The sequence below is a fragment of the Nomascus leucogenys genome, chromosome 5 (genome assembly GCF_006542625.1).
Source record: "Nomascus leucogenys isolate Asia chromosome 5, Asia_NLE_v1, whole genome shotgun sequence".
NCBI classification, from domain to species: Eukaryota; Metazoa; Chordata; class Mammalia; order Primates; family Hylobatidae; genus Nomascus; species Nomascus leucogenys.
The window spans coordinates 111,654,446-111,798,624 of record NC_044385.1 but is presented as its reverse complement, the minus strand read 5'-3'; positions in this window follow the sequence as shown (position 1 = coordinate 111,798,624).

Sequence of the window (144,179 nt, the reverse complement as noted above, 5' to 3'; positions counted from 1 at the left end):
CTACTTTTTGTATTTTTAATAATAGTCATTCTGACTGGTGTAAGATGATACCTCATTATGGTTTTAATTTGCATTTCTTTTTTGATTAGCGACGTTGAGCATTTTCCCACGTGCTATTTGACTATTTGTACGTCTTCTTTTGAAAAATGTCTATTCATGTCCTTTGCTCACTTTTTAAAGGGGTTATTTGTTTTTATTTTTGTTGCTGTTACTGAATTGTTTAAATTTCTTGTAAATTCTGGGTATTAGTCCCCTGTTGGATGCATAATTTGCAGATATTTTCTCCCATTCTGCAGATTGTCTGTTCACTCAGTTGATTTTTTTTTTTTTTTTTTTGCTATGCAAAAGCTAACTGCCATTTCTTTTTTTGTTTGTGCTTTTGAAGTCTTACTCAGAAATTCTTTGCCTATACCAACGTCCAGAAGAGTTTCCTCTAGGTATTATTTTAACATTCGTATAGTTTCAGGTCTTATATTTAAATATTTAATTTATCTTGAGTTGATTTTTTGCATACGATGAGAGATAGTGGTCCAGTTTCATTCTTCTGCACATGGCAATCCAATTTTCCTGGCACCATTTATTGAAAAGGATATAATTTCTCCGGTGTATGCTTTTGTCAAGTTTGTCAAAGATCTGTTGGCTATAGATATGTGACCTTATTTCTGTGTTCTCTATTCTGTCAATTTAATCATATTGATCCCCTAGCCAGTCCACAAAGGGACCTACAGACATTTTTCAGGGACCTTTCGACTAGGAAAATAGATTTGAACACTGAGGAAAATTGAACTGAAGTTTCAAGTCTACACTGATCCCCAGGAACCCAGGCCATTATCAGGGTCTTGTGCTAAATTGGAGCTCAGATGTATTGGGTAATAAATGCAGATCTGGCCAAAATCCAACACACAGAGTGTCCTCTACATTTGAAGATTCACTCTGTGGTTATTTTTTACTGGTTATATTGTAGTAAACATACATAGTTGTTGATATAAGCCCTTTTCTAATAGGCCTAGTGCACAAGGCCAAGTGGACTACTCTGAAACTGTCCTCATACTTTGGCTGAGATAGCATATCAAAAACAATATATTTTATATTATATTTATATTTACATTTATATTCATATTGTTTAAAAACAAGATATTTTAGGGAGTTTAGCAGAAACTGGTGCCATTTTTAAAGCTGAAGGATTCAGCTGGGCACGATGGCTCACGCCTGTAATCCCAGCACTTTGCAATGCTGAGGCGGGCGGATGACAAGTTCAGGAGTTCGAGACCAGCCTGGCCAACATAGTGAAACCCTGTCTCTATTAAAAATACAAAAAATTAGTCAGGCATGGTGGCGGGCGCCTGTAATTCCAGCTACTTGGGAAGCTGAGGCAGGAGAATCGCTTGAACCTGGGAGGTTGCAGTGAGCCAAGATTGCACCATTCCACTCCAGACTGGACGACAGGACTGAAACTCCATCTCAGAAACAAACAAACACGGGTAGTGTGGCCTGAAATATCACCATCTAATTCACAAGTCTGGGACTTGCCAAAACCAGATGCATCCTCAAAAATCTTTGTAGACTACTGCAAATTAAAAAAAAAAATAGTAGATCCACTTGCAATCATTTTCCGTATGTGTTATCATTGCTAGAGCTGAAAAAGAGAACATATGATGACTGTAGTGTTTATAGAAAGTCCCAATGGGAGAATTACAAGATAGCACCCCACCCTGGTTATTTGGAGCAAGGTCATATAGTCTTTGCCATGGAAGATTATATACCTTTTGAGGAAAAACAAACAAACAAACAAACAAACAAAAAACAGCAGAAAAGTCTACTGGACTGCTGGAAAGCTACTTGGTCCTGATAGAAAATACCTGTTTATGAGCTACTTGGTTGTGATAGAAAATACCTGTTTATGAGATGACCCCATCACAATTGTCCATCATGGGTTGGGTATTTTAGAGGCGCCCCGTCTACATGATCATGTGGGCTCAACAAAAATCTTGTGGAAGGTGTGGCATTGGTATATCCAGGATATAGCAGAAGTGGGAACACAGGTCACAAGCAAGTTGCATGAGAAGTAATCCCAGAAGTTCGTGTCATCATGCACTACTGCTGTGCCAGTGCCTCATCCATCATTATACCTATGGCTATAAGGGGAATCTTTACAAGCAGGAGAAAAAACCTGAAGTTATTTTAGTGTGGCCTTGAAAGAGAGTAATGATGTAAAATTTTTCTGATGTACAGTGTTTTGCTTGAGCAACTAGCCACCTATAATTTGTAGAAAGAGAAGTCATTCATCATTAGAAAATAAAGTGACACATGGGCAATGACAGATGTCTTGGATGAGTCAGGGGTCTAGAAGGAAAAAGATGGAAGGATTTAGAACAAGAAATCCTATGCTAGAGACATATAGATTGATCTATGGAAATGGATATGAAGGGTGAAGATTACTATCAAATATGAACATCCATTATATAGTATACAACAAAGAAGATGACCTAAACAAAAAAAAAGGACAATTGCTCAGCTAGTTGACATCAGTCAGCCTCTGTCCTCAGTCAATCCCATGCTAATATGATAGGCACATGAGCAAAGAGGCCATGATGGCAGAGGTGAAAGTCCCAAGGCTGATTTAGCTACAACCACTGCTGAATGACTAGCCAGCAATGGAGACCAATACTGAGTCCCTGAGATGGCATCCATTCTTTAAAGAAATAATAACTGATTATATTAGACTCCAACGAATTGAGCCAGTGTTTCATTCTGACAAAGGTAAACACATAATGTGGGTGTATTAATGTGTTCTCACACTGCTTTGAAGAAATACCCGAGACTGGGTAATTTTTAAGGAAAAAAGTTTAATTGACTCACCATTCCATATTGCTGGAGATGCCTCAGGAAACTTACAATCATGGTGGAAGACAAAGGAGAAGCCAGGCACCTTCTTCACAGGACAGCAGGACCGAGTGAGTGCCAAGCAAAAGTGGAAGCCTCTTATAAAACCATCAAATCTCGTCAAATATTACCAACAGCATGTACAAAGAGAAAGCACAGCTAAACCAGCTTGGCAAAATGTCCTCAAGATGAGAAAATGTTATACTGAAACTCACATTAAATTTTGAATATTTCTTTTTGTAAGATTTCTAACATGGAAAAAATAGGTAAGTAATATAGCCAGGATTATCGGCTAAAATACCTACTGTTGCTTTGGATGTAATATGAAACCATTTTTTATTATTTCAGGAGTAAATGATTTATCAATAAACTTTAGAATATTTACTGAATATTCTTTATAAGAAGGAAATAATTATAAAATGCCTAATTGATGTATTTTAAACTTGTCCATGACTTCTCAGCAGCTTATTTATGCATTTATTAAAGAAATTTTCTTTAATTATATGAGATATTGTGTAACTGCTAATTTAATAAGTGAAGATTACAGAGTACAATTGAGATCTTTATGTATGAATATAATATTAATTTTAAATAATCATAATGTGGGAATCCATGCTTTGATTAAAAACTAAGTAATCAATATGTCTGAAAATATTTTAAAACAATGTATTTGATTGGTAAAAGTATACACCCTTTGCATGACTACATTTGTAATCTAAACATTTTTGTAATAATAGAAAACTGTCTTAAAGTTTCACTAGACTGTATTCTTAATCGATTATTAAATATTGCCTTTAACAAAGTTGTAATATACAGTGAGTACACTGTAGTTTGTTCAAATTTTAGATCAGTTAAAATATAGTATTCTTAAGGTTTTAACACATAAGTTTTTTTAAATAAAATGCAGCAAATTTTTCAAAGTGATTTAAACTTTTATCCGATAATTTGGTTGAGATACCTAGATGAAAAAATCTATATCTTGAGTGTATATGACTAATGATCAGATATTATCTCATAAATCTGCAGATGAAATTTAGTCATTCACGAAAACTCTGATTTACAGCACATATGAATTCTTTTTTGAGGCTAGGAAGTCAAAATTACATTGGAGAGAACCACTGCAAATAAAATATGCTGAACATTGTATATGAAGGTGACATTCCTGACATACCTTGAATTAAAGCATTGAGTTTTTTCTGCAAAACAGACAGTTGTGTTTTACATTATCTATTTTTTTCTGTACTCTGAGCTAGCTATGTTTTTGTTTTACTCAATTTATCTATTGCCTACTCTCATTAATATTTAAAATTCTAGTTAGTATTTTTGTATATTTCAAAACATTTCATGGATGTAATACACAAAATACTGAGATAATACAAAATAATAATAGGCTTGAATAAACATAAATGCAACCAAATACAATGGTTACATTTGATTCCAGATCAAATGCATCTGGAAAATGATGCATTACAAATTGTAAATAGGTTTCAAATATAATATTTAACATATTATTTTATAATAATTTTAAATATTAAAAAATTGATGTATGATTTACTTTTCCCCAGAGTATTTGGATATGGATGGAATTATTTTCAGAGAGCATCTCTGCTCCATATTTTCACATTTTGGGACACTTTATGTAATCCTAACTGGTTGATAAAATTAAAACTTGAAATTTTGACCATACTTTCCATGAAACTTTAGGAGTCTGAGAGAAATATTTTAATTCATTTAAAGTTATCAAAATTCTACATAAGATGCCTCTTTTTAATCACTGGCAAACACACATCAGGCACAGAAAATATCATTTAATACCATTTATTTTGGAAAGAAATGAAGTTTAAAATTTGCCAGTGCTAGGAAGCGTTTTCTTATCACAATTGTGTCTCATGCCACAAATGCTTCAAAGAGGTTTTTTTCTTTTTTGGTAAAACACAAAATACTTTTATTGGCTTCCTCTCTAATTGATAATCATTAGGCAATAAATATTATCAGACACCATCAAGTACATACAATTAGCAAATGCAATCCTGTTGCAACAACAATAAAAAATTGGTATAATAACAATTTTTGTTAAAACACCAAATTATTGATGCTAGTTTCTTTGGATGGTGGGTATGTTTTAAATAGGTAACAAGGGTACAATGTTAATTTATCATAATCCTCAGCTCCACAAAGATTATTAGTAGCAAGCAGTGAAAGGGATCTACCACTCTTTTTTTCTTAGAAGCTTTACTCTCTTTTCCAATTCTTATTGCCCTCCCTTATAGGGACTTTGTATTTTTCATAGACTCATGACTATGTTTTACATAAATGAGATTTTGTTATATATATTTTTTCCAGCCAAACATTTGTTTAGAAGAACTCTCTATGTACCTGTAACTACATCTAATGTGTTGTTTCTGACTGTTGCATTGTTTGTCCACAGTACATACAAACTACATTTTGCACCTGCAATCATCTAATGATAGGTACGTAGAGGACCTCAACTATTGAGTACCAAAAGTGGCTATCTACTAAGGAAATGTGTTAGAATTACACTAGGAAGTCATAATCTCAAAAAACTGGCCCATTGTCATTTATACATGTCTCTATTGTTGAGTACATCTCTATTGTCTACCACCACAAGATGCTTCAGGTTCATTTTGTACATATATTTCACAGCAATGGAAGCAATTATTTCTCCAAGGACACTAGTTTCTCTTTGTAAAGAATGATATTTAGGCCAGGTGCGGTGGCTCTCACCTGTGATCCTAGCACTTTGGGAGGCTGGAGGTGGGCAGATCACGAGGTCAGGAGTTCCAGACCAACCTGACCAATATGGTGAAACCCCGCCTCTACTAAAAATACAAAAATTAGCTGGATATGGTGGCAGGCGCCTGTAATCCCAGTTACTCAGGAGGCTGAAGCAGGAGAATTGCTTGAACCCGGGAGGCAGAGGTTGGAGTGAGCCGAGATTACGCCACTGCACTCCAGCCTGGGTGACAGAGTGAGACTGTGTCTTGGGAAAAATAATAATAATAATAATATTTAAACCCAAGGCTGTGTGCTAATTGTGCTCACTGCTTTTGGGGTGGCATTGCTTCTTGGGCATCTTAATGGACAGAGAGAGGAAACAGAGGCATGCATTCACAGCCATTCATACCTATGTGCATGTGTACGTATGTGTGCACACTCACACATATGCGCATATGCAAACACAGAGATAGAGAGTTCTACATTTAAAATCATGATTTCACTATGATCTCTTTTATTTCAAACAAAACAGCAGAATTCATCCTCTCTTCTTTTCCATATCTATATTTCTTTTCTCTGTTAATAAAAACATTATCCAATATATATTTACTTATTTGTCTGTCCTTGAATATACATATCATAGTTTTAAATTTTCTAAATGATGAGTCTGTGAAAAATAAAAGCCTATCAGTTAGAGGGCATATATCCTCAGGAATATTATATATATTATATATTATTATATAATTATATAATATATATATTATTCAAGGCTATTCAAGTTGGCAGGTTTACTGCAGAAATATATAATTTATATTATATATAAATATGGCCAATATATATTTGGATGGCCAAAATGCTATATTCCAAAATTTCTAAGTTAATTCCTTTTCCCCACTTTTGTGTAATGTAGTTATATTATTTATTTAACTATATATGTATAATGATTCAATATTATGCTTTACTTCATCTATCCATAATTGATGTTATGTAACTCACTTATAACATGATTTTAAGGATTGTTTCCCCATTCTTCTTTATTATGGTTATTTTTTTTATTTGAGTATTTTAAATGTTACTGTCTTAGTTCAGGCTGCCACACAATGTACCATGGATTAGGTGGCTTATAAGCAACATTATTTATCAAGGTTCTGGAAGCTGGAAGTCCGAGATTAAGGTGGCAGCACTGTAAGGTTCTGATGAGGACCCTTTCCTGAACTGCAGAATGTTGATTTCCAGTTGTGTCTTATAATGGTAAAAAGAGAGCTACCTAGTTCTGTGGCCTTTTATTTATTTTCCTTTTTCTTAGAGAAGGGTCTTGCTGTGTTGTCCAGCCAAACTCCTGGACTCAAGAATTCTCCCATCTCGGCCTCCTGAGTAGCTAAGACTATATATAGCTTCTTCTTATACAGGTACTAATCCCATTCCTAAGGGCTCCACCCTCATGACCTAATTACACTCAAAAGCCCCACCACCAAATACCATCTATTGAAATTACAGACTCAACATATACATTTTAGGGGGACACAAATATCCAATTGCTTGTATTTGACAGGTAACCAAGTCAAGGTTAGGTCAGAACTATATAAGAAGGGCCAGTCAGAAAAGTGATTTTTTCTTCTTATTACTTTTATCATTTTCACCCCATTTCCTTCCATCTTCTCTAGGTAACCAAGCTTGATAGGCTATATTTTATCCTATGTGATTTATTTTTGTGAAAATATGCAAATACCAGTATATTTTACTGTCCCCTCTTATTTTTGCCCAAAATGCCATGGTAAATGTCATTAATTTAAATATTAAAAGTAGAGAGTGACTGGTTTAAGAATAACTATGTCATATAGACAGATCAGGAAATATTTTGTGCCAAAGAACTATTTATACTGAAACACAGGAAGAAGACAGAAAGTCCTATGAGGTACCCACTTCTATAGCTCTTGAATGTTGATGTTTGTTTTTATAATTTAGATATTTAATTTTTTATATGTCTTTAATTGTTTTGACTTATGATTTAGTCCCTTAAATCACAGATCATAATATATTCTTCGTGTATGATTTATTTACACAGTGAATAGACACCCATAAAACAATATAATTTCATAAAAGTTAGTTTTTGGAAACGTGTGTGTTATGATTGGATCAGTATTTCTTCATGTGATTCACAGTACAAAATTTAAAGCTGAAATCTATTTCATATCTGCTATCTTGTTATATAATATCAAGATTGCTTATGTTTTGCAGTGAACAGAAATGAAAACGAGTTATATAACAGAGACTTGTGGCAGAATAGTCATCAAACATGTTATTGTTATGTGATTTTATGTTATAAAAATTACAGCTGAATTTTAAGAGGAATGGGATGGATATAGGTCATGAAAAATAAAATATAATTGAAAACATAAGACTAATAGTTAAAATAATCTATTGTGGCCAGGCGCAGTGGCTCACGCCTGTAATCCCAGAACTTTGGGAGGCCAAGGCGGGCAGATCACGAGGTCAGGAGATCGAGACCATCCTGGCCAACACAGTGAAACCCCGTCTCTACTAAAAATAAAAAAAAAAAAAAAATACAAAAAAGTAGCCCAGCCCGGTGGCGGGTACCTGTAGTCCCAGCTACTCCGGAGGCTGAGGCAGGAGAATGGCGTGAACCCGGGAGGCGGAGCTTGCAGTGAGCCCAGATTGCACACTGCACTCCAGCCTGGGAGATGGAGCGAGACTCTATCTCAAAAAATAAAATAAAATAATAATAATCTATTGCTTAATTCTAACATCCTCTTAATACACATTTATACATTTAAATCTATTTTGCTTGTGTTAACAAGATTGCATAATGATACGTCCAATATATTTAATATTTACTTAGCCCTGGTGTATTTAATTATTCATTCAATCCTAGAGTATACAAATAGTTTCAAAATTATTAGATAACACACTCTGAGTAACAAATGTACTAATTGAACTGCATTTGTTTATATTCCTTCTGGCATTAGCCTGAGTTTGGATGGACAAAATGCTATATTCCAAAATTTCTAAATTAATTCATTTTCCCTAGTTCTGGGTGGTGTAGTTATGTTATTTATTTAAAATATAGTAATTTGTTTCCATTTATATTCCGTTTAGAGTTTTCTTTTTCTTTTATGATTTATATAAGTATGTAAAACAATAATATAACTCCAAAAGATGTATACAAACATGTATATTCAGAAAATTACTGTGGTTTATTTTTGTTTCCTTTTATTATTGAACAATTTTTATACCACAAAATGTGCCCTCTTAAAAGTTTGCAATCCAGCATTTTTAGTACATTTATTATATTTCCTTTCTCAACCATTTTAATCTATTCTCTCTATCTGATATTAAATAAACTTAATACATTATTCAACTTTTATTCTATACTCAGTATTGTGTCTTACACTTTACTGTGATTACCTCATGTTTACATATATAGGCCTCATTTACGGATGAAGTTTCTGAGCCTAAGAGAGATTACATAAATTTTTCAATATCATATCACTGTGCTCATGAATCAGATTTAGAAGCCAGGTCATCTGAGGCCATATTCCATGTACATAGTAAGTCCCAAACTGCTTCTCTACTGCTGTAATGCTGCTCCAAATACTGCAGCACCTCACCTAGATTTTTGGCAATGTGCCCAACTAGTATATTTGCTGCTGTCCTGCCTTACCTATGGTCTTTTCGTCACAATGCAGCCAAATGATCCACTGAAAACCTCAGGTCAGATCATGTCTTCTCTCTGTTTGAATTCCTACAATATTTCCCCTTTGAATGGAAATAAAATCCACAGTACTTACAGGGGCTAATGTTTCTCCATGATCCTTGCCCTCATTTTTATGGATTCATCTTCTAACACTCTATCTTGATAGTTGATATGTCAACCACACTAGCCTCTTTGCTGGATACCAATCCTTTAACGTTATGATTATTATTTTAATTCTCACTCCACATATCCTCATGTTTTTGCACTCTCTATTCTACATATCCTAGCTTATCATGAGTCATTTCCTGACCACAGTTCACTTTTTCCCTGCCCCAGCATTTTGGATCCCCTTACCCTGTTTGGTTTCCTCTGTAGTGCTTATTGATGACTGGCATAGGTTAAAATTCACATACATGATTCTCTTGTGTTCACTAGAATCACCGCAAGGAATATGGTGGTTTTGTCACTGCTGTATTTCCAGGACCCATAACATATACTTGTCCAACAAAACAAAAGATTAGACTTTAAAGACCCAAAGCTGATGATGGGCTATAAAATGTGGAGTAGAATTAGTTTACTAATTCTCTACCCTAGAAATACATAGAAAAGAAATAAACTAAATAAGGAAGGAAGGAAGGCACTAACATCTGCTATTGAATTTATTCTAATTATACTAATGAAACTTGATATTGCCATTTCCTACCACATGAATAATTATACAATACCTTATTTGCATGTGAACATATATGGGTGTAAATTAATGCAAATCAGAATCTAATGAAGAGTCACCTGTATGTAAATTATTCAGACCAATTAATTGTATAAAACTATAAGAATAATTGCAAAACTCTTCTTAAAATTAATTTCTTGCAGCAAAAAAATGGAGGAAGTTCATGCAGCATTTTGTTGCTGGGTGTCTAGCTCTAAATTGCAGACATTCATTGAGTGAACAGCTTTAGCTAAATATGGAATAATAAGGATCTTTTGGAAAACAGAAGCTGCTAAATATTCAAAAGATATTTATTCACATCTAGTTGAAAGGTAAAGCTGAAAGGAATGATGTTTAATAGACTCTGACAAGTATTTAGAATAAAAGCATGTCACAAATTATATTACAACCATGGAAATGCTAACCACTGATAAATTGAACATAAATTCTCCTTATCCCAATTGATTGACAAAGGGAACAGTAAACACATTTCATATAAAATCTACCTCGGCGCATTGATTGGAAACCTTTCTTATCTGCTGAAATTTGACCTTTGCTAACACATAGCAACAGATCTAAGCTTGATATATATTTTTTCTTTTTCTTTTTCTTTTTTTTTGAGACAGAGTCTCGCTCTGTAGCCCAGGCTGGATTGCAGTGGCGCGATCTTGGCTCACTGAAACCTCTGCCTCCCAGGTCCAAGTGATTCTCCTCTCTCAGCCTCCTGAGCAGCTGGGGCTACAGGGGTGTGCCACCATGCCCAGCTAATTTTTTGTATTTTTAGTAGAGACAGGGTTTCACCATGTTAGCCAGGATGGTCTTGGTCTCCTGACCTCATGATCTGCCCACCTCAGCCTCCCAAAGTGCTGGGATTACAGGCATGAGCCACCATGCCCGGCCTTGTTCTTCCTTTTTCAAATTTATATTTTCTCAATGGAACATTTCAGAATGTATGAAAAAAGTCAAAGGATTGGCAGAAGAAGAATGAGGAAGAAGAAAATATTTAATCCCTACTTTTAAAGCACTTTTAGATTCTGTTTCATGTTAACTTGTGATATCTGCTATGGGGTGTTTTCAAAAGACAATAGCTTATTAATTTACTCATATGACAAAATGAATAATTTTTTCATTTAGACCAGTAACAACAAAGGAGATGAAGCAGCAAAGGAGATGGAAACTTTAAGACATAATGTGAGTTTGCTGTACCTTTTGGAAATACTTAATTTTGTTATAAAGAATAAGAAAAAAACAGGAAAGATAAAATTCATAAGACAAGTTAAACACAGATAATAAATAACCTATTTGTTCATGGACTATTGATACATTAATAGGATACATTAGGTATACATAAAGGATGAGTAAATAACACGGAAGATTTAGATACCCTAAGACAGGCTAAATGTAAAGTAAGTTAGATGTAGGAAACAATAAAGATAGTAACAATATATAGATAATTTGATGAAACAAACAAGAGTATCACTTTTAGATAGAAATACATGAAAACGTTATGATTATGGCACTTCTGGGCTGACAGCTATGTTTCTCCTAAATTGGCCACCCATTGATGACGCTCGGTATGGTCCCACTCTGCCCATATGTGCTCAGCCCAAAAAATACAGATAAAACTCGTAGCTGTTCAGCAGGATAATTGGCAAGCTACAGCTATTGGCAAAGCATATTTTAATGTATCATTCTAATATAAGATGTGTGTGTGTCATTGGCCTACACATTTTCCATCTGTTGGAGTTCCTGTGATCAAACCTTGACTCTGGTCCTTATAACCAAACCATCTGTGGAGAATGGTACAGTGAGGGTAAAGGGGAGGGGAGAAACAGATAGATAGGAAATAGAGAGATTACATATGAATGTTGCATAACTCAGGATTCAAGTGGTGTGATCCTTCCACAAATGTGTGCCTTATCATAAGTATATTTCCCTCTATAGCATCTTTCTTCTGCTTCTCTTAATGCATTTCAATTCAATTTGTTAAGCTGTGTGTTTCAACCACCTTAAATTGGTTTGTGAGTGATTCTGTTCCATGACATCTGAGATATAGTTCTCCTAGTATTGTACTTAGAGGTTACCACTTCATTAAGCTAATTCCCCACATGATCAAGCACTGATGCCCTTAAAACCTGGCAAAAGGGTCAAATATGTTGGGCCACTTTTTTCTGAAATTTACTGGATCCCATTTTCATATATACCTCTCCCCATGGGCCAAGAAAATGCTCCCAGTTAGAGTTCATGCCTCCACTTTGTAGATCATGCTGTGGGTGCCTGAGAATGAAATTCTGAGTCACAATTGTTCTGAGACCAGTTATCAGTGTCTACATGGGCTCTTACTCTAGTTCTGTCCCTGTAGAAAGAGGCCAAGATGACTTGTTTACAATATAGATAAACAAAACTTGACCATGTGGGCAGCTGTGTTCACCTGAGTGCTCTCAAGTTCCCTCGTAGTGCAGAGTCAGGGAGGGAGGCAATTGTGAGAGGGAGGCCAGGACTGGCACTGTCCATGGTGCTACATTTCACCCTGGCAATAAAGGGAGTTCAATATTTTCGAATTCAAACCTGTATTTTCAAGATATTATAAAGGTACATTCGACAAAGTAGAAGCATAGATTATACTTTATTTCACAATCTGGTAACTTTTAAGTCTCTAGACATATGGTATGTGGGCTGTCATTTGTACCCAACCTTCTTGCAAGTATTATGGCTGAGTCTGCCTTAAGGCCTTTATTTATCTATATAAAGAAGGAAAATGTAATACTATGCAAAAGTAAAGTGATTTTTGAAGAAATACCAGAACTTTGACTCAAATATTACATAATTTTAAAATAATTTTGCTTCTCTAAAAATTATGTAGCATTTTGATTTTTTGATTTTTGGAAAACATTGCAAACAAAATAGCTAGTGCTTAAGGAAAGGCAGACTGGAACAGATAAATGAGGTAATGGAAACTTTGGGCATTTTAATTGTTAGGAATAAGATTTGGTGGCAAAATCAAATACTTTAGTGAAGGCTAGAATGGGGTCAATGTTGGAGCAGTGCATGTCTAGATTTTGTTATGGATACCGTATTTCAGTCAGTTCTTCTGAAATCAAACTATTTTTAAACCAAAAAAATCCAGGGCAAAACTCTCTTACTTATGCACTTAGACTGCTGCCTTTTTCAAAATTTTATTAGCTACCTGCCTTTTATTATCAAATTCTCCTGATAATTGTATTTAATGTATAGAAGAGTAATGATTTTATACATACTTTTGAATATTTAATTATGCAATATATAAAATACTTGCAAACCCACTAATTTTCATGATGTCTCCTAAAAATATTGGCGAATGTGGTGATGTTTATGAGAACTGCCTTGCCTATTGATCAATCTTTACTAAAAACTTAAGAATTTTATTCATCTGTATCTCTAATATAATGTATAATTTATCATCAGTGGTAAATAAAAATAAGTTTTAAAACAGAAAAAAATATAATTCAATTAAAAAAATAAAATCTGAGATACAAAAAGAGAACTTCAGAAATTATGAACCTCCAAAATTTTTCAGAGTAATTTTGCATGATCAAACACAAAAGTCATTTCTGTAAAGGAAAAGTTAAAAAATGTATTACTGAACATTTTTAAAAATATATTTTATACTTAAAAATTGCTGAAGAACAGAAATAAGATAAGTAAAAGATAAATTGATTTTTATACTTGATAAAAAATATGAAGTACAAAAATGTGAGAACCTATATATGTCCTACATTAATTTTATTGATTTCCAGAAAAACAAAAACAAATTAAGAATGAGGTGAGAGTAGGAATAAACAAGAAAATGTTAAAATGATGAAACTGTCAAATACAGATAATTTTATATCTTTTCTATTTGAATTCCTTGTATTACTTTTTCTTGTCTGATTTTTCTTGCTAATACTTCTAGTACAATAGAAGTGGGGAGAGTGTATGTCCTTGCCTTAAACCACATTTTAGAGGAAAAGTTTTCAGTTTCCTTCCATTGATTATGATGTAGTGATGCGTGAGTTTTTAATAAATGACTTTCATTATGATGAGATATTTTTCTTCTACATCTAAAGTGTTGAGGGTTTTTATCAAAAAAGGATGAACTTCGTAGAATACTTTTCAGTGTCAATTTAGATGATCATGTAATTGTTTTTTGTTTCTCAGTCTGTCAATGTATGCATCATATTGATTAATTAACATATGTTAAAGCAGCCTTGAATTCCAGAGATAAATTCCACTTGATCTTGATGTATAATCATTTTGTTGTGTTGTTAAATTTTATTTACTAATATTTTATTAAGAATTTTTGTATCAAGCTTTACTAGAGATGCTAGCCTGTTTTCTTTTCTTGTGATATGTTTTCTAGTAGTTTTCTTTTCTTTTTTTATTTTATTTTATTATTATTATACTTTAAGTTTTAGGGTACATGTGCACAATGTGCAGGCTTGTTACATATATATATATGTGCCATGTTGGTATGCTGCACCCATTAACTCGTCATTTAGCATTATGTATATCTCCTAATGCTATCCCCCCACTCCCCCAACCCCACAGCATTCCCTGGAGTGTGATGTTCCCCTTCTTGTGTCCATGTGTTCTCATTGTTCAATTCCCACCTATGAGTGAGAACATGCGGTGTTTGGTTTTTTGTCCTTGCGATAGTTTACTGAGAATGATGGTTTCCAGTTTCATCCATGTCCCTACAAAGCACATGAACTCATCATTTTTTATGGCTGCATAGTATTCCATGGTGTATATGTGCCACATTTTCTTAATCCAGTCTGTTGTTGTTGGATATTTGAGTTGGTTCCAAGTCTTTGCTATTGTGAATAGTGCCACAATAAACATACGTGTGCATGTGGCTTTATAGCAGCATGATTTATATTCCTTTGGGTATATACCCAGCAATGGGATGGCTGGGTCAAATGGTATTTCTAGTTCTAGATCCCTGAGGAATCGCCACACTGACTTCCACAATGGTTGAACTAGTTTACAGTCCTACCAACAGTGTAAAAGTGTTCCTATTTCTCCACATCCTCTCCAGCACCTGTTGTTTCCTGACTTTTTAATGATCGCCATTCTTGTGATATGTTTTTCTGGCTTAGGTAGAAGGCTGAGGCTAGCTTCATAAAATATGAAGTAATCCCTCCCCCTTTGTTTTTTGAAGAGTTTAAGAAGCATTGACATTTGTCTTTCAAAGTTTGCTAGAATTTAGCCATGAAGCCATGTGGTCTTGGACTTCTCTTTGTTGGAAGGTTTCTTTGTTTTTTGCTTGTTTGTTTTTCACTTTTTATTTTTTTGTGTGGGTACATGGTAAGTGTATATATTTACGTATGAGATATTTTGAAACAAACACACAATGTGTAGTAATCACATCAAGGTAAATGGGGTATCTATGACCTCAATAACTTAACCTTTGTGTTATAAACAATTCAATTATACCTTTTTAGTTCTTTTGAGATGTACAATTAAATTATTATTGACTACAGTCACCCTGTTGTGTGATCAAATGCTAGATCTTATTCATTCTATTTTGTGTATGCATTAAACATTCCCATTTCCCCTAACCCCCAGTACCTTTCCCAGCCTCTGGTAACCATCTTTCTGCTCTCTATCTTCATGAGTTCAATTGTTTCAATCTTTGTCTCCCACAAATAAGTGAAACATGTGAAGTTTGCCTTTCTGTGACTGGTTTATTTTACTTAACATAATGACCTCCAGTTTCATTCATATTGTTGCAAATGACAGAATTTCATTGTTTATATTGGCTGACTAGTACTCCATTAGGTGTACATAACAAATGTTTTCTATCCATTTGTCTGTTGATGGACATTCAAATTATTTCCAAATTTTGGCTTTTGTGAATGTTGCTGCAAAAAACATGAGTGCAGATATCTCTTCAATATACTGATTTCCTTTATTTGGGGTATATGCCTCACAGTAGGATTGCTGGGTCATACGGTAGCTCTGTTCTTAGCTTTTTGGGGAATGGCCAAATTGTTCTCCATAGTGGTTGTGCTAATTTACATTCCCACCAACAGTGTACGAGGGTTTGCTTTTCTTCACATCCTTGCCAGCATTTGTTATTGCCTGTCTTTTGGATAAAAGCCATTTTAACTAGGCTGAGATAATACTGAATTGTAGTTTTGATTTGCATTTATCTGATGAGCAATGATGTTGAGCACCTTTTCATATGCCTGTTTGCCAATTGTATGTCTTGTTTGAGGTATGTCTTGTTTTAAGAAATGTCTGTTCAGCTGTTTGCCCATTTATAAATAAGATTATTAGATTCTTTCCTATATAGTTGTTTGAGCTCTTTAAATATACTGGTTATTAATCTCTGGTTAGATAGTCAGTTTGCAAATATTTCTCCCATTCTGTGGGTTGTCTCTTCACTTTGTTAATTGTTGCCTTTCCTGTGCAGAAGCTTTTCACCTTGATATGATTCCATCTGTTTATTTTTGCTTTGGTTGCTTGTGCTTGTAGGGTATCACTCAAGGGAGAGATAGGGGTAGAAAGTTTATTCAAAGGAATAATAACAAATAACTTTCTAAACTTAGAGAAGAATATCAGTATTCAAGTACAAGGTTATAGAACACCAAGTAGATCTAACTCAAATGAGACTAACTGGAGACATTTAAAAATAATTAACATACAATAAAGCTCCAATATTTCTGGCCACAGGCATTTCAGTGGAAATCGTACAGGGTAGGAGAGACTGGCATGACGTATTTAAAGTGCTTAACTTATTTTTTTTTACCCTGGAATAGTATATCCGGTGAAAAGATCCTTCAAACATGAAAAAGAAATAAAAACCTTCCCAGACAAACAAAAGCTGAGGGAGTTCATCAGCGTCAGACCTCTTCTACAAGAAAAGCTAAAGGGAGTTTTTCAAGCGGAAAGAAAAGGATGTTAAATGAGCAAAAAGAAATTATCTGAAAGGACAAAACTCATTAGTAATTGTAAATACACAGATAAACACAAAATATTATGATACTGTTAGTCACATGTAAACTACTGACTTTTATTTATTTGTTTGTTTTAATATATGGATCCAGGCAGGAGGGCAGGGGCTCAATCTCTGCTCACTACAACTTCCGCCTCCTAGGTTCAAGCAATTCTCCTGCCTCAGCCTCCTGAGTAGCTGGGACTATAGGCAGCCACCACTGTGCTCAGTAATTTTTTTTTTTTTTTTTTTTTTTTTTTTTAGTAGAGATTACTATGTTGCCCAGGCTGTTCTCGACCTCTTGAGCTCAGGAAATCTGCACGCCTCAGCCTCTCAAAGTGCTAGGATTACAGGGATGAGCCACCGCACCCGGCCAACTACTCACAACTTAAGTAGAAAGACAAAAAGACGAACTGAACTGATAAAAAATAATAGCTACAAAACTTCTCAAAAAATAGTACAATAAGATACAATAGAAACAACAAAAAGTTAAAAAGTAGGCCAGGCGTGGTGGCTCATGCCTGTAATCCCAGCATTTTGGGAGACTGAGGCAGGCTGATCACCTGAGGTCAGGAGTTCATGACCAGCCTGGTCAATATGGAGAAATCCCATCTCTACTAAAAATACAAAAAATAGCTGCCATTTTGTTCTTTGTTTTGTTGTTGTTTCATGGTTTTCTCTTCTTCATTCCTTGCTGTGGGGCTCTGACCCGCCCCCAACCTCCGTCAGTGTCTAGGGGTGAGTGTTTACAGCTGAAGCCCCAGTGGGCGTGTGTTACAGGGTGTTTTTTTTAGTTTGCTGTCTATAGGCAGTTTGTGTTAACCAGCTCAATAGCTCAATTAGACCCCTTTCCTTTTCAGAAGGAGAGAGAGATTTTTGAATCCTGGGGTTTCTTGTCTTGGTGTACCGGAAGAATTGGATCACACATGGGCTTGGAGAATGAGTGCAAGGTTTTATTGAGTGGAAGTAGCTCTCAGCTGATGGGGGAGCCAGCAGGGAGATGGTTTTCCTCTGGAAGTTGGGCTCCTCGGCGGCCCCACTCTTTTTCGACCACTCCAGCCAAATTCCGCATCCTTCTGCAATTGATGGCCTGCTAGACTGCCTCTGCCTTTCGACGTGCTCTTCCAGCAGCGTGTTCTTGACCAGCTCCTTGTGTCTTCCGCCGATGTGTTTCTCATGATGTCCAGCAGGTAGTGAGTGTACCCGCTAGGGTCTCAGGTTTTTATAGACCCAGGATGGGGACATGGCAGGCCAGGGTGGTCTTGGAAAATGCAACATTTGGGCTCAGAAGCAGGAATGTCTGTCCTCACCTAGGTCTGTGGGGGTGGGGCCCTAGCCAGGGACCATGCCCTCCATGCACTTCCCTTCCCCCTTTTCCATAACATTTAAAGGGACCATTGTCTTCCCTTCCCAGCACTCCCATATCATTTCCCCCTCTGAAGAGGTACATCCAACTGACGTTAGAATATGTAGGATGACCAGTCTTAGCTGCTTCCTGCTGACAAGGGCATTGTTTTGGGGAAAATAGCAGCCAGATTCCTTCCAGAGTCTCTCTAAGGGTTCCTAGCAAAAGGGAGCCGTTGTCCAATGGTCTGGTCGCCTGATCATTTGGAGTTTGATGGCTTCTATGTGCGAGAGAAAAAAGCAAGTTTTATAAGGTTAAGTATGCATAGGTTAAACATATATATTATATAAGGAAATAATTTAATGCCAAAGATTTCATTGATAAGAAGTACGATATACTAACAACAGCATTGTACCCTTAGCCTTTTCACCCTGGTGAAAGAAATTAAACTTTGTATGGGAGCGATTAAGCTTTAGAAGAGAGATAACTATTCTTGCCTTATCTTTTAGCAGTTAATAGGCGCACCATGGGAATTCCTGGGTTTGTGGGCTTGCCTGGTGGCCATTAAAACTTCCATCTCTTTCCTGTATTTGCTCTCTTTCCTGGGCCTCCCTGTCTCTATTATAAAAGATTGACATAGCCACTTTCAGGAGGTCCTCTAATGTACTATTTGGTCCCAGGGCCCATTTTTGTAACTTCCTCCTGAAATCAGGGGGTACCTGAGTAATAAATGTATCCTTTAGGATTAGTTGTCCCTCGACTGAATCAGGAGATAGAGAGGTGTGCTTTACCAAGGCCCCTCTTAGCCTTTCCAGGAAGGCAGTGGGATTTTCATCAACTTCCTGGTCAATCATGGGCAGCTTAGTATAATTGAGAGGCTTGGTCCTAGTTCTATGTAGGCCTTCCATTATGCACACCTGAAAGTGACTCCGCTTCTAATCTTCCACCTCATCACTGGGATCCCATTTAGGGTCATTCACTGGTACTGCTTCTCTTCCAGTTGGATAATATTTGCACCCTTCCCTGACACTATATGTGATGCAGTGGTCATCCCCAATTCTCTCTGCTGCTTGCAGAGCAGCGTGTTTCTCAGTGTCCGTCAGGATCTGATTCAAAAGTAACATAATGTCCCTCCAGGAGAGTTCAAATATTTGGGTCAAATTATTGAAAGCCTCTCTCTATATATTAGGGTCATCTGAAAACTTTCAAGATCTCCCTTAATTTGCTTTAAGTACCGTAGGGAGTAGGGGACCTGGAGCTTACTGGGCCAAAATTCACTGGGCATCTGTTGGAGGGGCAGGAGCGAGACCGGGGCTTGTTTAGAGCAAGGATTTCTAGGAGGGGGCAAGTGAGAGGCTCAAGCTGGATAGGGAGGTCTGGGTGTACCTGGAGGAGCAGGGCTGGAGGGAGCTGGCTCCTCTGCTGGGGTGCCTTTGGGACTCTTAACTTTACTTCCCTGTGCTTGCCCCTTGCAGCTTTCCCTGAGACGGCAACAGGAGGGCTGAATCAATCCTACATTGTCAGTAAAGGTCTGGATTGCCTTGCAAGGTATTGAAAGCCTGCACATACGCGGCCTCAGACCATCTGTCCTCAGGTCTACAGAAAACTTCCAACTGCCAGATTGTATCAAAGTGGTTGATACAATCTGGTATCAGATTGGTTCCTTCCTGAGGCCAAGCTAGTCCTTCCTGTAAATTATAATTTGGCCAAACCTTGGTGCAGAGGGCTATAAGGCACTTTTCCTCCAGATTCTGAGTGTCAAAGCAGTCCCAGTGGTTCAGGATACACTCCAGAGGAGGATAAGCTGGCAGTGGTGAGGAGAACTGGTTGCCCATTCTGAAAGATGGGAAATAGAAGCGTCCCTCATTCCCTTCCTTCATGCAGCAAAAACTCAGGGTGTGATTGAGAGACAAAGTGAGCATCCTCATTTCACTCTCCACCCCTTATGACTGAGCCCTGGTGATCTTGGCAGGTGCCAGTCATAGGTACAAATATGGTATGTACCCATGAAGCAGGGAAAACCTGGAAAGTAGGAATTAACCGCTCTCACCTACACCTCCGTTTCTCCCTGCTGTTAGCAAACTTAGAGTTCCCTGGGCCTGTCTATGCCATGACGCGTGGCCTCCTTCCGTGGGGTGGGGGGTTCAGTTAGCGAGAATTGGTCCAGCCCATTTACATTGTGCCTGTTGCCTGGCTTTGGATCCCTCAGACCTGGTTTGGTTTGGTTTGGTTCTGTTCGGTTCGGTTCGGTTCAGTTCGGTTCGGTTCGGTTTGGTTCGGTTTTTCTAGGGCCCCAGCCTGAAGCTTGGAATCAAGTTTGGGACTGAAAAGGTATTTTCAAGACGTTTGTATCCATAGAGAGTATCTCAAATGCACCCTGCTGAATTTGCAGTCCTCAGCCAACAGGGGCCATTCCTATGTTAACTTTCCTATCAGAAACAGAGCAGCGAGGAGGCCTCTCACAGAGAAAAGGAAAAAGGAGAAAACAGTTTAAGGGGCAAAAAGGAGGAGATTCTCGGGGAAAAAAACCCTTGCTTAGTGAAACTGGGCCCCCTAATCCTTACATCTTTCCCCAGTTCAGATCGGGTTGAATTACTTGGCCAGAGGAGGAAAGGTTCCACTAGAGTGGCAGGCAAGAAGTGCACATCTGTTGGCCCTGTGGGGTCTTGACTACCACCACAGCTTTCTCCCGCCCCCTCCTCATGGCTGTTGGGCTCCGCCTTTGTCCTGAGGGCCCGCCCAGGCACCCAAGCTAGGAGGGGAAAGGGTAGCAGGAGATGTCCTGAGCCATGCATGCCTGTGGCTGTCAAGATGGAGGCATACATGGTACCTCTACGAACAATTGGTCTGATTTGCACCTTTGGTGGCTGAGCCTAATGCTCTCTTTACTTAGCAACATTGCCGCAACCTGTAGCAAAACTTAACATTATAAAGAAAGAGATAAGAGCCATTTTAAACCATGTGAGAGAGAAAAAGAGACAAAGTCTAGGGGTTTTGATTGGCAGGTTAGGGCGGTTTAAAACTGAACAGAAACAGAGCCTCTTGCTCTCAGAAAAGAGAGAGAGAGATGGCAGGGTTTTGGAAGAGAGGCAGACCCAACAGTTTCAAATTCACTCACACTCACCTTCTGCAATCCCAGATGAGCCCCCAGTTGAAACAGGACAGGTTCCCTTGTCCCCCTCACAGGAGTGTGGCTGGCTTCTTCAGTGCTCTGCTGCTCACACCTCTAAGGGAGCATACAGACGGGCAGGCTGTGGGGCTCGGACCCCATGGCAGTGTCTAGGGGTGTTTCAGCCGAAGCCCCAGTAGGCATGTGTTACAAGGTCTATAGGCAGCTTGTGTTAACCAACTCAATTAGACCTGCCTCCTTATCACAGGGATAGGATCCTAGATCAAAGGATGTATCCTGGAGTCTCTTGCCTTGGTGTACTGGAAAAATCAGATTACATGTGGGCTTGAAGAATGAGTGCAAGGTTTTCTTGAGTAGGGGTAGGTGTCAGCAGATGGGGGAGCCAGAAGGGAGATGGTTTTCCCCTGGAGTCGAGTCTTTCAGTTAAACTCTGCATTGTTTTGCCCGTTGATGGCCTGCCAGCCTGCCGGTGCCTATCAACCTTGCTCTTCCACTGGTGTGTTGATGACCAGCTCCTTGCGTCTTCTTCTGCCAATGTATTCCTCATGATGTCCAGCCGCTTCGGTATGTCTGCCTGCTAGAGTCTCGGGTTTTTATAGGCCCAGGTTGGGGGCATGGCGAGCCAAGGTGGTCTTGGAAAATGCAACATTTGGGTGTGAAGGCAGGAGTGCCTGTCTTCACCCAGGTCTGCGGGGGTGGAGCCCTACCAAGAGACCACGCCCTCCCCTCCCCAGCACTTCCCTTCTTCCCTTCTGTATCATTTAAAGGGACCAAGCTCTTCCCTTCCCTGCAATCCCATATCAGTGGTATGTTTTAGTCTCTTCTTTTTTATTTTTTGTGTGTATTCATTGTATGTTTTTAGACTTGAGGTTACTATGAGGCATGCAAATATTTAATACTATCTTATAATTCATTATTTTAAACTGATGACAATTTCCCACTGATTGCATAAACAAACTCAAAAAGAAGTAAAAGAAAACTAATAAAAACTCATTTTAATTTCATCCCTCTGCCTTGTAACTTTTTGTTGTTTCTGACGTTGATGAACACCATCAACTTTTGTTTGTCTGGAAAAGATTTTATTTATCTTTCATGTTTGAAGGATCTTTTCACTGAATATATTATTCTAAGTTTTTTTTTTTTTTTTTTTTTCCTACAGCACTTTAAATATGTTATGTCAGTCTCTCCTGGCCTGTAAGGTTTCCACTGAAAATTTTTTAGCCAGACAGTGTAGCTTCATTGTATGTTATTTGTTTCTTTTTTCTTGCTGCCTGTAGAATCATTTATTTATCCTTGACTTTTGGAAGTTTATTAAATGTTTTGAGGTAGTCTTATTTGAGTTAAACTAAATTTTATAGACGTGCTTTATTCTTACATATTTTGTCTTTGTGACTATGTATTTTCAAATAACCTGTCTTCAAGCTCCCAAATTCTTTCTTCTGTTTGATCAATTCTGCTATTAAGAGACTCTCAGGCACTCTCCAGCATGTCAATTGCACTTTTCATCTTTAGAATTTATTTTTAATTATTTAAATCTCTTTATTAAATTTATCTGATAGAACTCTGAATTCCCTCTCTTTGTTATCTTAAATTTCTTTGAGTTTCTTCAAGTCAGCTATTTTGAATTATCTGTCAGAAAGTTCATATAACTCTGTCTCTCTGTGATTGGTCCTTGGTGCCTTTAGTTCATTTGGTAAGGTCAAGTTTTCCTGGATGACCTTGATCCTTGTGGATGTTCTCAGTGTTTGGGCATTGAAGCACGAGTTATTTATTGGAATCTTCACAGTCTAGGCTTGTTCATACCTATTTTCTTGGGAAGGCTTTCCAAGTATTCAAAGAGACTTGGGTGTTGTGATATAAATTTGTGGTCATTGCAGCTTTATCTGCGTTAGTGGGCACCCCAAGCCCAATGATGCTGTGGTTCTTGGAGACTCATAGAGCTACCATTTTGATTGTCTTAGATAAGCTCTGCAAGAATTCTATGGATTAACAGGCAGAAACTTGTCCTTTTCTCTTACTATCTCCCAAACATACAGTTTCTCTCTCTGTGCTGAGCTGCCTGCAGCTGGGTGCAATGTGGCAAAAGCACCCCTGTGGCCACCACCACCAAGATCGTGCTTGGTCAGATCTGAAGCCAGTACAACACTGGGTCTCACCCTAGACCCATTGTAAACCACTACTGTGCTACCACCTATGTTTACTCAAGGACCTTGGGCTCTATAATCAACCAGTAGCAAAACCAACCAGACTTGTGTCCTGCCTTTACTATGACAAGTGCCCCTGGCCCCTGAGTGAGTCCATAGATGCTGTCTGGGAGCCAGGGCCTAGAGTCAGAAAACTTAAAATCTACCTGGTGCTCTGTTCTACTGCAGCTGAGCTGGCACTCAAACCATAAGACAAAGTCCTTCCCACTCTTCCCTCCTCTTACCCCAGGCAGACGAGTCTCTCCCCACTTCCACAGGCCCACAGGTAATACTGTCAGGCTGTAATCGATGTTCACCTAAGGCCTGAGGGCTCTTCAGTCAGATTCTGGTGAATGCTGCCAGGCCTGGGACTCACCCTGCAGGGCAGTGGACTCCCCTCTGGCTCCAATTAGGTTCAGAAATGTTGTCCAAGAGCCAAGGCCTGGAAATGGGGACCCCAAAAGCCTTCTTGGTGCTCTACCCCACTGTGGCCAAGGTGGTAGCTAAGCTGTAATTCAAAGTCCTCTTCACCCTTCCTCTACTTTTTTCAAGCACAGAAGTATCTCCTTATAGCCATCAATCATGAATGTGCTAAGTCACACTTGAAGCCAGCATATCTCAGAGTCTCACTCAAGGCCCATGGAGTTTACTACCTGGTTACCACTGCTGATTATTCAGGGTCAAAAGGCCCTTTAGTCAGCAGGTGATGATCCCTGCCAGGGGTGGGTCCTTTCCTTCTAGGCAGCAGGTTGCCTTCTGGCCTAGGATGTGTCAGAAGTATCATCCAGAAGCTAGGGCCTGGAATGGGGGCCTCGTAATTACCACTCATGCCCAGTCTTACTGAGTGTCTGAGCTGGTATCTAAGTTGCAAGACAAAGTCCTTTTTGCTCTTCCCTCTCCTCTTATTAAGCAAAAGGAAGGAGTCTCTTTTGGAGCTGTAAGCTGTGCTGCCTAGGGTCAGAGGAGGGGTAGAACAAACACTCCCTTAGCTGCCCTGGCTGCTGTTTCACTCAATTGCATATTCCCGAAGTCCACTAGCTCTGAGCCCAACATACCACTAGGACTTGCCCAAAAGTTGCAGTTCTTCTGTCCCAGACTGTTTTTTAAGTTTATTTAGGACCCCAGAGCACTTCAGCTCACAGTACTGAGGCTTGAGGAAACTCAACTTCTGACCACTGGGATGGGCGATTCCCCCTCTGGCTGGGGGTCACGTAAATGCTCATTTTGTGAGCCTTAGCTGAGTTCTGCCCAGTGTTTTCAGCATTAAGTTCAATGCAAAGTCTCACAATTGCTGCAGTCTTTCTCCCCCAATACACAGACTCTCCATGTCATTCGGAAGGTTCAAGGGAGAGAAGTGACATAGGCAATTGAAGTCTGTTTTTTCTACCCTATTCAGTGCCTCTTTCAGCAATATAAAGTTAAAACCAGATACTGTTGTCATCTACCTGATTTTTGGTTCTATAAAGTGCTTTTGATGTGTAAATAGTTGTTAAGTTTGGTGTTCCTGTGGGGAAGGATGGTCTGTGGAGGCTTCTATTTAGCCATCTTGCTCTGCCTTCTCCTGGAAGGTTTCCAATTATTACTTCAATATCTGTTAGTTTTTGGTCTGTTCAGACTTTTTATTTCTTTTTTATTCAACCTTAGTAGGTTGTAGTATTCTAGGAATTTATCCATTCCCTCTAAGTTAATCCAATTGTTGGCGTATAATTGTTTATAATAGTCCATTACAATCCCCTGCTTTAATTACTGAAGCATCTGTTGTAATGTCTCCATTGTCATTTTTGATTTTATATATTTAGGTCTTCTCCGTTTTTTTCTTAGTCTAGCTGAGGATTTGTAAATTCTTTGTCATTTCTTTATTCTTTTAAAGAAAGTACCTTAGTTCCATTGATTTTCTTTGTGTTTTCTATTCTCTATTTGATTTATTTCTGCTCTGGTTTTTATTCTTCTTTTCCTGCTAAATTTAGATTGAGTTTTTTTTTAACTCCTTGAAGTGTAATGTCAGGCTATTTGTTTGAGATCTTTCTTCTTTTTAAAGAAAAGGTACTGAAAGTTGCTTATGTTCGGATAAAGAAATACTATCAAAATGTCAAAAAATTCAAAGTATTTATGGCACCTATAATAATCCATACTGGAGAAAACTCAAATTTTAAAAAGAAAAAAACAATATTCTAAAATGTTCACAGAAAACAAAACAAAGCAAGTACATAAACTAGGTAAATGCTTTTTAAAATGTATATTGAACCTACAACTCTATACCCAACCAAACCATGGATTAATTCTAAGTAAATAATGAAATAAGTTTCAAAATGTGCAAGGACTCAGGACTTCCATGTAATACACATGGAAGTTATATTTGTATGTTTTTTGAGCATCACCAACGTATCACAAGTAAAGAGGTCTCTGATTAAAAAAAAAAAAAGGCCTTGATGAATGCTGTAAATAATAACAGCTCTATAACAAATCTAGGAAACATTTGACCCTATTAACTTTATTGTGTCTAAGGTTGGTTCCATTTGTAAAGGTTTCATATGGTAATGTAGCATGAATTTGTGATACATAGAAATTTAAACTTGTGCTGGCTACAAAAAACATGTAAGTTAATTTGGATCTTTAGGAGGGAAGAGGAAAAAAAAAAAGCCTCCACAATGAAGACATTTTCCCAATATGAAAAAAGACAAAAGAATACATTGTGTTTTGTACCATAAAGAATTATGGTATTTTATGGTATATGATTATATATATAATGTATAGGTATTCCCTAGAATTCCCCAGAATTTATATATATGTTTTAGCACATATTTTATATATAATTTATGTGCTAAAACATATAAATAAATTCTATATATATATACACACACACACATACACACACATATATACACACGCATATATTCTAGGGCACATAAGTATACATTTCCCTAGAATGTAGTGATATGGTATATTTGCCTATTTATAAGAAGTGAAAGGTAATTATACACACACACACACACACACACACACACACACACACACACAGCCCTGCATTGCTCAGTGTTGGGAATACGTTCTGAGAAATACATCACTAAGTGACTTTGTTATTCAAATGTGTACAATTCTGTATTTTTATTTTTTACTTTTTAAATCTTTTTCTTAAAAACTTCAGACATGAACACACATGTTAACTTAGTCCTACAGGGTGTCAGGATCATCAATATCACTGTCTTCCCCCTCCACATCTTATCCTACTGGGAGATATTCAAGAGCCATAACACACATGAGGGTGACATCTCCTATGATAACAATACCTACTTCTGAAATACAGTTTGAAATACTTGCCTGGGGGAAGTTTTACAGTAATTTTTATACATATAAAGAGGAATACATTCTGAAATAACAATGAAATGTATACCATAAAAGGTACATAAACCAGTAATATAGTCATTTGTTAACATTACCAAGTATTATGTACTGTACATCATTGTAAGTGCTCTACTTTTATATGACCGGCATTGCAGGATAACATATTGTGAAGATGTTACCATTTTTCAAAGTATATTCTTCAGTTTATAAATGCCTTTAGCTGCAAGATCCCTGGGTGACCACTGGTCTGATTTCTCTCACTTTAATAGAAATGAACTTATCTTTATTTAGTTTCATTATTTAATAAGAATTGAATTTAAAACTATGCACTAGTTTTGCCAGTCTCTTTTTACTTGGTGCAATTATTTTGAAACTTATTTATGCTGTTAAATGTAACAACATTTTGTTATTTGGGGTAATGAGTAGTACTCCATGGCAGTATAGAGTCACCTATGGAGGAATGCTTCACTTGTTTCCAGTTTATGGCTATAAAAATATGGCTCCATGAACATTTATGCTTATGTCTTTGTGTAGCAATGTGTTTTGATTATTCTATTACACAACTAGTACTGCAATGAATGGGTTACATGGCAGGTATATTTTTAACCTTTCAAGAAACTGCCAGATTCTTATACCAAATGTGTGTGCCTATTTAAATTTCCAGCAGCAGTGCATAAGAGTCTTAGTTAACTCACTTCCTTACTGACACTAGGTACGTTCAATCTTTGAGTTACCCTATCAAACACATAGTAATATTCTATTGTTAATTTTCATTTCTCTGATACTAACATTGAACATATATCTCTTTGGTTGAGCTATTTAAATCATTTGCTTTAATTTTAATTGTGTAGTTTGTCTCCACATTTGTGTGCTGTAAGTGTTCTTTATATATTTTCCATGCAATTTCTTGGCCAGGTAGCCACTTTAAAATTTTGTCTAGGAACTCATGATGTCCCTTTTTATTTTCTTAGCAATGAATATTGAATATCAAACATTTTTATATTTTATAAAGTCCAAGGCTTTTTTTCTTAAATTGTTCATGTCTATCATTCTATTAGGATACCATTGCCTAACACAAGGTAACCAAGATTTGTCTTATAATCTTATTTCCTAGAAGTTTAATAATTGCCTTTCTTTCATCTAGGCCAGAGGTTCTCAGTCTCAGCACAATTGCTATTTTGGGCTGCGTAATTATTTGTAATGGAAATCTTTCCTATTCATTTTATGTTTCCTAGCTCTAACTTTAACCACTAAATGCTAGTAGCAACCACTCTGATATAGTTTGGATGTGTGTCTCCATCTAAATATCATGTTGAAATGTAACCCTCAATGTTGGAGGTGGGGCCTGGTGGGAGGTGATTGGATTATGGGGGCAGATTTCTCATAAATGATTTAACAGAATCTCTTTGGTGCTGTCCTTGCCTTAGTGAGTTCTCCTGAGATCAGGTCCTTTAAAAGTATGTGGTACCTCTTGCTCCTGCTCTGGCCATGTGATGTGCCTGCTCCGATTTACCTTCCACAGTGATTGTAAATTTTTTGCGGCCTCCCCAGGAGCTGAGCAGGTGCCAGCATCATGCTTCCTGTAGAACTTGAGCCTTTAGAACCATGAGCCAATTAAACCTCTTTATAAATTACTCAGTCTCAGGTATTTGTTCATGGCAATGCAAAAATGGAGTAATACACCTTCCCAATTTTGACAATCAAAATACATTTCCAGACATGGTCAAATGTCCCCTGGGAATAGGGAGAGTGGTGGAAAAATCTACCTCAGGTGAGAATAGTAACTATGGATGAAAGCCTCTGATTCATTGTATGCAAATTTTAATGTGTGGAATGAAGAGGCAAAGGTACTTGTTTTTGCACATGGTTATGCCATTGGCCCAATACCATTTCTTGTAAATTCCATTGAATTATCTTGTAATCTTCGTTTAGTAACAGTTAATTATATATGGAGCCTATTTATGCAATCTATTTTGTTTTGGTGCTTACTGTAACTTTATAATAAGCCTTAATATCAGATAATAAAATCAATGAAATATTTTTTTCTTTATTTTCAAGCTTGTGTTGGCTATTCTAGGTGACAGAAATTTCTATATTCATTTTGCAATCACGTTGACAAGTTTTATAGAACTGCCTGCTGAGAATTTGATTCCAATTTCTTTGGTATGTATCAATTTAGGGGAATTAATATTTTACCAATTTTTAGTCTTCCCATTAAATGCACATAGTTTATGTCTTATTTATTCAGGTCTTCTTTAATTTTTCTCACGGATTTTTTTTCAAAGTAGAATTCTTGAACGCATTTTGTTGTTTATTTCATATATTATTCTACTGTAACTTTCACTGTTTCCTAAATTTTAATTTATGATAGTTTTTGGGGCAAGAACAAAGAAATCCAGTGACCCTCCATATCCACAGCTTCCACATATGCAACTATAACCAACCACAGATAAAAAATACATTTAAAAATTCCAATAAAAGTGACAATACAACAGTGAAAAAATACAAATAAAATATTTTAAAATGTATAACAACTATTTCCATAGCATTTACATTTTTAGGTGGTATAAGTAATCTAGAGATAATTTAAAGTATATAGGAAGAGGTGGGTAGGTTATATGCAAATATTACACCGTTTTATGTAAGGGACTTAAGCATTCATAAATTTTGGTGTCTGTGGGGGATCCTGAAAAAAATTATTCACAGATACTGAAGGAAGACTGTATGACAATTTATTTGCCTTTTATTCTCTAATCTTGCCAACCTTATATATTTGGCTGAATTTTTATTTATAGTTACATCTATATTTTTCTATATAGATGATGATGCAATTTACAAATAATGTATCTTTTATTTTCTCATTCTAACTTGAATATCTTTTTATTTAACTTTTGTCATATGATATGGTTGTAGGCCCTCAAGTACAATATTGAAAAACCATGTCTACAATACTTGTTCTCTAACCTAGGGAAAAACATTCAATTTTTCACAAGTAACTATATTATATAACTATATAAATAAGTTATTATGTGAAGGAACTTCATAGAATCTCTTCATCAGGGTGAGAAAGTTCTTTTCTATTCTTTTCTTGCTGAGAATTTTTATCAGAAATGAATGTTGAAGTTTTGAAATATTTTCCCTACATTAGATATATGTCATTGTAATTGTTATTGTTAGTTTATATGATGAGTCATTAAATGTCTTTCTTAAGCTAAAATTTATATAACATAAAAATAATTCGTTTGTTTGTTTGTTTTTTGTTGTTGTTGTTTTGAGATGGAGTCTCACTGTCTCCCAGGCTGGAGTTCAGTGCAGTCTCGGCTCACCACAGGCTCCGCCTCCCAGGTTCATGCCATTCTCCTGCCTCAGCCTCCCAAGTAGCTGGGACTACAGGTGCCCACCACCATGCCTGGCTAATTTTTTTGTATTTTTAGTAGAGACGGGGTTTCACCATGTTAGCCAGGATGGTCTCAATCTCCTGACCTCGTGATCCGCCCGCCTCAGCCTCCCAAAGTGCTGGGATTTACAGGTGTGAGCCACCGCCCGGCCAAAAATAATTGTTTTAAAGCTCATTCAGTGTTGGTTAATTTTGAATATTAAGCTAACTTTACATTATTGGGATAAAGCACACTTTTTAAAATGTATTATTTGTTTAATATAATGTAGGGGATTATGTGCTAAAATGTTGTTTATGAGTTTTGCAAGAACAGTAAAGAGAGGTATTTGTCTATATTTTTTCTTTTTTTTTTAATTTATTTTCCAACCACGTGCAGCCTGTTGATATTTTTATTTTCTTGTGTCATTGTTAAGTTTTACTATCAGTGACTTCTGGCCTCAGGAAATGCATTGAAAAGAATTTATTTTAATTCTGTTTTCTGGAATATTTATAGACTTGATTTATTTTTTTATTTTTTATTTTTTATTTTTTTTGAGATAGAGTGTCGCTTTGTCACCCAGGCTGGAGTGCAGTGGTGCGATCTCTGCTCACTGCAGCCTCTGCCTCCTGGGTTCAAGTGATTCTCCTGCCTCAGCCTCCTGAGTAGCTGAGTCTACAGGCGTGGGCCACCACGCCCTGCTAATTTTTGTACTTTTAAGTAGAGATGGGGTTTCACCATGTTGACCAGGATGGTCTCGATCTCCTGACCTCATGATCCACCCACCTCGGCCTCCTATAGTGCTGGGATTACATGCATGAGCCACTGTGCCCAGCCTAGACTTGATTTTTTTAATCCAGAAGTGTTTTATAAAATTTATTATTGAAACCATCCGTGTCTGTAGTTTTCTTCTTGAAAGGTTTTTAATTACAAGTCAATCTTTTGATGAGATATAAGGCTGTTTAGATTGCCTAATTTTCCCCTTCTTAGTAATTTGTACCTTTTAAGTAATTTATTACATTTAGCTTCACTGCATTTATTTACTCATTTATTTATTTATTTGGACATTATTATATCATAAACATTATTATTTATGTTGCCCAGTTTGGCTTGAACTCTTGGGCTCAAGCAATCCTCCCATCTCAGTGTTTCAAATGGCTGAAAGTACAGGCATGTGCCATTACACTGGACTTTATTTTATTGAATTCAAATTCGTTGACATAAAGTTTCATGATGTTTTCTTATAATTCATTCAAAATGCCTGAGATCAGGTAATATGTAATGAATCAAAATTTATTAGCTAGTGGTTTTGTAGGCTAAGTCCAATATTAAGGTACCAACATCTGATGAGGGCATTCTTTCCACTTCATAACATGGTAGAGAGGCAGAGAGAGAGCAAGAGACTAGGAAACTACTTCTGCAATAATAAACTAACTTCCATGACAATGACATAATTCATTCATGAAGGCACTGTCCTCAATGGCCTAATCAGCTCTTAATATCCCCAGCCTCTTCATAATGCTACGATGTCAATTAAATTTCGTAGGAGTTAAGGAAAGGACAAATATTCAAGCCATAGCATCACACCCTTGTCTCCCCAAATTCATTTCCTTCTCACACACAAAATACATTAATAACATAAAGTCTTAACTCATTTCGCAAAATAAAATCTTAAGTCATTCCTGCCCCAACTCAAAAATCCAAAGTGCGGAATCTCATCTAAATCAGATATGGGTAAAATTCAAGGCATGATTTATTCTGGGTCAAATTCCTCTCCAGCTGTGCGCCTATGAGATTAAACAAGTTACCAGCTTCCAAAATACAATGATGAGACAGGCATAGGACAGATATTCTCATTCCAAAAGGGAGAAATAAGCAAGAGAAAAAAAAGAAGTAACGGGTCCCATGTAAGTCCAAAGTCCAACAGAGTAAACAACATTAAATTTTCAGTCTCCAGGGTAATAATCTTCCACTGGGGTTAGGTTTGACACCTCCAATGCCCCAGACAGTTCAGTCCCCATGGCTTGGTTGGATTCAGCCATGCAGCAGCTCTCATGGGTTGAAGTCTTCTTCCTGCAGCTTTCATACAGTTTAGCTGCATGCTGGTGGCTCTACAGTTCTAGGGTCTTGGCAGTAACCTCACCCCTAGCGCTTCATTTGTTATTCCCCTAGTGGGAACTTTCTGTGGTGGCTCCACCCCTGTGGCAGATTTCTGCCTGGACCCCCAGGCTATATGATACGTCTTCTGAAGTCTAACTGGAGGTGATGGTGATTCCACAGCCTGCACACTGCATCTGCAGAAATAACACCATGTGTACACCACCAAGATTTACCAGTTGCACCTTCTGAAGGGTTGAAATAGTATCTCGTTGGTGCTATGTTCACTACCTGGGTCCAATATACCCACAAAACAATCTTGCACATGTACCCCTTGTATCTAAAGTAAAAGCTAACATTTTAAAAAATTTGCCATTGTCTATTAATTACATTAATAGTACTATTAATTACATTAATAGTACTATTAATTACATTAATAGTAATAGTACATAAATGTACTATTAATTACATTAATAGTAATACCTATTAATGTAAAACTTTCCTTATCAAGTATTGCACTGTCACTTGCTAGTTTTAATGTTTGCAGGAAATATATTTTTCATTTTTTTAACTTTTAGAACTAATTTGTGTTTTTATATATTAGTGTTAATTTTAGTGATAGGCAGCAATTAGGTGATTTTTTAATTTTTTCAATTTTTAATTTTTATACATAGTAGATGTATATATTTATGGAGTGTATGAGATATTTTGATACAAGCATACAATGTGTAATAATCACATAAGGACAAATGGGATATCCATCTGCTCAGGCATTTATCCTTTGTGTTACAGACAATCTAATTGTACTATTTTAGTTATTTTACAATGTACAATTAAATTATTCACTATGGTCATCCTGTTGTAGTATCAAATATTATATCTTATTTATTCTAACTACTTTTTATACCCATTAACCATCCCCACTTCCTTCCGCCACCTCCCCACTACCCGTCCCCTTCTTTTTTTTCCACCTTTTTTGTGAACCCAACTTCACAATCTATACTTTCTAATTTAAGTCATTTAGAGTATTTACAGTTATTATGACTATTAACTTCATAGAATTTCAATATACTACATTGTTATTTTTGTTTCATTAGTCTAATATGTTATTTAATGTTTTCCTCATTAATTGTTTTTCTTTATATTTAGTCTGTTTTTATTTTATTCTGTCTCCTGTTTTTACTTATTACTAGCAATTGTTTTTCTTTCTTTTTTTCTTTTGTCCATTTTGTTGTTATTATTTGCTCCCCACTTCATAGTATACATCCTTACCTAAACTCAGTCTACTTTTAAGTGATAACATACCACTTCACATAGATTATAAGAATATTAAAACACAATAGTTCCACTTTTTTCCTTGAAGGCTTTGTGTTATATTGTTAGTTATTTTACTTGGAAATATAAATTACACCATACATGTTATTATTTTTTCTTTAGATAGTTATATCAACAGGTTTTAAAATTGGAAATACACTATTTTATGTATACTCACCTATTTACCATTTTTAAGTGCATTTTACTATTCTTGTGAATCTAAATTGGCATCTAGTATCATTTTCTTCCTTTTTTATTTTTATTTTTTTGAGACAGAGTCTCGCTCTGTTGCCCAGGCTGGAGTGCAGTGGCATGACCATGGCTCACTGCAGCCTCAACCTCCCGGGCTCATGTGATCCTCCCACCTCAGCTTCCCAAGTAGCTGGGACTACAGATGAGTGCCACCACACCCAGCTTATTTTTAAATTTTTTATAGAGACAGCGTTTCACTGTGTTGCCCAGGCTGGTCTCAAACTCCTGGGCTCAGGTAATCCTTCCACCATTGTCCCCCAAAGTGCTGGGATTACAGGCGTGAGCCGCTGAGCCTAGCCCTAATATTATTTTCTTATGCCTGAGTTGTTGTTGTAGTTGTTGTTTTTAATGTATCTTATAGTGGTGGTCTGCAAGAGAAGGATTTTTTTCTATTGTTGTGTATAAAAATATCTTTATTTAGCTTTCATTATTAAAAAATATTTTCCTGAACATTGAAGTCAAGCTATACAGTTTTTGTCTGTTTTTTTGTACTTTAAACATGCCATTCTATTCTATAGTTTTGCATTGTTGCGGACAAGAAGGATGACCTAATTTTTATATTTATTTATCTCTGAGTAGTTGCATTTTTTGGTTGTTTTTCAGATTTTTATTACTGGTTTTCAACAATGCGATAACGCTGTGTGTTAAACTTTTCCTTTTTTGCATGTGTTTAAATAGGGTTGATTAACTTTCTATGTATTTGACTTTATCCTTTTCAACAAATTGAGAAATTTTTAATCTACTGTTTCTTAAATCTGATGATGTCTATCTTAAATTTGTTTTCACTCTTTCTGTAATTCATGTCAATTGGGTAATACAGTAAGTTGTATATTGTATTTTGCTTTTATCACTCAGTATAACTTTTATCATTTTTATGTGAATGTATAATTTCATTTTTAGTGCTAATACTTCATTATGTTATATAATAGGTTTGATACATTATTTAAAACACTCTTCCAATATTCATATCTGCAGAATTAAGAATGTAAAATGAAACTGCTTTTGTTTTTGGATACTTTTTTTTAAAATGACAGTTACTCTTTGGCTGTTTTCTTCAAAGTTCACAGAATAGGAAACAAACTTTCCCTAATCATAATCATCAAATTGTTCTACATCAGTATTAAGTGGTGATATAATATTTTGTCATTCATTCATTTTACAATAATTTTTAAAAATTAAATTAATATACACATATTTTCCCCAAAGAAAGTAGAAAGGCCACTTAAATATCTTAAGACTAAGCATGGAGTTTGCATAGAAAGTACATTTTTTATGACAAAATTTCACTTTTTAAATCCTTTGGTTGTCTCAAAAAGACAACCTTTTTATTAATTTACAAAGGATAAAACTATTTTATGCCAAGACATTTGTATCTTAGAATTGCTAACTCCTCTCACTTAAAATAAAAGCAGTAACAACATCAGTCACAACACAAATAACAAAACCAAGCTGGTAAAAACTATGTCCAATAGTCATGCAAATAGCTTTCTGACACATCTTGTTATGAAAGATTTGTGTAGTGAGTAGAATATATAAAATATTCTCACTCTAGGTTCATTAGGAAACACAGACATTAACCTTGCACATCTCCAATTTTCAAAAGCCACTAAAGTGACTATTCAATATATTCCAAGTAAATGAAGATACTTTTATTTTAAAATTATTAATAATATTTTAAGAATTTCTGGCTGGACACTGTGGCTCATGCCCAATCCCAGCACTTTGGGAGGCTGAGGTGGGCGAATCACTTGAGGCCAGGAGCTCAGGAACTCGAGACCAGCCTGAACAACCTGTTGAAACTGGGTCTTTACTGAAAATACAAAAATTAGCTGGGCATTGTGGTGCCCACCTGCTTGAGAGGCTGAGGCACAATAATTGCGTGAACCTGGGAGGCAGAAGTTTCAGTGAGCCGAGATTGCGCCAGGCACTCCAGCCTGGGTGACAGAGGGAGACTTTGTCTCAAGTAATAATAACAATAACTTAAGGATATCTATAATAATAACTTAAGAATATCTATAAGCAAAATCACAATTTTGTGTTGAATGTGGTATTATTTAAATTATTAAAATTAAATGCTACCATGCAGTATAAATCATCTTTCATTCACAAAAAATTGTATGATTTTAGAAATGGGCCAATATATTGATTTTGAAACATAAATATGTCAATATAAAGTATATAAGAGCTCAGGCATTTTCTATAAATTTCCTGTGAATACTGCACTTAAAATGGCTACTTTGAATTGAGAAGTTTAGATAGAGATATTTCTAATATCCCATTATAATCTACAAATAATATTCTGTGCCCAAAGTTGTACAGATATCTAATAATGCAGAACATTTTTTACTTAATGATGCAGGATATTCAATGAGAAATTATTTATCACCAGAGAAAAAACTAAAAGCCACTAACTGTATTATTCTTTTATTAATAATTTATTTTTCTAGAGACATGTTGTCTACTCTGGTAACCACTAGTACATGATTATTTATATTAAAATTAATTAAATTACCTTTCCAGTTTTGAATCAAATCATCTACATTTCAAGTGCTCAGTCACTGAACCTGACTAGTGACTCACTTACTGGACAGCATAGTGGAACATTTCCATTAGCACTGAATGCTCATTGAACAGCCCTGGCTGAGGGGTTATTGTTGAACCTTCATATTGAAATTCCAAAGGGCCTGCATTGACATATTGTCTGTCCAATTATTAGCTGTGTGAGTTTGAATAATCACTTAAGCTTCTCTGTTTGTTTTCCTTTCTATAAAATAACCCTATTGATATTACTTATCACATACAGTTAAGATGTAATGCATGAAGTAATGAAATAAAGTGCTCAGGAAAGTTCCAGGTGTGTTTTATGTTATATATTCCTGCTATTGTGGAAATAAAATAGTAATTATTATGCAAATGAAAGACACTGGAATATTTCAATTGTATCTTGATTGCCACAGCTACTAATCTCCCTTATCTCTCTGTTACATTTCTATCCTCAGTGAAAATTCTTTCTCTTATGCTGCCTCCTAACACAACTACTATACTTAGTGATCATTTTGATTTCCTTAAATGCCCCCGCCCACACACATACACACACAACAATGGGAGTAAGACTAGTGTACAACTTTTATTCATTCATTGGCCTGTCATTTTACTGCACCTGTTTTTTCAAGACATTGGGCGCATATGAACCAACACAAGCCCCACAGCTTGGCTAATCCTATAATTTATCTTCCAAACTGAGACACTCGCAAGTGTTAAAGTGGACACAATTTAGAAATTGTTTTGTAATATGACACTGAAATAGAGATCATCCTAGGCAATGTAGTAAATTAGGGTCATTCCACCGAAAGCCTTTCTAACTCCAGAAGGGACAGAATCAAAGCCCATTTCAGTGATACCCAAAGAGAACTTGAAATCCATGACCTATAGGATCCATTATTTTACCCTAAGTAAAATTCTTGACGTGTTACTTGTCACTACATCCCTAGACACTGGTGCTGCCTCTTTTTCATTTGGCTGTGGCATTTACCAAAAAGCACTATAAGAACAGGTAGTATTCATGGAATGAAGTTGTTATTCATTTTCTCGCCCGCTTTCCTCTTTTTTCAATTTGTTTTATATTTTCCACTTCAAATTTCCTTTGTATTGTAGTGAAGTGAAAAATGTACAGCCCTTGACACTTTAATCATTATCAAAATATGCAGAAGGATTAAGTGCCTTATTCTATGTTATCCTCCAATTCACTGTTTATTCGATGATCCTAAGCAGTCCAGTAAAGAGCTCCATAGGCTGCCTAGAGAATTATCTTCTTGATTCATCTTGATTTAAGAAAAGTGACTTCTTGGTGTTTGCTGCCTCACTCAGGAGCAAAACAGCATCTCTCACCACTGGTTATCCTATGGTCAGTTTCATGAATGGCAAGATGTTCACACATCAAGAGGTTTGTATTCTCCTTCTTGCAGAATCTTCCACCACACTCTAGCCTCTGGGTATTTGTACATTTTAGCATTTCCTCGTGTTGTGTTAGTTGCTATGTAAAAGCAATAACATTTTCTGTGCCTTTCCCCTTGATGTGGCTGCATGAAGCTTTCTTAATCTTCACACCTATTTCTTATTGCTAATTTGAATTAGCCATATATATCTGTTAATGTACACACCATGTCATACACCAGTATGTCCTGAAATGAGAATCAGAGTATGTAACTTTGTGGTGATTTCTCTCTCAAATGGAGATTATTATGAATGTCAGATTACTTAAAAACCTGCTAACATGATGTGAATGGACACTTTAATCTTTATTAAAGCAATATTTTTATAATAATTTCTCAAATTACTGAGTCATTGAGTGTTATGCATGAACAGATTTTTTTCCCATATAGGTAAAATAGATTTTAGATTTTATCTTAACCAATATTTATCTCTTCCAGCATAGAAAAATTCCTGTGTTACAGATTAGATTCACACTATGCAATTTTATAAAATTGTAGGTTTTTTCACTTTTATATTATTATATGTCTTGTTCCAAATTATCTTCCATTAGTAATGTAACAGATTTTAAGGAATCTTGATTTCATTTTAAACAATATCATCACTACCATAATGACAACTAGACAAAGATACACAAAAATACCTGGAATCACTTTTTAAAAAATTTTCGTGTATAAATGTCTTTTATAAGATAGTTATTAAATACATACTATGTGTTTAACACTGTGCTGTGCTTTATCTAGCATATATACTTGAAAATACTCAATATTCATATTTGTGATAAGTAGATAACTAACCTTCACTCTTACAGTTTTATTCTTTCATAATTATGAATGCAACCTGCTAGGTCATATTTGTGTTACTTCTGATTGCTAACGTTTAAACTGTGCTAAAGCTAGTTTCTATTTTTGTTTGACATAAATATATAAAGTAAAAAGTTTGTTCAATGATTTTGATAAATGATAATTGTTCCACAGATATGCAGATGTCCTAGTAGGCTTCAGTTTCATGGTGTATTGCACGTGTAGCTGTAAGGGTTAGGGTTAGAGTCAGGGTAGATTGTGTATGTATATGTGAATAATGAAAGCAAATGAAGGACAACAATTTTAATGGTGTATAAGTCCTTGCTTATATTAATATCAGCAAGGATTGTGCAAGGGGGTGATAAGAACTCCCATGTGAAATTATTTAAGAATAGATATTACTGCTGCATGCTAAAAAATGTCTTGATTTGTTTTTTCTTCACTGTCTTTTACAACATTTTTTCCTGGTCCAGCATACCTGCTGGAGCTTAACAGGCAGAATTATAAACTATTCTGCCTTTGTACATACTCATTTAGCATCCTGCCATTTTCATAGATTTTCAAATTACTTAAACACAAAGCCTGCATGCTTTTCAGGAATAGATCTATAATATATATGAGATAACGGACATATATAAAATGCAATCTCAAATTACATGAAAGTTCTGGCACCATGTGGCTTCCGGTATGAACTTAATCATTTGACATATGTCCATTTCCAGGAAATATGCTGGAATTTAGGCCGAGATGACAGGGGATTACACAAAAGCAGCTGAGCAAGAGCTGAAGCTTGTGTTCAAGGCAACAACATTTGGTGTGAGTTGAATTAAATATTTTGTTTGTTTTGCTTTTGTAGTTTTGATAATTTACGGACTAATTTCCAAAGTCCCTCAACTTTTCCCACTCAAAAGCACCGTATTATCTCTTTTCTGGAATAGGTTGTAAAAGCAAGAGCACAATCACCAACTAAACATATTGTATTAATTTAGCTGTGCACTTAATGTGATATTAAATTTTCCCCTGGAAATTTTAGAGCAACTACAAATAGCTGTCAATAATTTGATTTTTTAAATTCTGAAACCATAATGACAGAAAAAAACAAATCTTAGTTAGCTCATTAATGGAGGCACTGTCATGATAATAAGACTGATTCAGTGAAAAAGTGAGAGTATGAAGCATTTATACTGATTGAAAGAAAGAATGCTTGAATACAATCACTTAGGTACAAAATTAATGTTCAGTAGGACAGGAAAACTTTAAATTTGGGGATTTTCTTAGAGACAAAGCTTAACTGCAATTCTAGCTTACATAGTTCACATGCATCTCCATCATATTTTTACTGGTTAACAGGCTTAATTACCGAAATGTAAAATACCCTAATCAATAATAAGGTATAAAAAAACAAAACAGTACACTGAAACCCCTGGACCAGAAAATGCTGAGTAGGGATGGAGAGTGTGTGTTGCCATGTAAGGCTTACCATGACACTGAAAAGACATACAGTAATTCCTCTGGTCTCCTTCACAATAATTGGATATATTTTTAAACATATATGAAACCCTTATACTGACTATTCACTATTATGTTTTACAAAATTAAGGGAAGCTCTGTCATTTTGTTTTAGATCATTTAGTGTTTTTGTCATGTTTTTCAGACTGCTTCGTTTCATGTCTTCTCAAAGACTGATTTAATTTTATACCTGTGGAATGCAGGGTGGGAGAGGGCTTCATTTTCATCCCGGAAAAAAAGGCAAACCCTCTGCTTCTTGTCATCTATCTACTTTAAAGGCCTTCTGCAGAACCAAACTTTAACCACGTCCTTGTTTGTTCTTTCTTGCTTTTTTGGTGTTTCCTGCAGGTTTTCATTTCAGAATAAGTTTACTCTATACTTCTGTGTGTAAACACAGCAGGCATGTCACCTGTTCTAACCTCCTACTACCACATTCTACATTCTCTATGTGTAGAAGTCACCCCATTTGCTCTGGACCTCTGTACATAAACCCAGCAGGCTACCCTTTCTACTCAAAGGCTGAACACCATGCTGTTAACTGAAAGATTCCTCAGTGAGGCTTGTCACCTCTGAGCTTCACCCACAAAGCAAAATGCACACTGATCTGTCCTAGAGTTTTCAAATGTTATCAGAATTTTATTATCCCACATAAATATTTAGCTGGGACTTAAGCCAGAGTTATATACCTCTCTTTAGATTTCATTTATGCTTCTAAATTTTTTCCTTCACCAGAAAAATGTATATCATTGTAAAGGTGCTGTCTATTTATCTTCCCAGTCTATTTTTATGGAATAACCTTGCTTATTCTTATGGAAAATGGCATTTTACATTTTTAAAATAGTTCTTGCTTTTCCGAAGTGTTGGCTTTCAAAAACCTATTTTAGAATACAGAGCTAAAAATTTTATCTCATTTTTTGTTATTTCTGGCTTAAAAAGTATTGTTCCATCATGAATAAAAGCCTTTGAAACACTGAAAAACAATGAAAATTTGGGGTGAGAGCCAACTGATATATTTTGATCACATTTCCTTATTTATTCTCCATAATTAAGTTATCTTAATTTTATGACTATTGTTAACATACAGTACAATAAATCACTCTTACATTTTTGACTGTTTAATATTATTGAACTGAATAAATCATATAGAATCAATAAAAACATTAAGAGGGAAATGTAACCCTACTTTACAAACCTTGTGTTGCTCAAAGTGAATGTAAAATATTAAGAAATGTGGTAATCATCTATTTCTACAGGAAAGTTTTTGGTATTTGATATTTTATGGTATAAGTTTTTATACCATAAAATATATATACATATATGAATATATATGACAGATAATGTAAAATACAAACATTTAAAATGATAGTTCAAAAAAATGAAAATGAGTATTTTCTCCTGAAAATGTGGCTTCAACTTAATACAGAATATTTTAATGATGCCTTTTAAAATCAAATTTATTTTGTATTATAAGCAATGAGCTAAAAAAGGATTTCTACTTACCAATGTAATTTGGAAACAGGATGGACACAAAGACATAACTTGAAAGGTAAAACATGAAAGTACAGAGACATAATTAGATAATAGACTTTCAGAGTGTATGAAACACACAGATGGAAGTGATAGATGCAGGAAATCTATTACACTGCCTTCTCTATCAGCTATTCAATATCAGTTAGTCTGAGAAAGGCCAATATTTATATGATACTTTGAAAATATAAAGCGTATACAAATACGAGAAAATTATTATCCTTCTCTCTTAAATCTTCAATCTTCCTTTTAATGAGACTTGGATGTAACAGCTCAAAGGCTTGAAGTTAAGTTTTTCCTCTAAGAAAGAGCAAACTGTTGTACACGAGAACTGCTGTACAGCAGTAGCTAATGATGATAATATTACCATATGCAAAAGTACAAACCCTGCTCTGTCTTCTAAAAGTTTTATAACATAGTGCTATTGAAATAAAACGTTTTTGGAGAAACTCAGCCTCTTACGGCTCCCCATTTGCAGCCCTGGTGAATTAGAATTCTGGGGTAATTTCTGGCTCTCTGCATTCCAGTGGATGTTTAGATTCTCTTACTTGCCATATTCTGGTGAGGTAGTACTATGTGACTAGCTCTGGCCTAACAGTTGTTAGCAGAAAGGATGTGTACAATCTCCTGATTACTAGAGTATTTAACTGAGGTGACAGAAGGAAAAACTGAGTGAGGGGTATATAGAAACTCTTTGTACTCTGCAACTTTTCTGTAAATCTAAAATTATTTTTTAATAGGATTTTGTTGGGGCCTTGTGCGGTGGCTCACATCTGTAATCTCAGTACTTTTGGAGGCCGAGGCGGGCAGATCACCTGATGTCAGGAGTTTGCGACCAGCCTGGCCAACATGATGAAATACTATCTCTACTAAAAATGCAAAATTAGCCAAGCATGGTGGCAGATGCCTGTAATCCCAGGTACTTGGAAGGCTGAGGCAGAAGAATCACTTGAACCCAGGAGGTGGAGGTTGCAGTGAGCCGAGGTTGTGCCACTGCACACCAGCCTGGGCAACAGAGCGAGACTCTATTTAAAAAAAAAAAAAAAAAGAAGTTATTAACTTTTAAAAGGTGCAAATCAAATCCAACCATATATATATATATATATATATATTTTTTTTTTTTTTTTTTTTTTTTTTGAGACAGAGTCTCGCTCTGTCGCCCAGGCTGGAGTGCAGTGGCGCAATCTCGGCTCACTGCAAGCTCCGCCTCCCGGGTTCACGCTATTCTCCTGCCTCAGCCTCTCTGAGTAGCTGGGACTACAGGCGCCTGCCACCACGCCTGGCTAATTTTTTTTGTATTTTTAGTAGAGACGGGGTTTCACCGTGGTCTCGATCTCCTGACCTTGTGATCCGCCCGCCTCGGCCTCCCAAAATGTTGGGATTACAAGCGTGAGCCACCGCGCCCGGCCTCCAACCATATATTTTAAAAATAATGTATTGGCCAGGCATGGTGGCTCACTCCTGTAATCCCAGTACTTTGGGGGATGTAGGGGGGCACATAGCCTGAGGTCAGGAGTTCAGGACCAGCTTTCCCAACATGGTGAAACCCCATCTCTACTAAAAATACAAAAGAAAAAAAAATAGCTGGGTGTGGTGGCAGTCACCTGTAATCCCAGCTACTCGAGAGGCTGAGGCAGGGATATTGCTTGAACCAGGGAGGCAGAGATTGTAGTGAACTGAGATCGCGCCACTGCACTCCAGCCTGGGCAACAGAGCGAGACTCCATCTCAAAAAATAATAATCATTTATCACAAAGTTTGTTTAACATTTCAATATTGATATCAATAATTCATAATAATATAAATAAAAGGTGATCATAATGCAGAAAAAGCATTTGACAATAATGAAATGACCAAGTGGGCTTCATCCCTGGGATGCAAGGCTGGTTTAACATATGCAAATCAATAAACATAATCCAGCATATAAAGACAACCAATGACAAAAACCACATGATTATCTCAATAGATGCAGAAAAGGCCCAACCACATGATTATCTCAATAGATGCAGAAAAGGCCTTTGACAAAATTCAACAACCCTTCATGCTAAAAACTCTCAATAAATTAGGTATTGATGGGATGTATCTCAAAATAATAAGAACTGTCTATGAGAAACCCACAGCCAATATCATACTGAATGGGCAAAAACTGGAAGCATTCCCTTTGAAAACTGGCACAAGACAGGGATGCCCTCTCCCACCACTCCTATTCAACATAGTGTTGGAAGTTCTGGCCAGGGCAATCAGGCAAGAGAAAGAAATAAAGGGTATTCAATTAGGAAAAGAGGAAGTCAAATTGTCCCTGTTTGCAGATGACAGGATTGTATATCTAGAAAACCCCATTGTCTCAGCCCCAAATCTCCTTAAGCTGATAAGCAACTTCAGCAAAGTCTCAGGATACAAAATCAATGTGCAAAAATCACAAATATTCTTATGCACCAATAACAGACAAACAGAGAGAGCCAAATCATGAGTGAACTCCCATTCACAATTGCTTCAAAGAGAATAAAATACCTAGGAATCCAAGTTACAAGGGATGTGAAGGATCTCTACAAGGAAAACTACAAACCACTGCTCAATGAAATAAAAGAGGATACAAACAAATGGAAGAACATTCCAAGCTCATGGATAGGAAGAATCAATATCGTGAAAATGGCCATACTGCCCAAGATAATTTATAGATTCAATGCCATCCCCATCAAGCTACTAATGACTTTCTTCACAGAGTTGGAAAAAACTAAAGTTCATATGGAACCAAAAAAGAGCCTGCATTGCCAAGTCAATCCTAAGCCAAGAGAACAAAGCTGGAGGCATCACACTACCTGACTTCAAACTATACTACAAGGCTACAGTAACCAAAACAGCATGGTACTGGTACCAAAACAGAGATATAGACCAACGGAACAGAACAGAGCCCTCAGAAATAATGCCGCATATCTGCAGCTATCTGATCTTTGACAAACCTGACAAAAACAAGCAATGGGGAAAGGATTACCTATTTAATAAATGGTGCTGGGAAAACTGGCTAGCCATATGTAGAAAGCTGAAACTGGATCCCTTCTTTACACCTCATACAAAAATTAATTCTAGATGGATTAAAGACTTAAAAGTTAGACCTAAAACCATAAAAGCCCTAGAAGAAAATCTAGGCAACACCATTCAGGACATAGGCATGGGCAAAGATTTCATGTCTAAAACACCAAAAGCAATGGCAACAAAAGCCAAAATTGACAAATGGGATCTAATTAAACTAAAGAGCTTCTGCACAGAAAAAGAAACTACCATCAGAGCGAACAGGCAACCTAAGAATGGGAGAAAATTTTTGAAATCTACTCATCTGACAAAGGGCTAATATCCAGAATCTACAATGAACTCAAACACATTTACAAGAAAAAAACAAACAACCCCATCAACAAATGGGCGAAGGATATGAACAGACACTTCTCAAAAGAACACATTTATGCAGCCAAAAGACACATGAAAAAGTGCTCATCATCACTGGCCATCAGAGAAATGCAAATCAAAACCACAATGAGATACCATCTCACACCAGTTAGAATGGCGATCATTAAAAAGTCAGGAAACAACAGGTGCTGGAGAGGATGTGGAGAAATAGGAACACTTTTACACTGTTGGTGGGACTGTAAACTAGTTCAACCATTGTGGAAGTCAGTGTGGCCATTCCTCAGGGATCTAGAACTAGAAATACCATTTGACCCAGCCATCCCATTACTGGGTACATACCCAAAGGATTATAAATCATGCTGCTATAAAGATACATGCACACGTATGTTTACTGCAGCACTATTCACAATAACAAAGACTTGGAACCAACCCAAATGTCCAACAATGATAGACTGGATTAAGCAAATGTGGCACATATACACCATGGAATACTATGCAGCCATAAAAAAGTGATGAGGTCATGTCCTTTGTAGGGACATGGATGAAGGTGGAAACCATCATTCTCAGCAAACTATCGCAAGGACAAAAACCAAACACTGCATGTTCTCACTCATAGGTGGGAATTGAACAATGAGAACACATGGACACAGGAAGGGGAACATCACACACCAGGGCCTGTCGTAGGGTGGTGGGAGGGGGGAGGGATAGCATTAGGAGATATACCTAATGTTAAATGAAGAGTTAATGGGTGCAGCACACCAACATGGCACATGTATACATATGTAACAAACCTGCACGTTGTGCACATGTACCCTGAAACTTAAAGTATAATAAAAAAATGCAAAACCAGGTTTACTAAAATAAAATAAAATATGAAATAACTGACACACATTCATTAAGAAAAAATAAGGATTATACATAAATAATACATTATGTGCCTTTGTATAAATCTATCAAAAAAAAGAAAATTTGTTTTTGATAAAAGCTCTTAGCAACTTATGAATAAAAGAGAAATTTCTCAATCTCAAAAAGGAATCTTGATCTTGAAGCTACTGTTATACTCAGTGGTGAAAGATGACTTTTACTCTAGGATAAGTAACATGCCAAGGGTTTTGATTCTCCTTATTTTTATGGTTATTCTAGCCAGTGTGATAAGGCAAAAAAAGAAGAAGAAGGAGAGGGAGAGGGAAAGGGAGAGGGAGAGGGTGAGGGAGAGGGAGAGGAAGATAAGCCATCCAGAAAAAATTAAAAGTGTTTTTATTTTCTATGAACAAAAGTGTACCGCATCTACAGAAAAGCTGCTAGCACTTGTGAATTTAACAAATGTGATAGAAATACTTTTGCATTGTTTGTTATTTCAGCCATATCTCAGTGCTATGGTTTGCATATGGTTTGGCCCCTCCAAGTCTCATGATGAAATTTAGTCTCCAGTGCTGGAGGTTGGGCCTAGTGGGAGGTGTATGGATCATGGAGGCAGATCCCTCATAAATGGTTTGGTGCCAGTCTTCTGGATATGAGTGAGTCCTCATCTTTAATTCCCCCAAAGAAACGTCTGTTGAAATGCACCTGGCACCTCCTCTGCTCTCTCACTCCCTCTCTCATCATGTGAGTTTAACACGCTGGCTCCCCTTCACCATCTGCTTTGAGTGGAAGTAGCCTGAAGCTCTCGCCAAACACAGATGCTGGCAACATGCTTCTTGTACAGCCTGCAGAACGATGAGCCAAATAAACCTCATTTCTTTGTAACTTACTCAGCCTCAGATATTTACAGCAACACAAAAAGACTAAGATACCTAGTTTAAATTTTAAATTATACAATGTTTTCTTATTTAGAAACTAGATCACTATTGCTATGCTCGTGTTTACTCTCATCTGATTTATTTTTCTCAATCTCTGTGTCTTCTCCCGCCCAGTCACCCTCTCTTCTCTCTTTCTTTCTCCACCTCTCTGATTTTTCTGTTTTATCTATTCTTCCTATTATCAATCTTATTTTGTGACTTTCAAAATAAAAGAGAAGCTCAGTTAAGAAAGATCAAGTTCAAATGAATGAACCAGTGAATTTTTTTTTAAAAAGCTTTAACTCTGAGGGATTTTTTTTAACCTTTTCTTATATAGTTCAAATGACTTCTAAATTAAAAAGTTATATTTATTGTTGTTTTACTTTTTAATTTGCATCTACTTTTAACATCAACCTTTATTAGATATGTATACCTTTAATATGTATATGCACTTTATTTTATATATACCTTATATAGATACACAAATACCTTATATATATATGTTTATATATACACACATATACCCATACATATATATGTAAATAACAATTCAAGAATTTTAATTACAGGGATTTACTGTGGATACATTTTGTGTAAGCTTTGCAATACTGTATTTGCAGATTTGCTCATGTGGAAAAACTGCTCTAGGATGTTCAAGTTCAAGACTTATTATTAGGCAATACTTTTATATTACTTGTTTAAAATGACAGGTGATAAATTTGATGCTTAGGAGACAATAGAGCTTTTGTTTCATTTGGGACTTGTTTTGTTATTTTACAGTGAGTATATACTAAGAGTGTTAATATAAGTTCAATGTGGAGATAGCACTTAGTGGAACCTTTACAGGTTCTCTGGAATGTAGTCTCTAAGAGTGTGTGGACAGCACATTAATGGATTTTGTGATGCATTTATTACAAAAAATGTATAGGAGAAGTCACAAACGTTAAAGTCTAATTGTAATATAAAAAATAAACATAAGAAAGTTCGTACTTTCAGCAAGTTTATGTGATTTATGAAGTTTTTCACCTATAATGCTCTGATGTAATATGTTCTATGTAAATTGATTTTCACTTAATAAAAATTGGAACATTCTATGATTTCATATTACATAAAAAGAATTAAAAGAATGCATAAATCTTACCAAGGGCAATAAAAATAATAGTATGGCTATTTTACATAATGCTAGGTGGTTTATGTTCAAATTTGATTCAAATAATGTCTATTCTCTCAAAGAGAAATTCGTATAAAGCACAATTAATTATTTCTGCTTCTCAACGTCTTGTTGTCATGCTTTAATTAGAGAATACTCTTTAATCATATAAAGCAATCTTTGTATTGATTCCTTGAACAGATTACAAATGGGTTGTGAGCATTCTAGAAGTCATTATTTCCAAATTGCAAAGAATCAAGCAGTGATTACCAAGGTACAAGAGTGCTTGATAACACAATCAAGCATTTACATAATTCGTTCTGATCTCTCTATTCAGAAAGACATAATGATAGCTTGCATTTAGGAAGATAAATTATAGAAAATTGTCTGCTTACAGCTTCATACATATTTTTTAATAATATTCTTTTTTCTATTAAGATAGGCTGTGAACACTGAAGGCCATTCTTCTGTCATAGACCTTTAGTGCTTATCTTGATCTCCTCAGTGCCTGCATATAAAAGTATCTTCATGAATAGACTTATTTGTAATACATATGTATGTGTATATACACACAAACATGTACATTTTTTATTATTGAAATTAATCATTGATTACTTTTGAAAACTGAAATGAATGCAGTTTTTAAAAATAATTTTGTTTCTGTATTATTTAGTTACTACTAAAACTTTACAATCCTTCATGGAAGCCACAATAATGATTTTAATAAGATGTTGAAGTTCACATAATGCTATAACGGGGTGATCATTTTTATTTTAATTTCAACTATGACATTAGAAGTCTTTGCTATTTTAAGTTGGCTGTTTCTTTTTTATCTCAATATAAAATATGAAATAAAATTAAATCTACAACTGCAAATTTGATCAATATAATCTCACATTTATTAATAGAAGAAATGTTTTACAAAGATTAAGATAGTTATTTTTCTCATGAAAATGTCAAATATCAGAAATGACAATAATTTAATTATAAAAAGGCTTGATTATTGAATAGTTTCTTATACATACATATATTTACTATTTATTCTTTTACATTCCTGGCATTTTATAAAATAATAAATATAAAAACTTGGTTACAAATCAGGCTGGATTAAATAACTAAAACAACAGAAATGACATTTTTTATAATTTATTTTCTTCTTGAATCAAGTTTAAAAAAAGAGATTGTCCTCAATATAGTGACTTTGAAAAGGTCCAGACCACCCTTAAACTTATTTCTGGTGACATCAGATCCTTTTTTGTTTTCTTTCCTTTGGTAAAATGTACAGAATACCTTGACAATTTTTTATCAACTAGAAGACTTTGATAGCCTTATTTTATCCCATTCCCCTTATCCTCTCCTGTGAACAATCACTTGACTTAATCTATTCTGTTTACTTTGTATCTTTTACCTTGTCTGTTAAATTCACCAAATTTTATTACTATCTTAGTTCACTGTGCCACTGGTATCCTGAAATCCTAGGGCATTCTACTAGAGATACATTTCCAAAGAAGCATTTTTATAAGACTCCCATGCATGAATATTTCAATAATGTTTCCTTGTTCTTGAAGTAAATTTTAATGTACTTATTGTGGCATACAACAACTTTACAGCCAAAATATTTTGTTTTTTTTTTTAATTTTATATTTCACACTATTTTCTGGTTCATCCTAATGCACCATGATATCAACTCTCTCTACTCCACACCCTGGCTCTTCTACCACAACATTTGTAACTCATTTTGTTTTACATAAATACAGGAAAGTTTCCCTTAGTTAACACCTTTGACTTCAGATTCTCTGATAAATTTCAACTCCTAACATTTAAAAATAATGGTCAAAATCTTCAAGAACTTTGAGTTCCCTATATATATTTTATTGAGAAATTATGTCATATGTTTGTAATACTTGTTTCTAATTTTTTTCATAAATAGATTCTTATGTCCTCTACAGAATTATGAACCCATAAACTGGCTTAAATAGCAGTTGATTAAATGTTTAGGCAAGGAGTGAATGAGTCAAAGATAAAGAATTAATAAAACTGATACAATAGCCCCATAGACTGTTTTGTTGTTGTTGTTGTTGTTGATAAACATAAAAATTGGCCCTTCTGGTCTTAAAGGTTGAAACTTCCATTTGTTTTATCTGAGCTCTTTCCTCAGGAAAGAACCCCTGGGCTTCTCGAAAAGTATCAGATAACTAAAACTCACCAGATCCAGTCAGTGAGACACAAGGCCTCTAAGAACTGAAACTTAACCATTTCATCACATCCAGACAATGAGACACCAGGCATCTCATTCATCATAAATTCTTCCTTACCCATCCTCAGTTCCTGTTTTCCCATACATAGTTACAATTTTTTCCGTGATATGTAAGCTTCTAATTTTAGTTGGTCAAGGAGATGGATTTGAGACTCATCTTCCAACTCTTCAGTGGCAGCACCTGATTAAAGCCTTTTCTCTTGGCAATACTTGTTGTCTCTGTGATTGGCTTTCTGTGTGGGGAGCAGCAGGATCTAGATAGAACCCCTGGTGTTTTGGTAACATTAACTGATTCATGTGTCTTTTTTCTTTCCCAAGCAGTTAAATCTTACTTATAAAAGCCCTTAAAGTTTAGCATTGAAATTCAAGTTTACAAAATGAGAAGAATATTCATTTTCTTCTCTGATCTATATTTCAACAGTGTTTACTTTGTCAGACTAACTAATCAACATATTGAATAGTTCATAGTATAAGGCCAAGGAAACAAAACAGCTGTTTTTATTCACATGTGAATACAAGGGAAGAAAAGGAGTGAAATACAGGAGCAAAGAATGGAATTGTGAGGCAGGAAGAAAAAAATATATGCTTATACTTGATGAATGTTGTTATTTCTTCTGACTCTGGCTCATTTCCAGAATAGTGATAATTTAGGTAAGGTCAGTATTTTAAACCTGTTCTACACCTCTCAGTCTTTTTCATCATTTTTGCAAACTGAAGAATATATATTTAATGGGAAGATTATATTATATATATAGAGAGAGAATGTATATATAATGTATATATTATACAAATAAAGTATCTCATAGGCTTGTAAGTCACCCGTCTCAAATGAAATATATTTAAAGAGAAAATATTTTTCAATGAAAGAAACTAATAATTATGAGATGGCATATATTACAAGCAATCTTATTACAAAAATAGCTACTAAACTTTTTTTTTTTTGCTTCTTTCCCTTTCCATGCCTTATGTATTTTTTTTTAAATTAAGCAGTTTGAGTTTTTTCATTCCATCCCATTATATGAAAAAAAAAATTAAAGAAGTGGCAAGCCATAAAGATAGAAACAGAGGTGTGTACCAGAGGAAAAAACAAAAAAGGACAAGACACAGGAAATCAAAACAAGATTAAAAAAAAAACTCAGAAAAAATGGATAGAAATTAAAGACTATATGAAAGTGATTATTGCTAAATCATCATATTCTATTGGATTTTAATACATTAAATAATATTTTTTAAAAAATCTTTGAGGGATTGAGGAAAGGCTTAAAATAATACAAAATTATCAAAAATATTTGCACAACTACCCATTTTTATTAACTAAGAAAGCATTGGCCGGGCGCGGTGGCTCACGCTTGTAATCCCAGCACTTTGGGAGGCCGAGGCGGGCGGATCACGAGGTCAGGAGATCAAGACCACTGTGAAACCCCGTCTCTACTAAAAAATACAAAAAATTAGCCGGGCGCGGTGGCGGGCGCCTGTAGTCCCAGCTACTCGGAGGCTGAGGCAGGAGAATGGCGTCAACCCGGGAGGCGGAGCTTGCAGTGAGCCGAGATTGCGCCACTGCACTCCAGCCCGGGCGACAGAGCGAGACTCTGTCTCAAAAAAAAAAAAGAAAGCATTGACATTCACTTTCAGAAAGTATAAAGTAAAAAACAGGGAAAATATATATTGAACATAGCTGCTGTCTTCTCAGAGTTAACAATGCTATCATGAGGGCTGAAACTTATGAACACATATTAATTGGGATAAAACTAAGGATGCTCTAGCTAGCTTTAGGTCCACTTCTCTATCAGCTTGTTGTACATCCACAGATACAATTTATCTTAGTTACTTGGTGTGTAAGAGTAGAATTAGACCGGAAAAAACCCATTCAGCTCTAAACTTCCATACGCCTATGTTTTCTTAAATTAGGATTTTTCCTTCTTTTTCTTCTTCATCTTTTTATTCAAAAAGGTAAGCCACTACTATAAGAAAATGTAAAATAAAAACTTTTATACTTATAATTTACTTATTTTCAAAAATTATTTAAAGTTATTACTGTACTTTTTGTGTTTTTGCTTTACAATAATGTAGCATAGATTCATTTTTCTAATGCTGTAAACTGTTTTGAAACCAAGAAATCCTATCAAATAATTATAGGTATTTATTCTCTTTATTTTGGTATCTTGTTTATTTCATTTTAATTGGAAAATAATAATTGTATATATTGTATAAAATTATGGTGTACAATGTGGTTTTTAAAAATTGTTTTAAGTTGACACATAGTAATTGTACATATTTATGGGCTACAGTGTGATATTATGATAAATGTATATAATGTATAATTATCCATTTAGGGTAATTACCATGTCAATTTTTTTCAAACACTTATTATTTCTTCATGCTGAAAACATTTAAAAATCTGGCTATTTGAAAATATTTAATAAAGTGTTGTTAACTCTAGTCACCCTACAGACCCCATAGTAAATAGAACACCAGTCTATATACTATATAGACAGATTTCTCCTGTCTAGCTCTAATTTTGTATTCATTAACCAACTTTTCCGTATCTCTCCTGTCTCCTATATTCCTTAGCCTCTAATAACCACTATTTTTACTCTTTGCTTCTATTAAATCAACCTTTTTTTTTTTTTTTTTTTTTGCTTTCACATATGAGTGAAAACATGTAGTATTTATTTTTCTGTTCCTGGCTTCTTTCACTTAACATACTATTTTCTAGGCTCATCCATGTTTCTACAGTGACAGAATTTTATTATTTTTTATGGCTGAAGAGTATTCTAATATGTATATATACCACATTTTAAAAATTCATTCATGTATTGATGAAAGCTTAGATTTATTTCATATCTTGGCTATTGTGACTTAAAAGCTTCTGCACAGCAAAAGCTATGAAATAATCAACAGAAAGAAGAGACAAATTGTAAAATGGAAGAAAATATTTGCAACCTATTCATTGTACAAGCGATTAATATCTAGAATCTAAAAGAAACTCAAACAATTCAACTGCAAAAATAAATCCCATCAATAGAAACAATCTAATGAAAAAATGGGCAAATGATCTGAATAGAAATTTATCAAAAGCAGACATACAAATGACTACAAAGAAATGAAAAAATGTTCAGTTTCACAATCATCAGGGAAGTACAAGTCAAAACAACAATGAGATATAATTTCACCCCGGTTAAAGCGGCTAATATAAAAAAGACAAATATTTTAAAACTCTGGCAAGGATATGGAGAAAGGGGAATTCTTACACCCTCTTGGTGGGAAAGTAAAGTGTCATAGCCCCTGGAAAACAGTGTGGAGGTTCCTCATAGAACTAAAAATAGAACTACTCCATGATCCAGCAATCCTGCTACTGGATTTATCTAAAGAAGGGAAATCAGACTGTTGAAGAGATACTTTTCCTCTTATATTTTTAGGTTTATTACCTTCATATTGTCAAAGCATGATGCCAATAACCTATTTAATTTATGAAGGGCAGATAATACAGAGATTATTTTAACAAACTATTTTAATGATGATAAACATATGTATCATGTAAACATAATTTTCTAAATAAATGTTCCTTTTTTTTCAGATATCACACATTTCAGGAATGAAAATTTTGTATGCTTAAAAATATTTTCATTAATGGAATTTAGGACAGCACCTAAACCCAAATATTCAAATTAATCTTTGACCATTTATATATATAAGTACTTACTTATGTATACATATAAATGTATAAGTTTATATCTATATAAATTTACATATGATAAATCTTCATATATTTATAAGGTACTTATATATCTATACCTATAAACATCTATATGCTTTATATACTCATATAAGTATATTTATATTTATACTTCATACTTATTTTTATACATACTTATAGTTTATAGATTAAATGTTAAATATATAAAATATATATTATAAATATATTAAAATATAAATATATAAATTTTACATTTAAAATGTTAAATTTGTTATTCAATTAAGTTCTGTTAAATTTAATTTTTCTGACGTGTTTTGCTTTTCATGTGAAAGAGTTTAATTGAACAACAAATCAGGCAGCCCTCAGAGACAGAAGAAATTCAGAGAGCTTTGCTCTGCAACATGGGCAGGCAGCATTTATGAACAGAAAATGGAAATGAAGTACAGAAACAGCTTGAATGGTCACAGTTTTGCATTTGTCTTATTTGAACATGGTCGGATGAGTTGGTCACTTGTGATTGAAGCTTAGGTGCTGTGAATGACTGAGACTCAGATATTCGTAACAAAAGTATACTCTTAACTTTCAGTTAGTTTGGATATTTAGTTAGGTTATAATTCATTAAGTTATAATTCAAAGTACACCAGCATACTAAGGCGAAACTTAGTTTAATTTAACAATGTATGTTTTAGAAATGTTTATTAAAAATATACAGATAAACACCCTTAATGGGAATATTGCTATATATTCCACATTATTTAAAAACCATTCTGTGTAACAGAAAAAACTGTCCAAAAAATTTAATATTTTCCATGGCTAGTATGATAGTGGAAGATTGCTTGGTTATATGAGTGATTGGCTACTAAATATATTTCATAAAAATTGAAAGTATGCTAGTAACAGTATAATGGTAGTAACTATTTAGTTAATCAGTACAGCAGTATTTAAGAGTGATATTATCTTGCATTCTACCATTTAACTAGATCCTCAAAAAAGAAAACAGATATTGGGACTAAAAACCAACTTTTAAAATATTTTTATGTTAAATTAGGTTATATTTTGGGGAGTAATTATTCTAATTAAATATAAACTTCCAGTTAAGTGTGAACATTTTTTCCTATTTATTATGTTTCTAATACACTGTTAAAAGAAAGAATACAAGATTGAAATAAATATAAAGTTATTTTAGTTCCAAAATATACATGCTTTCAAATGGCTGTTCATATAATTAAGTACATCTCTTAAAAGCAATTAGTTGCTTAAAATGAAATCTAATAAATTAATTAGACATTTGGATACTGTTTTACTGCTCTTTCAAAATGAGCTATTAACATAAAAATATTACAAAAACAGAGATAATAGAACAGTTCCATAGATTACCAGATAAAAAATAGAATGAAGAGAATGTTAAATGTAATATTGATTGTTCTACTTAATAATATTTTAATTGTTCATTCAATAAAATCTCTGGGAGAAAATCTCAATGTGACTGACATAACATTATCTTCAATTAATGCTAATAAATTGTTGTATTAGTAAATAAACATGTGCAGACTTGCCTTGAATGTGAAGAATAGCCAAAGCACTTTAGTTTAAAATTATTTCTATGAAAATAAAAATATTTCTGCATTAATATTAACTATATTAATAGCTGATAATATTTATCTTCAACATAAGTCAACATTACAGATGAAATATAAAAGTGACATCTGTGGTACTTTGGGGAACATATGAAGAATCCAAATCTGTTTTCTTTCTTCTTCTTCTTCATGTAAGACCTCTATTGATTTGTAATATCAAGATAATAAACATGACCATTACACCTAAAAGGTTTCTCATGCCCCTTTGTGATTACTTTCTGCAGACGATCCTCACATTTCCTCTCTGTCCCAAAACTCAGCAACCACTGATCTATTACTTACATTATGGAACAATTTGCATGTTGTAAATTGTATATAGATTACATCAGTTTATTTTAGTTTTGCATGGCTTCTTTGTTCTGCAGAACTATTTCGCAAAACATCAGTCATATAAATCAATTGTTTACATATTTATATTACTGAATAGTATTTCTTTGTATGGATATACCTAAATTTCCGTATGTATTTCCCTTGTTCAGAAACATTTGGGTAGTTTCCGCATTTGGCTATTACCAATGAACACTTGTGTTTGAGTCTCATTGTGGCCATATGCTTTCATTTCTCTTAGATATACACTTAGAAGCAAATATAGTAAGTTTATTTTTCATGTTTGTGAAACTGTCAGAATACTTTAAAAAGTAGTTGTACTATTTTATAATAATGCCTGTGATATAAAAGAGGTCTAGTTGCTTCACATCCTTGCTAACACTTCATATAGTCTTTTCAACTTTGCTGTTCTGTTTTGTGGGTAGTTGTTTTAAAATTAAAAGCATTATTCTGGCTTTTATGAAAGGATGTGTGATCTAAATGTATGTGGCTTGGATAAGGGTATAGCTGTGGTCTGTAGTTGTCCAGCACCTGGCTCTGGGCTCTGGGCGCTTTAAGGAAGGAGGATAGTATCCCAGATGGCAGATGGCAGAAGCTCGATACAGGGAGGCAGACGTGATTATAGATTTGGGATTGGTTGGCTTGTATATGAAAGGTATGATCACAGGCAAGCTGTTTGCTATTTCTAGGAATCAGGTAACCTTGGCAGGGGAATGTTCTCCCCTGGTCCACAAGACTACAATATCAAAGCATTATAAAATACAGAAAATATATGATTAATATACTAGTAGTATGGCAATCTAGTTCAGTTCTTCATTTCTTAAATCACTAATGATTTTGAACAATATTTTATGTAGTTCTTTGCCATTTGTATAATTTGTGTATGGTATTTTGGGAAGATTCTGTTTAAATATTTTGCACACTCTGTATGAGATTGTTTTATTATTCATTGGAAGAGTTTTTTATATATTTTAGGTAGAAGTCCTTTGTGAGATACATGTTTCACAAATAAACGTGATGTGTAATTTGTTTTTTTTTTTTACTTTGAAAAGCAAAAGTTTATTTTTAATTTTTACTGTTTTGATAAAATACAATTTACATTTCTTTCTATTATTTATTTATTTATTGAGACAGTCTTGATCTGTCTCCCAAGCTGGAGTGTACTTGCGTAATCTCAGCTCACTGCAACCTCCATCTCCCAGATTCAAATGATTCTTGTGCCTCAGCTTCCTGCGTAGCTGGGACAATAGATGCAGGCCACCATGCCGAGCTAATTTTGTATTTTTAGTAGAGACTGGTGGTCTCAAACTCCTTGCCTAAAGTGCTTAAAGGGACTGCCTTGACCTCCCAAAGTGCTGGGATTACAGGCATGAGCAACCACACCTGGCGTATTATTTATACTATTTGCATTGTGTTTAAGAAATCATTGCCAAACCCATGGTCACTGAGAATTTTTCCTATGTCATATTCTAAAAGTTTTCTTTTTTTTTCTTTTTTTTGAGATGGAGTCCCGCTCTGCCGCCCAGGCTGCAGTGCAGTGGCGCGATCTCGGCTCACTGCAAGCTCTGCCTCCCGGGTTCACGACATTCTCCTGCCTCAGCCTCCCGAGTAGCTGGGACTACAGGCGTCCGCCACCTCGCCTGGCTAATTTTTTATTTATTTATTTATTTTTAGTAGAGACGAAGTTTCACCGTGTTAGCCAGGATGGTCTGGATCTCCTGACCTCGTGATCCACCCGCCTCGGCCACCCAAAGTGCTGGGGATTACAGGCGTGAGAATTTTGACATTCTATTTCTATATAGTGCATAATTTGAGTCAATATTATTTTGCATGTTTTAATGTCATTTGTTAACAAGGCCATCTTTTCCCCAATAAATTGCTTTGACACTTTTATCGGAAATCAGTTGACCATGTATGCATGTGTATCTGTTTCTGAACTCTTAATTCTTTTACATTGTGTTCATTTGCTTATCTTCCTGTCAATATTGAACTGTTTGATTCATGTAAATGTATAGTATGTCGGCCAGGCGTGGTGGCTCACGCCTGTAATCCCAGCACTTTGGGAGGCTGAGGCGGGCGGATCACGAAGTCAGGAGATCGAGATCATCTTGGCTAACACGGTGAAACCTCATCTCTACTAAAAATACAAAAAATTAGCTGGGCACAGTGGCGGGCGCCTGTAATCCCAGCTACTCAGGAGACTGAGGCAGGAGAATGGTGTGAACCCGGGAGGTGGAGCTTGCAGTGAGTAGAGATAGTGCCACTGCCATCCGGCCTGGGCCAAAGAGTGAGACTCCATCTCAAAAAAAAAAAAAAAAAGTATAGTATGTCAGGCAGTGTAAGTCCTTGTTCTTTGTTCTTATTTTTCATTTTTTTCTAGATTATTTGCATTTGCATGTAAATTTTATAATTTATATAATTATAAATGTTGTAATTTATTTAATTATAAATTTTATAATTCTTGAAAACTTTTTCATGGAAGCCTTGAGAACTATGATGCGAATTTAGTATAGTGAACAATCAGTGGAGTATTGGTATCTTAACAATAAAACACATTTTAATTCATAAACATGTTATATCTACCAATTGAGTTTATTTTCTCTGAGTAATATTTTATAATTTTTATTTTCCAATTACCCACATCTTTTATAAATATATTTCTGCATATTAAATACTTTTTATATTTTTATAAAAAGGCTTTTATAGTTCAGTGCATGGAGATTTTATTTCTACTTAGTAGTGATACAATCATTTTATTTATATTGATCCTACATATGTCATGCAACATTATTATAGTCACTTATTAGATTTTATCACAAAGTTTTGTAGGATGTTTAAGATTTTCTACAGAGATAATTTTTGTGAATAAACATAGGCTTACTTTTTCCTTCTAAACCAAATTTGTTTAAAAGTTATTTTTCTTGACTTACTGCTTTGGCTAATACCTAAAGTTAGATTTTGAATACAAGTAGTAAGAGCAGATGTTCCTGTTTTGTTCCTGATCCTAAGGAAAAATATTTCATTTTCATATAAAATGCTTTATTAGTTTTACATTCTCTTGAGGTGCTCTCTCTGGTTCAAAAGTTTTCTTCTATTTGGTATGCTAAGAGTTTTCAATATAATTTTATGTAAGATTTTGTCACATAAATTGCATTTATTGAGATTATTATTGTTTTTTCTGTTAACAGTATGAATCACTTTATTTGATTTTCAAATGTTAAACCAGCTTTGCACTCCAGGTTAATTCTTACTTGTCTTGATGCATTATTTGGATACATTATTTTACTATTTTGTATTACTTTACAGAGGTTGTAATATCATGGTAATGCTGGCTTCAAATAATAATTTGGGAAGTATCCAAACTTCTTCAATTTTCTGAAAATGTTTGCATAGAATTTGTAGATTTTCTTTTCTAAGTGTTTCTCAGATTTCACCTGTGAAACTATCTCAGTTTGAGATTTTCCTGCTAGAAAGTTTTAACTACATACTTTCCTTAGCAGATCTAGTAGTACAGTCTTGCACAGCAAAATGATATTTTGGTAAATGATAGATTGCATATACATGGTAGCCCCATAAGATCATAATGGAGCTGAAAATTTTCTGTTGCCTACACACATTGTGGCCATGATAATGTGGCAGTGCAATGCATTACTCACATGTTTGTGGTGATGCTGGTTTAACAAACCTACTGTGCTGCCAGTCCTATAAAAGCATAGCACATAGAATTATATACAATGCATCATACTTATTTTTATTGCTGGTTTATGTATTTGCCATACTATATGTTTTATCTATATTTTCTAATGTACTACTTTATTTTTAAAAAAAGCAGTTAACTGTTAAACAGCCTCAGGCAAGTCTTTCAAACTGTATTTCAGAAGTAGGCATTGTTATCGTAGGAGATGACAGTTTCATGTGTGCTCTTGCCCCTGACGACCTACCAGTGGGACAAGATGTGGTGCTGAAAGATAGTAATATTGATGTTCCTGACCCTGTGTAGGCCTAAACTAATGGGTATGTGTGTTAGGTTTTAACAAAAATGTTTATAAAGAGTATAAAAACGTAAAATAAATTTTAAAATAGGAAAACCTTACATAATAAAGATACAAAGAGAAAATATTTTTGTACAGCTGTATAACGTGTACGTGTTTTAAGCTGAGTGTTATTACAAAAAAGTAAAAAATGTTTTAAAAAGTAAAAGTTGGCTGGGCATGGTGGCTCACACCTGTAATCCCAGCACTTTGGGAGGCCAAGGCGTGTGGATTGCTTGAGGTCAGGAGTTTGAGAACAACTTGGCCAACATGGTGAAACCACGTATCTATTAAAAATAAAAATATTAGCCAGGGATGGTGGCAGGTGCCTGTAATCCGAGCTACTTCAGAAGCTGAGACAGTAGAATCACTTGAACCCAGGAGGTGGAGGTTGCAGTGAGCTGAGATCACACCACTACATTCCCATCTGGGCAACAGAGTGAGACCCTGTCTCAAAAAAAGGTGAAATAAAATAAAAAGTAAAAGTTTATAAAGCAAAAGAGGTGTATTAAACGAAAGCTAATTTCTCAGAGAAAAAAAAATTTAAGTAAATTTAGTACAGTCTAAGTTTACAGTGTTTATAAAGTGTATAGTAGTCTACAGAAATGTCCTAGGCCTTCACATTCACTCAGCCCTCACTCACTGACTCACCCAGAGCAACTTCCAGTCTCGGAAGCTCCATTCATCATAAGTGCCCTATACAGGTATACCATTTTTAATCTTTTGTACCATTTTGTACTGTACCTTTTCTATGTTAACATACACGAATACTCACCATTGCGTTCTGATTGCCTACGTTATTCAGTAGAGTAGCATTCTGTACAGGATTGTAATCTTGGAGCAATAGGCTGTACCATATAGCCTAGGTGTGTAATAGGCTTTAACACATAGCTTTATGTAAGTACAGTCTATGATGTTTGTGCAACAGACAAATTGTGTAACAACACATTTCTCAGAACATATCCTTATTGTTAAGCAAAGCATGAGTATATTCTGGTTACCTATTTTTTTTTTCTTGAAAAAGCTCGAGAGTCTTGTTCTGCTAAAAAAATTACTCATTTCATGTTAGTTGTCAAATTTTTGGAAAGAAGTATACATAATATCAACTTACTTTCTTTTTAATGTGTATATGATAGCTAGTGGTGTTCTTTCTCTCATTTGTGATAATAGTAATTTGTATCTGGCTTTTTTTCTAATTAGTGTACTAGAAATTAAACAATTGTGTTTATCTCAAAGATACAGATTTTGGTGTTTTTTAATGTCTTCTATTTTAGTTGTTTCTGCTTTTATCTGTATTTTTCCTTAAATTTGGGTTTACTTAAAAAATAATGTGAAAATTTAGGACATTGAATTTAGATTTTTTTTTCTTTTCTAATACTGGTGTTAAGTCTCATAAATTTCTCTTCAGCACGACTTCAGCTGAATCCCACAGATTTTGAGATTTTTGTACTGTTCCAAATATTTTCTTATGACCCCTTTTTTTGACAAATAGTTTATATAAGTGGTTTTTTTTCTTTTAAGTGTTAAATATGTTAAAAGTTTATGAGGAAGTTTCTACTATTAATTTGTTATTTAATTTCATTGTGGTCAAATAGCACACCTTGTATTCTTGAATTATTTTTAGTTTATTGGCTTTTTTATGTTCAAGGACATGACCTGTTTTAATAAATGCTATAAATATACTCGAATAGCATGTGTATTGTGCTGTTATGTGGTGCAGGGTACTATAAATTCTATTTAGGACATGTTTTTCAATAGTGTTATTTGTCTTCTATATCCTTATTGTCTTTCTATTTATTAAATTGATTATTGAGAAATGTAGAAATATTTTACTAATTTTAATTGCTGACGTCTATTTTTGCCTTTTTAAAAATCAATTTATGTTTTAAAAACTATAAAACTAAGTTATTAAATGCAAAAAAGCTATAAAACTAAGTTATTAGAGGCAAAAATGTTTAGAATTGTTATGCCCTCGATAAATTTACCGCTTTATCATTATTAAATTATCTTCTATTTCTAATAATATATTTTTGGGGATGTATTGGTTTAATATTAATATAGTTGCTCTAGTTATTTGGTATTAACCTAGTTTGTCTTCTTTTCCATTTTTAATTTCTAATTTATCTCTACCTTAATGATCAATTAATTTCTTTAGGCAGCATATATGACTTATTTTTACTTGAAATTTTACCATCTCAACTTCATAATTGAATTGTTTACATAATTTACATCCAATATAAATGTCAACATAGTTGGGGTTAAATTCAATACTTTGTTATTTATTTTCTGATTGTTCTGTTACTTTTACTCATTTTTGGCTTATTTTGAATTAATTGAGGATTTTCCAAAATTTTGTTATTTGTTGGTTTATTTGATATGTTGTTTGTTTACTTGGTCTTAGTGGTTCTAGGAGAGAAGGCAGTTAGAGGCCAGCTTGGCAGATGGAGAGGGACCACACCTGTACCACCCTGTAGCTAAGGGGAAGAAATATGGTTAAGGACATCCTCTTATGCCAGGATGTTTACTCAGAAAGGACCGTCCCAACTTATACCCAAGTACAATAAATCAACTAAATGTCCTTACCTTGATCCAGAGCTAATTGTAATATTATTAGTATTGTGGTTTTGGCCTCCCTGGTGGTATTTGCTTAGCCACTCATGAGTAATAGCTAAGATGTAGTAGCTATGGCCAATCCCAGGCATGCACAGATGCAGCACTCCCAGCAGGGAACTTTACCCCTCCCATTTGGGTGGAACCCACAAAAGGCTTCCTTGCCTCTGCCACATAAAAGACCCAGAACTCAGCCCCATTTCTGGCAATCCTCTTTGGATCCCCTCTCACTACAGAGAGCTTTTCTGTCACTAAATAAATCCTACTCTGCCTTACTCACTCTCCGATGTTTGCATGCCTTATTTTTCTTGGTCATGGGACAAGAACTCAGACCTAGATGAACTAAGGAGTAAGAAAACGATAACAGTTCCTTTAGAGTTTATGTTGTATATCTTTCATTTGTTACATTATCCTTCAAGTAAAATCATATTATACTTTCTCCTCTCTCAGTCTTAATGGTATTTTGTTATATTTTACTTCTTTGTTAAAAACCTCACACTATATTTTATTATTTTTGCATTAAATATTAAATTACATTTAATTATGTTATTTTTAAAAGGAATTTTATACATACTGATAGATTTACCATCTGTCATGGTCTTTATATCTTTGTGTAGATCCAGATTTCTTTGGTGCCTGTATAATATTGTTAAACACTTTTTGCACTTCAGTTTTGTCTGTGATAAATTTATTAAGCTTTTTAATGTTTAATGTCTGCAAATATCCTTATTTCATCTTTGTATCTGAAGTAGAAGTAATTGCAAATGGTCTTCCAAAATAGTTGCTCCAGATTATTTTCCCAGTACCATTGTTTAAGATTTCCTGTTGCTCAAAATGTTCCTCACCATTTGATTTCAATTTGTATTAGGCATTTAAATTAAAATTTTGATAACTAAAGGGTTTGGCCACACATTTACATACTTATCCCCTTTTGTGACTTGCCTAATCAATTATTTTACATTTCAAATTGGTATGCCTATATATGTCATTTGTGCTACTGTCTTATTGACTTAACTATATATACCAGAATTCACTAGATGCTTTCGATACAAGACCTTTATCTGTTGTATATGAGGCAAATATAATTTCTCTCATTGTGGACTTTTTTTACTCTCTCTATAAAGTGTTTTGAAATTATCAGTGTTAATGTATGCAAAATAATTTATTAAATGTTTCAGTTTGAGGTTAGGTATGTTTTGGTAAAAATTTATGTTTTTCTATTTTATGAATATTTAGTTTATTACAAATCATTTATTGAAACTGTTGATTTTTCCATACTCTGCAATATAACCTCTGTGTTATGTGAAATGCCTTAATCTTCGTAGGTGTGATTCTAGACCTTATGGCCTAATCTATTGCCCAATCTGTTTTTCTGTCCAATATCTTGCTATCGTTTTACTTTTGTTGTTTTGTAAGAAATTGTGATAATTGACAGAGTAGTTCCTTTCATTATGATCTTAAACATCAAATATCATGCCAATGTTTGTTGCCTACTGTTTTACATGTAATTTTATTAAGAACCAGGTTGCTAATTTACACACACACATAAACACACATACACTCACCCCATACTACCTGATAGAGTATTGTTAAAATTACTTTGAATCTATATGCTAAAGAATTAAAATCTTTATGGTACCAAATTATGCAATTTGTGTATACAATCTTTTCCTCCATTTCTTATAATCTCTCTCTTTAAATTTTTTTTTAAATTGACAAACAATAATTGTACGTATTCATGGAGTACATAGTGGTGTTTCAATACATATAACGTACAGTGATCAGATCAGGTTAATTGGCATATCCCTTATCTCAAATATTTATCATCTGTGTTAGCAATGCTCAACATCCTCTTTCTAGCTACTCGAAGTTGTATATTACTGTTAACTTAGTCATCTTACAGTGATTTAGAGCACTAGAACTTATTCCTCCTATCTAGCTGTAATTTTGCTTCCCTAAACAAATCTCTCCCTCTCCTTTCCTTCCCTCTATTCTTCCCAGCCTCTACTATCCTCTGTTTTACTGTTTACTTCTCTTAGATAAACACTTTTAGCTTCTACATAGGTGTGAGAAAATGTGATATTTAATTTTCTGTTTCTTATTTTGCTTAACATAATGTCCTGCAGTTCCATCCATGTTTGCCACAAATGACAGAGTTTTACTATTTTTAAGGCTAAATAGTACTCCGTTGTGTATATGTACCACATTTTTAATCCATTCATCTAGGTTGATTCCATATCTTTACAATTGTAAATAGTGCTGCAATAAGCATGGGAGTGCAGATGTGTCTTTGATATAATAATTTCCATTTCTTTAGATAAATTCACAGTAGTGACATTGCTGGATCACATGGATAGCTCTGTTTGTAGTTTTTTGAGAAACCTCCATACTGTTATCCATAGTGGTTCTACTAGTTTACATTCCCAGCAGCAGTGAATAGAGTTTTCTTTGCATTTTCACTAGTAATGTGTGTGTGTGTGTGTGTGTTTGTGTGTCTTTGAGGATAACCATTCTAACTGTGGTAAGATGATATCTCATTGTGGTTTTGATTTATATTTTCCTGATGATTAATGGTGCTGAACATTTTTTATATATTTTTTTAAAAATATTTCTTCTTTTGAGAAATGTCTTTTCAGATCATTTGCTTTTCATCATCAGGTTTTTTTCTGTTGATATGTTTGAATTTCTTATATATTCTGGACATTGATCCACTGTTGGATGAGTAGTTTGCAAATATATTCTTCCATTCTGTAGGCTGTCTTTATACTCTGTTGTTGTTTCCTTTGTTGTGCAGAAGCTTTTCATTTTGGTATAATCACCTTGTTTTTTAATTTTTGCTTTTGTTGCCTGATGCTTTTGAGGTTTTATTTATAAAATCTTTTCCCAGACCAATATCCTGAAGCATTTCTTTTATCTTTTCTTCCAGAAGTTCTATTATTTTAGATCTTACATTTTTAGGTCTTTGATTCACTTTGAGTTATTTTTTTTACAGAATGAGAGGTGGGGGCCTGTTTCCCTTATTCTGCTCATGGATATCCAGTTTCCTAGCCCAATTACTAAAGAGATTGTCATTTCCCTAATGAGTGTTTATGACATTTTTGTGCAAAATTAGCTGTAGATATGTGGATTAATTTCTAGGTTCTCTATTTTGTTCCATTGGTCTATTTGTCTGCTGTTATTGCCAGTATCATGCTGTATTGGTTACTGCAGATTTGTAGTATATTATCAGGTCTGGCAGTGTGATATCTCCAGTTCTGTTCTTATTTCTCAGAATTGCTTTCCTGAGCAATAAAACTATCTGAGGTCTTTTACAGTTCCATATAATTTTAGAATTTGTTTTCGATTGAGGTGAAGAATGGCATTGGTATTTTGATAGTGATTGTGTTGAATGTGTAGATTGCTTTGTACAGTACTGTAGTATTATGACAATATTACTTCTTATCCATGAGTATGAGCTGTCTTTTCATTTGTCTGTATCCTCTTGTTTCTATCATCAGCATTTCCTTCTTTTACTTGTACAGGTCTTTAACCTCCTTGGTTAAATTTATTCCTAATCCTAGGTAATTTTTTGTAGCTATTATAAATAGAATTTCATTCATAATTTATTTTTCACCTAATTTGTTGTTAATGTATAGAAATACTATTGATTTTTGTACGTTAATTTTGTATCCTGAAACTCAAGAACATTTTATGATTTTCTGTGTTAGGATCTCACAGGTGAATTTACCAATTAATTTAAGGCATTTTTGATTATCTGATTATAACATAAGTGGTCATTTTTCAAAATTCAGTCTTTGTTTTGTGAGGGAGATATAAAATATATTTGAAAATAAATAATTTGTTCCAGCCAATTTACAAATTTTAGTTAGCAATTCCAATAAATTTTCTGTATATTCTTTTCTACATATATTATCAGATTGCATGTAAATATGTGTAGAATTTCTTATTTACATATTTTCCTTGCTCTTGGCATTTGACAGGATTCTGCTAGAATTTTGGATAGAAATTGTTAACCATAATGCTTCCCTCAGCTCAGAAAAGAAGTTCACCATTAGGTATGATGTTTGCTGTAGATGTGTGTGTGTGTGTCTGTGTGTAATTTAAATATATATATATACATATATACATAATATATATATATACATATATACATAATATATATATACATATATACATAATATATATACATATATACATAATATATATACATATATTATATATAAATTTGTCTGAAGATTATCTTTATCAGAAGAAAAAAGTTTTTCTTTTTATAATTTACTAAAATTTTATATTGAATTTTATCAAATAATTTTCTTCACTTACTAAAATAATATGTAATTTTATCCATTTTTTAAAAATGTGTGGTATATTACACTGAATTTTATGTGATAAATCAAATTTTTCATTCCTAGAATGACTCAACTTGGTTGTGCTTCAATTTCCTTGTAATTTTTTTTTTGCTAATTTAAAAAATAAACTTTGCATTTAGTTCATTAGTAAGATTAACTGGTAGCAGCTTTCATTCTCATAATATTTTTGCCAAGTGATAGATTATTTTAGACTTCTTTTTGAAAGAGGTGGAACATTTTCTTCCTTATTCTATTATTTACAATATTTGTATACAATTTTTTTTAAAGGTCTGGGAATTGTAAGGGTTAGGGAAAATTCACCATCGTAGCCATCTGGTCTCAGCTTTTTGTTTGTTTATTTGTAATGGTCCTCTACTCTGTGCTGTGGGAATGTTTCTAACTATAGATACAGTTTCTTCAGTATTTTTAAGATTCTATTTTATTCTGTGTCAGTTTTAGCAGGTTGTATCTTAATAGGAGCTATCTATTGTGTTTAAAAATTGTTTATTTTTTTATTACACTTTAAGTTCTGAAATATATGTGTGGAACATGCAGTTTTGTTACATATGCATACACGTGCCATGGTGGCTTGCTGCACCCATCAACCCATCATCTACATTAGGTATTTCTCCTAATGTTATCCCTTGCCTAACCCCCATCCCCCAAGAGGCCCCAGTGTGTGATGTTCCCCTCCCTGTTTCCACTTATGAATGAGAACATGAGGTATTTGGTTTTCTGTTCCTGTGTTTGCTGAGAATGATGGTTTCCAGCTTCATCCACTTCCCTGCAAAGCACATGAACTCATCATTTTTATGGCTGCATCGTATTCCACGGTGTACATGTGCCACATTTTTCTTTATCCAGTCTATCACTGATGGGCATTTGGGTTGGTTCCAATTCTTTGCTATTGTGAACAGTGCCGCAGTAAACATATGTGTGCATGTGTCTTTATAGTAGAATGATTTCTAATCCTTTGGGTATATAACCAGTAATGGGATTGCTGGGTCAAATGGTATTTCTGGTTCTAGATCCTTGAGGAATCGCCATACTGTCTTCCACAATGGTTCAATAATTAACACTCCCACTAACAGTGTAAACGTGTTCCTATTTCTCCACATCCTCTCCAGCCTCTGTTGTTTCCTGACTTTTTAATGATCGCCATTCTAACTGGTGGGAGATGGTACCTCATTGTGGTTTTGATTTGCATTTCTCTAATTACCGGTGATGATGAGCTTTTTTTCATGTTTGTTGGCTGCATAAATGTCTTCTTTTGAGAAGTGTCTGTTCATACCCTTTGCCCCCTTTTTGATGGGGTTGTTTGTTTTTATCTTTTAAATTTGTTTAAGTTATTTGTAGATTCTGGTTATTAGCCCATTGACAAATTGATAGATTGTAAAAATTTTCTCCCACCCTGTAGGTTACCTGTTCACTCTGATGATAGTTTCTTTTGCTATGTAGAAGGCTCTTTAGTTTAATTAGATCCCATTTGTCAATTTTGGCTTTTGTTGCCATTGCTTTTGGTGTTTTAGTCATGAAGTCTTTGGCCATGTGTATGTCCTGAATGGTATTGCCTGTTTCTTCTTCTAGAGTTTTTATGGTTTTTGGTCTTATGTTTAAGTCTTTAATCCATCTTGAGTTAATTTTTGCATAAGGTGTAAGGAAGTGGTCCTGTTTCAGTTTTCTGCATATGGCTAGCCAGTTTTCTCTACACCATTTATTAAATAGGGAATAATTTCCCCATTGCTCGTTTTTGTCAGATTTGTCAAAGATCTGATGGTTGTAGATGTGTGGTGTTATTTCTGAGGCCTCTGTTCTGTTCCATTGGCCTATATATTTGTTTTGGCACCAATACCATGCTGTTTAGGTTACTGTAGCCTTGTAGTAGAGTTTGAAGTCAGATAGCGTGATGCCTCCAGCTTTGTTCCTTTTGCTTAGGATTGTCTTGGCTATGTGGGCTCTTTTTTGGTTCCATATGAAATTTAAAATATTTTTTTCTCATTCTGTTAATAAAGTCAATTGTAGCTTGATAGGGATAGCATTGAATCTATAAATTACTTTGAGCATTATGGCCATTTTCACAATATTGATTCTTCCTATTCAGGAGCATGGAATATTTTTCCATTTGTTTGTGTCCTCTCTTATTTCCTTGAGCAGTGGTTTGTAGTTCTCCTTGAAGAGGTCTTTCACATGCCTTGTAAGTTTTATTCCTACATATTTCATTCCCTTTGTAACCATTTGGAATGGGAGTTCATTCACGATTTGTCCCTCTGTTCGTCTATTATTGGTGTATAGGAATGCTTGTGATTTTTGCACATCGATTTTGAATCGTGAGACTTTGCTGAAGTTGCTTATCAGCTTATGTAGATTTTGGGCTGAGACGATGGGGTCTTCTAAATATATAATCATGTCCTGCAAACAGAGACAATTTGACTTCCTCTCTTCCTATTTGAATACCCCTTATTTCTTTCTTTTGCCTGATTACCCTGGCCAGGTTGGTCAACCTATATATGTTCCTAAAGTCTTTTTATTAAAGTAGCCCTCCTTATTCATGAGATGTATGTTACAAGACCTCCAGTAGATGCCTAAAACCTCAGATAATAGCAAACCCTATATATAGTATGTTTTTTCCTATACATGCATACCTATGTTAATGTTTCATTTATAGGGGGACTGGACACAGGAAGAGATTAACAACTCAAAATAAAACAATTATAAAACATATAATAATAAAGTTACGTGAATGTACCTTCTCTTTCTCAAAATATTTTATTGTATGTAACATTTTTGGATGACAATTGACCCTTGGTAACTGAAACCAGGGAAAGCAAAACCCTAGATAAAAAGGGACTTCTGTATATGTTTTATGTCTGCATCCTTTATAGTCGTAGCACATTTTCTGTTCCTAATATTAATTACTTTAGGTCTTCTGCAGTGACTTCTAAAATATGTTTTTAAAGATTTTACATATAATTATCTGTATCTTCACATTTTCTTGATCAATGTCTACATATATGTATTATTAATATGCATTATTTTATTGCCATAAAGTTCAATATGTCATTGCAAGTCATTTTCTAATTCCTAATGTCATTTATTTATTTAGCAGTAAGGTTTTGTGAAAGAAATCTAATTTTATTAATTTTAAATTTACTTTTTTGTGGTCAAAGACCATACTCTATATACTTTTAATCTTTTGAAATTTTTTAGATTTGCTGTATGGCCTATTATATGAACAAATTTTTAAAAATTTAAGAATATACTAAAAATAAATATTTGGTATTTGTTGGTACCTTCTATATAACTCAATTGCATCCATTGCATCAGTATTGTTGTTTGAATCTTCTATACACTTAAAAATAAATATTTTTTCTTCTATCTGCTGATAAATATGTCTTAAAATCCTGTATTATGTTTATAGATTTTTTTTATTTTCCCTTTTATTTTTTCCTAATTTTACATTTGGACCTATGATATCAACTGCAAACAAATTTGAGATTACTTTTTCCTGAATAATGAAAACATTTTATAATTATATACATAATTTATACTTTATAATTATAAAATGTCCACCTTTATTTCTCATGATACTTTGTCTAATAGTCTAGTTTTTTCTGATATTATTATAGTATTAAAGCTATTACAGTAACTTTATTGTATTGTATTCATGCTTAATCAGATCTAAGGCTGAAATAGTCAATTATCTCCAATCTTTTAATTTCTTCAGTTAATAGCAGCATTGTCCTTGGGATTTTATCTCACTTAAACCACAAAATAGGCCTTTTCTTTTGCATGTATTCTTCTTATAAAAATGCAGTCACTAGGCTACAAGGGCTGGACAAAGTCATATAGCAAATATATCAGCTTTTGTGTTCTCTTGCCTTACATAATACAGAGTTGCTATTTTTCTCTGTCCTTTCACAATTTCCTTAACACTACACATGTTAAAATATATATACTTCAAATTAATCTAATATAACGCAACATATTCCTGAAAATGAAAGTGAGCATTTTTTTTGACAAAAATCTGAAATATCAACAAATGAAACCAACCAACTAAAGCTAAAGAGAAGGGAAATACATACTAATCAAAATAAATTTTAACAGCACATGTACATAAAAAGCAAGAAAGTAAAATAATTCAAAATTTTCAAATGACCCAACTTGAGAAGGCATAAATTGATAACTGATATTAACTAATAATACAATTTTAAAATATCTGAAATAAAAATGGATATATAGAAGGTTATTCTGAAATTATAGAAAAAAGAAATAGATATTCCTATATTTCTTGTTGTAGCAGAATTATTAACAATATATTGATAAATTATTAGTAAACTCAATCTACTTAGAAAACTTTTCAGGCAAAATTGGAAGAATGTAACTTTTATTTTGAACAAACATAGATGTCATACTAAACTCTATCATGTACTGGACTAAAAAGTATCATTAAAGCTAAACAAGGGACATGAAGAGTTTATAACTCTAATGTACTATATTGATAATTATGATAATTATGTAACCAGCCTAAAATTTTTAAATTGGGAAAAATTAAAATATAATTAATAACTTGCTATCATTTAAGTATTTATGTCCTATAAATATTAATTTAATAATAAAACATTAAAAATACCAAGAATAAAAACAGAAAATAAGAGGGAATGATACAATAAACTGAATAATTTGGATAATCAAAATGTAGAATGCAAAGACAGAAGTATACAGATTTAAATAAGTTCATCAGAAAAAATAATAAATTGTATTCATTAAAGAAAAAGACAAGAATAAAACCATATAAATACAACAAAATAAATAACAATGAAAGTGGACTTAATGGACTCTAAATCAAATACTGTAGGGTGTATTAATAAAACTCACTGTGCTTTATATAAACACTATCAGTTTCAAAATTCTGCCTAAATTAAGAATAAAAAAGATATATGAATAACTATGTCATCTGAAAAATAAGCCAATTGCTATAGATTTATACATGAAATATGTGGATTAAATATTAATTTTCAGATAAAAATTATTTAATCTATTTATTTAAATATATTTAACTCTTCCCACAAAATAGAGGTTCAATTTGCCTCTATAGAGTAAAGTATGGGGTCTGATGCAAGGAATACCTGGTTCTGTATGTGCACCTGTTTCCTATTTATCCTGGGGCTTCCCTTATGGAGTGTGGCAGCCCTACAAGAACACAATACATGGCTTGCATATTTGTTGCAAGCAATATTCTCCACTGGTCTGCCTTTTCCTCCTCTTAGCAGCTCATTCTAAGCTAGAGCTGTAGATACCATGTTTCTCACAGGGAAACGTGAGGATAAGTTAGGCAAGTGGCTACATCTTTAGTGGGCCAAACTGGAACAGACTCTGCTGTCACGAGCAGAAAACACTCTGGCCAGAGAGTAAGAGAAAATGAGAAATGTTCCACAGCTGGCTGGTTTCACCTGGAGGGCTGGGGATGCCAGGTGGTCCTTTACATGCTCACATACCGCAACTCATGTTACCCAAATTTGAGAAGGGAAGCTGACAGGTATGAACCTGCCTTTCTTCAAGTAAATGGTAGGTCAGTGGTAGTACCCAGTGAATTTTAAAAGGCATTCTTGGTGTGGGTCAGAATGAAGGAATTCTTCCAGTATTGAGGCAGAAGTTATGTATGAATAGGTAGAGGGATATTTTAATATTTTAACAACTGACAATCCTCACAATATTACAAATCATTCTTTTTTACAAATACATCATGCACAAATTTATGTCAATTATTTTGAAAATTTTGATGCAGTGGATCACTATCAAGAAAGCACATGTAAAATGTAAACATGGATCAAGAAGAAATAGAAAACGAGTATCAATAGTCAGCAAAGAAATTAAAATGACATCAATAACCCACCAATGCATCTCCTCCAAAAACATTAACATGTGTTCCATTTGTATGTTTTTACTGTTTAAAACATGTTAAACGTTCATTTTGTTCCAGAAAAAATTAAATTTGGATAATGTTCACTTCATTTAATGGACATTTGGTGCCAAACTGAATAATGACTATTGAAGAATTTAATAATGTAAATCAATGTTACTTACGGAAGTTGATAAAAATAAATATTTAAGGTAAATATTCACTAATTATAAATAATTTACTCACAACATAAAGCAATTATTATTAAATAAGAATTATGCTAGGAACAGAAAAAGAGTGTGACACCAGAAAATCTATCAATGCAATTAAACACATTAATGCCGCCACATCAGTATTGCCTGTAATTCAAAAGCACAGTTAGCAGAGACAGTCCGAGCCTATCCCTATGATCTATGCCACTTATCCATATTGTTATTGTTCTGTATTTATTTTTGTTTTGATACAAGGCATACATTTTTATGCTCTAAGGTTATTATTTCATAAGGATTCTTCAGCAAAGAGACTCATTTGGTAAATGTGGAGATCATGTTATGAGCTGGTATTTGTTTGAATGCTGATTTTAGAGATTAAGATCCAAGTGGTATTTGGGGGCGACACAGGACACTTTTCCTTTATATCTTTAGAGATGGAAGTTTCTTGCATTTAAAATTGCCTGCCTCTGCTCTAAAACAGGGAAGAGCTAAGGCTAAAAAGCCCATCGGTCTCTGAGAAAAACCCGCATTGTTCACTGGAATTATTACCAGTATGCGTAGTGTATCTTAATAAAAAAAATAGACATATTCAGCCTTTCTCATGGAAGCTAGTAATGGCTAATTTGTACTATGTAGTATTACCTGCAAAGTAGATGAGTAAGCACATATTTTTAGTGCATAAGTTGATCAGTCTGGTCAATTAGACCTCTAGCAATAGAAGGTTGTAATTTCTACTACCGATTAACAGCAAATTAACACTGGCCGATACTTCAGAAAACACAATGAAGATGTCCCAAATACCCAATTTCTTATTTCCTACTCCATTTGTTTTTAATACATTTCAATAAAATTATCAAATAACTTTATGTACATTTGATATTATTCTGGGATATTATGCAGTTTTATGTACATAAATTACATTTTTGATCATCAATGCTTCCACCTGCTCAGTGAGTCCTAGCTAAATCTCCTTGTTATTTTTAAAAATGAGATATAATTTCTTATGCTCAAAATACACTAGTTTTTATTTAATCATATCTACATTCCTTATCAGATTACTAAAAAAAAATCCACAACAACAAAATAAGCCTTAATGCCTCTAGCTACTCTGAAAAATTTTTTCATGTGTTAGGCAAGTTTTGGCAAAGAAAACAATCTTCTATGCTTGCAGGAGCAGAAAAATGTGTCAAAAAGATGAAATAAAATTTCTGCATGATTTAACATCTAATAAAAAGAAAACAATGACAATTTAGGTATTAAATGAGAACGAGCATGTTGAAACCTGAAGAAAATATTTGCTGAGAACATTCAGTTCGATAATTTTCCTCAATTCAGTGGTTTAGGCTGAAGTCTCTCTTGGGCCAACAGAACATTCATGGTCTAAACATTTGTAGTTAGTTCAGTGTGAAAATTACATATTCAATAACTTGAATTTTGTTTTTACCTTCTTTAAGATACTTATAAGAGTATAAACATTAATTTGTATTTGTCATGAGTATCTTAATCATATCTATTTCATAGATAAACTGGGTAAATTAAGAGTGATTATTGATTACTCTTCTATATTCATTTCTTAATATTATAATTAGATTATATTATTTCCTTTAGCAATCACATCTGTCCTAGAAGAGAGGCTGAAATTTCATAAAACAACTTTCGAATTATTCTTTTTCTAATGTAACTGCTCCTGTAAACATAATGCTCTGCTAGTTTATTGATCACAATTATAATGCGCTTTCATACTCCTGTAATGTTGACTACCCTTCACTGGTACATTAATTCACACCATTTAAAACTCATTTTCTTTTCCCTTAATTCTATACTAATAAAATCTGACAAAGTTAATAGTTTTCCTTTAATATTCTTTCCTACCAAACATGATTACTGGTATTGCATGGTAATTAAATGCATGGGCTTTGGGATTAGACAAATGTATATTTGCATTTAAATGCTGCCATTTTTAAATTGGGGAAGTTGAGTGATTTAAATTTAGTGAAATTTCACAGCGTGAGATCATCTCATTTCTAACATGGTAATTACAATATAACCTTCTTTGTTTTAAGTATCATATGTGTAATGTGAGAAAGTCATTTAGCATAGTTCTGGCCATAATGAGTCTAACTGCCTTCTAGCTGATGTGGTAAGCCATTCGTGTTTATACATTTAGTCCTCTGAGTAATATCATATTTCTTAAATAATTTAATAAAAAGAGACTAAGGCTATCTATTCTTATTTCTTTCCATTTCTACCATTCACATTTAAAATATATACTTATCAATGAAGCTGTTTGCTCCTGGAGATATAACAAGACAAAACAAAGTTTATCAAATGGCTTACTAAATGGCAAACACAATATAAAACACTACTAATTTAAACTTTATTTTCAAATTATTATTTAGTAAAGGGCATGCAAAAATCTAAGCATTTTTAATTCCTATTTCCATGAAACGCAAAAAGTTGATTTGAATGCTTCTTAGTTTACTCATGGAGATAGGTATTTGGGAATTCTTACAAAATATTTGCATTAAGAATGAGAAAACTAATCCATGTTGACAGTGATCTCCTATGGACTGGAAAAAATCTGAAAAATATTTTTTCAACAACAGTTTTGACATTAATTATTGAGCATAAAAATAATAAATGTTACCTATTAATAATTAATTTGTATAAAATTCAAAACCCAGTTATTCTCTCTTATGCTCTGAAAATTAGAGCACGTGCCATGGTTTAAAATATTCCCTGTGTTGCTTTTGCTGAAAGAAACTGTCATCACTTACCAAAACATAAAAATGCAATCAGGAAATTGTTTAAATTATAAATGGAAATTACCATTTTCATCACTTTTACTTTCTGTTCCTTTTTTATTTTTCCAACAGTATGTTACATCTTTTGTTTAATTTCTAGGAATAAAGACTTTAGCCATGGGTCATTATAATTATTCAAAGTAACTACATGTGTGAACGTCCTTGCAATCTGAGTAGCCAAAACTTGCTTTGAGTTGAATTCAATATGTATGTTACATCTGAATGTCCTAAATGTCCTTTAGTCATGTATTTCTTTACAGTCAGAAGTATCTCTGACTATTGTTAATTTCTTTTTGCTCACTTCAGCTTTTAGATCACAGGTTACTGTTAGGCACTTTTAATATGATTACGTAGGACTAACTTAGCAGTTGATTCAATAGGCACTGATGAGAGGCTATTAGAGAGAGTACTCTGTTATCTAATCCTTATTTCAAGGTATTTTGATACTAATAGAAGCAAAATTATTAGATAGGGGAAGAAATTACAGGTGCATATTTATAAGGAAGAAGCAAAATTTTGAAAATTCTGAGTTCTCCTCTAATATTCTTTCCTACAAAATATGATTAGTGATATTGCATAGTCGCTGAGTACATGGGCTATGAGATCAGAGAAATCTACATTGGTAGATAAACAGCTATGGTGATAGTCTTCAAGGGAAATGCAAATAGTGAGCACACAGTTATTTGTTAGTGAAGAGTATCAATTATTGAAACATAAATACCAAAACATTGTTTTACATGCTCATTCTGTTTGTTTACCCTTTATATATCTATATGTGTCTACTCCAATGCACAGTATTAACAGTTAAATTTGTCTTCATAATTTTCATGTATTATATTCAGTGATAAATATATGCTTAAGTCTTGCTTGTAATTTATAATGCCAATGCCAAAAAACAGCCTCTAGTTTAATTTAAAAAGCAAAAAGGAGTTGGCTCTCTAATAACATGTATAATATAAAGAAGGTTACTTCCTTTAATTAATTTGTATAACCTATTTGGGTCAGCTTTTGTTGTGTACAAGCAACAACATTTCAGTGACATAAAACAATAATTATTTATTTTTAACTTACATTGCTGTGTTGGCTTGTGTTAAGTCCATCTAGGCTGCATTCAGCCAGACTTGGCTCCAAAGAGACAGGTGGATCCAAGTCTGCTCCAGAGGTCTAGCATCCTTCCTCCAGAAGCTATTTGAAGTAGATTTGTCTCATGACAGTGCAAGCAGAAATGAAGGAAAAATCCAAACATGTAAGTGCATTTCAAGTCTGTGCTTGTACCACATCCATGGCCCTTCTTTGGTCAAAGCAAATTAATGACTGAATCGAGCTTCAATGAAGGAAGAGAGCTCCTCCCACAGAGATGAAGATGGAGGAAAGGAATGTTACTTGCTGAACGATAATTGTGTCTACTGTGATTTGTGAAGGACTGATAATAATAATTGCACAAGAGTTGTTTAGAAGACAAGAGTTGTAAAAATGCTTTAAAATTTAAGTACTAAGTCATTTGAAAATATATTTATGAATATTTAGCTACTAGTAAAATACTAAGTAGGGGCCCAAGCGATCAATTAATTGGTTAAGAACAAGAGATGGAGTTTTTAGTCATTTTTCAAAAAATGTGTTAATTTAAACTAAACAACTGGGATCTGGATATATATACATCTTGTTGAAATAATTAGTTTCTTAGTAAAACACTGAACTATGGTGTTTGTTTAAACCGTTTACAAGTCTATAACAATAATATTAGCCAATGATAATAATTGGTACCAAATTGAAAAAATCCTTATAGAAATAAAATAATTTAGATAGGTAAATAAGTAGTTATTATTGCCAACAATAAATGTGATACTATAAAATCAGACTGAAGTACATGTTTGATAGTACTTTTGGTATTGTTAATCTATATCATATCAATTATAATAGTGATCTCTACCAAAAGTTGGAGTAGCGAATGTTGTGTTTTGGATATTAAAAGACAGAAAGTGATATATAAAAAAGTATTCATTTTTCTAAATATTTGCATTCACTTATAAAATGTCAATGGCTGTGCTGCTTTTATTTCATCATAAATTTTTATCAGTTATATATATTACACTGTGTTCCAAAGTCCTCAACAACTAGTACCAATATCTTGCAATTCTCTAAATAGACTTTCCTTTAAAGAATAAAGCCCTCAATCTATAGTATTTGTTTTAATTTTAATCAACTTTTATATTAAAACATTGGCACATATGGACATTTTATATTCATGTTTTATAATCTCTGAGTCACCAAGTTTTAAATTCATTGCATCCTAAATTCCTACTACATTTAATTTTAGCGAAAATACAAATGTCAACATGTTTAAATAAATAGTGAATACATTGACACTAACTATGATGCATTAAATAATATTTTTGACTTATTTCTCCTGTAAATTCAACAGCAAACTACTCTACAACTGCTTAGAATGTGTTTAGGTTTGTTTAGAGTTTTCTTTTTCTCAGTCATAGTATCAAGATGGCGTTACAAAAAATATGGTGCTGTAGTCCGTAATGGGATTGATTTTTAATAATGCAACCTGTTCTCTTTAATTTGTATTCACCTCAAGTTAATAGAGAATGACCCAACAAAGGATTTCTGTAGAAAAATTGGATTCTTTTTGTTGTATATTTTAGCTATATAAGATTTACTTGAATTATTTTAAAGCAAAAATGATCAACTGACTTTAAAGTGTTACTTAAGATAAAAAGAAAACAGAATATATAAATTATACAAATTTAATAGCTTAGGATAAAATAGGTACTGATTAAAAATGATAAATTAATGCCAGTGATTCTTATATTTGTACAGTGATGAAGGCTATTTCTAAATACTGGAAGGGGAAGGGAAATTATGCAAGAAAAGTATGTGTGGCAAAATGACTTCAGCTTGAACTCTTCTATTTTTCAGTGGCTTGAGAATTGGGCACATATTCTGTAAGAACATTATATAATTTTTGTTGTTTACTAGTTATTTATACATTAGGAGACACTGCTACTATGTTATACTTTCATCCAACCAGCAAGTATTTTCCTTAAAAAATCAATCCTGTTCTTTGAGAAGGACATTGAAGGAATTAGGATCAATTATTTATATGACTGTCTGGCTTAATTGATGAGATATGGACTGTATTGTCAAATATTTTGAAGAATTAATAATGAAGAGATGATACAGTTATATAATTTATGAGATACAGGAGCTCATTGGGAATCTCTGAAACCAGAAATATTACATGCACTCAAGAGTCAGAGTCATAAACTTGAACACATGGCATGGGTTTGAATGTCATAACATCTAACTGCAGTACAGATGTTTTTACTTAACTTAGTAAATTAATTTCTTCTCAAATCATTATATTATTGTGAGGGAGAATGTTTTTAGTGATTTTCTCTCCAATGTTAATATTGAATATAACATTAATGTGATTATTTATTATGAAATTAAAATGGTACATTTAAGCTGAAGTCTCTTTTGACAGCTCTAATTACAGCCTTTCTCTTCTCCTCCAGGTAGGTATTACTCTTATCTGCTTAGGTGCATATACACATGTTTTAACCTTATGTGTGTATATGCACATATTTAAGAGTAGAAATCCATGCTACTGGTGCATGTGTGTGCTTTGTTTTGCACAATTGGTGTTATATTTTAAATTTAGTCTATAATTTTTGGAGTATATTCAATATTTCAAATATATATCTATACATTGCATATATATTATGTTATATATGTGTGAAGACCTTTCTGCATTGCATTTCACAATATGGTTATACCCTAAGTTTGTTTAATCATTATCTAATAATGTACACTTATGCTTTCTTAGTTTATTCACTATTAGAAAAAAAATGTTTCCTTGGGCATTAGTGTACATACTTTATCATGAACATTAGGGAGAATTATTAGAAAATAAATAAAAGAAAATAAGTGCTAAGGTATTTTTAAAAAGCATATTTCTATGTATTAGTTTTTTTTCAAAGTACTTTCTATGGAGCGATCTCAATTTCCACTCTCCACAACATTTGGCGTTATTAAAAGATAAAGGTTAGAATATGCTAATAATGTTTTAATTGGCATTTCTTTCTATTAATGAGATGATACACCTTTTTATTGGCAATTTTTGTTCCTATTTCATTGGCTTCCATTCATAATTGTTTCCCAATTATGTAATTGGGTTGCTTTTTATTTTCCTAATTTGCACTGTTGGATATATATATCCAGAGGATATCAATTCCCTGCATGTTAAACATGTGGCAAATGTTTTCTCTCAGTCTGTTGCCTGTCTCTTAACAATGTTTATAGTGAATTAGAAAATTAAATTTGATGTAACCAAGTTTAGCAAAGTTTATTTCTTTTGCTTTTTATGTCTTGTTTAAATTTTATTTCTCTTGCCTAGTCACAAATATTGCATGCTAATTTTATTTGAATTCTTTTTAACTTTATAATGTATATACTTCAGAGATAGACTGCCTTTACTAACAGAATATGTTATTTATATAGTTTTGTGAGACTTAAGAAAAACATAAAATCTCTCTGCTTCTGTTTTCTAATATACAAATTGAAAATACCATTCTGTACAAAGGACCTGGCAAAGATTTTATGACAAAGACTTTAAAAGCAATTGCAACAAAAAAAAAATTGAAAAGTTACACCTAATTAAACTAAAGAGCTTCCTCACAGCAAAATATGTTATTAACAGAGTAAATAGACAACCTACAGAATGGGAGAAACCATTTGCAAACTAGGCATTCAATAAAGGTCTAACATCCAGAATCTATAAGGAACTTAAAAAAAAAAAACACACAAAACACAAATGCAACCCTGTTTTTTTAAATAGGCAAAGAGGCCAGGCACAGTGGCTCACACCTGTAATCCCTTCACTTTGGGAGGCCAAAGTGGGTGGATCACCTGAGGTCAGGAGTTCGAGACCAGCCTGGCCGACATGGCGAAACACTGTCTCTACTTAAAAAAAAAAAAAAAAATACAAAAATTAGCTAGGTGTGGTGGTGCATGCCTGTAGTCCCAGCTACTTGGGAGGCTGAGGCAGAAGAACAGTTCAAACCCAGGAGGCGGAGGCTGCAGTGAGCAGAGATCACACCATTGCACTCCAGCCTGTGCAACAGAGCAAGACTCCGTCGGGAAAAAAAAAAAGGCAAAGAGCATGAACAGACACTTCTCAAAAGAAGACACATCCATGGCCAACAAGCATATGAAAAAATGTTGAAAATCTCTAATGATTAGAGAAACGCAAATTAAAACTACAATGAGATATTATCTCACACCAGTCAGAATGCCTATGGTTAGAAAGTAAAATAATAACAGATGTTGGAGAGGATGCAGAGAAAAAGGAACCCTTATACACTGCTGTTGGGAATGTAAATTAGTATAATCTCTATGGAAACAGGATAGAGATTTCTCAAAGAACTGAAAATAGAACTACCATATAATCCATCAATGCCATTACAGGGTATATACCCAAAGAAAAATAAATCATTATGTTGGACAGATATCTGCACTTATGTATTTATCACAGCACTATTCACAATAGAAAAACATGGAATCAACCTAAATGCCCATCAGTGGTGGACTGAATAAACAAAATGGGGTTGAAATACACAACGGGATGCTATGAAACCATAAAAAGTGAATAAAATAATATTCTTTGCAGCAACATGGTTGGAGCTAGAAGCCATCATCCTAAGCGGATTAACACAGAAACAGAAAGCCAAATACTGCAATTTCTCACTTAAAAGTGGGAGCTAAACGTTGTGTACACATGGACACAAAGAAGAGCAAAATAGACACCTGGGCCTACTTGAGGGTGGAGGATGGGAGGAAGGTGAGTGTTGAAAAACTACCTACAGGGCACTGTGCTCATTATCCACGTGATGAAATAATCTCTACACCAAACCCCTGAGACATGCAATTCACCCATGTAATGAATCTGCACCCCTTGAACCTAAATAAAAGTTGGAAAGAAAAAAATTTAAGCAAATTTAAAAATTTTCTGTCAAAAATTTGGAATCATAATAATTAATAATGTGTTGCAGTGATTAAGTGATTTACTTGAGGAAAATTACTTAGAATAGTGTCTAGCACCTGATATGCAATATCTCATGGAATATCTTTTTTAATTTCCAATCTTTTAAATCTGGTTTGGAATATAGTATGTAACTTAAATATGAATATATGTGTAGACCATTTTCAAAGGTTTTATTCAATTCCATTTTTTTTTGAGGTTCTGTTCTTTCTCTCTTTCTTTTTTTTTTTATTAAGATTTAGGTACATGTGCACAATGTGCAGGTTTGTTACATATGTATCTGTGTGCCATGTTGGTGTGCTGCACGCATTAACTCGTCATTTAGCATTAGGTGTATCTCCTAATGCTGTCCCTCCCCCCTCCCCCCACCCCACAACAGTCCCCGGAGGGTGATGTTCCCCTTCTTGTGTCCATGTGTTCTCATTGTTCAATTTCCACCTATGAGTGAGAACATGCGGTGTTTGGTTTTTTGTCCTTGTGATAGTTTACTGAGAATGATGATTTCCAGTTTCATCCATGTCCCTACAAAGGACATGAACTCATCATTTTTTATGGCTGCATAGTATTCCATGGTGTATATGTGCCACATTTTCTTAATCCAGTCTATCGTTGTTGGACATTTGGGTTGGTTCCAAGTCTTTGCTATTGTGAATAGTGCCACAATAAACATATGTGTGCATGTGTCTTCATAGCAGCATGATTTATAGTCCTTTGGGTATATACCCAGTAATGGGATTGCTGGGTCAAATGGTATTTCTAGTTCTAGATCCCTGAGGAATCGCCACACTGACTTCCACAATGGTTGAAGTAGTTTACAGTCCCACCAACAGTGTAAAAGTGTTCCTATTTCTCCACATCCTCTCCAGCACCTGTTGTTTCCTGACTTTTTAATGATGGCCATTCTAACTGGTGTGAGATGGTATCTCATTGTGGTTTTGATTTGCATTTCTCTGATGGCCAGTGATGATGAGCATTTTTTCATGTGTTTTTTGGCTGCATAAATGTCTTCTTTTGAGAAGTGTCTGTTCATATCCTTTGCCCACTTTTTGATGGGGTTGTTTGTTTTTTTCTTGTAAATTTGTTTGAGTTCATTGTAGATTCTGGATATTAGCCCTTTGTCAGATGAGTAGGTTGTGAAAATTTTCTCCCAATTTGTAGGTTGCCTGTTCACTCTGATGGTAGTTTCTTTTTCTGTGCAGAAGCGCTTTAGTTTAATTAGATCCCGTTTGTCAATTTTGGCTTTTGTTGCCATTGCTTTTGGTGTTTTAGACATGAGGTCCTTGCCCATGCCTATGTCCTGAATGGTGTTGCCTAGGTTTTCTTCTAGGGTTTTTATGGTTTTAGGTCTGACATTTAAGTCTTTAATCCATCTTGAATTAATTTTTGTATAAGGTTAAGGAAGGGATCCAGTTTCAGCTTTCTACATATGGCTAGCCAGTTTTCCCAGCACCATTTATTAAATAGGGAATCCTTTTCCCATTGCTTGTTTTTGTCAGGTTTGTCAAAGATCAGATAGTTGTAGATATGCGGCATTTTGCACATAATTTTATTTAGAAAGTAATTCTGCTTTGTGAATATAATAATAGCAAGGTGTATTAAAATACTCATTAATCCAAAAGATATATTTCACAATGTTATGAGAGCCATACGTGTTTTTTAAATAAAACTGACATACTACTTATAACGTGTATAAGTGGGATCTTCTATTTAGAAATCAATTTAGAGAAAAAAAAATATGGAGCATATGCTTAAGAATAGCAAACTACATTGCTTTTCTCATTATTTATGCAAAAATATCATATAATGTAGTTTCCTTAAGTATGAACAGCAATAAAAATTATATTCACCACATTGAATTCAGAAAAATGCTATTCAACAAAAAATAGTGCTCTTTCTCAATTTTGGTTTTTACTTATATAATTATTTGGCAGTTTTATCTATATCTAGTTAAATATACTATTAATAAGTGTCTGCAGACCTATAAGCAAATAACTAAGGCAGCTAACATTACTTATGGACAACAAAAAATTGGGGATTTATTTATAATTTCTCTAGAAATGAAAAAGTATTCAGCAAGTGATAGCTTGTTTCTCATCCCTGCTTTTGACTAAATATGTATTCATTTTCGATATATTCTCATCTTATTAAATACACATAAATATATTTTATAAAATAATAACATAAACATTTTTAAAGTATTTGTTATGTCTAGTATGAGTTTGATAAATAAATTTATCTACTCTTTATTTCTAATTATTAAGCAAGCCCCACAAAAGGAAAATAAAAAGAAAAAAAGCCTGATGAGTATTTCAGAAAGGCATACATAATGTTTATAAATGAGAAAAATTTGGATAATTAATTACTTTAATAATTCACATTACATATTTAATCTTAAAATTATATATAGAAATGAGTTTTACTCAATACCTAGATTAATTTTAAACATATCAATGAGTTGCAAGGGTAGAGAGGACCTGAATATTAGCATACATTTTAAGAATATAGGGCCAGGTGGGGTGGCTCACGCCTGTAATCCCAGCACTTGCCTGAGGTCAGGATTTTGGGGCCAGCCTAGGCCAGCAGGGTGAAACCCTGTCTCTACAAAAAATACAAAAAATAAAAATAGCTGGACATGGTAGCGGGTGTCTGTAATCCCAGCTACTTGGGAGGCTGAGGCAGGAGAATCACTTGAAACTTGAAGGCAGAGGTTGCAGTGAGGCGAGATCAGGCCACTGCACTCCAACCTGGGCGAAAGAGCGAAACTCTGTCGCAAAAAAAAAAAAAAAAAGAATGTAGAGCAAGCATGAGAAAATGAAGAGACTATTATATAACTCCATCAAAATGTTGGATTTAAATGGATGAATCATTATAAATTATAAATTATAAATTATTTTGGTTCTTAAATAATCTGAAATTTAGAAGGCATTTAGTAATAGACTTGTTTCATATTGTCTCCAACAATTATGTCTGATTATTGGAATACTGACTGTTGCATAATGCTATTGGTTATAGTATTTGAAAGAACAAGAGAAATAAGGTAACATTAATTATAATACAGAATTGCGTAATAAAAGTAGAATTACAGGGAATTTTAATTTTCTCATATATACCCATATATTTCAAAATTTCTAAATTAAATAATTGGATTTTTAAATTTTTTTATTATTATACTTTAGGTTTTAGGGTACATGTTCACAATGTGCAGGTTTGTTACATATGTATCCATGTGCCATGTTGGTTTGCTGCACCCATTAACTGGATTGTCAAATTAGACTTACATGAATCAGAGAATTTAGCAATATTAACCTTTACTGACGGTTATTTAGGCGTACAAAAAACTGTAAGCCACAGGCAAGACAGAGAATAATGCAAATTATGCTCCCCAAATCTATTCTTGTTTTAGGATGCACCATGAACTAGATTAAGATTTGCTTTTCCAAGTTGGGGTAAAAAGTCACATTTTTGTTGTTACATATCTCAATTTTTTCTTAGATTATTTTATTGCTGCCATAAAATTCCCCAATAATTCTTGCCCCTTCAGTTACCAGATTCTATGTTTGTATAGCAGATGTAATTCTAGGCAAAGGTAATCCTAGGCACACTCTGCTGAAAACATTTATCCTATTGATTAGGAACTTCCTTTAGGAATTCTGAAAGGAATTGTATCAACTATTTGTATCAAGATTTATTAAGCTACCTTCTTTTTATTCAAGGTGAGGTCTCACTATAAAGGGGGAAGAGTCTAGATGGCTCTTCAACCGTTTCTTTCCCATTGTATAATACTTCTGCAAAAGTTGAGACATTGGAAATGTATATCAGTTAGAGTTCTCCAGAGAAGCACAAGCAATCCAATCAGTTGAAAAGCCTCAGGAAATTTTACCTCAAGAATGTATAATTATTCCTGAGTTCCAAGACTGCTGGACTGCCTCAAGAATTTCCAGCTTGTTAGTCCCATGATTCCATGGGCTCATTCTTTAAAATAAATTTATTCTACAGAAACTTCATTTGTATTTTTTGCTTCTAAGACCTTACGTAATTGGATGAAGCTCATCTACATTACTGAAGATAAACTTAAAGTCAACTGCTTATAGAAGTTAACCACCTTGACAAAATACCTTGACGACAAAACCTAGATTGGTGTAGTGATTGAATAAGTGGAGGTACTACAGCCTAGCTTAATTGACACATAATACCATAACAAGGTGTGGGCCCTCTGTTAATGCAAATGACTCAGGCCTTTGGGAATTACTCAGACCTTGATTCTAAATATATCAATTCTACTTAATAATGTTCTATTCACAAACTTGATTTTATGATTGATTGCTAAGAATCTATTTTGTTCACTAAATTCAAATTCAACCAATTGCCATCTGTCAACTTATGGCCAAGTTTTAATTTTCACTAGTTTCCAAGAGGTGTTACTCAAGAAATATTTCCTGTTATAGTGTGGCTTTGTTCTATGTGGCACACTGTATTTTCCGAAGATGGCCACACTAATACCTCCCAGCTCACATCATTTCTACAGTGTGACCATGACATTTCTCACAAAGGATAATTTGGAGGAAAAGTTTATTCTATAAGTATCAAAATATTGTTTTTGAAATCAATGACAGATCTTGATCTTAAGATATTCTGGCATTTTAATAACCCACTCTATTATTGCAGGTGTTCCCTTTTTGCATTTTTTAGATTTATATTTTGTTATTAAAGTACTTAATCTAAAAATGGCAGCATATTTCTCTGATGTAATGAACTTTATTCTAAATGTGACCACCTCTGAGCTTTACTGTACTGGCTACTGTCTGGTAGCCCAACAACAATGGTTTCATAACTTCACGTCACTATAAAAACCTCTGAGCTCTTGGACCCTGACACAGGCACCTTATGAAACTGCAGATGCCTCAGGAAAACAATTTCCAAAATTGTTTTCTCTCAAATTTTAAAAAATTCTCTGCAGTAAATTTCATGAAACTTTTGTTTGTTTTCCATTTTGTTTGATTCTTTTATTGCTTTACATCAAACTGCTAAATCATAGGCAGAAACAAAATTATTTTCTGTCTTTAATGTTGGATATTATTATCTCAAACTTACTCATCTCTGTTTCTCCATCTATATATACAATACAATAGACACACTATGAAAATTAATAATGCATTTATATGCTGTCAGAGGCATTGTTACACAGCATTTTAATTGCCCTCAAATCCATTTTGGACAATATCTTTTTACATGAAGAATTCAGTTTTTCAAGAAGTGAATCCTAAATACTAGTCTAGTATGTAACACCTGGCTGCCAACTGGTGTCTTCTGTTTAATATTTCCCCAAATAAATTCCTTCCCCAAGTATACATAAATCTATGTAAAACAAGCCACTAAATTATGCTAGATTTATTTTCACTTGGATAAGTGGTTTAGAGGATAGTGATTAGAAATCTAACCAATCTTTTTAAAAAAATTTTTTTAAACAATTTATTTTAAAAAATGAAAATCTGCACAATTTGCTTTAGAATCTGAAACATGGGGAAAAAGATGTACAGTCAATAGGAAAACATAGATGAACTTGTTTCCTTTGCATTTTCACTCAATTTTTCAATCCAATGAAGAAAGGCAAAAATGAAAAAAGAAAACCTTATGATAATTTTCATATAAAAATCCCTATGAGAATATTAATTATAATTAAATTGAATTTGTAAATTGCTTCCAGATAGAATTAATATCACTTTGGTATTGTGTTTAATGATGGCAATTTTGCTTAGTATTTATCCATGAACATGCAGTATTTTTATGTTGACTTCAATGTTCAAAAACTGTAAAACTTTCATTAAAGTATTTCATCAAAGTATTTTATCGCCAGATAGCCTTTTAAATTTATTTTCTATTAGGTATATTTAAGCTGTGCAACATAATGTTTTAATAATGAACCTTGTGAAAAAAAATTCTGTCTAGTTTCATTGCAACTCCAAATGCAAAGCTTTATAAATAAGAACTTGATACTTGTTAGTTCAGAACACTGGAGGGTTGGGGAGATTATCTCTCTTTGTTGGTTAAAGTGCCTCACTTTCTAGGCTCTTCACTTCTTGCCAGCTTGATCATATCTTTCTCTGGTATCAGATAACTTTGCATATCCACTTTCTAGCTTCTAAAATTCTCGTGACACCTCTTCAGCAATCTTCCACTTACTTGGGTTCTTGATCTTTTATTTCTATTGTTTCTATTGTTTATAGCGGTAAGTTTCTATGATAGAAGAGATAAATGTCTATATCTAATCAGTTGGCTTTGGACTTTCACTCAACTTTTAAAAACCAAGAAATGCAATAAAAACAATCTGTTTTCAGTTTTACAGGCAATACTTCTGTCATGAGGCATTTGACAACTAGCCCCTTATGGAAAAATATGAATCAAAAGTAGTATAGATAAGAAGAAAAGTTAAATAAAAACAAAACAGTTATATAGAAACCATGATTATATTGCTGGTGAGCATAGAATTTATCTCAACGAAAACCGGTTTTGAAAAATGGGATTTTGTTACTACAGAATTTGAATACACTTTTTCTAATCCATATCAAAGAAGAAAATAATATAAAAACATTAAACCTTGGAATTAAGTATTGCTCTCTAAAAGTAGAGTTTAGAACTATTTTTTATATTTAATATAGAAACATGGATAAAATATATTAAAATTATAAAATAATCTATGCTTTTAATAATTTTTATTATGGTGGTGGAATATATTTTAAGAACCAGACAGACTATCTGGTGAAGCAATGTTTACATAAATTTTGGGAATGCTTTCTGCTTATTTATCTACTCTGATAATCAAGAAAATTAATATGTAAACTTTTAAATACATATATTTTGTTCTCATTAGTTACAACTTTTCTGCCATCTGCCAATTTCCCTCTCTTTCTCTCCATTTATCTATATGAGTGTCTTGATTTTACTATGACTTCTAGGGGGCTATTTTGAATTAATTTGCTACTTCTTTTTTCAAAACAGTTTACTTATAGCCTCATGCTTTTATAATCCTGTACTTCTTATTAAAAAATAAATTCATTGATTTAAAACAAAAATAAATATCTTGTTCTTGATGGTCACTGAATTTGGGAATAAAAAGTAATATAAATAAACATTTAATTTTGTAAATTTTTAATACTTTTACTATAAATTTATTTTAATATATTTATAAATATGTTAAATGTACAATTTAGTACATTTATAGATGTGTTAAATGTACAATTTAATACATTTATAATTTATAAGTATATAATTACGTGAAATCACATTAATCATTAAATGTAGAACATTTCTCAAGGGGTCATGGATATCAACAAAATTGATGATAATAAGGAAACAGATATATCTTTAACTTCATGCCAACTCCTGAATTCCTGTTAGGGCTGGAATTAAGATAAATCCAAGAAGGTAGCTACACACCCTGAATTAATCCCCAGTGATGTGGACACGACTTGTGTTTGACTCTTTTGTGGTCAACTGGTTACTCAGAAGACCTGCCCCATCAAGACCAGGTTCAATAATGAACACAGAATGGATTTGCCATTACTCTTCTTGATCTCACCACACTCTTTCTCTCCTTTCACAGTTTTAGACTCTATTATTTGAAAACATGACTATCATCTCATATACAACTAAATCCTAACACAGTCAGACCTTGTCACCCCACTTCACTCTGATCAATGGCCAAGATGCCAAGAACAGTATGGTACAGCAAGGTATTTTCTAACAACAAAGCAGAGGCATATGTGTATGATCAATGGCCTACGTTTTTGTGGAATGAATGTTTTCTAAACAAAAAGAAATTCTGCCAAATCGAATAATTAAACTATTAAAATCTTGCACCTTGTCTTTAAAAATTTTTGCCTTTACCAACATGATAAAAATATCAGGTTCTGAAGTTTTTCATCATGGAAAAACATTACTTAATATTATTAATTATAAGATGTTAATTACTAATCGAGGACATGCAAGAATTTGTAGAACTTCCTGGTTATATGTAATTGTATTCATGTTTATGAAAGCTTAAGCAGAAATTAGTTTTCATAACATAGCTGGTCTTTTAAAATACATTTGGTGTTCTCCTTTTAGAGAAGACGTATTTGCACATTAAAACAAAACTATATGAGTCTTTAGTAGTTACTAAAGAATTCAATCAATTATCAGATACTTTGACTACCTTGAAGTCTCCTATTTCAGACCCATTGGTCTAGCATTATATAAATATCTTGGCTACCCAAAGGAAAGAGTATGATTTATTACACACACTAATTAATTCTAATTGGTATGTTGAACAGTGAACAAATATGTGGAACTTTCCAATTGTTCATTTTTGAAGTCTCTGGTATGTACACCTAATTTATTCTAGCTCTTATTTCAAGTTTCGAAAAAACAGAGATGACTTTTTTTTAAAAAAAGTTGTTTTACTTTATTTTAAAAAAGATACAGTTAAGATATCACAGAGAAGAAATCTGAGAGAAAGGATATAATGATGGAGTCCCAGAAAGTTGGAGAAGGACAAAGTTCTCGGAAAGGAGGCTATGGTGGGAACAAATTTTTTAGAGCTTTTACCAACAAGTGGAAAGGGGTTTAAAATATGGAAATTGTGAATCTGAGCAGGAGCACCTACCACGTTCTCTATAAAATAAGAACATCAAGGAGAAAATTGGGCGTAGGTGTCAGAACAGTGCCTAGTAGACTCCAAAGATGCTTGAGAGAGAGGGCTTAAGGCTTTGAAGACATTCCATGCAAGTAAAATAAAAGAGAGAGAGACAGAGACAGAGAGAGAGAAATATGCAAAAAAGGCCACTCTAATTAAAAAAAAAAGAGAAATTGAAATACTTTTTTAAAAAATAAAAAGAAAAACAATTTTTCTGTGGACAGAGATCCAGTGTGACTGCTGTATATGTCAAAAAATATGAGATAGGTGTCACAGCCTCCCTTATTAATTCTCATTGTCCTACATGTTTTTTCTACATCCTTTTTTCTCCTCTTTCCTGAATTTCTGGCATGTGGTCAATATTATTTGGAAATAATTGCTACTGCTGCTGAATTTTATTTCGAGAAAGTGACAACACACATCTGTGACTATGACATTTAACCCAGTAACAATGAAAAGTAAAAAAGCATATTAACCAATGCCATCACCAACCTAAGAATCAAGAGACGATTGGCTTAGGTTATATTGAGAATATTTGAAAACATTAATGTATTATAACTCTACAAATATTGAGGCCCCAGAGGAAATTATATTTTATTTTAATGGTAATTTAGTCACCTTTTAGTATATAATATAAACACATGTATTTTACAAATGCATTATCGTGGTAATTAATTCTTTAAGCTGTCATTTCACTGTAACTTCTCTGATTCACCAAATTATGTTACATTCCATTAGAACCATGCATTACCAGGTAGGAACAATGAGTAATTTGCCTATAATGATTTATATCAGAGACTAAGTGCTATACTTTTAATGTGTTTTGGTAAAATAAAGCACTGGGAGTCAGAAAACCTTAATTCTGTTTCTGTGGTCTTAAGTGTTCAATGTATTAATAGATAAAATATACTTCAAATATCTCCTCCTGAAAATGTAGAATGGAAATGAATCATTAGCATTGTCTTATCCAGTGGGCTTCAGAAGCACTTGCCAAGTAACTTCATTGAACAATGGAATTTAGGACTTTGTAATAAAAATTTTAAAAAAATTGTATTTATGTGTGCAAAGAAAACTAACAGCTTCTGGCAATAAGTGCCTTGTGTTCCATTTATTGACATATGACCTTAGAGTGGAAGATTCTCATAAGTCTGCAATTCCCTGGCACAGTATAGATGTTATTTATAATAAAACGGTGTTCATTAAGAGCCTCTTTTGGACTGTATCTTAGCTGTAGAGAACCCACATATCTTCATTAGTACAGTGTGTAAGGAATTTATTTGTTTCTAACTCTATGGTAAAGTGATTAATGTAAAACCAACTGCAGCAGTTCATACCTGTTTCTAGGACTCAAACTATTTTACCTTCTCTTAAATTTTATCTATTACATATTGAAATGCTAAAAGAAGAGAAAGGAGGAATGTGACTGGAACAGCTCTTATTGTCATATTTCCTGCTAATATTCCAAGTAGAAAAAAAAATCCCAGCAACTATTTACCCAAATTCTTTCAATCACTCGGCATCATATAATTAATAAAATATTAAGTTAGTCTGACTTAATCCTGATGAAAATGTTATCAGCCTATTTATTAATCCTGCAGGTCTGATAGGAAAGAGATGATACCATCAAAAGGTGTATTTAAAGATAATTTAATAAATTGAATATTTACAGACATCATTTCATCATTTAGTGAAATTAAAATGAAAAGTAAAGCTCTTAGGAAATAGCAGTAGCTTTAAGTTATTATCATAACTAGATTTGCAGGAAAGAACCCACTTTATCAAAGCCTATTAAGTGGTAGAGCCAAGAAAGTGGAGCCACTCAAATGTAACTCTAGCTATAGAGGAAGGTAGCCAATGACAATACAATGGCTCATGATGAACAGAAGAGATAAAATAAATACTAAATTGGGAAGACTGCTGGTTCTAAGGTGGCATTATGGAAGCAAGTTCACTTCTCTCCGTGATGTAAACCAAAAATAAAATTCTAATCCCCCTAACCCACTGAATAGTCTTTCTCTAGGCTGAGGGCATTCCAAAGTAAATCTGAAAAATTAGTTCAGACCACAGTGGGAAGATGGGGTTCAACATGCCTCATTATACCCACATCCCTTTAAAATTCAGGCATAATTGATCAGCACTAACATTAAAACAGAGATCTTAAGACTGACAAAACAGACTCTATAGCAGTAAGATGACAAATTTCAACCTGACTCTAGTTTATCATCACATGACAGATGGCAGGTCCTGAAAGAAATTAGTTTCTCTCAAAACATATTCCTTTGACATATTTTTAAATGGCCCTGCAAAGCTGTCTCTTGTGGGGAAAATCGTTCTGTAGAGAATGCTCTCCCTTTTCCAGGTATTTTCCTGATCCAGGAGAGATTTAACTAAGAGTCTGGAACCTTTTAAAGACTAGTAAGAGACACTTACCATCTATTCTACAAGATCAGAATCTTGGTCTCCACAATCCCTTATTTCAACCCAGATACCCAGATACTCCTATCTCTTGATTCCAGATAATACTTAATAACTTAAATTTTTTCAACAAATTGCCTATCAAAAATCTTTGAATCTACCTGTGACCTCTAAGCCCCCCACTTTGAGTTGTCCCACCTTTCTGGACCAAATCAATGCATACATTTCATGTATTCCTTGATGTCTTATGTCTCCCTAACATCATGTATAAAAACAAGCTTTAAATCAACCACCTTGGACACATGTTCTCAGAAACTCTTGAGACTGTGCCTTTGACCAAGGTCTCAGAATAAATCAGAATATTTGGCTCAGAATAAATCCCTTCAAATGTTTAACAGAGTTTGACTCTTTTTCATGAACAATAATTGATTCCCTATGCTTACACTTAGGGCCTCAGAGAAGACTTAGAACCTCCTGGTACTGGCCCCCAGCCAAGGAGTGACTGGAACCTGGAGGTAAGGTGCCATCATAGGCCCATCGAAAACTCTTTGACTTCCAGCTGCTTTATGTGTGGAACTGGTAAGTTCTCCTGAGCCCTGCACCTCCTGTTTGCCTGATGGTCCTTGGTTTATTCTGAGCTGGTGTTTGGTTTGTTTTGTTTCGGTTTGGTTTGGTTTGGTTTGGTTTGGTTTGTGTGTGTTGTTTGGTTTTATCTCCTAGGAAGTAGTTTAGGAGCCTAAGTTTGGTTTGAAGGTGCATTCTAAAAGGCTTCTCCTTTACCTTTATCTCCCAGAATTAATCTCGATTGGCTTGTCTGCACATTTGCATGGGGAAATGTCATTTTTCATAGATAAATGAGAGATTGAGTTCCTCGGCTTCAAAAAGAAGGCCATTTTGCTTGTTCCAGAAGGAAACCCTTGGGTGATGGAGGCCCAACTGGGAGTGTCTGGGGAGTTGACCCCACGTGATATGCAGTGGCTCTACAGGCAACTCCCCAACAAATTAAAAGGGCTCATCCAGGAAACAGATATAAGTACTGATTACGCATGGTTTTGAGCTCTCTTGGAGATAACAGACCCCTGGAGAGAGAAACTGGAACCAGGAGTCATAACTACTTTACATAAAACTTCTTTAAATATTCCAACTTCATAATTCTATCAACCCTTGCATTTTTGTGTTCTGGTCTGAGAGTTTTCTTCTCTACCCCCAGACCATTTTACCCTCTGGTGAGAAAGTATCTGGGCTCTCAGCAGGGGGTTGAGCCTAGGGACTCAGGCCCTTTTGTCAATCAATATCCTAACTTGCCTCAACCAATGTCAGCTTTTTCATTGTAATCTTTGCCTTTTGATTTTTCTTAAATTTCTTAGATGTATTCAATCTAGGGTAAAAGCAGAAAACTGTGGGGCCCGTCCTTGTTGGTGAATGAGCAGGGGCTCCCTTTGGTCCACTCAATCTTCAATAGTGTTATAACCACATCGATTTTCATTTTATTTATTTAATTTTTAATAACCATCTAAAGATTTCTGCCCTTCTGGGATGAGTCCTCTGACTCTCTTTTACCTTTTAAGCCTATAAATGAAGTAAAAGTGTTTAGATAATCAAAATGAGTGAATACATTTTTATCAACTTTTATTACAGGTATTTCTTGCTTCTAAATTAAGGGGAATAAACGATTTGTCTAGTAAGATTGTTAGTAGCAGCAAATCTTTACGGATCTGAAGCAACCTCAATTCTTGCCTCCTCAGAAGAAAGAATTTGACCAATGGGTGTAAGACAGAATGAGAAACCCAGACAAGTTTTAGAGCAGGAGTGAAAGTTTATTAAATAGTATTAGAGTAGCGATGGAAGGAAGTAAAATATATTTGGAAGAGGGTCAAGTGGGTGACCTGAGAGATTCATGTACATGATTTAATCTTTGACTTGGGGTTTTATATGTTGGCATGCTCCTGGGGCATTGTATTACTTCTCCCCTGATTTGTCCCTTGCAGTGGACTGTCTGCATGCACAACACTTGGGAGAGGCTGCATGCGTAATGTGTTTACTGAAATTGTGCACATGCTCATTTGAGGGATTTTTTCCCTCACCAGTGGAGTGTTTCTAGAGGAAGGTCATATACCAGTTAAGCTCTAATATTTTGCCTCTTAGGGTGCATCCTCAAGCCCACTTGCCCAACTCCTGAGATCATGTCAGAAAGCTGCTGATCACCAGTTTAAGATGTTTTTATTTATTGGGAGACTGCTTTTCCCTGGCACTGGCTGCAAGTAATTATTCTTTTAGAGAGACAGTTAACAACCCCTTGACCATCACCTGATGGTCACCTGACATTCCTGGTGGGGGTTGAGAGAGCCCTCTCTTGCCCAGATCGTGTTTGCCTGACTACCTACTGTAACAAGATGATCTGAGATGTAAGAAGAAATAATGAGAAAAATATTTAAAAATAAAAATGTCACCGTCTACTTAAAGCAGTTATGATTATAAATTTTAGCATATTCAGGTATAAAGAAAATTATAACATTGAACAATGTTAGCATATAAATTTTGAGTGTAAAAATGAGCACTAAAATATTACAACATCTTTGTGTTGTTTAGAAACAACATTAAGATAGTATTTTCATTTATATTTTGTAATATTAAGCATGAAGGCACTTCAAAAGTAAAAATTTAAAGAAATAATGATAAATTATGTAAATTACAAACATATAGAGTGTAAACAGTGAATACGAAATGTGAAGACCAAAGCCTCTGTTATCAAAGTCAATTAAATGAAAAATGAAAGTATAGTGAAGAATAAAAAAACAAAAAAGCCTATGGGATCTAGTTTCAGCTGTGACATATGAAGAGCTAAGAAATGGTCAACTTCTATCATTTTAATGAGAAAATGCTCAAAAAACTGAACATCAATGATTTTATTTGGGCTTATCAGAAAAATGAGGTAAACAGCCACCCCCTAATGTAGTGAGACAGATAAATCCAGAGAGTCACAGTTGACATCTGCTTACCTGAAACAGAAATCACTGGCGCTATAAACAAGTACAAACATTTAAATAACAATTTTGATGAATCCTTGGAAGCTACTCAGATAAGAGTGAGAAACTTATGACAGCCACAGTCTTGGTGTCTTTTACTTCCAGGAACCCAGTAAAGTTCTCATGATGAAATGCTAAGTGAGGTCTCAACTTGGCTCAGCCAGAGGTAAAAGAAATAACCAAAGAGAAAGTGATTACACAAAAGACCAAAAAAAAAAAAAAAAATGCTGGCAAAGACGTGGAGAAAAGGGGCCCCTTATACCTTGTTGGTGGGAATGTAGATTAACACAGCCATTGTGGAAAACACTGTGGAGGCTTCCCAAAAACTAAAAACAGAACTACCATATGATTCAGCAATCCCACTCTTGAGTATTTATGCAAAGGAAAATAAATCAGTATGTCAAAGAGATACCTGTACCCCAATGTTTATACGTATATGTGTGTGTGTGTATATATATATATATATATATATACACACACACACATATTTTTTGAGAGACACACAATGGGGAAAGGATTTTAAAAAAATAATGAAAGATGGAAACATACTTACTACACATATAAAAATAAAAAGAAATTTGAATTAGGAAAAAATCTTTAAGCCATTAGACATTATTTGGGATAATACATTTTACCACACAATAAGAAATAATTTAACTATTTAAGCATTTATAGTGGCTTTAAATATATTCACCTAATAAGTCTTAACCTATAAAGTTATAAAATTGTATATGGGGTTTGACATCTTAATACTTAACAGAATAGAATCTTAACAACTTATTAATTTCAACACACCTCTTGTAATTAAATGAGAAAATAAATTATCCAGTATGCAAACATAAATATAAATAAAAATATTTTAATCAGCTGGGTGTGGTGGCTCATACCTGTAATGCTAGCACTTTGGGAGGCTGAGGTGGGAGGACTGCTTGAGCCCAGAAGTTCAAAACCACCCTGGGCAACATAGAGATAATCCATTTCTACAAAAATTTTTCACACATTTGCTGGGCATGGTGGTGCATGCCTGTGGCCCTAGCTACTCCGGAGGCTGCGGTGAGAGAATTGCTTGAGCTTGGGGGATCAAGGCTACAGTGAGCCACGAATGTACCACTGCACTCCAGCCTGGATGACAGAGTGACACTTTGTCTAAGAAATAATAATAATCAATTTAATGATTTTGACTTACACAAACACGAACAATGTGAAAATACGCACTTAGAGGTTAGAAGTCATAAACTATGTAAACTCAAATGAAAGCCATATTTGAAAATTATCTTTAAAATTTGAATAAATTTGAGTAGTTAATTGGTTAAAAATAATATAAAAGACAGAATACAAAAACTTAATGAAACTATAACAATGAGACTGGATCAGGAAGTGTGCCACCTTAATACACATTGAACACTCTCCAAAATGTAAAAACAATAATAATGACCATATCTTTATTTATACCCTTGGCATTTTGTTCATCACTGACTTTGGCATTAATTTTGATTTTTAACTATTTGCATCAGAATAGTGTTTATTTTGGTTGCTATGACTTTTGGTACACTTTTAATTTTTGCACCTAAGGCCAGGCCTTTGGTCACCTTATTGTAGGAGAGTTGGATGAGAGGTCACTGGAAAAGAAGCAATATGACGAAGTGTAGACAAAGACGAAAAGTAGTAGGGACTTAACTAGATATATTCTATATGATGTTTTTTCAGTATCTTAGGTAGAAGCTGACCCTTTGTAATGTCATCTGCTTATTCCAAACTTCTTGGGGAAAAAATCTCCATCTGCTTATTCCTATTATCTCTTCCTGGGACTCACAGATCAGGTGGATTTTCATTCAGAGTAAAGATTGTATTTTTTTTTTTTCATTGTGAAACATGTGTTCAACATTGTGCTCTTTCCAGTTTTTAAGTGGTATTGGTGGTTAGGAGGACAGTGTAAGATCCATTCTACCTGAGTTCAAGATTGGCCTTTGCAGTTTTGTAGTTCTCAGAAAACTAGGTGCCCTATCTAAAGATCATATAGGGCTGCAATGGGAGGTCTGGGAGAAATAGAGATTGAACTCATTGGTGTTAAGTATGTGTGCATTTAATAAGATTTTGGAAGTATTTAAGATATATTAGAGACGGTGAGATTAAAGTCTTTTAAAGTCCAGTAGGTATGTGGGATCCCTATTGACCTGCTGGAAATTGTATAAAAAGATAGTTGATTATGTCTAGAAAGAGAAGATCAAAGTATAATCAGGTAAAGCCAAAGGTGAGACGATAACTGAAACTGGTTGAGTTCCTCATAGTTTGGTGAGTTTGCACTTAAGAATGATATTAGCCTGTTTTATTATTCAGATAATTGCAGGTGATAAGGGCAGTGTAGCTTTTACAAGAGTACAAATCCCATTATGTGTTCTGAATAACCTTACCAATGAAGTAAGTTCCTTTATTGCTAAAGAGAAACGATGAGATCCTTCAAATAGAGAAAAGTATTTTAATAGAAGCTTAAGTTAAGCTAAAGTGATAGGAGTCTATTTATGAAGATGAGCTTCCAACCATCTGAAAACATGCACATTAAGGTTAGAACTGTCAAAAATTTCCATAAGAGTTAAACAGGCAAGAAATACTTTTATTAAAAACTTTTACCATATTAAAGACATATGAAACATCTCCATTGAAACAAATCATGAGAGTTTTAAGCACTGTGTGAGGCAGTGAAAAAGTAGTGGAGATATTGAGGGAGAGAGGTTAGTCAACGTGACTGGGCAATATGTGTTTGCTAATCTGTGTGCTTATCAAAGTTAGGCTGCTACCCTCTACAGAAACTGGGAGACAGGAGTGCTGTCTTTCTTGATCATCACATTTCCAAGGTGTAGATCCCACTTCCTTGTGACATGCATTTCTGAGTTGTAAAAATGCCAAGGGACTGGGGGAAAAATAATATATCAAAGGAGGCAGAGAAACAATTTACACTTGCAAGTTTTTGTAAGTAAATGCTCTTAAAAGAAAGGGATGTCAGTGGCCAATAGTAAGGAGAAAGCCTGTTTACGTTTAGAAAAGCTAAGGAGAATATGAAGACCATCTTGGTCAGAACATTTTTAAACTGCCTTATACTTAGAAAATGACTGAAATGTATTTGCAAATGGAGAAAGGGACCAGAAGATCTGGTACTTTTCTGTGCCCTACCTTTATATTTTTACCAGGATTTGTTTCTGGTAGATGGGACCAGTTGAGATGAACTACTTAACATGAGGGCTGAAATGTGCGGTAGACCGTTGCAATTTTGCCAGAATTTATAATTATCTAGAAGCCATAGACTATATTTTGGCAAGAAATCAAGAATCCTAGCAGCTGTTTGGATATCTTAAAAGGCCATCTTACCTGTGTAACAAATCTGCACATTCTGCAGATGTATCCCAGAACTTAAAGTATAATTTAAAAAGGCCATCTTAATAGAGAAAATATCAGCCTTTTTTCCAATAACTTTCAGCCTCAAATGACAGCATTTGTATGCCTTAACCTTCTTAGAAGTGGCTGGGTGTATCTGATTATATGAGTATCATGTTCAAATATGACATTCCAGGCAAGGCTCTGCTTGTATAATAAATGATTTTAATTATAAACTACTAAAAAGGAGGATAAGTTCTTACTGAACTTATGCAAACAACCATGTTGCCATGGAAATACGCATACTCAACAAGAGGTTTTGAATTACAGAAATGGGTAAGGCAGAAAAAGATGAATGTTTTATTTCTATTTATAAAAGCACAGTCTAATACAATGATAAGTTATGAATACTTTAAGGGGAAAGAAAAAGATGTCTCTTACCTCCAGAAAACAAAAATATTATCACATCAATAATATTCTGAAAAAAGCTAAAGTTATTCCCTCATCAGCTCACTCATTTCTTTGTAATTAATATTTTTTTCAATTCAATCTTGGGTTATCCATTTTACAGTCCCATCTGTTCCTCACTGAAAGTCTTGGAAACCCTGACTCGGTGAACTAGTATAGCTTCGAAATTATTTAAGTGATGACACTAGAGGCTGTACCCAAAATTGCTTGACATACTCCTTTTACACAAGGCTCTATGACAGTTCTTTGTTAAAAATAAAAGTCTGGCCCCTAGCTGATTTACAAGCACATTCAGGTGAGCATTAATTTAAAAAAAATATCTAGAGGAGGATAACAAAAGACTTAAAATGCCTGTGATGAAATTATGCCTGATGATTTTAAAAGTGAAAGATCTGATGAAAGCTCAGTACAAGAATAATGCAACTGACAAGAAAATTTGGTTATTTCTGTGGCATTTTCAAAAAGTCAATACAAAAAGTTTTAGACAAAAAATACAGTATATTATATATTATATATATAATGATTAACCATGTATCTAAAGAAGAGTAGATAATGTATCTAATTTATTAAAAGGAATAAACGTAAGCCTTACAGAGAAAAAAATTCTAAGATATAAAATATAATAATCCTTAATTATCATATACTATGGATGTGCCTTAGAATATACCAAGAATCTAGTAATATTTTCAAGTAAGGAGATTTTTTAAACCTAGTTTTCTGGAAGTAGGTCTCAAAATATGCATACTAAGATGGCAGTGTAGGAGAAATCAGCCTTTATTTCTATCTTAGTCCACTTGATATTGCTACAATAGAATACCTGAGGCTAGAAAATTTATAAAGAAAAAAACATATTTTGCTCACAGTTCTGGTGGCTGAAAACTGTAAGAGCATGGCACCAGCATCTGCTAGACTTCTGGTAGGAGCCACATGCTGTGTCACACATGGCTGAGAAGTAGAAAGGTGAGTGGCATGTGCAACAAGGCAAACATGAGGAGGAATCTCACTGTGTCGCAATTTACTATCCCAGTAACTTATCCAGTCCCATGACTGGCATTAATCTATTAATGAGGGATCTACCCCCATAACTCAAACATATAACATTAGGTGCCACTTCCCAACACCACCGCAATGGCAGTCATATTTCAACATGATTTTTGGAGGAAACAAATAGCAATTCCCCCAAAAAACAATCAAACAAAAAACAAATATGGGCAGCATTCACTAACCAGAATAGCCCTTAGAGGGCTCAAGAACTCCTTAAAGCATTTAGAATAACACAGCGGAGCAGGAAAATAGAGAATATACAAATAGAAGGAATCACCAGAGAGATCAGCATACATGAGACACAAAGAGATGCCTAGGAACCGAGAAAAGAAAAAAAGTGTAGGTAATGGGTATCAAACACATGACGAGAACCAGTGTGGTGTCCACTGGCCTGCACTGCAAAGGACATGGGCATCTCTTCCACTGAAGTAACGAACAGGCATTCCTGGTGTAAATCTACAGGGAGGACAATGCAGCTGCACATCAACCATCCCCAAGAATTGGTCACATTTACTTTGGGAAAGGAGCTACCAGCTTTCCTAACCCTGTGAATGCACCAACCCTGGAGCTGTTGCTGCTCTGTGAGCCACAGCCCAGATACAGGCTCTGCAGCAGCACTGGGCCTGCCCGCATTTCAGACACCATAGCCATTACCATAGGAAGCTAGGTTGCACTTTAGACCCAAGAACCAAGTCCTCACTATGTGTGCCAAAGTTCTGAGCACTAGTTCAGCCACTGAAGGGAGCTAGACGCAGTCTCCAGAACCTCTAGCTCCACGCAGCTCTGTGTCTCAGTTCTCAGCTCCCCCAGCTGCTTCACTAGCATCCATGCCTTTTGTATTATTACCAATGTTGCAGCAGGGATGCCTGCACCAGTAACATTACCTTCCATAATCCCAGAGCCATAATCTTTCCAGTGTGCCTATTTATTAAGCCTCAGCTTTGCACTCATTAAGGACTCATTTCACAAGCGACAATCATCAGACACTGGTACCACTGCTACTGCAAGTGAGCCTACAAGTCATACCCAGTGACAAGATGGATCCTGTTAGCCTCAACTTTCCCGGTGGGAGAGAGAGATCAGGAGGACCTTAGCAGTCATAAACTGAGAAAACAGCAACCCTCACCACCACTGCAGAAATCCACAGTTCATTAGCCACTAAGGAGCTCTGTAATCTTCATCAATGCTGACCTCAGTTGACAAAGCATCACAGAGACTACACAGCTGGCATCATTATGGTTTCAGGACAGATCCACCCAACTCAGCAAGCACACATCTCACTTTCTCATAGGAGAAGGTCTTTCTAAAGTGAAACTTGCTGGTAAAGTCTGCAGAAAGTGACTGCTCCACAAAATGCACAAACAGTGCAAAGCAACAAAGCAACAAGAAACATAAAAAGCCAAGGAGGTAATATTATCAAAAGAATACACTAATCGCACAAAGAAATGGAAATAGAGAAACTGCCTGATAATTCAAAATAATTGTTTTTAGAAAGCTCAGCAAAATAAGAAAAAAATCTGAGAAAAAATTCAGTGATATCAGGAATATAATCAGTGACTCAAATTGGAAGTCTCACAGAGAGATCGACATTTTTTTAAGTCAAAAATTATTGGCTGAAAGATACAACGAGTAAAACAAAAATATAATAAAGATCATCAACAGCAGAATTAATCAAAAAGAAGAGGGTATCTGTAAACTCTATGACAGGTTATTTGAAAGCATACAGCCAGATTAAAAAAAAAAAAGAATATAAAGGTTGAAGAAAGCATATGAGATTTATAGAACAGCATCAAAAGAGCAAATATTCAAATTACAGGTGTTCAAGAAGAATAGAGAAAGAAGCAGAAAACTTAAAGAAATAGTAGCAGAAAACATGCCAAATTTTGAGAAAGCTATAAATATCCAAGCACAGAAACATCAAACTGCAATCTTCATCAACACTGACCTCAGCTGACAAAGCATCACAGAGACTACACAGCTGGCATCATTATGGTTTCAGGACAGATCCACCCAACTCAGCAAGCACACCTCTCACTTCCTCATAGGAGAAGGTCTTTCTACAGTGAAGCTTGCTGGTAAAGTCTACAAAAAGATTTAATCTAAACAAAAAATACCTTCAGACGTATTATAATCAAACTCTCAGAAGTCAAAGATAAATAAAGAGAATTCTAAAAGCAGCAAGAAAAAAAGAAAGCAAATCACATACAAAAGAGTTCTGATAAAGCTATAGAAGATTTCTTAAGAGAGACATTATAAGCCAGGAGAGAGTGGGATGATATATTCAGAATGCAGAGGGAAAAAAAATAAAATTGCCAGCCAAAACCACTATACCTGGGAAAGCCATCCTTTCGAGATAAAAGAGATATAAAGATATTTTCACACAAACCAAATCTGAGGGAATTCATCACCATCAGATATGTTTCATAAGTAATGCTAAGGAGAGTTTATTAAACTGAAAGAAAAAGATGCTAATTAAACTAAAAGCATTAAAACTCATGATAAAAATGTAAGCAGTCAAATATATAATGTATAACATTCTCATAATGTAATAATGTTCATAAAATATATATTATAAAGGTGAAAATAAATATCGAAAATAATAATAGCTACAATAATTTTAAAGGATATAGAATATAAAAACATGTAAATGTGACATCCAAAACATAATATCTTGGCAAGGATGGAGTAAATGAGTAGAGTTAGTTTATGCTATAAAAGTTAAATTATTATCAGCTTAAAATAGCCTGTTATAATGACAAGATATTTTTTGTAGGTCTCATGGTAACAACAAAGCCAGAATTTATAGGAGATAGACAACAAATATAAAAAAAAATAGGAATCAAAACACACCACTAGAAAAAACATATCCCTTAACCAGGAATGGAGACAGAAAGAGAGCAAAAAAGAAACAAAGTATCTATATCTATAAAACAACCAGAAAACAAGTAAAAAAATGGCAGTCATAAATCTTTATATAATTTCATTTCAGTAAATGGATTAAAGTTTCCAATCTATAGACATAAAATGGCTGAAAAAAATATGAATATATATACACACACACAAACTCCTATATTCTACCTGTGAGACTCACTTCACACACAGACTGAAAGTGAAGTGATGGAAAAAGATATCCCCAAGCAAATGGAAATCAAAAAAGAGCAGGAGTGGCTATACTTCTATCAAATAAAATAAACTTTAAGTCAAGAACTGTAGGAAGAGACAAAGAAGACCATTATATAATGGTAAAAGAGTAAAATCAGCAAACATTTGTAAAAATATACATTAGGGAGAGACAGAGATAGATAGATAGATAGATAGATAGATAGATAGATAGATAGATATTACTCAAAAAATTAAAAACAGAAATGCCATATGGTCCAGGTTCTCACTATTGGGGATATATTCAACGGATATGAAATCAGTATCTCTTTGAGATATCTGCACACCAAAGTTTATTTCAGCATTATCACCAACATTCAACATATGGAATCAACCTAAATATTTATCAAGGGATAAATGGATAATGCAAACATTATATATATATATATATATATATATATATATATATACACACATAATAGAATTATATTCAGCCTCTAAAATGAAGGAAATCCTTTCATTTGCCACAACATGGATGAATCTGGAAGACATTATGTTAAGCAAGCCAGGCACAGAAAGACATAATACATGTACTCACTTAGATGTGAATTGTGTGATAGCAAAATTTATGGAAAAAGATAGTAAAATTGTGGTTACCAGAGGCTGGGGGACAAAGGTGGGGTGGAGGATATGCTGGTCAGAAGACACAAAATGTTAGTTCAGCAGGAGGAATAAGTTCAAGAGATCTATTGTATATCATGGTGACAACAGTTAATAAAAATATATTGTATCCTTGCAAATTGCTTGGAGAGATTTTAAGTGCTTTACCACACACAAACTCACACACACAATATTTATGTAAATGCATATGTCAAATAGCTTAATTTAACGATTTCACAATTTATACATATATCCAAACATCATGTTGTACACAAAAATATAGGTACACTTCTTATTTGTCAATTATAATTTTTATAAACATTTGTATATTAAGAAATGTTTAAAAATTAAGTTATGTGAATCCACAATTGAAAATATCTGTCCTGGTCACCTACAAAGGGAAGCCCATCAAACTAACAGGAGATGTCTCAGCAGAAACATCTACAAGCCAGAAGAAAGTGGGGACCAATATTCAACAATCTTAAAGAAAAGAATCTTCAACCCAGAATTTTATATTCAGCCAAACTAAGCTTCATAAGCAAAGGAGAAATAAAATCCTTTACAGACAAGCAAATGCTGAGGGATTTTGTTACCACCCGGCCTGCCCTGCAAAAGCTCCTGAAAGAAGGACTAAATATGGAAAGGAAAAACCAGTACCAGCCACTGCAAAAACATACCAAAATATAAAGAGCAATGACATTATGAAGAAACTGCATCAACTAGTGTGCAAAATAACATGCTAGCATCATGACGACAGGGTCAGGTTCACACATAACAATATTTACCTTAAATATAAATGGGCTAAATGCCCCAATTAAAAGACACAGACTGGCAAATTGGATAAAGAGTCAAGACCCATTGGTGATCTCTATTCAAGAGACCAATCTCATGTGGAGAGACATATATAGGCTCAAAATAAAGGGATTAAGGAAAATTTATCAAACAAATGGAAAACAGAAAAAAGCAGGGGTTGCAATTCCAGTATCTGATAAAACAGACCTTTCAACAGTCAAGATCAAAAAAGACAAAGAAGGGCATTACATAATGGTAAATGGAACAATTCACCAACAAGAGCTAACTATTCTAAATATAAATGCATCCAATACAGGAGCACCCACATTCATAAAACAAGTTCTTACAGAACTACAAAGAGACTGAGACTCCCACATAATAACAGTGGGAGACTTTAACACTCCACTGTCAGTATTAGATCAATGAGACAGAAAATTAGCAAGGATATTCAGGACTCAAACTTAGGTCTGGATCAAGTGGAACTAGTAGACATCTGCAGGACTCTCTACTTCAAATCAGCAGAATATGCATTCTTCTCAGTGCCATGTGGCACTTATTCTAAAATCTACCACGTAATTGGAAGTAAAACACTCCTCAGCAAATGCGAAAGAACTGAAATCATAACAAACAGTCTGTCAGACCATAGTGCAATCAAATTAGAACTCAGGGTTAAGAAACTCATTCAAAACCACACAATTACATGGAAATTGAACAACTTGCTCCTGAATGACTTCTGGGTAAATAATGAAATTAAGGTGGAAATCAAGAAGTTATTTGAAACCAAAGAGAACAAAGAGACAATGAACCAGAATCTCTGGGACACAGCTAAAGCAGTGTTAAGAGGGAAATTTATAGCATTAAATGCCCACAGGAGAAAGCGGGAAAGATCTAAAATAGCCTAACATCACAATTAAAAGAGCTACAGAGGCAAGAGCAAACTAATCCAAAAGCTAGCAGAAGACAGGAAATAACTAAGATCAGATAAGAATTAAAGGAGACAGAGACAAGAAAAACCCTCCAAAAAATCAACAAATCCAGGAGTTTTTTTTTTTTTTTAAAAAATTAAAAGAGATAGACTGCTAGCTAGACTAATAATGAAGAAGGGAGAGAAGAATCAAATAGAGAAAATGAAAAATGATAAAGGGAATATCACCACTGATCCCACAATACAAAGTACATCAGAGAATATTATAAACACCTCTACACAAATAAACTAGAAAATCTAGAGGAAACTGATAAATTCCTGAATGCATACACCCTACAAAGACTAAACCAGGAAGAAGTCAAATCCCTGAACAGACCAATAAAAAGCACTGAAATTGAGGCTGTAATTAGCCTACCAACCAAAAAAAGCCCAGTACCAGACAGAGTCACAGCTGAATTCTACCAGAAATACAAAGAGGAGGTGATATCATTCCTTCAGAAACTATTCCAAACAATTGAAAAGGAGGGACTACTCCCTAACTCATTTTATGAAGCCAACATCGTCCTGATATGAAAACTGGGAAGTGACTCAACAAAAAAAAGAAAACTTTAGGCCAACATGCCTGATGAACATCAATACAAAAACCCTCAATAAAATACTGGCAAAGGAAATCCAGCAGTACATAAAAAAACTTATCCAACATGATCAAATCAGCTTCATCCCTGGGATGCAAGGCTGGTTCAACATATGCAAATCAATAAACATAATCCATCACAAAAACAGAACCAAAGACAAAAAACACATGATTATCTCAATAGATACAGAAAAGGCCTTTGATAAAATTCAACATCCTTTCATGTTAAAAACTCTCAATAAACTAGGTATTGATGGGACATATCTCAAAATACTAAGAGCTATTTATGACAAAGCCATAGCCAATATCACATTGAATGAGCAAAAGCTAGAAGCATTCCCTTTGATAACTAGGACAAGACAAGGATGCCCTCTCTCACCACTCCTATTCAACATAGTATTAAAATTTCTTGCCAGGGCAATCAGGTAAGATAAATAAATAATGGGTATTCAAGTAGGAAGTTAAGTTGTCTCTGCTTGCAGATGACATGATTTTATATTTAGAAAACACAATCATCTCACCCAAAAACTTCTTGAACAAATAGGAAACTTCAGCAAATTATCAGGATGTAAAACAAATGTGCAAAAATCACAAGCATTCCTTTACACCAACAAGTGGCAGGCAGAGAGCCAAATAATGAATAAATTCCCATTCACAATTACTACGAAGAGAATAAAATACCTAGTAATACAGCTAACAAGAGATGTGAAAGACCTCTTCAAGGAGAACTACAAACCACTGTTAAAGGAAATAAGAGAGGACACATAACAAATGAAAACACATTCCATTTTCATGGATAGGAAGAAACAATATCGTGAAAATGGCCCTACTGCCCAACGTAATTTATAGATTCAATGCTATTTCCATCAAACTACTGTTGACTTTTTCACAGAATTAGAAAAAAAATACTTCAAATTTCATATGGAATCAAAGAAGCCAATCCTAAGCAAAAAAGAGCAAAGCTGGAGATATCATGCTACCTGACTTCAAACTATACTACAAGGCTACAGTAACCAAAACAGCATAGTACGTGTACCAAAACAGACATAGAGACCAATTGGAGCAGAACAGAGACCTCAGAAATAACACCACAAATCTACAACCATCTGATCTTCGACAAACCTGACAAAAACAAGCAATGGGAAAAGGATCACCTATTCAGTAAATGGTGCTGAGAAAACTGGCTAGCCGTATGCAGAAAACTGAAACTGGACCCCTTACTTACACCTTATACAAAAATTAACTCGAGTTGGATTACAGACTTAAATGTAAAACCCAAAACTATAGAAACCCTAGAAGAAAACCTGGGCAATACCATTCAGGGCATAGGCATGGGCAAAGATTTCATGACAAAAATGCCAAAAGCAATTGCAACAAAAGCGAAAATTGACAAATGGGATCTAATTAAACTAAAGAGTGTCTGCACAGCAAAAGAAACTATCATCATAGTGAACAGGTAGCCTAAAGAATGGAAAAAAATTTTTGCAATCTGCCCATCTGACAAAGGTCTAATATCCAGAATTTACAAGGAACTTAAACATATCAACAAGAAAAAAAAACCCCATCAAAAAGTGGGCAAAGGATATGAACATACACTTCTCAAAAGAAGACATTTATGTGGCCAAAAAACGTATGAAAAAAAGCTCAACGTCACTGAACATCAGAGAAATGCAAATCAAAACCGCAATGTGATACCATCTCACACCAGTCAAAATGGGGATTATTAAAAAGTCAGGAAACAATAGATGCTGGTGAGGCCATGGAGAAATAGAAACACTTTTACATGGTTGGTGGGAATGTAAATCAGTTCAACCATTTTGGAAGACAGTGTGGCAATTCCTCAAGGATCTAGAACCAGAAATACAATTTGACCCAACAATCCGGTTACTGGGTAAATACCCAAAGGAATATAAATCATTGTACTATAAAGACATGTGCACACGTATGTTTATTGCAGCACTAGTTACAATAAAGAGATGGAACCAATCCAAATGCACATCAATGATAGATGGGATAAAGAAAATGTGATACATATACACCATGGAATACTATGTAACCATAAAAATAAATGAAATCATGTCCTTTGCAGGAACATGGATGAAGCTGGAAGCCATCATCCTCAGCAAACTAACACAGAAAGAGAAAACCAAAACCGCATGTTCCCACTCATAAGTGGGAGTTCAACACTGAGAACACATGGACACAGAGGGGAACAGCACACACCAAGGCCTGTTTGAGGGTCGGGGGTTTGGGGAGGGAATTTAGAGGATGGGTCAATAGGTGCAGCAATCCACCATGGCACACATATACCTATGTAACAAACCTGCATGTTCTGCACATGTATCCCATTGTTTTTTAGAAGAAATAAAGAAAAAAAAAGGAGGCACACAGAAGAGTAAATGTATAGGTAATATCATTTCTTTTTTGAATTTTATTTTAATTGACAATATTTGTATATAGTTTTGGGGTACAATGTGATGTTTTGATATATGTTTACAATGTGGAATGACTAAATCAGGCTAATTAACAATTCCATCCCCTCAGATACTTATCCTTTTTTGGTGGCAAAAACACTTAAAATCTTCTCTTTAAGCAGTTTTGAAATAAACAATGCACCATTATTACGTAAAAAAGAGAAAATATCTGGCCTAGAATATACTGTATTAAAATTAAATAATAAAGCTGCAATTAAGTTAACATTTTTTAAATAACTGGATTTGTAATTGGTAACACTATGCTATTATTGTTTAATATAAGATAAATCAGCATCAGGTCTCTGATAAGTAAAACATATAATTGACAATAAGGACATTGACATATCTTTAGGAACTTTTCATATAGCATAAAAATTAAGAAATACTTATATGAGTAACATTGTACTCATGCACATTTAACTCAGGAAAGACTGAATAACATATCTGAATTGAGGATGCTTACTGCCTAAGCTACTTAACAATAGTAACACTAGAGACGTAATTATTTCTAGCAACTCTTTTTAAAAGGTAGAAAAAAAAATTGTGTATGTGTGATTATCTAGGAGCCCTCTGGAAAATCTTTAAAACAGTTTTTGGTTTAAAAGACATTACTTAGAATGCAGTTTGAAATGGCAAAATACTAAAATTTTTCAAAAGATCTGAAACTTGTTAAATAAGACCCAGCTTACTAAGAAACAATACTTGACTACTAAAGTGAAACAAAGTATATTACAAGTAAATACGATAAGAAGTGACATAAATAAAAAGAAACCTACTTTTTTAGAAGTGATAAGTCTTCGCTCTCTTAAACAATCAAGAACATATTAAAGTCCATATAAACCATAGGAAATTATACTGATAAGATGTAGAATCTTTGCCTTTTATTCAGGTTACTCAGAAGGTAATGAAAAATCTTTTCAAACTCTTATTCACAGAAGAACAATAATCCAAGAAGCATTTTAAAAATTTTAACAGAACAAAAATCAAATTCCAATTTTGTGCTAGGATATACTTGATGCTAATATTCTGTTCTGAAAATCTTATAAATAAATTCACTAAATCTTAGCTAGCTTTGACCAATAAATATAAAATTTTCTTTCCAAGAGTCTCCAAACATTTCAGTTCCTATCTTCAACTATGAAATCTTGTTTAAGTGTCTATATCCACTCAGGCTTTGACCTACACATTTCTTTGATTATGGAACAACCAGTCATTTTAGATTACAGCAATACTGCTGTCTTTTTTCTTAACAAAAATGCACTATGTATATTTTGCATGGTAAGGTTTCTCTCTGCTTCTAATCTTCCTATTCACATGCATATATTGGCTATGATGTTTAGCCACTATAGTTTCGCCTTCACAGAGAAAACTAAAAAATGGATAATTGTGAACTGCCAAACACCAGCATTTTGCAGCAGGCTAACAGAGGTTGTGAATATACATCTCTGGAAGTTTTATAGACATACATGTCTATTTTTTACAACTCCTCTAAATGGCAAAAATGAACAAGGGCATGAAAAAACTCAAATATATGTGCTCTATAAAAATAAGAGATGAAAAGTCCATAACATTTTTAATATCACAAAGTTTAGAAATAGTAAACTTGCATGCAAGTATAGGTTGCATTTTTACAAATGAATTTATACTTTTATGAAATAATATTGAAATCCACCACCTTAAATTCCTGTGAAATTTAGAAAAAGCAAGTTTCCAAGTGTAGTTTGCATATAAAATGTTTTAATGCTTGTGATATTATATATATATATAATATATACACATACACATATACATGTGTATACACACACATGCACACACACCACAGGTTTAATAGTGTTGGGGCACCTGAAGCCTAAGAAGCAGGCCTTAAAATGTAGAATCTCTATCTGACCTTCTACTACCCTTCTTTCATCGGCCCCTTCTTCTCCCAAAGGCATGACCCTCCCTCGCCTTTCTGTCTTAAGGCTGGCCATAAATAAATCTTTTGACCTACTTTGCATAAATGTGGGCCCTGAGACCCCCATTTTCAGAGGGGGTCCTAACCTGAGGGAAAAAAATGCTGCACATAGAGGCCAAAAAGAATCTGAATAAACAGGTCTTGCTGACTTCCACCCTCAGTCTGTTAGTATTATACAATACTCTTGTTGTCCAATCACACTTCTACACAGTCGTTCATGATTAGATAGATGATGCCTATATAAGGAATCTCTGTAAAATTCCTAAAAGAATAGGGCATGGAGAGCTTCTGGACAGCTGAACTCGTGCAGGCTTACGGGAAGGTGAATAAGAATTCATCCATGTTCTGGGAAAGTGGTACACCTCAACTCCATGGGAACAAAAGCTTCTGTGCTGGGAAACATCTAGAACTCCCCTTATGTATCTCTTCATCTGGATGTTTATTTTTATTTATTAAAATACCCTTTTTAATGAATCAGTAAATGTAAGTAAGTGTTTTTCTGATTTTTGTAAGCCATTCTAGCAAATTAACTGAGCCTACAGAAAGGGTCGTGAGAACTCCAACTTGAAACAGGTCTGTCAGAAGTCCCAGAGGTTAAGTTAGGACTTGTGACTGACGTCTAAAGTGGGGTCCTTGTGGGACTGAGTCCTCAACCTGTGGGGTGTGATGCCATCGCCAGGTTCAGAGCTTCAGCACTGAATTAGATTGGAGGACATCTAGTTGGTGTTCACTGCAGAATTCATTGCTTGCTTGTGGGTGGGGAGAAATCCTCGTGCATTTGGTCACAGAAGTCTTCTATGTTGATTGTTGTCATGTGAGAACAGAGAAAAAGTTTGAGTTTTTCCACACTCAGTGATTCCTTTTTCTCTTTTTTTTCTTCTTAAGCAGTGATGTTTATGCTAAAAGTTAAATTTTTGAAAATGACTTCATATGAAGGAAAAAAAACAACAGTCTAAACATCAGCTGCTTCACATGACCTTGTCGACAGGATTTACAGCTGTTTCTATATTTAACATAATCACATAAGAACCCTGCAAAATATGTGAAAATATTATTTAAAATAATTTTGTAACTTTTCCAAAACTATGCTTATGCCTTTTTTTCTTAAAGAGAATTTTTTGAATTTATGTTGTCACCAAGGTACAAATGACCCTCAAAGGAAATATTAGAATCAATTTTTTTCAAGTTTACAGCAGAGATGTTCACAAGCCATAGCTAATAGTCTGTCTTGGGAATAATTACTGGTAATGGGTATCCAAGGGAAATTATTGCCTGCTGCTGTGAATTAGGAGTTGCCACAGGTGGTGTTCATCAATTGGAATGCGTTGCAGAGAGTAGCAGTCTGAGCCAAGACTGCTTAAGCTTGATTTGCGAAACTATTGTTTCTGGATGCTTCAAACCTAAATTGACTACTTATCATAATGACCTACAATTCTTTTCAAGCAAAACAAAATGGTGTGTATATAAAGCAAAATACAGATTTAGCATCATGTTTTGAACGTGTGACAGTAGAATGCCTTCACGATATGGGAGATACCAACTTTAACAAAGATTTCTAAGTAAACATGAAACATTATAAATTAAGTCTAATGGTGGGTATTACAAGTCACTTTGGTTTATCTTTGAATGGATTTAAAATAATTATTAGTAAATTGCATTCATTAGTTACTCCCTGTTATACATACCTAAACATTTCAGTGCATATCTAAATAGCATTATTAATTTAACTTTATTATGGCTGTTATTTATGATATTAGGAAAAATTTAAAATATATAATCAGTTAATTGCCTAAGTGTGGTCTGTGGCTCAAAATATAGAAGTACATGAAAACTATTTTGTTGGTTCTTCTTTACAGCATTAAAACCCCTGAAATGCATCTTCATAATTTAGTTGACGAGAAAGATACAACATAGAAAATGAGATTTTTGAATAATGTCAAGTTATTTAGAGATAATTATTTCAATGTTACTAAATTGATTTTTTTAAATATAATTCTATAATTATAAACATTTTTGAGAGAGATTATTTTAGACAAATATTTAAGTCAGTCTCGTACTTTAAACAAAATTATAAATGTCAACCACATTATCTCTCTGCTGATTATCCCTAGTTTTGCATTAGATATAAATTTGAATTAGAGGATAAAAGTAAGTACACATATTCTAAAATATAAAAACAAATAATTTGATGTACTGGCAGACAAACAAAAAACTGGAAGATCCAATTGTGAAAAGGTGAATTTTCATTTAATTCTGCCATCATAACAAGCATGCTAAACAAATGCAAAAATAATTACAGTTCATTTGCAGATCTAATTTTGGAACGTTTACCAAAGATAAACCAAGCACATTGTAAAAAAAAAAAAAAACTATTTAAAAAATAAAATGTAAAATAAAAGATTATAAATGAGAATGTTATCAGAAAAAAATTCAGAGGTCTAAGAATAATTCAAAATAAAAGGTACATAAATAGTTAAAATTTCATAAGTACAGGTAGATTGTTTGGCATGCCATTTGTTTAGCTTCATTCATAATGAGTTATATACATGGCCCAGTTGCATGTTGAAAAAATGAAAATACAATTCTTGCCATTCAATTAATGTGCCTTGGATAAAGACATAACTTGTGATTTATCTGAGGAGTATGAAATAAAATAGATATAATTTAAACAAAATGCACAAAGATTTTCTTATTAAAGAAAAGCTGTCTTATTGAGAAAATATTTTCTCATACAGAGGCTAATGTAGTTTCTTCAAAGTACTTAAAGTTCTCTTACTGTTATTATATTGCTTTTACAACTAGACTTAGTTAACATTAGTGAAGATCTTGAAATTAGGACATAGTAGAAACTTCCAGAAAGCTCTTTGAGCATTGGAAGTGAAACTTACAGCAACCACAGGGTCTAATGGTACTACTCCCATTGAATAATGGTAGTGCTCCCCACACAACAAATTATAAAAATATATTACTAAGATAATTTTAGATAGAAAAATTTAATTTATCAATAAGTGTCCAACCAGGAAATAAAGTTCTCCGTGTACTCAAAAGAGAGGGACTTTAATGCAGAGGATTGGTTATTGATGTGGTAGGTCAAGAAGCTGAACCAATGTCTATAAAGCAACACTGACCCTAGTAGTGGAATGCTTCTTCCACTCTTGGAGGAACAAATTGAAGATATAGTATTGCAGAAACCCAGAAGCCAGGATAACTTGCAGAAGCTGGAATCGTGATAGGCCTTTGTCAGGAATTTACCCAGCTACTGCTTGAGATGCTGGAGATACTGCTTGAGATGAAACCTTCAGTTTCCCATGTTGGTCTCCCATTGACCAAATTCAGGCAGAAGTCAGCTGGGTTTACCATGGGAGAAAACTATTCATCTTGGGAAATAGTGCACAGAAGGAGAAGGACAGGTCTGTTTCTTAGAAACAGGACATAGGGCAAACAGAGATATCAAGAACAGATGACATAGAAAAAGAGCGGAGAGAAATTTTAGACAGGGTAGTAAGGGTAAACCTTTCTGAAAAAGTGATCCTGAGATAGTTGTGTTAGGGGCATCCAAATTTTATTTAATCATTCTTTTATTGTTGGCTTTGTTCAAAGTTGTCTTCTCAGACCCTGTGCTATAAATGGGTAACTTTTTGTCTGTTTCCTTTTTTCAGTTCCTAACTAGACATAGAATCAATGGGCCAGTTTCTTATGGATCTTCATACATATCTTATAAAAGCATTTCCAAGAAAGAATTATCAATGTATACTTCCAACAATGCTATAAGAATGTGTCTAATTTCTAAATTTTCCGAGACACTGATATTTTAATCACTGATTTAATGTGAGAGCCAAAACCAACTCTAGGAATACAAATAAAAAACTTATCTTCATAAAGAACTGGAGAGAGATAAAGTCAAATAAATATTGAAAAAAATGGAGGCTCTGCCTAGTTCAAAATGCTGGAATGAGTTGGGATATATTTACCCAATTTGTAAGATAAGATTCTCTTTCAACAAAAATGTCAAAAGACAGGCCTACATAAAATGACATCACTAAGCTTTAGTTATGAATTACTTCTAGAACTCACTATGACACTCTTTAGAAAAGACTATAAAAGAACTCCCTATTGTTGAAGGACCATGCTACCCTAACTTTTCCACTATTTCCATATAATGGCAACTAATGGAGTATTATTAGTACTTTCCATTCAACCTGATAGTTGTGAGCTCTCCCTTGTTAGAGGTCTGTGAAGGATTTGGTGAGACATTCATTTCACATTTCTTTCCTTCAGCAGTGACAGCTTTTTCATTTGCTGGCTCCTGCAGATTTAACCAGTAGCCACAGTTGACCTTTATCTCAATGTATAGCCCACTGTTCATCCATAGTGAAATGTACTATGTTAGTAATCATTTTCTTTTAAAATCATTTTAGTTTGTCAAAAGGGCAGATTATAAAGAGCAGAAACAAACTCCCTTAGGGATACTTATAGACTGTATAAACTGCCTTTCATACGATTCAACCTTTTACTTACAAAGGCCTTTTTTAAACTCCAAGTCTCACACCAACTGCATCAAAGAGAGTATGAAACAATGCTTCTGTCAGTCATTTTCCTGCAATGTTGAAGGAATTCCCCATTGTGAGCTGAATGTTTGAAAATAAACATGCTAAAATAATGTCACTTTTGTAGATCCCCACAAAAATCCTCCTAATAGTTTATAATTTATATTATTAGATATTATATATTCACACATTATTGAAACCACAGGATATATTAAGAGGGAAATAATATGGTAGAAATCCAAAGACACTAATTCCTCTAATTTTCTTTCTTCCTTTTTTTTTTTTTTGAGACGGAGTCTCGCTCTGTCGCCCAGGCTGGAATGCAGTGGTGCGATCTCGGCTCCCTGCAACCTCCACCTCCCAGGTTCAAGCAATTCTCCTGCCTCAGTCTCCTGAGTAGCTGGGACTACAGGTGCATGCCACTATGCCCGGCTAATTTTTTTTTTTTTTTTTGTATTTTTAGTAGAGACGGGGTTTCACCATGTTAGCCAGGCTGGTCTCGATCTCCTGTCCTCGTGATCCACCCGCCTCGGCCTCCCAAAGTGCTGGGATTACAGGCGTGAGCCACTGCGCACAGCCTCTAATTTTCTAATTTACTTATGTTTCTAAATTTTAAATCTTTTATGCAAGTTTCATAGCTTCATTTGCACTTCTGGGTCACCACATTGTACCTTTCCTACTCTTTTGCAAATTTGAGATTTTCAACCTGCTTTTTTAGACATAAAGCTTATTCTTGGAATCTCTGTAAAATGAAAGACAGTTACAAGAGGAAAACCTCACTATTATGACATAAAGTGAAAGGAACTAAAGTTCTCTTTGGTTCTCCAAAAGCTACTATATACAGTCCCTTTCAATCGATTAAGCACACCAAAAAAAAAATTAATTAAAAAATAAAAACATAAAACACATTCCTCATACATTGTGTTTCTACTTACGCTCACACAGAACAACACCAGTTCTACTTGTTTTAAAAATTTATTGTCAGATTAAAGAGAGTTTGAAGTATCACTAGCCTACAATTGAGGGATCTCTCTTGTAGATAGCTGGATCGTGAGTGACATGGAATTTCCAAGTAATATGTACAAATCAAATCATGAAGTTAGAGTGACTAAGGCAAGTGTGGGAAATAGAGTCATGGGACCTGTTTGGATAGAACTCAAAAGTATGAAGTAAGCAGAGCAGAAAGTGGTCTGTGTGAGTTTTAAAACTTGAGCTGAATGAGTAACCTCAATTACTTGGGTAAATTACACTCATTAAATAAAAGTTGGTTCTAATTCTAATTGGGGATGACAAACAAATTAATTTTTATTCATTATGAGAATGTGCTATGATTTGCAGTGATGCACATATTGTATTGTTAAGATATCAATAAAGGCACCATATAAACAGATCAGAATTATTTTACTTGAAATTTTGACTAAAGTTTTTGGGAATAATTTTTGAAATCAATATAGATGGCAACAGGAAATTGATTTACTATTAATTTATCAATTCAAACCATTTTAATGGCATCTCTAATATTAGTAACCTCGTCTGGAATGAAGTACAATCATCCAAGGTAGAGTTTTTCAACAAGAATCATTTAATAATAAGGCACTCACTCTATCTTTAACTTCACAGCCACATGCTAAAAACAACAAAGACAGAGAGAAATACAATATATAATTTAACAACTCCTATAGAGGAATTATATAGTGAAAGCGTAGTTGGCAGAAATCTAACCCTGTTTCGATCAGGAATTCTCAGAGAACATTGGGCCAGATACTTGGTAGTATCGACTCTCCTTATATTACTTCAATAAAAGTCCACTACAACAATTCATTAGAAGTTACTTCTTGAGTTTTCTAACTAATGCGACTTGGATGTGGTACTACATTAATCCAGATTATATTGAATTTCATCTCTAGTCCATCATGCTTAATAAGATATCAGTGTCATATTTTAAATATTTAGATGATAATAGACAAACTTATTTATATGCAGAAGTTATAAATACATTGTCGTGATGAAAAAACACAGAAGTTCTATGTATGTGATAGTAATTATATTATTTTATGGTAATTTACTCATTTTTAAATTCATATAGTTATAATTTAATTTGAAAATATTTATTAGGAAGATACAATATTACTATTACAAGCACTCATTATAAGCTAGATAAAAAAGAAATTGTTCCTGGCTCCTATGGACATTATGTATAAAGGGTAAAATATGTTAATTAGATACAGATAGTTATATACAAAATGCACTTTTTGAAACAGATATATAAAAATGTGCTTTCATGCAAGTGACAATAGAAAATTTTCTTTCAAAAACATCTATCCCTTCTTATAATGTCTTGATTGAGGTAAATTATCCATGAGTATGCTACCTTGATTAATCTGTCCAACAGAGTTTGTGATCAAACCCATTTGATTTACTCATGCAGCATTTAATTAAGGCAAACATCAACAGGACTTCAAGAAAAAGAATAAGGCCATCCGATAATAATGATTTCAACAATACCTCTCACAAAGAGTTGCTAGATTTAACACATAAAAATACAGAATATCCAGCTAACTTGAATTTCAGATAAATGCTTTTTAAAATATAAGTATGTTCCTAATATTGCATGCAGCATGCCTGTAATAAAACATTCTTTATTGTTTATATGATATTTGAATATATGTAAATGTCCTGTGTTTTATCTGGTGAGCTTACCCCCAGAGTCTCTGAAACAAACTAACTAAACAAATCATACAATATCTGGGTCCACATTAGAAATCCATTTGGCTTTATTTTTAAGTTCTTGTATTGATCTTTCCTTTGGCCCAGGTATTAATCAAGGCACAGAAGGATATATTCACAATGCATTGACTTTTCTTTTGACTACAAAGGGAAATTTTATCACTCATAACAACAAGGAACATATAATTGAGATTGACCTGGGTGGTTTCCATGGCCGAGGTGAGATGATTTATCACTTGAGCCAAAGAAAGGGACAGATTTCTTACCACATTTTTTAACAGGAATGATTCCCATGGTAAGAGTAATTGCCTGCAGTGTACACATAAAAATGAGCCAGTTATCCCTACAGGAAGCATCATAGTATAACTAAGAGTAGCAACATTTTGGAGAGATCTCCAGTCATCAGAAGGTCTATTGACATGTTTCTTTAAACACATAGGTCTTTTATGACCACTCTAAAAAGAAGAAGCAAGTTTCCATGTTTTCAGGAGAGAGTAAGTTTAATGCCTAGTTTCCATATACGATATATAGACCTAAGAGTGTTAATGATAGCCCATGGAACCACATCCAGAGGGTTTGGCAGGTATGTTGGGTAGAGATCCAGGAACTAAACCCATCACTTTTTATTTGTGAACGACTTCTTAGGAAAGTTTAGAGAAATGGTGATCAAAACATAATCAAAACTATATGGCAGAAGAAGAAAAACTTAGTGGCCAATTAAAATTTAGGTGCATGAACCATATTGGAAGCATTGAGCATTAAACCAGAGTATTTTCTTTAATGAGGAAAAGGTAACACTGAAAGGAAAAGATCATGGATGCCCTTCTCTGCCTTGTACATTTCAGGATGTGAAGTATTGCCTACCTCCCTGACAAGGTGGTTGTTCTCAGACCACAATCACAAAATTGGCTTATCTTACTCAGATAGCTAGAGGTTTTCCTTTTTTCCAATCACCCCCGACTTGCATCTAGACCTTTGGTCTGGAAGGGTAAGTTGCAATCTTCGGGAAGGATATTTTTATGAGAGTTACATAGATGCATTATGACCATGACAAAGGAACTTGGTGAACAGTGTACCAAAACAAGAAGTTATCTTCATGACCAAAGACCATGTCAATCCAACTAGAGGATGAGAAAGCAAAACCAGAATTAATGCCCTGTGCTCCTTTTTGGCCAGTCGGACACCAGGGAGATGTAGTAATCAGGCCATTTTAGAGTTGCTGTCAAGGAAAAAAATGATGCCTCATCCATTGGTTTGACCATGATGGGATGCCAAATTTTGAAAATTCATTTAGATTACTTACCACCACTTTTATTTGATCATTACCTAGGGGTGGGCCTAGAGGAAATTACTTCTTTATGCAAACAGCTGAATTAAATAAATGACATAGCTTCCTTCCTTAGATATGTGAACCAGAAAGAGATCAAGGAGTTCAAATCAGGTATCTTTTTAGCTGATTTTGGATAACAAGGAGAATGACAGTTTCCTCAAAAACCCTATCACTCCTTTGTTGGGTGACTTTTGCAATGAAAGGCATACCACTATCAGAGTGAAAATGACACTAATTGGCTGAAAACATGACTGGTTAGTTTCAAGAACAATAACGGTGTGGCTGGAGTTAGCTGGTCAGACTAGAACAGCAACTCTGTAACCTAAAAACAAGTTTATGGTGTTAAGCCCCAAGAAGAGGCCAAAGTCCTGCTGAATTTTATCTGTCAAGAGTAGGCAGGAACCACAAGCCAGGTGGCCTCTGGAACTCCTGAAAAAAAAAAAAAAAATGGCCCACAGGAAAAGGAGAAACTGACCCAATGGAATTTTATTAATTCTTATGTTCAGCTTGCCACTCTGGGAAACACTCCTACATTTTATGTTAAAACTAGATAAAAATTTAAGAAATGTTATGATGATAATGTAGCAGCAAGTGCCAAAGATTAGGTGGAGTCCAACAAGTAACTTTTAGCTGGAGTTACAATTACTTTTTAATTTTATTTTAGAGATGGGGTCTTGCTATGTTGTCCAGGTTATTCTCAAACTCCTTGCCTCAAGAGATCCTCCTACCTTGGCCTCCCATTGTGCCCTTATTACAGGCATAAGCCACTATGCACAGCCTTAGGAGTTACAACTTGTGAATATGGTGGTAAACATTTCATCAGAAACATGGAGTCCTTTATTTGTTCCTAGTCTATAACAGTGCATCTGTTTCCATGCCTTGTACAATGTTGGGCCCAAGCAGCAAAGTAGCCATCTGAGTATTCTAGGCTCAATCTGTAACTGAGTTCCAGACAGATTCATCAGAGAGTAGGCTCTTATTTTGGGAATGCATCTGAATGTCACAGATGGTTAAATTAGAAGCCACAATTTGTTTATAAAATTCTGATCCCAAAGAGGAGTGACTTTAATCTGTCAGGCTGTCTGTAGTTTTCCCAAGTGGCAGAACAAATAGCTGAGAATGTATCTACAGTCCAAAAGTCAGTAAAAACATTACAACTTTTATGAAAGTGGTAATGCCCAGGGCTGTAAAAATGACCTTGGGTTTCGCCCACTGAGGAGAGTAATCATATACATTTATCAGTGTACAGACTGGCCCTAAGGTTGAATATCCACAGAAGCACCATGAACGCTATCAGATTGCAGTTTTGCCAGACTTACAGTGTACCAGACCCAGATTTTTAGAGAAACTTCTGAGAACCAAGGGCTCCTTTGATTTCACAGCTTTGCTTCATGTAGTGTAACATTGCCACCACAGGGATAATCATTTCTTCATGTAATGCTGTTGCTAAATGGGCTGCTCACTGTTCATCCAAATTAATTTCTGATGATTTCTCTCTACTCCAACTATCTGTGAAACAGCAAGGTAATCATTACTGATGTGATTGTTTCAGTTCTGGGAATCCCTTGACTCAACAGCCATAATGTACTATCTTCTGGCTGGGGTTTTGCGGTTTTTACCCGTTGGTTTACTTGGGCCTGTCTCACAGAGCAGTGAATTTCTATGAGGACTCTATTTTGGGGCATTAGCTGCCCCATTATCAAAGTGGCATTCCTTAAATTTTCATCTGGTTTTAACATGAGAGGTAGTGGAATTTTTCACAGTGGTGGACTGACTGTAAGAATTATTTAGATTTCACTGGGCCAGCTTTTCATTCTACTGTGGATCACCTTTTTAAAATGGAGGTCTAGATTCATTGCTTTACCTATGGTTTGACACAAGGGTTTTTCTGTCACTGAAAACTGTCTTTGCAAAGGCCAGACCTCACTTCATAGGTCCAAGTACACCTTAAAAACAAAAACAGAACCAAAACATCACTCCAATAACTTTCATTGTCTTCTCCATAGATCCAAATTTGGAATGTTGGACCATAGAAGACTTGGAGCCATAAAATGGCCCTGCTGTTTTCTGATTTTGTTTTGTTTTGTGTTTTGTTTTTTTTTTACATATATGATCTGCCTTTTCCGCAATATCTCAGGCAAACAATCAAAAGTAACAAGTTTTTGCCTGTGTTTTCCCTAGAGAGGAAATTCTCTTCCTTTCACATTCAATGTAGGTGAACGCTATGGTTTAGCTGAGTCCCCACCCAAATCTCATCTTGAATTGTAGTTGCCATAATCCCCACATGTCATGGGAGGGATCCAGTGGGAGTTAATCCAGTCATGGGGGTGGTTGCCTCCATGGTGTTCTTGTAATCAGATCTCATGAGATCTGATGGTTTTACAAGGGGCTTTTCCCTCCCTTTGTTCTGCGCTTCTCCTTGCTGCCGCCATGTGAAGAAGGATGTTTGCTTCTCCTTCCACCATGATTGTAAGTTTCCTGAGGCCCCCCAAGCTATGTTGAACTGTCAGTCAATTAAACCTCTTTCCTTTATAAATTACCCAGTCTTGGGTATGTCTTTATAAGCAGTGTGAGAATGGACTAATGCTGTGCACATCTCTGTAACTGTTTCCTGAAAAGGACTGGAATATTAGCAATAGAAGATGGCATGAGGATAGCTTGATGCTGACCAATCTGGAGGTCAGCATCAAGCTATCCTCATCCCATCTTCTATTTTTCTTAAATTCTTCTAATCCTCACCTCTCAAAGAATAGAAAGTAACAAACAGGGTACTTTTCAGGCTGCTATCGTTGTGTGTTGTTTCTAACAATTGGCTTGGAACCACCTCTCAATTTATTCTCATTAACAGCATAAAATAGGAAGCATCATTTACTGCCCTGTGTACCATTTGATTTGTCAACATCTCAACTATCTATTCCCATGGACTTCTCTGGGTTCCCATTAATTGCCTCAAAAGGCCCTCATCCTTCATCTTCCAGAAAGCCATGTCCTTTAATTATACAATCATGTATTAAAACTATCAAGAAATATAAACGATCTGAGATTTTTATCCTAAGTACAACATAATAAGTTAGCCTAGCACAGTTTAATAAATACTGGCAGAATGCATACAACTCCTAGGTCAGAGACAGACGACTTTATCACACATAAGCATTAATATATTTGTTTGTTTTTGAAAAAACGATATAATGTATTGATTTTTCCTGCACCCCATAGTCCCATAAGACTGCTGCATATGGGCCTGAAAGCATGCTTGCATATGGAGTAGATTGCTTTACAGGACAGGGGCTCTGAGCTTAGAAAACCTGAAAATTTTATGGCAGTGAACATGCCAAACCTTAGTTCAGGAGGGAGACATTTTTCTTTTACTGGACAGTAAGCGTGCCTGCCTGCCCTTTGCACCACAAAGGGACACTATATCAGTTTTCGAAGGTACATTGCTATAAAACTGTTCTTGAAAAGATAGTTTGGAACCAAGACTTGCATGTCATGCAGTAACAAAGGCTCAAATGAGATGCAGAAACATGAGAGACTTATAGAGAATTAGCTCTCAACATATTATTCCAATGTTAATATACATGTTATAGAGCACTATTAAATGACTTGTCAAAGTGTATTGAGGTATAAGTATGTATATGTTAGCATGAAATTACTCTGTATATATTCATTTTTAAATGTGTTTTCATATACCAGAGGCTTAGCCTGGGTGTCTTGTTGTAAGGATGAAAATGTAAGCTAGTTATATTCGGTTCTTACTATAAGCCTAGCTAGTGATGGTGAGAAAATAGAAAAGTGAGCAAAAAAAATATATATGTCAATTTGGCACAAGATATTACCATGATGACTATTACTTCAGAATGAATCATATCATTCTCTTTCTCTCTCTCTCTCTGTGTGTCACAGATACACACACACAGCAGGTTACTCACTGAGCAGATGTGACCTATCAGTATTTCTTTGTATCTTTTATTATTGCTTACTAGAGTGTTTGCTTGCTATTATTTTATAGTTTTAACATTTTCTAGTTGTCAGACACCTGAATTTTAAGGATGTGAGATTTCACACTAGGCTTGCATTTTTATTTTGCCTTAGATTTCAAAATAAGGTGGCTTCTTACCTCCAGCAAACATAAAAGTTTGAAATATAGCTCTGAGAATTGTTTAGAAATGAAAGGCTAAACTATGCTGTTAAAATAACTTATTATTGCTTTCATAACTAAGAATGTAGGGTCAGTAATGATAAATTCCTTGTAAAAGTGGAAAACATGTTGAAAATACTAATAACAACTAAATTTATTGATAACTTTTAATTTTCCATATACTAAAGTATGTAATTTCCGGCCGGGCACGGTGGCTCACGCTTGTAATCCCAGCACTTTGGGAGGCCAAGGCGGGTGGATCACGAGGTCAGGAGATCGAGACCAGGTGAAACCCCGTCTCTACTAAAAATACAAAAAATTAGCCGGGCGTGGTGGCGGGTGCCTGTAGTCCCAGCTACTCGGAGAGGCTGAGGCAGGAGAATAGCGTGAACCCGGGAGGCGGAGCTTGCAGTGAGCCGAGATTGCGCCACTGCACTCCAGCCTGGGCAACAGAGCGAGACTCCATCTCAAAAAAAAAAAAAAAGAATAAAGTATGTAATTTCCATATTTTGATTCTTTACTAAAATGCCATAACAAGCTTTTACTACCTTACTTTAAAAATTAGTACATTAACACATATATTTCATGATTTATCAAGTACAATTTTATCTGACTCTAAAATGTATGCTGAAATACACTTTTACAGATATCAATTTTATTTTAAACATTCATATTTTTCAGTACATGTGAAATATTCTTTATCAACAAAGTAATTGCTTCAATATGTTCTATTTTATTTGATAATGAGTATCAATTACTTTTTAAACATCAGTTTTATTCCATTAAATCAATTTTTATTTTCACTTTAATAAAAACAGGTTATACAACCAAAGTTTAAAAGATAAAAAGTAATATGTTGGATGTTTTCTAAGGTATTAAATAGATTACAAGAACTATTGCTATTTCAGTAATGCAGAACTCAGGAGGTTTCAATGCACCTACCTATGTCTGCAGGTTCCAGTCTCTATACCTTCTGGATTAAGTTATCAATGCAGAGATTCTGACTCCCAAGTATAGATAAAGTGTTGCTCTACTTTTATCCGCTGGGAAAATAGGGGATGGAGAGGAAGCGTAGGTGCCAGGCAAGTATCTCTTTACTTTGATCAGGAATCCTCACAAAAGGACAGAACAAATGCTCCAATAGCATCTATGACATTAATGTTAATGTAATATACGGAAAAGTATGAAAATAAATAAAAGTCAAAAATGTTATGAACAGGTATTCCATGAAATTTAACAAATATATATTTTGTTGTAAAGGTTTCAATTTTCATCTGTCAGATATTGCAGGATGACAGACTGTTTTAAAAGCGATTTTGTATTAATAAAAGAAATATGCCTTCATGATACATTCGAAGCCCAGTATACATGATTAAATGACTATATGCATGATCTTAGGATGCCCTCATGCTGTCACTGCATCAATTGCAATGTCTACAATTTATTTCAGAAAAGAATATTCCAAAATTATTTTTATGTCACTCAGTGGAATTCCTTTGAGTCTTGCATACTGAATTTTATCAGAATATTTCAAATATATACATACATGTAAAACCATCTGTATCTACATAGATCTGTAATAAGCTTTGTTTTCTTAAATTTGGGCAAAATATAAGATTTACCACATACATATACTGCTATAATACTTGTAAAAGGCAACTAGATTCACTATTTATTCTGGAACTATATTATATAGATTCAAATTAATTTCTTTATTTTGCTAATATGTTTTTGAAAAATATAGTATCTTTTGTACCTGAGTTTCTTTATTTTATCAGCTAGGATGATAATGGTACCTACCTTAAAGGTGAATGTTAAGCACTGATATTTTTTAATTAAATATTTTATTGTATAGTAATAATTTTATTTTCTGAATAATTTTATCTGTTCTTTATCTTTAAATAATTGATTCAGTATTCTCCAATTTGGTACGTACTAGTATCTTTTCCTTTTTATTTAATCATTAAGATTAAGAATTATAATGCACATGAATTCTTTAGGTTTTGTGAGAAGAGATGTAGTTGCTTAGATTTTTTTTTTCTTTTTAAAAAAATCTTCTAGAGAATACAGCACATAACAGCACTGAATTCACTTGTGGGACCTTAAGACATACTTGAAAATTGATGCTAGCTGGGAACTTAAGGAATAAACAAGTGACTTGAAAGAATTAAAGCAGCATAAACACATTCAAAATAATTAAAGTTTTTCCCCAAAAAATTCTTAGTGGGTGCAGTGATTCACACCTGTAACCCCAGGACTATTTAGTCAATCGAAACACATTTGTGGTCAGGCATGGTGGCTCATGCCTGTAATCCCAGCACTTTGGGAGTCTGCAGCAGGAAAATTTCTTGAGGCCAGGAGTTCAGGACTAGCCAGGTCAAGATGGCTAGACTCCATGTCTGCACAAAAGTTAAAAATTAGTAGCCAGCTTCAGGCTGGGTGACAAAGTGATACCCTGTCTCAAACAACCACCACCACCACAACAAAACTCTTTATTACCAAAAATAAAGTGACTCAGATGGGAAGGACTAGAATTAGTGGGTTGGTGGCCTGTTAGGAACCAGGCCGCACAGCTGGAGGTGTGCAGCAGGGCAGCGAGCATTACTGCCTGAGCTCCACCTCCTGTCAGATCTGCAGGCATTAGATTCTCATAGGAATGCTACCCCTACTGTGAACTTTGAACTCCAGGGATCTAGTTTGTGAGGTCTTTATGAGAATATAATGCCTCATGATCTGAGGTGGAACAGTTTCATCCTGAAATCCTTTACTCCGCCAAATTGGGGAAAAATTGCCTTACACGAAACAGGTCCCTGGTGTCAAAAATGTTGGGGATTGTTCATTTAATACACACAGGCATCTTCATTATTATCTTTTATTTTTAAATGATTATAATACTTTCTGTTGCTACATTTCATCCAGGGATTTTATTCACACAAACACAATTCTATGAACAAAATGGCTTCAGTTTGCCATTTCAGTATTGATTTATATCACATCTTATTATTTTTATCATGTCTTAGCACGCTGTAGTGTTTTCAGTCCCATTAAAATGTTTATGGTTTCTTTACTAGAAGTGAAGGTATGAGCCATTCATACATTCTCTAATTACAGACACTTTAGTGCCTAATAAATGACATTTCATTTTTATGCCAAATATTTATGTATTTATTTTCTTTCTCTGTCATTTTTTTCTTATTTATTTATTGACAAATAAAATTTTATATATTTTATATTTTATTTGGTTTTGAGATGAAAGTCACATAACATAAAATTGACGATTTCAAAGTGTATAATTCATTGCCATTTAGTACATTTACAATACTGTGCAAACATTATCTCTACGAGGTTCTAAAACATTTCCATTACCCTAGAAGAAAACCCCATATCATTCAACAATCATTTCCTACACCCTCCTTCCTCCAGCACTGACAACCACCCATCTGTTTTCCATCTCTATGGACTTGCCAATTCTAAATATTTCACATAAAGGAAATAACACAATATAAGATCATTTGTTTCTGTCTTCTTTGCTTAGCATGTTTTCAATTTTCACCTACTTTTAGCACATAGTAGTAGTCTTTATGTAGTACTTTTTATGGTTGGCTAATGTTCCACTGTATGTATGTACATCGTACATTGTGTATGGTTGACTAATGTTCCATTGTACATATATACCACACTTTGCTTCCTCATTCATCAGTTGATGGATGTTTAAGTTTTTTGACTTTTTGGCTCTTATGAATAGTGCTGGCATGAAGTATTCATATGAATAAATTTTTGAATATTCAATATGAATAAATATTGAGTACCTGTTTTTCAAGTCTTTTGGTATATAACTGGACGTGAAATTTCTGGGCCATATGGCAATTCTATGTTTAATTTTTTGAGGACCTACTAAACTGCTTCCTGTAGCAGCTATACCATTTTACATTACCACCAGAAATGTAGGAGGGTCCTACATTCTCCACACTCTCACCAACACTTAATATTTACCATCGTTTTGATGGTAGCCATTCCAGTGGGTGGTAGGTGGTATCTCATTGTGGTTTTAACCAAATATTTATTTTTCAACAACAGAGTCCTCTGAAAAACAGTGATGGTCCTGCAGTAAAAATTACCCTGCTTAATGAATATTCAGAGTAAAAACGATCCCAAAGTGGGAAATAAACAAACATGCTTCCAAAGATGAACCATCAGAAAATGAGAGAAAGTAACTTTATCTTATGTTGACTAATTTTATTACTTATTACTAAATATAATTTTTCATATATGTACAATTTCTTTGCTCTAAAAATTGGTTTTATAGACTAATTATTTAACAATAGCAGTAAACATTTTAGCGATTTCAACTTACAGTTTTTAAAGGTGAATATGTGTCTGTGTTGGAGAGTGATACTGTTGTACTCAAAAGGAAAGGTACATGAAGTCCTGCGTGTCTCAATTCCCTTTAAAGCCATGGTGCTGCCATAGTCAAATGTTTAGCATGCCTATCTTTAGCATGAACTAACCAGCAGCAGAAAACATGGCTGCCCCCTTATACTACTTGTAACAACAAATGATGTACTTACATCATTTATTACATCTTTTGTAGTTACAGGTAGTATAATGTGCCTGTAACTTTATCATCATTCTAATCATTTCCCCAAACCTTTTTAAAAATCTAGTTTAAACATGTTTTGTGCACATTATTTTAAATTTAACAGAATAGTCTAATGTTTATATTTTCACTGAAGACAGAAATGTCTATATTTGATTCTTTTGTATCCATATTTATGAATTATAGTATAAGTAAAAACTTTCATTTAACAATTCCCAAGACATATGACTTTAATCTTATAATAAAATATTTTCTAATTTTAACTGGATAATAATAGAGGTAAAATCAGTATTGAAATGAGCTAATATATTTACAACCTTAAATATATTCTTAGAGTGATTTTTAAATGTGATTATATATTTTAACACTACCTACTTTTTTAGCTGCAAGAGTTTTTCTACACAACATCAACAAAAATTCCAGGCCAGAGTGAAGACAATCTGGATTCAAATGCTCATTGCTTCCAGATGTATAACCCTGGGCAATTTAGTTAACCTTTCTGGAGTTCAATTACTTCTGTAATATGATTATCTACTTCATAAAACTGGAAGGTTTAAATGCATCAACTCATATAAAATACTTGGAACTGTGCCTAGTATATAATAAGCTCTCAGTATTATTGATAAACAGTTTTAAAACATGAAGAATTTGAGGAGCAGGACTGTATTTTATTGAGATTTGGGGGAACCAATGCAGGAATTTCTGAAAGAACACTGATGTAGCCATCACCTCTTACCTGAACTCTTGCAATAGCCTTTTACTGGCATTTCTGTGTACATTATTGCCGTGCAGTTCCAGTGTGTTCCCTAAATCATTGCCAGAGTTATCTTTACAAGGGCATGAATTATAATTCCCCTCTTATAAAAGCCTCTGATAGCTTCCTATAAACGTAGAATTGAATTGAACACCTTAATTACATGTCTCAGAATGGTAAATTATCTGGCACCTCCCTTCTTTTTCTTTATTTTATTTTATTTTATTTTATTTTATTTTATTTTACTTTATTTTGAGACGGAGTCTCGCTCTGTCACCCAGGCTGGAGTGCAGTGGCGTGATCTGGCCTCACTGCAAGCTCCGCCTCCCCGGTTCACGCCATTCTCCTGCCTCAGCCTCCCCAGTAGCTGGGACTACAGGTGCCCGCCACCACGCCCGGCTAATTTTTTCTATTTTTTAGCAGAGACCGGGTTTCACCGTGTTAGCCAGGATGGTCTGGATCTCCTGACCTCATGATCTGTCTGCCTCGGCCTCCCAAAGTGTTGGGATTACAGGCGTGAGCCACCGCGCCCGGCCACCTCTCTCCTTTTTTATTTGATCCATGCCACTCTAATACATGTGACACTTAAAGCCAATGGGACATCTTTGTGTGCACCAAACTGGCCAGTTCTTTACTGATTTCAGGTCTTCATATTTGCTGTATCTTTCTGCTTTTCTTTAAGAACATCAAATAGCACCCTCTCTCTCTCTCTCTCTCTCTTTTGTCTGAATCCCAAAGTCACTTCCTCAAAGAAATCGTCAGCGAAAGCTCTTTATTAAACATTATCCCATCTCCAACAATCTGCTTTTTTAAAACTAGTAGTTAACAATATTTGAAATTATTCTGTTTGATCACTTCTTTACTTGTTGACTGCCTGTTTCTTTCACCAAACCACGGCTCATTCCATGGCTCATGAGAGCAAGAACTGTATCTTGCTTATCACATTGCTACTAGTACCTAGACGAGTGACTTGCACATGGAAGATCAATGATATTAGGCTGGTGCAAAAGTAATTGTGGTTTTTGCCATTTTTTAAATCACTTTGGCACCAACCTAATAATTGTTTTAAGAATACGTTAAAACCACTGTTTTGAACTCTGACAATTTCTACATGTAGAAACCATTTTTAACCATCTTTTATCATAAAAAGTAATGCCCTTAGAAGGTAACATTTTATTACTAACAACAAAAAATTGAGGTTTCTAAACAGTTCAAAAAAATGGATCTAAACAAAATAATATGCCTTCTCTTACTTATAATAAACGAATAAAAATTAAAACTATATGAGATACTGTTCCTTGCCTATTTGCATGGCAAAAATCCAAGTTCAACAACATACTTTCTTGGTGAACTGTAAAAAAGTAAATATACATCATTTCTGGGATGGCTAAATGGTTCAATCGTCCTGAAATAAAATCTGCCAACATCTAGAAATATTATTTATTCTTAAACACTTTTACTCAGCAAGCTCACTTCTAAAAAATATATCCCAAAGATACAGTGACAAAATTGTAAAATGCATATACACGGGTTTATTGACATTAACTGTATTTGTAAAGACTGCAGAGTGGCAATAACCCAAATGCACACCACTAGAAGATGAGTCAAGCAGCCTTTGATGCTTCCCTCACAACAGAGTACAGCCACAAAAACAAGGAGGAGTATTTATATATACTATTATGAAATATCATCAGGATATTTCATTAAGTGAAATAAATAAAAGTGTAAATAAAGAATATTTTATTGTTCACTAACATTAATTTACGAAAGGAAGGCTAGAAATATAAATTCAGTTATGGACAAGAATATAGCAAGATGAACCATGAAATAAAATGGAAGAAGGTAAGGTAGAGGGTACTATAATAGATACTAGACTTCTTTAATTGTAGCTTTTTAAAAAAATTGACTTTTGGGTCCACATTAAAATTTTATACAAGTGTAAAACTTAATTAAATTTAACATAAAATAACTAAATTTGCAAAATAAGTTACCCTACCTTTATATCTAATTGGTTATATAACGCAGAGGAACTATTTCAAGTTACTCTAAAACATTGTAATTTGATCTTATATACCTAATTAAGTAAGTCTTATGGAAAAAATAAACGGTAAAAATAATATTAAATTAAAGTAAATACATTTTTGTTGCTACAATTGTTGTTAATATTCAGATAATGAAAATACAGGTATGGCTGAGAAAACAAGTAACTATGTCATAATTAAGAATGGAGACTGTTGGCCGGGCGTGGTGTCTCACGCCTGTAATCCCAACACTTCAGGAGGCTGAAGCGGGCAGATCACGAGGTCAGGAGTTCAAGACCAGCCTGACCAAAATGGTGAAACCCCGTCTCTACTAAAAATACAAAAATTAGCCAGATGTGGTGATGTGCACCTGTAATCAAGGCCACTCAGGAGGCTGAGGCAGGAAAATTGCTTGAACTGGGGAGGCGGAGGTTGCAGTGAGCTGAGATCGTGCCACTGCACTCCAGTCTGGGTGACAGAGTGAGATTCTGTCTAAAAATAATAAAAATAAAAATAAAAGAATGGAGACTGTTGACATGAGAGAAAGTAGATACACATATAATATATAAATTAATGTTTTTAAAGGTATAATTTACAAAAACAAAACAAAGTATCGCATAAATGTTAAATGTGCACACAAAGATTTCAAACCAACTTTATTAACTATCTAGTTTCAAAAATTTAACCCACTTAACAGCATTTATTGGAAAAATTTACGCAAAAATTATGCATTTTATTATATTTTATGATTTTTGAAATTTTTGTAATAAGTATATTTGTATTTAGTAGGAATTATTTCCTAAAAAATTGTTTTGACAAAATGAAGAATTTACAGGTTCCTAGCAACTTGCAGTTGTAACTATGAATACTTATAAAAAAATGATATGACTATTGACCTATTTTAATTTGTTTAATCATAAAGTACATTCCTACATTTACGTCATACTTATTGGGCATATTATTCAATTTGAAGTTCTCAATAAATCTCTATTGTCATGAATTTTTATTCAGCTTCTACCTTCAAATAAAATGTTTATTGTTGTAGCTTATACAATGTTCCTTACATATTTGCTTATCAATAGTCAAGTACATGCAATCTTCCCTTTGAATATAGTTTCAATTCATACCTCAAACATTGTTACTTTAGTTCATATAATTTGAAATTCAATTTAAGAACTATTAACAAACTGAACTGCAGTGTTTTTGTCAAGTAGCATTCTGATTTATGGTTATTTTTTCATGTCATAAACAAAGCAAAGCTTCCAGATTTTGTTTATTTTTTCCCTTCTGGTTTATCTATAATATCATCTGTCTCATAACTTTTTTTCAGATTTTATTTTTTTTAAAAGCTTCCCTGTAAAATCACTGTAGCCTTTGTAGCAGCTACTGTGTTATAGGCAGAAGACTATGACATTCTATGTATGAAGGGAAACAAATAACTAATGTAGTAAGAAAATGATATATATTTTAAAAATATTTTCGAAGTAATAAAACCCGATTCAATTTTGCATCGTGAAACACAAATAGCTAATGTGACAAAATAGGAAATGCTGGCTTTACACATTAGCTCGGCACATTAAATAACAAGAGAAGAAAATCTCACGCTATTATATGTCATCTCCTTTATTAACATTCGAAGAAACAGTAAAATGTAACTCTATATTATTAATGCATGTAATTAAATTCTTATCATGTTAGAGTTTTTTAATATATGGAATAGAATTAGATTCATAGACAATTATTGGTCATTTCATTGGTTTATAAAATCATCTAGTTATTTCTCGCTACCCCATTCTAGTCACCATTGCTTTTTCAAAAGTATTCCTGTTAGTAGAAAACTGTGTAGATATATATACGTATATACGTATATATGTATACATATATGTGCATATATAACAAAAACTATTTTATTATGAGTTGTTTTTGCTGATTGTTCAACTTTCCATAATATTCAACTTTGTTTACCAATTAAGAATTTTAAATGTCTTTGTGACTTAAAAATAATCATAAACAATTAGTTTCAAAAGTTAAACAACACTAAATATGAGGTGCTTTTTAATCCTTAATAAAATTCATATGATATTGGTGATGATTTGACCAATTTCTTTTAAAAAGCCACTTTTATACCTTTCATAGAAAATCTTCTGTTTATCAGACATAAAACATAGTTGACAGATAAATCTGATAGCACGAGGAGCTGAAGGAAGCAGTTATAAGATCATGCTTCTGACCAGTTATGAAGATTTGGCTAATTCGTAGTGCAGAGATTTCTGAACCCAACATTTAAAAATTTTAAATTCAAGACATGTAAAGAAAATGTGGTATGTATACATACTGGAATACTACTCAACAATAAAAAGAAAGAAATTCTGTCATTTGTGGCAACATGGATGAACCTGGAAGACATTACATTAAGTTAAATAAAACACACAAAAAATAAATACTATATAATTTCATTTATATGTAAAATCTAAAAAAATATTGATCTCATAGAAGTAGAGAGTAGAATGATAGTTACAAGGGGCTGGGATGATTGTGGGAGGGGGAGTTTGGGGAGATGTTGATCAAAGCCTATAAAATTTTAGTCAGATAGAAGGGATAAGTTGAAGAGATCTGTTATACAGCATTCTATTGAAACTTGAGAGTAGAAACAACAAGTTGAAATCCCCCATTTAATCATTCATTAGTAATGCATTATTACAAAGGTCCTAGAGCTCCTCCCAGTATGCCATTTACAGTCTAGTAGGGTAGCAAGACATTTACATAAAACAATTATGAAACATGGTCTCTTAGACAGATGAATTTTATATTTATTTCTTTAGGAAAACCTAATTCTATTTCACAAAGGAGGAGGGGTTTTAGTTAAAGATAAAAACTGCCTCAGATTTCTATAGGCATGTATATAGTTAAAGGATTTCTGGAGAAAGCGAGAGAATAACTAAAGGATTAGAGATGGGAATATCCAATTATATTCCTTTTATACTGGATGGGGATAGAGGTTATGGATGCTACAATAAGGAAAGGGATTGAGGTCACATTGTTCAAAACCTTTAATATTAGGAGACGAGATGCCATTTCATACAAGTAATGGGGGATCTATTTTAGTTTTCGAGCAAAGAAATGGAAAAAGTCAACATGTTCTAGAAAATAAAAAAAATCCGTGATGGATGATAGGTGTTGGAATTTCAAAAGGTATTACAAAATTTAAGTGATAACTAATAATAAAAAAGGTAATGTTGAATTACTAACTGACAAGTATTGTTTTTGTACATCCATACATTACCCACTTTAATTTTTAGGAGAGTATTGTTAGTAATTACAGTATAGTACTATTCTCATTTTACACATAAGAAATCACATAAAGTTAAGTAATTTGACTAAAATCATACAGTTGGTGAGAGTAGACTTGATCTCCAGGCAGTTTGATTTAAAACTGCCTAAGGTTAACAAAATGAGGACCTATTACAGAGTGGATGACAAAGAAAATTCAAAGGAAGAAACAGTTTGGAAAACAGTGAATGTAAAAAGAAATTATAAATGCATACAGCAAGCATCCCTTAAAGATCATGACACTCCATGGGTCCCTGAAAATGTTTACCCATCCTGTAAGTTCTAACCAGGAAAAGGTGAGATTAGATTCATTGTCCTAAAGTTTAGTTTTCATGCCTAGGATTTAACTACTCAAGACAAAATTGGAGCTCATGGTTATTAAACAAATAAGCTGAGACACCACCAAAGTTCTCTTTTCTCCCTTGAACTGTAAGCACAATGAGAATAAGGGCCATATTTGTCTTTTCCCCCACTCTAGTTTTGTTGTTTCACACAGTCTGTTACATAGTAAAGATACTAAAAACATTTTTTGGAAAAATTTAGGCGTCAGATACCCATGTGTAGAAGAACGCTAATATTTATGCAAACATGTATGTGCGTGTATATGTGTGTGTGTGTTTATGTAGAGGGATTTGTTTTTCAAGTCATAGACCATATATATGACTTCAATCCCCAAAATTATGTCTATGCTCCTATCTACTTCAACTACTATTTTAGCTGCTCAAGGCTTTTGACAAGATAAGTGACCCTAACATTTACACTCTGATGGCATCTTAGTCTTTGAATCTCTCTTTTTAGTGGGTTTAAGAGTCTCCATTAATCATATCTGGATATGATAGCTTCCAGAAATTGCTCACCCTTCCCCATCCTCATTTATTAAAGCAGTTCTTTATTTATATTTTATTGTAAATGTTGATTATCCTCTAACCTCATTTATAACTTTTTACAAATGGAATCAGCTAAATATGGCAAGATGACAATCACAATTATATATCCAAGTTAATGTTTATTACATCTTTGTGTCAGTGGCAGTCATGGAGGTGCTATGCTTAAATTCTTCTTGAGAAATAATCCCAGCACTTTGGGAGGCCAACGTGGGCAGATCACGAGGTCAAGAGATCGAGACCATCCTAGCTAACATGGTGAAACCCCATCTCTACTAAAAATACAGAAAATTAGCCAGGCGTGGTGGCAGATGCCTGTAGTCCCAGCTACTCAGGAGGCTGAGGCAGAACAATGGCGCGAACCCGGGAGGCGGAGCTTGCAGTGAGCCGATATCGCGCCACTGCACTCCAGCCTGGGCGACAAAGTGAGACTCCGTCTCAAAAAGAAAAAAAATAAAAAATAACGTGTCACTCAGCTGCAAATAGTGCATCTATCTGATGGCCCTCAGCAATAGCATCTTGGGAATGTGCATACAATGTTTGAGTTGAGGCCATTTTCTTACCAAGTGTCTCCTAGCTGAAAACTGAACACTACAAAGGTACTAGGGCATGACCATTTCTGTCCAACATGGGACTCCTCTAAGTGCATCATTTATGCTTTGGAGATCCCATATGATTGTCTAAGACTGTGCCAGATCTGCATTGTATGTGAGTTCCTCCCTGCTCAATTATGCTTCTTTCTCTTTCTTTCACATGCATCTCTCCTGCAAAGCCTCTTGCTCTCATGATTCTACCACAGTATCTGCTTACTGAAGAAAGGGAACCGGCACAAGGGCTAAAATCTCTAAAAGAGCAGAACTCAAATTTGTAGGAAGAGGTAAAAATTTGAAATAAATTATATAATTTATTTATATCTTCCTCTTAAACCTTTTTCTTCTTTTGACCATGTATACTGGTTAGAGAGAGCCCATCTAATAGATGAGCAGTCCAACATCAAGAAGATTTTCAGGTGGCAATCCATATTATTTGGCAGTAGGTGATTCTTCTGTTTTATATGGCTAGAGCCTTCTAGGTGAAGAATTCATGATTTGTCTGAGGCAATTTTACGCAGGCACCAATGAGTAAGGCCATAACATATTGTTGAAGTCTGACAGAGGAAGGACAGCAAGAGCAAATCCAAATCCATAATTAATTTTGTCACATGGATAGGGCTAGGTTTCCTTGAAAGTGTGTAATAATTGAGTGTTAACATGTTTTATTGCTGCAGTTTAATTGGGTACTCAGGTTGTATCACACAGATTGGATTTGACCAAAAGTGGTTGGTAATTGTTGAGTTGAAAACACGTATTCCTCTCATATATCCAACAGGAGATAAACAGAGAAAGTTATGCAGAGTCAGTCTTCAGGCTGTGATGGTCAGCCAAGCATTTAATTTCTAATTGATCATAAATTGTGTTACGACCTCGAAACACTTTATTTCCTGGAAATGGAAATAAGGCCTACATCTCAAGCTGTTAGGTTGTGCACATCTCACTTTAACTGTCTTTCAAGGTGATCCCTGAGTGTGCCTGTCTTGTAGCACCAGTCCACTTACAGGTTTTGCCACCTTATCACATGCAGGCTTCCGTAGGGAAAGATCTGCTTTTCTTTATGCTTGATTAATTCCTTATTAAGAACTTCCCATTCTTGAAGTGTGGATTGAAGGTTGAGCAGTGTTTAACATTAGGCACCCAAGAACGTGAGTCTCTTAAATCTGCAACATTTTTCATGCCTTTTGTGTTTGTTCTGGCTTGATTATGGCCCCATATGTATACATTTTATTTGACAATACAGTTTGCCTGGAATAAATTTTATGACTAATTGTATAAATTTATGACAATACAGTTTGCCTGGAATAAATTTTATGACTAATTGTATAAATTTATACATCATAAAGTTTTATAAAGGGTACATTTTGAAATCAGACTTCTTAGGAACAAATTACTTATTCATTGACACATCAGCCAGGGAATGCTGCTTAATTTTTTTCTAATGCAATTTCTTTGACTTTAAAATGGATATATGAATACTATTTATCTTACAGAGGCTATATATTTTGCAATACAATATATAAAATTTAACACTGCCAGCAGGAACAGTGCTTAGCACTGAATGCACACCCAGCGGTTGTTAGCTCTTATTAAAAAGACTGACACACAAGAAATTCATAAATATCACATGTATTTTTAAATAACCTGGATTAAATAATCAATGACAATGAAGATAGAACATAACTGGAATAGAAGAACAATAAAATACTAATTAAATACTAATTAAAATTCATGGGATGAGGTTAATAAAACATAACTTATAAATTACACATTATGAATAATAGCAACAAAAAACTAAAATTGAAAAATGTTTGGTAATTAATTTATTACAAGCCACTACATTTACTAGCCATTAGATACATGTAAATTAAAATCAAAGGGATAACATTTTATACTTACCAGGCTAGGAAATTTTTAACATCCTATCATTAGTTTAAGTGATAATGAGGGTGTAAAACAATGATAACTCTTTTGTACTTTTGAAGGAAGCGTAAACTGTCACAGCTAGTGTGAAGAACAGTTTGGTAATATCTATTAATGAAGGTCTGTGTACATCATAGGGCATTGATTTTTCTCCGAAGTCTACAAGGAACTCTCTCACATGCATGTAAGAATACAGGTATAAAAAACATTTATATACTTCTGCTAATTAAAGAAGAATTTAAAAATTAAAAATGGAATATGTAACCAAAATCTAACACTTGAAGATATACATATGTAAAAAGTAAAAGAAATGCTCATGTTATTGCCAAAATAAAATGTAGGATATAATTCTTTCTGGGGAGTAGGTAGCAAAGGTGGAGGATGTGATTAGAGAGTGATACTCACAGAAAGTGCCAGCTCTGTTGTCATAATTTTATTTCTTCAACTGGGTGTTGAGTACATAGTTATTTGTTGTGTTATTGATAGCTGCACCTAGTCTTACATTCTGTGAAATATCTTAATGAAAATCAAAGAATAAGACCTCCTCAAATGAAATATGTAGGGAATATAAAATATAACCTGCAAATGTTTAGGAGCTAATAAATATTTAGGAATTAATAAGAGAAAGAAAAGACAAACATGCTGCATAAGAATTTGCCATGATTTTTACAAATGCCACAGACAGTATGGTATATGCTATGAGCTAAATCTGAAATTAGAAGTTTTTCTTTCAACTCTCCTCTTCCTATTTTTAATCTCTTACAGAAAAATGGATGATTTATATTATCACTGCAAAGAAAGCTATCTTAGCATTAACCAAATATAAAATTACAAATAACCTATTAAACTCATTTTTACTCACCTTGCATGAAAACTTCCATTCCTATTTATGAAAAAAAAATTTTGCCCCAAGTCAAGAGTTCATTTACACATCCAGAATATTTTATTTTATTTTATTTTACTTTATTTATTTATTTATTTTACTTTAAGTTATGAGATACATGTGCTGAACACACAGGTTTGTTATACAGGTACACATGTGCCATGGTGGTCTGCTGCAACTATCAACCCATCATCTAGGTTTTAAACCCCACATGTATTTGGTATCTGTCCTAATATTCTCCCTCCTCTTGCCCCCAACCCCCGACAGGCCCCAGTGTGTGATGTTACCCTTCCTGTGTCCATGTATTCTCATAGTTCGACTCCCACTTATGAGTGAGAACATGCGTTGTTTGGTTTTCTGTTCCTGTGTTAGTTTGCTGAGAACGATGGCTTTAGCTTCATCCTTGTTCCTGCAAAGGACATGAACTCATTCTGCTGCATAGTATTCCATGGTATATATGTGCCACATTTTCTTTATCCAGTCTATCATTGATGGGTTTTTGGGTTGGATCCAAGTCTTTGCTATTATAAACAGTGCTGCAGTAAACATACATGTGCATGTTTCTTTATAGTAGAATGATTATCATCCTTTGGGTATATACCCAGTAATGGGATTGCTAGGTCAAATGGTATGTCTGGTTCTGGATCCTTGAGGAATTGCCACACTGTCTTCCACAATGGCTGAACCAATTTAAACTTCCACCAACAGTGTAAAAGCATTCCTATTTCTCCACATCCTTGCCAGCATCTATTGTTTCCTGACTTTTAAATGATTGCCATTCTAACTGGTGTGAGATGGTATCTCATTGTGGTTTTGGTTTGCGTTTCTCTAATGACCAATGATGATGAGCTTTCATTCATGTTTGTTGGCCACATAAATGTCTTCTTTTGAGAAGTGTCTGTTCATATCCTTCGCCTACTTTTTGTTGGGTTGTTTTTTTTTTTTTTCTTGTAAATTTGTTTAAGTTCTTTGTAGATTCTGGATATTAGCCCTTTTCAGATAGATAAATTGCAAAAATTTTCTCCCATTCTGTAGGTTGCCTGTTCACTCTAATGATAGTTTCTTTTCCTAACCAGAAGTTCTTTAGTTTAATTAGATCCCATTTGGCAATTTTGGCTTTTGTTGCAATTGCTTTTGATGTTTTAGTCATGACGTCTTTGCCCATTTCTAGGTCCTGAATGGTATTGCCTAGGTTTTCTTCTAGGGTTTTTATGGCTTTAAGTTTTACATTTAAGTCTTTAATCCATCTTGAGTTGATTTTTGTATAAGGTGTAAGGAAGGGGTCCAGTTTCTGCTTTCTGCATATGGCTAGTCAGTTTTCCCAGCACCTGTTATTAAATAGGGAACCCTTTCCCTATTACTTGTTTTTGTCAGGTTTGTCAAAGATCAGATGGTTGTAAATGTGTGGTGTTATTTCTGAGGCCTCTGTTCTGTTCCATTGGTGTGTATATCTCTTTTGGTACCAGTACCACGCTGTTTGTAAATACAAAGCATAGTTTAGGTTGAAAAATCTCACAACTTCATTCTAAGAATATATTACAGGGATATAATGAGAGCTTTGAGTTTCCATTTAGGCTTAGATGTAGTATTCTGCAATCATCTTTCTGATCATTTACCACTTTAAATAATCAAAAATCTTAATGTTGTAAATTTGGGTAATTATTTTTAAGCCATCAGTCAGTTCATGTGTAAGCTATTTAGAAATAGAATAAGCTATAGAGTACTGAAACTTCAGTTAGCAAGTTTGGAAAAAGTAAGAGTTCTTTTTTCTACTTCTCAGCATACATAGAGAATCTTAACTAATAAATGTCAAATGAAGGGCAAAGATAAATTTAATGGGAGGGTCAGTGAAATTAGATTTTTACATTTAACTTGGCACATATGCAAATAGATTCATTAATATTGAAGGGATTATTAGCAATCACATAATGGTTTCTTTATATTCTAATTATTCCCAATTGTGTAATTACTTTCAATTCATTCTTTTATTTTTGTTATTTTACTTTGAATACAATGTTACTGTGAAAATTTGTATTACAAATGTCTACTTCTAATGTAATTAGAAGAGACTTGATTGGTCCATTTTACAGAGAGCTGACTGGTTTGTTTTGACAGGGTGCTGATTGATGTGTTTACAATCCCTGAGCTAGACACAGAGTGCTGATTGGTGCATTTACAATCCTCTAGCTAGACATAAAAGTTCTCCAAGTCCCCCCTATATTAGCTAGACATAGAGCACTGATTGGTGCATTTACAAACCTTTAGCTAGACACAGAGTGCTGACTGGTGCATTTACAATCCTCTAGTTAGAAAAGTTCTCCAAGTCCCCACCAGATTAGCTAGATACAGGTGCTGACTGGTGCATCCACAAACCCTGAGCTAGACACAGGGTGCTGACTGGTGCATATACAATCCTCCAGCTAGACATATAAGTTCTCCAAGTCCCCACCTGACTCAGGAGCCCAGCTGGCTTCCCTAGTGGATCCCACACCAGAGCCAGAGGCGGAGCTGCCCATCATTCCCACCATGCACTCCTCAGCCCTTGGGCGGTGGATGGGACCTGACCGGGCACCGAGGAGCGGGGCGGGAGAGGCGCCCATCAGGGAGCGCAGGGGCGGGGCCGGGGGCTGCTCAGGCATGGCCAGCTGCAGGTCCGGAGCCCTCCGCCACGGGGAGGTGGCTGAGGCCCAGTGAGAATTCGAAAGGGGCGGGCCAGCAGTGCTGGGGGACTCGGCGCACCCTCCACAGCTGCTGGCCCGGGTGCTAAGCCCTTCACTGCCCGGGGCTGGAAGCGCCGGCCGGCTGCTCCAAGTGCGGGGCCCGCTGAGTCCACGCCCAACTGGAACTCACACTGGCCCGCGAGCGCTGCGCGCAGCCTGGGTTCCAGCAGGCACCTTTCCCTCCACACCTCCCCGCAAGCAGAAGGAGCTGGCTCCCGCCTCGGCCAGCCCAGAGAGCGGTCTCCACAGCACAGTGGCGGGCTGAAGGGCTCCTGGAGCATGGCCAGAGTGGACGCCGAGGCCGAGGAGGCGCCGAGAGTGAGTGAGGGCTGCTAGCACGCTGTCACCTCTCACTATTGGGAAAGTAAACATTTTATGCTTTAACTTTTGTTCAACCAAACATGTCAAGATAAAGGTCATCGTTATTCTCAGACTTTATTATTTTAGTTTTAATACATTTAACATCTTGTGCATTTTTTCTATAACATATGATGCATAATTTTCTAGTTAGAAACCATATTCATTCTAAATATTCTCTAGTGCAAACTTGATCATGTATTAGCAATTAAATGATTCTTATAATGCACAAGTGACAAATTAATGTAGCATCTGTCCATTTTTATGAGTCATTAAATGGTAGCTTAATTATTGGCTAGTTTCATTAGTCGTTAAATATAATTTCTGAAAGATTTTTATAATCAAGTCTATCATGAACAAGATGTGCAGGAGATCATAGATGATCTGGTTCTCCTCTCTGTAATACCTAAATAATGTCAGTGCTCTCAAAAACTAATTATTAATTTCTGTAAATGAAACATTTTATGTTAATAATGTCCATTTAAGTAATAATTTTATAATGGTTCACTGCTGAGCCTGAAGAAAAATAATACTTTTCTATCTATCTAAGGATAGAGATATCAATAATATCTATGAATTTTACACAATGACATTTTATATCAGAAAAGAAAAATTATATCAATAATAGTATCCTGATTTGCCAAAAGACATGAAATGAAGAATTTTAAAAATACAGTGCTATACTAGAGAAGAAATATCACATATATTCAAAGCAATAACTAAAGTATGTTTCAAAGCTAGATTTTCTATACATAAAAATACATATAATTTATTACAGAATACTTGTTTTTGACTTATAACTAATGTGCTTTTTTAATTTCAAAAAGTCTATAAGAAAGTATATATATATATCTAATAAATAATTGCTACATTGATGAACTGACATAAAAATAGCATGCCAAAGAATGTACACGAATCATAAGAACAGTTGAATAAAAAGAGAAAACTACAACATGAATAACTTAAGAAATTCAGAAGTATTATATAGACACAAATAAAGATAAACTATAACATGGACATCAGAATGTTGTTTAGAAACCATCCTTAACTTAGTTTTATCCTACAGTGTGAAACAGTATCAAACCTATAAAAAAGAATGATACAAAGGGGAAGACAAAGAAGAAAAATAAGAACAATAAGACTTAAATGTTAGACCTAAAACCATAAAAACCCTAGAAGAAAACCTAGGCAATACCATTCAGGACATAAGCATGGGGAAGGACTTCATGTCTAAAACACCAAAAGCAAAGGCAACAAAAGCCAAAATTGACAAATGGGATCTAATTAAACTAAAGAGCTTCTGCACAGCAAAAGAAAAACTACCATCAGAGTGAACAGGCAACCTACAGAATGGGAGAAAATTTTTGCAATCTACTCATCTGACAAAGGTCTCATATCCAGAATCTACAAATAACTCAAACAAATTTACAAGAAAAAAACAACCCCAACAAAAAGTGGGCAAAGGATATGAACAGATTCTTCTCAAAATAAGACATGTATGCAGCCAAGAGACACATGAAAAAATGCTCATCATCACTGGCCATCAGAGAAATGCAAATCAAAACCACAATGAGATACCATCTCACACCACTTAGAATGGCGATCGTTAAAAAGTCAAGAAACAACAGGTGCTGGAGAGGATGTGGAGAAATAGGAACACTTTTACACTGTTGGTGGGAATGTAAACTAGTTCAACCATTGTGGAAGACAGTGTGGCCATTCCTCAAGGATCTAGAACTAGAAATACCATTTGACCCAGCCATCCCATTACTGGGT